We start from the raw sequence: 123,742 nt of genomic DNA on the forward strand, positions 1-123,742 counted from the left end.
TGGAAGAAGAAAAGCCTGCATGTCTCATCCTACACCATGGAGCAGATCCTGGACAGGAAGATTATGTTGGAGGCCTCTGAGGCAAAGAGCGAGGCTTTGCTGACATCTTGACATCAACTTCCATTGTCTGCAGAAGGAGTAGGTTCTGGAGTTTGGACAGATTTCCTTGTCTCTCCCTCTCTCTCTTGCCTTCTGAACAGCTTTGAGGATGAAGAGCCTCTTGATGTTCCTCTTGACTGTTTCCCACTAATCCACGAGAGACTCAAACAGGGTTTTCACAGTTGTCCAACCTTGAAATCCCTCTTGAGTTCCTCAATGAGTTCTGGGGTGAACAGTTCTACATTCAGCTTCCACACTCACTTGCCAGCCCATTTGTTATCCTGTAGATAACAGTTGGTCAGCAGGAGGCAGTGGTCAGAGAAGAACAATAGCTTGACATCCATAGATCTGACCAAAACCCCACAGGGCACAAATAGGAAATCGATCCTTGAGCAGATAGACCCATCTGACTGACCAGGTGTATCTATGCTGCGCTGGGGTGCTGAAGAAGTTATGCAGCTTGGCGACTTTAACTGTTTCACCTGGAATCTGGATATGGTGTCCGCCTGGATCATCCAGTTGCGTCAATAATGCAGTTGAAGTCTCCAGCCAGAATGACTGACTTTGGCATCACCAGCAACTGTGGGAGCTGCTGAAGGACAACCAGTCACTCTCTCCTTACCACAGGGGCATTCACACTGATACATCTCAGAGAACTGTTTTTGTACATAATGTCTGCCGCAAGGAGGCACCTGCCCACCATCTCCTTAACTCTGGAGATGGTAAAGTTGTCTCCTTGCAACAGAATACCCAGGACAAAGGAATGGCAATCAACACCCCTCGACCAAATTGAAAGACTGTGGGTCCACAAGGTCAACCATTTCCCGTAGTTGCTAATATGTTTTGTCCCATACTCCTGAAGTAACAGAAGGTCTGCTTTGATGTTGGCCATGTAAACCAACATGGAAATCCATCATGTAGTGGCTTTTACACTCCACGCACTTACACTGGTGATTCTTAAACTCATTTTAAAGACTTTTTGTAGATCACCAAATTGTCCAAGGTCAGTTTTCCCATGGCCTTGTCACTGGGCAATTTCCTGCATCCCTGTAGTGTGGGCAAACTTGCAGGGCTGAGAGAGCTGTCCTGTTTCTCCTGGCCACACTAATCCAATCCCATTGGCATCTGAGTGAAGATAAAGCCAGGAAGGTCAGATTTCAAATCAAACAGAACTGTGCTCTGCTTCTGCTTCAGGATATTGCTGCTCCTGATTGTCTGGAGCCATGCTGTGCTGGGTAGCCTTGATTCCTAACAACAGGAGGTAGGTTTCACAGGGTCCTTCAGGATGATCAGTGTTTTTGGGGGCGAGAGGGGTACTTATCTCCCTTCCTCCCTTGGTATTTTGCCTCCCCTGTACATTTTCATTGTCAGAGAAGCTGCTGATGTGTCCTTTGTGCGGCTACCTATTTCCTTTTTGCTGTAGGCCAGTGGGGGCCCTTCATTGTTGTCTCTTCACATTCCTCATCGCCTCTGTTCACTCTCCCGTCTCCTTCGTTGCCTCCTCCTCCATTGACTCTGACTTTTCTGGTGGCAGTCGAGTCAGTTGGTGCCCTGTTGCACTGACCTCCTTTCTTTCCTCACAGGCCTTTTCCTTCTTCTAGGTGACCAAATATACAGGTCACAGTAATTGCTGTGCATGGAATTCTTGTCTTGTGGTTCAGGTTAATATAATTCCTACCTCACTTTAGGTTCCAAGTAACTGCCATGTGCCAAGTTTTAAAATGCCAAAGGAGTAAATTAAGTGAGGTGGAATTGCAATTCTTCTGGATTCATCTTAGTGCATTAATACAGATGCAAAACTACAACTTCACATCCAAAATATGAGAGATATTACACACCATTATCTATTACTGCTTTTAAATGCTGTATGTGGATTAGAGTGCAAGATCAACGCAGGCATCAAAAATGAAAAATATGGCTAACTGATGCTTTCATTACTCATTTTCAAGCAATTTGATTACTGGGTTATACACCAGCCTTCTTTTACGCTTCTGAAGAAGTCATATCAGACTCAAAACATTAACTCCGTTTCTCTCTCCACAGATGCTGCTAAACCTACCGAGTTTTTCCAGTATTTTGTATTTTTATTTCAGATTTCTAGAATCCACAGTATCTTGCTTTATTCTTTTATGCAAGTTATTTCATTCTTCCCTTCTCTATACCATCATTTCTGCAGTGCTTAGTCATGACTACTTAGTTCATTCCATAGCAGTTTCATGGATAAGGAGTGGGTATGGGAGAGGCACTGACCATGCACATTTGCTGGTGGCCTTAGCGATGAGCTGGGTGTGGAGCTGGACATCAAGGTCAAGCGAATCACACTAGTTACAGTGCAGGGTTTAGGGCAGGGCTTAAAATGCAAATCCTTCGTATGTTTAGCCGTTAACAAAAAGTTTGACATATTGGTGCTGAGCCGTCAGACAGAACAGTGAATGTTAAGGAATTAGTGAAGTATTTGAAAAGCAAAACTGGGTACTGACTCCATTCTTATTGATACTGCCAGCTAGAGCCAATAGGCAGATGACTATACACTCAATTATTTTTTCACGTGTGATCTGGCTTGAATAAATCAGACCACTGTCTTTTTTTTAATATATGCTATTACCTAGTCATTCACAGCTGCACACTGGATAGCTGGAACAAAAAAAATCAATGTATTTACAAATTAAACCGTGTATAATAAACTTAATAAATAAATCATAGAATCACAGAATCAAAACAGGCCATTTGGCCCATCGAGTCTGCACTAACCCTCTGAAGAACATCCCATCTAGAGCCACTCTATTCATGTAATGCTGCATTTACCATGGCTAATTGACCTAACCTGCACATCCCTACACACTACAAGCAAGTTTAGCATGGCAAATCCACCTAATTTGTACATCTTTGGACTGTGGGAAGAAACCACACCACACTGTAGAAACCCACACAGGGAGAATGTACAAACTCCACACAGTCACTCAAGCCTGGAACTGAACCTGGGTACTTGGTGCTGTTAGGCAGCAGTGCTAACCACTGAGTCAGCATGCCACCCATATAAAAATAAAGCATTTATGTGATTAAGTGTAAAGGAGTCCTGGCCAATTTCTGATGTTTACTGGGGAAATATCTGGATTTACTATAAGTTGTGAAAGAGTGATGTATCTGAAGTCAGTACCACAGAGCAATATAAAAACAAATTAAACACACATGGTTTGGGCAGTTTAGATGAAAGGTTGTCATTTAACTTCACTACACATTTAAAGGTCACAATCTGAAAATATTAACTTTGTTTCTCTTTCTACAGATGCTGCTGGATAGTTTGCATATTTCAAACAATTTCTATTCTCATTGAAAATGGCAGGTTTGATTATGTACTCACGGGAAAGAACAACATGATTTCACCTTCCAAAGTCCTCCAGCCGTACAACACATCCAAATCTGTATGCTTTCAGATTCTGGCCTCTTGCACAACCCTACCACTCAAACATGGGCAGCCATGTTTTCAGCTGCCTCGATCAGAAGCTCCAAAATTACTTGTAAGTTTTTTTTGCAGTTCTGTGAAGCATCTGATGACATTTTACCATGTGAAAGACTCCTTATTCATAAGTATCTCTTGCACACTTCCTATTTGAATAAAATCTTAAAGGCACAATGGTGCCAGTGACGACAATACAACACCTATAATACAGCAAGAACACTTATGAAGCAGTAATCATTTGAAGTTCAATGTGCAGTTTTTTCAATGATCTTAGTCTGACAAACCAAACTATAGACAAGCCAAACTTTTTAAATTGCTAAGTCAGCATAACTTATCTAGAATCTAACTTAAATAAAAGAAGAAATCCCACAGAAGATTTCTTGGCAAATCCTATACTTCAGTTTATATGTAAGATTCAGATTTTCTGTTACTATTCACTCTGGCCAAGTTTTTGTAAAAGAAAATGAAAAAGAAGTGTTGGCAGTGTCTAAAAGGTCTGATTGCTTTTCTAAGTTGTAGGAATGTACTAAATATGGCGATGAGGCAGACCCGCTAATTTTTGGCAAGGTGATCCCTAAAAATGTGCCAAAAAATGAAAGAGTTATTCAAAATATTTGTTTTGAGAATTGAAAATTATAGGTATTTAGAGTCCGTGCTGTCAAAAATAAGTATTGAACTTATTTACAAATAGGAACCCATTCTTGAATAATGATATGTATTCATGTCTTCCAAATCCATCAGCTTGGACATAATTTTCAGCTTTCACAATGTTGCTCGGTATGTCAGTTTTGGATTAGCCCCATCACACTATTTTATTGCTCCCTTATTCTTCCACTTCCAAATTTCTTGTTTTCTTTCCTGAAGGAACGAAGGGCTGGGACACTTTCCCACAGATTAGAGGCCTTCAGTTCCTTGAGCTTACTTTACACGTAAACTTACATAGAAAATGAGAACATGGAAATCAAAATCTAGGGTCATATTACAGCCTTGTCAGTCTTGTTCCAATGTGCATACCTTCTATACAGGGTTCACTGGATAGTAAATACGAGCCAAATAATGCACTCACTTTTTTCTGTTCTTCAACATTCAGAGCATAGATCAGTTACAAGCTACTGCCAACTTTGTAGAGATCATCTAATTAAGCACAGGTCCAGAATCAAACCTGAGATCCAGCCCATATGAGTCAGCTCCACCTGAAAAGTGCATTTGTTATTACAGGAATTACACGGATGCACCAAGTACATTGATAATTGTTATGTGACTGCAATACACATTAATTAGTTTATTTTACTATTAATCTATAAAACATAAATTGCAAAGCACTTAGTTATTGCCAATTCCCATCATTATTGATGAATCATTTACCATTTTATGTCACAATATCAACTGTGTAAGAAAATTCTGAATAAAATACAATAGTTTAAGAAATGACTGATGGCAAATTTAAGCTGGATTATTCAAACTCAAACATATGCTAACATTTATATACAATTTCAGAGCAACCTTTGAAGGTTTTGTGTCATTTGACTGGAGCTAGATGTTCGTTTGAGTCCTACTATACCGATTTAATAATGTAATCTAGATTGTGCTCCAATGCAGGAATTGAGGGAGTGCTGCACTTTTGAATGTGAAATTGTTTGAAACAAATAAATTAAGAACCTGTCTGTCCTCTCAGGTTGATAAAAAGATCTCATGACATGTTTATGAAGAAGACTAGGATGTTTCTCATGGTGTCCTGATAATATATATCCATCAATCAGCATCTCTGAAATAAGTTATCTAGTCATTATCATTCACATCTTCATCAAACCACCTTCAGCTGTTTCTTCAATGACCTTTTCTGCATAAGTTCAGAAATGGAGCCAACTCCCCTCTCAAGATCTTAGGGTTTGCCATTGACCAGAAAATGAAATGAAACATTTAAATACTGTGGCTTCAAAAGGGATATTGCCTGGGTTGGATCAATTCAGCTAGAAGACAGACTAGATAGGCTGAGGTTGTTTTCATTAGAGGAGAGAAGGCTGAAGAGAGACCTGATAGAGGTATACAAAGTAATAAGGGGCATTGACAGGGTAAATAGGGAGAAATCTCTCCCCGATAAGACTGGTCAATATCCAGTGGTCACAGTTTTAAACAGTAACAGGTTTAGAGGGGATTACTGATCAGAGCATTGAGCATAGGGGTTGGGAGGTCAAGTTGTGGCTATACAGGACATTGGTCAGGTCACTTTTGGAATAATGTGTGTAATTCTGTTCCCCCTCCAATCAGAAGGATGTTGTGAAACTTGAAAGGGTTCAGAAAAGATTTATAAGGATGTTGCCAGAGTTGGAGGATTCGAGCTATAGCTGGAGCTATATTCCCTGGAGACTCAGAAGCTGAGGGGTGACCTTATAGAGGTTTATAAAATCATAGAGGGTCATGGATAGGGTAAATAGACAAGATCTGTTCCCTGGGATGGTGGAGTCTAGAACTGGAGGGCATAGTGTTATGAACCAGGTCAGATCCCTCAGAACATTTTAAGAATGTGGTCCAGACCCTAACTTTGCTAGTCATTTTAAGCAGGTGTAAAGTGGCTATTCCAGGAGATGGTCAAACCACTTAGTTTTAAACAAAACAGAATTTATTTACAAGATTACTGAATGAAACACAAAGAACAGAAAACAGAGTGAAGAATAACCTATCCTATCCGAAAAGCCAACAGACTATCCCAACTTAATGAAGCTGTTCCAGATACTTGCAACAATCCCCCTAAATACCCCTTGACACAAAAGGTAAAATCAAACAAAGTTTTTACAGGACAGAAGTCACAGATAGATCAGCATGGACCTGCTTCTGAGTCCAGCAACCTTTCTTCACACTACTGCTTAAAAAAACATAAAAAAGCTGAGCTGGGAGAACTGGATACTTCCCTTGTATATGGTTTTTTTTAAACTTTAAAGCCTTCTGCCTGAGGTAATATCTGTTAGGTATTATTAAATTGGCCCTAAAACCCTTCAACCACCAGACTTTTCGGAGCCTGTGTCGTTTATGACCTCGCTGAAAGAAAAGCCCAAGGCTACATATCCCTGTAAAAAGAGCAGCTTCGTCACAACAAGTTTAGGGTGAGAAAGGAAAAAATTTAAAAGAGACCTAAGGGGCAACTTTTTCACGCGGAGGTTGGTGAGTGTATGGAATGAGCTGCCATAGGAAATTGTGGTGGCTGGTACAATTACAACATTTAAAAGGCATCTGGATGGGTATATGAATAGGAAGGATTTATGGGCCAAGTGCTGGCAAATGGGACTAGATTAGGTTAGGGTATCTGGTTGGCATGGACAAGTAAGACCGAAGGGTCTATATCCATGCTGTACATCTCTATGACTCTATTTGAGGAAATTTTTCTCATCCAGAAGGTGGTGGGTATCTGGACCTCACTGCCTAAAAGGGTGGTAGAAGCAGTAGCCCTCAAGACATTTAAACGGTACTCAGATGAGCACCCAAAATGCCATAACATACAAGGTTATGGGCCAACTGCTGGAAAATGGGATTAGGATAGACAGATGACTGACGGCTGACATGGAAACAATGGAGTGGAGGGCCAGTTTCCACACTGTAAAACACTGACTTTAAGAGCTGATCAGAGGCTAGGGATTCTGCAGTAGGTCACTTGTCTCCTATCTTCTCATTGCCTGTACACTATAAAGTTCAAGTGGCAGAAATATTATTGTTTACAAGAAGCACTGCGTTAACTTATCAAGGGTTCTATAATAGCATCTTCCTAACCTGGAATCTCTACCACTAAGGACAAGGACAGAAAATGCTCGGAAACATCATCACCTGCAAGTTTCCCTCCAAATCACACACCATCCTGACTTGTAAGTATTTCGCCATTCCTTCATTGTTATTGGGTCAAAAAGCTGAAATGCCTTTCTAACAGCAGGCTCTAAACCCCAAGAAACTTCAGCAGTTCAGGAAGGCTATGCACCAACACCTCCTCCAAGACAGTTAGGAAGGGGATTAGATGCTGGCTCAGCCACTTCCGCTCACATCCCATCAATCAATTAAAAACATTCGACATCAGTTACACTGACTGACCAGGAAGTCAAACATTATGGGTGGACAGGCAAGAAAGTGCAGTTAAGGTCACAACCAGGTCAATCAAGATCTCTTGAATGGCAGATAGGGATAAACCCAAATTACCTACTTTTACTGATATTTTTAAGGTTCGTAAATGTATGTTTTCTTCATACCTTCTATGTGGTCGTTCCAGCACTAATGATTCTGAAGCAATCATACAATGGAAAATTCACAACAGTCATCTCCTTGCTAAATTATCCTACAGCATCTCTTTACTGCCTACAACACGCTTAATTATCCTGCATTTCTATGCAATAGACTGCAGTTTTGCAAATTATTTTCAGTTTATAACCTATCTGGACTTCAATATTCTAGACAAGATTTTAGTCTATGAAACATCAGCACCACTTTCTCCAGGGATTACTCAAGTCTTGACTGTTGCCAACCCGTGACTAAACTGGCTGGATTTAGTTTTGTCAGAACACCCTTCATAAGGAGAATAGTTGTGTGCCCCATCTTGGGCAGATAGAAGGTGTGTCTCTATGGATTTTCTAGTAGTTTTACGATGAAATTTTTCGAATAAAGAGAATGGTTTCCAAATGCATCAACATCCAGATCCATTTCTACAAAAAAAAAGGAAACGTAGAGCATTTGAAAATTACGAAGAATAAAATGTTGGAAATTCAAAGGAATGCACTTCATTAGCATTATATATTGCACACAATTATATATGCAGTTTATGATTCAGATTAGATAAATCACAAAAATATAGTATTATACTTTTATTGATCAGTCACTGTAGAGTATGACAAGTGATGTTGCATTTCAAGTCAGAAGAAATGTTTGCTCTCTACTTCGAGGCCTTAAAAAGCTATGCAGTACCTGAGAAGCAGGCCCAATTTCTTGGTTAATGTGCCTCATATTGTCTTGTAATTTACTAGATTTTTTGCCTTCTTACAAAATCCATATCATAGCTACAAAAGGTTATTGTCCAAAAATACAAATATATCTATTTTAATTCACACCCCAGCATCGATGCACTGTGCAGCATTTACACAGTTAAATCAACTAGCCTCATGGAAGACTAGCACACTGGTATTATGGAATCCAAGCTTACAGAATGTGAAAGAAACTGATTACAGAGACCCAGCATAATGAAACATTTAAAGCTTGAACTCCATCCTCAATATGTATTTTATGCATAAGTACAGACACCAGGGACTGAATTACAAAACAGTAATCCAAAGTTAAGTATTCAGATACTGTTCAGAGATGTTTATCGCATGTCTTGATTGTGTTATAGTCTTCTAACTCACTCACAGATATCCATTATTCTAGATGTAATTTCCTGTCTAACTAAAATGGACTACAAATAGATTGATGTTCTGCTACATTACAGCACATTTGCGGAAAATACAACAGGGAGTGAATTACAATAAACTACTATGATACAATGCATGAGCATCCAAGATTTCTAATGTGGAAACCTAGCTGAAGCCTCCACAGTGCAAACTTGAGATTATTAATAATCTTATTGTACGTACAGAATAAATAAATGAAATAGACTCCATTCATTGATAAGGCACCAAGAAAATAAAATTGCGCATTCTGCATTGGTTTCTACGGATAGCAACTGAATACTCACAAGTAAAATTCATGTGACAATCATTAAAAGGCCAACATTTCACAGTGGTTCAATTAAGATACCATTACATCATATACACCAGAAAATGTCACATTATGGAGGGCTTTTTTTCCTCTTAATGGGAACAAACATGGCGCTCAATGCTCAGAAAGGGGAGAAAAAATTCTGATTTGTGATCAGAAACAAGTCAGTCCTGCTGCAAAGTACAACAGCAGACTGGATGTGATCAGGCTTGGCAAAGCAGCAGGTGATGATAGAGAGGGATGGTGCTGTGCAGGGGAGCTCAAGCAGTTGTTCTGGCAGCAGATGGTGGTGGTGAAGGAGGCAGCTGGATCAAGTGAACAGACCCCCATTGGGAGAAAAGGATGGTTTTGGGAGAAGGAGGCCTCATTGGGAGAGGAAATGGACAGGTAAAGAACTCTTCAGACCAATGTAAACCATAGGCTTCATTCCATGCAATTACTCAGTTGTCAACCTTAATTTCTTTTCAAGTTTATAATGACCTGGCCAATGTAATAAATACACATGGCTTCATAATCTTTGGAAGGTCCATGCATTTGAATGATAATTTACAACTCCATCGTCAAATAGCCAGCTAATGCTTACAGTCTGCGTTCATTTAAGAAGAATGGCCATTCCAGTAAGATGGACTTTAGGTTTTGTACTGAATGTGAGTTTCATTCCCATGGGGTTAGGAAATCAGAAAGAACAAGCCTGACCTCGAGCTGCTTGCCATTTCAATAAACTACCTTGATTCCATTTTAACATTTCCATCATTGTTCTGCTACAGTGTTCCAACAAAGCTCAACGCAAGCTGGAAGAACAACACCTCAGTTTCTGCAAAGACACTTTACAACCTCAGACTCAATATTGAGTTCAACAACTTGAGAGGATAATCTCCATCCTCTATTCTGATTAGAACCTCTGCCAATACCACCAGACATTGTCCCCGGTACGTCTGTGTCTTGTCTTTGTAGCTTTGCTCTCAGCAGAGCAGTCCCATTTTCTCCTTGGCTGTGTCTTCTGACACCTTCAAAAAGGTTCACATTGCAAATGCACACTTTGTGAAGCATATTCAGTTAAAAACATGCCAGCATCCAAATAAGCATAATAAATATGAACTAACAGGGTGGAATGATGTCCCTAGCAATAGTGTCAGGGGTACTGCACATGCAAGTTTTGCACATGCATTCTGACTGTTTTGATGGTGTCAGCAGACATTCTTTTTATCTTTTCCACACTTATCATTTATGTCCATGTCACATCTCTTAATTGTCTTTTACCACCTCTTGTCTTTTACTCTGACATTCTCATCATCTGCTCCACTCATTCTTTCTTCCCTTTTGTCAACAGCATAAAAATACATGATTTTGCAGCCCCTTTCAATTCTGAAGAAAAGTCATGTTGGACTCAAAACTCTCTCTCCACAAAGCCATTGGTGTCTCATTTCAATATATCCAGAAAACGAACTGAATCAACTTTATTTAAATCCAATTAAATTCTGTTGGAGTATTTGTCTTTAATACTGTTGGTGGGTGAAAGCAAACCATCACACAGGACCTGTCAAAATGCAAACTATGAAGGCTAACGTGAGCCATTTGAACAATTAGTGGCTTTCAGTAGCAGTTGTGAAAGCTATTGGATTTTCTACCCAAATTAATAGCAAAGAAGAAGCTTGGAAGAAGTCCCAGAAAATGTCATAATAAAGTAGAAAATTACAAATGTCTGCGCAAGATTTAATTTGCAGCTACTTCCCAAGGTCCTATTTTACATGTCATCATGCTCACTACTGGACTGAATACCTGGCACTACTAACGAATCACAAATCTGGTTGCACTTAACTCTCATATTAGCAGTGAACCAGAACACAAAGGGATTAATAGGAGACCCAATTTGCAGACAAGTATCTTAATGCTGGTAATATCTTAACGTATGAATAGTAAAGCGCAGTATACGACAACTAAAATATTTTGTGGTCTAAACTATCTCTCATTAAGACCCATTTAGCAAAATACAGTATAGCATTAGAAAATTACATTCTTATAGTAAGGATTTTTGCCATCAGAACAAAATGTGAATATAAATATTTGGCTACTCAATGTCTACTCCTAAATGTCAACAATACCAGTAATACTGTGGTATTTACACAGAAGCGCCAAAGCAGCCTACAGGTTTTGCATTAGTCGACTTTTCTTCTGCGTTGTCTTATGTTCAGCCACTTTCTGATCCAAAGAAAACAGAACAGCTACAGCTGATTACTTCAGGTCATCTTGGAATGACTTCATCACCCAAAGCTAAAATGCAAAATACCAGAGGAAGTGATATTTAAACTCTTTTTCTTACTATTTAAAAAAAAAGACAATTTATCACTATTTATTATAAACTATATTTCTTTGCTAAAATAGCATGTCACCAAATATTTGTTTTACTTTACTTTCAAATTAATTGTGCTGCTCTGAAAATATATGATTATGTATTAATCTTACTTGTCAATCACTAATAAAATGTTTAAAGACAACACACTTAATTGAGAACTGTACAGCAAATATTTAAAACAATTAAAAATTATACAAGGGCGATGCCTTACGTTTTACTGCCAGCAACGTGTTTCCATGACAACATGCAACGGAGGTAACAAAATAGGGATTACTTTCATCCAGGTGTACTTGTTTAGGTATTCCAGTGTCTTCTTCCTTCCTTCCCAGTCTTCCTCTGGCACCTTTTCCCCAGGTATAAATTTCTCCTTCTGTTGAGGTAAAAAAATGTTTTTAGCACCTTGTCAAACTAAATTGGGATGCAAATATTAAACTAAAATGCAAGCATTCTTATTGGTGTTCAAGATCAAATATGTGAATCTTATTAACCGATCTGTATTAAACGTTGGAAGACTATAATCTACTGTGATACAATGCCACATAGACCTGGAAGATCTCAAGTTTGATCTTTAGTTAATCTTCTTGTTTTTACCCCCCACACTACCGCCTAACTGCGGTAGTGCTTATTTTTCCCCCAGCACCCATGGTGTGTGTGTGCAGGTGTGAGACACAGTGAAAGACACAAAGTGCACGAATCTTTATTTCTTTAGTTAATCTTAACTGTAGAACCACTTGATTAAAACAATTGACTTCTGTGACCCAGGCCTATTGTTGTGAAGCTGGTCTTTGTAAAATTAGGAAAGCATTGCATGGTCCCATTAAAAGATGGTGCTCCCTCCCCTGCAATTACAAATTTAAATGGGATGTTTTGGAGCAGCTTGGGGGTTTTTGCAGATACAAAGACAGCACTCAAATTTAAACATTTGTGTCAAAAGGCCATGCAGTTAGCTGACCAAGCAGCAGTTTTTACCAAGACAAATTTTGAACTTAACTAATCAATTTAAACCAGACACTTAGATAGCAAAAAGCTGTTAAATTTAAATCTGATGGTTTGATAACATAGGACCAATCCGATTGCAAAAATATTGATAGGTCATCAAGGGTATAAAAGGAGGTAGTTGAAAAATTGGCAGAGCTAACTACCATCTGCTAAGAGATAACAGTTCTCAGGTCTTTGAGAAAGCACCATCTATTTACCACGGTACCGCAGCACACTATCTAAATTCATAACAGAAGAACCTACAGAGAAAACGTTCCTGACAGAAGGCTCAGCAGAGAAGACACAGAGTTCTGAAAGACACGTAACCTGGCTGTAATTTTGAAAGACTAAATTCTATTGTTTTGTTATATAAGTGGAATTTGTGTTTATTGAAACCACACACCATGAGAATCTTGCGTTATTCGGGAATAGTTAGTAGCTAGAAGGGAATTGTTCAGTCAGCTAATAGTTAGCTAATTTGTTCACTGTTAGCGTTAGATAAATAAATTGTTACTTATGGATTGTAAAGCGAGCATTAGGGATTAATTTTATTTAAACACTAGAAGCTGCTGAAAAAAACGGATTACATCCCTTTTCACATTCATTTTAACAGATTATATGGTGAGGTGGAGCCCTTTGGCTGATTCAGTTTTACTTCTCAGAGGGGGTCAACTTCCATTTTATAACACTATTGAGATAGTTTTAGCATGAAATTCTAGCTTATTTTCAAGCACTGACTTCGGCTAAAAATTGCAATTATGTGGATATCAGATGTGGACAAATTCAAGATCAACCATGATATCTAAAGATCACCATGCTTGTTGACTTGCACTCTTTATGATCACAAAAGTATGGTCACCCGAGCAAGACGCAATTATGTAGTGAATACCTGTGGAACTGTACACAAAAGGCTGAAATACAAGAGTCACCTGATGTCTTTTGTGGATTGAAACCATTTCTCAGTCTCAGATAGAACAAGAGGTACATTCCAGACTGGCACAAATTAATTCCATTTCCTGAACCAATCCGAAAGCATATCAAATGGAACGAATCATTCGAAAACAAAGCCATTGACTGTTTCAAATTCTCAAGAAGTTTCAGGACAACATGGAATGTTGGAATCAATATACATACCACTCTTTATTTGGAAAAGGGCTGTGTGTAGAAGGCTACACAACGTGGAAGCTATGGCTTGCTTTCAAAATCACCTGGAAGATGTTTGCAGTGTTATAATCACAGATGGTGGTAATATTGGACAGGTCAGATTCGAGAGTGAAATCTGGCTTTAAAGGTCACAAATATTACTTTTGCAATTTGATTACTATTGTGGTAAATCACTGAATATATCCAAAAGAGGCTGCTGGTCTACTTTTAACAAAAGAACAAAATTTATTGATTAGATTAGATTCCCTACATTGTGGAAACAGGCCCTTCGACCCAACCAGTCCACATCAACTCTCTGAAGAGTAACTCACCCAGTCCCATTTCCCTCTGACTAATGCACCTAACACTATGGGCTATTTAGCATGGCCAATTCACCTGATCTGCACATCTTTGGACTGTGGGAGGAAACCGGAGTACCCAGAGGAAACCCATGCAGACATGGGAAGAATGTGCAAACTCCACACAGAGGCTGGGATTGAACCTGGGACCCTGGTGCTGTGAGGCAGCAGGGCTAACCACTGAGCCACCGTGCCGGCCATTGTATATAAAAAGAAAGAAAATTTGATTTTATACCTCAATGCGAACTATTTGAGATGGTCTTATTACAAGTATCAGAAATGTTCAACCCTTTCAAACCCCACAAGAACTTTATAGATACTCAACGTTCAGGAAGGGTCACCCTGCTTCCATTTTCTAGCTTCCTTTTCAGTGGGCACTGCAGGACTTAGTTTCATTCTGACAAATGTCCATATTCACTCAAAGCCATTTTCTTTATTTAATGCCTCTTCATGAGACCCTTAAACTGCCAACACAGCTCACCTATTAGATTCCTTATTTCTCTTCAACAGTCTTCTGTCTCTGGAGCTCTCACTTTCTGACATTAAAGAATCCACAACTGTTTCTCTCTTGCCCTTATTGCTCAAGAGACTGTTAAACTGTACTGCTGCTCTTACAGACTTCCCTGTGCAACATGCTTCTATCTGAAAGAAAAAAAACACATACTTTTGGATGGTTTAGTCTTCCTAAAAGAACTGGTTTCTGCCTCCGTATGTCTGGCATATAGGATACCTTGTTGCTCAGCAACAGTTCGTTTATTGTCTTTCTACAATTTTTTTTTCCCTAAAGCACTGAATTATTTTCTTCAAGATTTATGTTTTAAAACCTTATTTAAATACTTTACAATACAATAAATTATTTTCCAGATGCCCGCTACCCCTCTCAGAATTCATGTACAGAAGTATTTTCCTTTTTAATCCATGCATTGTAGAAATAGAAATCAAATTTAAAGCTATAAATAATTTTATCCATATCAGAATTTTCAAATAAGAATATTGTGAACCTTTCAGCAGCAGGAAGTGTTCACCAGAAAGCCACCAAATCACAATTCAGTGGTTAGGAAGACATCACAAAATTCCCTCCTCCATTGAATGATCATGATTGATTTGATAATCCTCAAATTCACTTTCCTATCTCTTCCTATCTCTTGATTCCCTTACTGATTAAAAATCTTTCTCTCTCAGCCTTGAATATATTCAATGACCACCCTCAACAGCCCTCTGATAAAGAGTTCTACAGATTTACTACTCTCATAGAAAAAAAATCCTCTTCATCTGTCTTAAATAGGCCACTTCTTACTCAGAGATTAAGCCCATTGGTCCTACACTCCCCAAAAGGGAGAACAACTTTTCTGCATCTATTATGTTAAGCCCTCGAAGAATCGTATATATTTTGATAATATCTCCACTCATTGTCCTAAACTCAATTAAATACAAGTTGAACCTACTCAAGGGGTGGCACAATGGCTAGTACTGCTGTCCACAGTGCCAGGGACCCACGTTCAATTGTAGCCTTGGGTCACTGCCTGTATGGAGTTTGCACATCCTCCCCATCTCTGTCTAGGTTTCCTTGGTTTCCTCCCACAGTCCAAAGTTGGGCAGGTTAGATGGATTGGCCGTGCTAAATTGCTCATAGTGTTCAGGGATGTGCAGGCTAGGTGGATTAGCCATGGGCAATCTAGGGTTACAGGGATAGAGTGGATCTAGTCGGCATGCCCTTCGGAGGGTCGGTGTGGACTCAGTGGGCTGAATGACCTACTTTCACATGTAGGGATTCAATGATATGATGTGAAAGGAGCTACCTCTCCTCATAAGAAAATCCTTCCATACCACGGATCAACCTACTGAACCTTCTATGGACTGTCTCCAATGCCAGTGTATCTTTCCTCAGATAAGGGGAGCAAAACTGCTCATAGTATTCCAGCTTGGGCTGACCAGTGCCTTGTATAGCTTTAGCAAGACCTCCCAATTTTATATATCATTCCCTTTGAAATAAAGGGCAGCATTCAATTTGCTTTCCCTATGATCTGCTAAACTTGGATGCTAGCTTTCTGTGATTCATTCATTAGGACCTTCCAAAATTCCTCTGTGCTACAGCTTTCTGCAACTTTTCCCCATTTAAATAATATTCAGCTCTTCTATTCTTCCTGCCAAAGTGCATAACCTCACATTTTCCGACATTATATTCCACTTACAAGTTTTAGTCTATCTGCATAACCTATCTAAATCCTTCTGTAGACTCCTGGTATCATCCTTATTACCTGTGTTCCCATTTATTTTTGTGTCATCTGCAAATTTAACAGTAGTACATTCACTTCTGTCATCCAAGTAATTAATATACATTGCAAATGTATATTAATTAGCACAACACTGATCCCTGTGGCACTCTACTAGTTACATGTTACTATCAAAAAAATAACCCCTTTATCCCAACTCTTTGTCATCGATTCTCTTGCATATAAAACATACAGATCAGTGCTGCAAAGGGAACACATAAATTCTGTCTGTGACAAATGTCACCACATTTTTATTTTAATGGAACACTAAGGAGTATGGAATCAGCAAGCAGGTAGCAAACAGCAAAATGACGGAAAGAAGGTGTAGGAGTAAAGGCAGCTTCTTGGAATGGCTAGAAGCAGGTAGTGACATCTCACCATTGGTCAGGGCCAGATTGATTAAAAAGTCTACAAATCAATTATCTGGATACAAGGCTAGGTGGAAATTTGGAGGCCAAGTGTTAACAGAAGACTTTGCAATAATTGACAACAAAAGGAAGCAAGTGAATATTATAAGAATATTATAAAACACAAATAGAACGCAATGTTAATAAACTTAAGGTGGTACATGCTATGTGAAGAACAAATAATTGTACTTTGAATGGGGCGGGAAGGGATGGAAAAACTGATTGATGCAGAAGAGTCACAAGATTTGGAAGTATAAAATCATGGGTGCTGAAAACATTTCAGCTCGATTGGCCATTGAAAAGGTGAAGGAATACTGGATTTTATGACAAGAGAATTACAGAACAAGAATTAGACAATGATAAATCCATATTAAATCACAGTAAGACCACAGCTAGAGTACTATAAGGAGTACTTACAGCTTCATATTACGAAAAAGATATTAAAGGAATAGAGCATAGATTCACGAGGATACTATTAAATAATATAATTGATATCTTGAAAGGGTGATGCTACTATTACTGAATTAACTAAGAGTCTAAGGTAATTTGATAGAGATGACTAAAATTATGAAAGCATAAGGAAGAGTCGATAGAAACTATCCAAGCAAGGATAAAAAGATAAGAATAAATACAAGAAATTTAGAACAGAGAGGAAGAGGAATTTCTTTTTAATACAAGAACTGAGAGGCTGTGAGATACACTATAAGAGTTAAGTGACTGCAGAGGTACATTTAACAATTCACCAGGTAGGCAGTTGGAGGAAAGGGGATTAAATGACAAGAGATTAAAGAGGGAATGTGTGTTACTAAGATAACTGCTCAAATCAAGGATAAATGCAACTATAGTGCATTTGACAAAATGGCATGTTTCGGTATCATAATTTTTTTAAAAGAAAATCCTCAAAAAATAGAATTGACAGGGAAAGACAACTTGTTCCAAGCTTCAATCAGCTTCTATTTCATACTCAGCTTCAAGTACATTCTTCCTGGCACTGATTCATTTTGATCATTACTTCCAAAATCAAGTCCAAATCTAAATGTTTTCACTCACCGCGAGTAGCACTGATTGCTGTTGGATAGCATTAGAAATGTATATTGACATAGGAACATTGCAAACTTTGCAGAATGGAAATATCTTGAGGTCTTTTCTCCACTTCAATTTATTCTGCTTAGCTGTTCTGTTTGAAAGTCAGTGACTTGTATTTGGCTTTGCAGCAACCCATTACATCCAAATGTCAGGACTTCAATTCTGATCCAGGACACCAAGGTCTAGATTTTTCATTTCTCTTATAATCATCACTCCTCCCTGCTCACTGAAGGGTTTTCACTCACTAAGAACAGCATTGATTGCTGTTGGATACTATTAGCAATTTATATTGGCTTCTTGGATTTGAGACAGAATTGTTTTTTTCCAAACATGCACGCTCCACTTCTCTCCTTTGTTTCTGGGATTTCCCATGAGCAGTAACCAGGAAAGAACTATTTATCGATCTTATTCACCACAGCCCAGATTGCAACATCACAAAAATGATAAGAAAACCTCAACCAACATATCAATTATGTCTTAACAACGGATTTCAAACGAGAATCTGTAGCAATTGTAATGAATATCAGCCAGCTGGACCTCAGAATATGGGTTCCCTGATTGGGGCTGTTAATTTAATCCAATCAGGAAAACCTGGCTGACATAAAATGATAGATATTAGGAATACATAGAGTCATAGAGATGTACAGCATGGAACCAGACCTTTTCCATCCAACCCGTCCATGCCAACCAGATATCCCAACCCAATCTAGTCCCACCTGCCAGCACCCGGCCCATATCCCTCCAAACCCTTCCTATTCATATACCCATCCAAATGCTTTTTAAATATTGCAATTGTTCCAGCCTCCACCACTTCCTCTGGCTGCTAATTCCATACACGTACCATCCTCTGCATGAAAAAGTTTTCCCTTCGGTCTCTTTTATATCTTGCCCCTCTCACTCTAAACCTATGCCCTCTAGTTCTGGACTCCCCCACCCCAGGGAAAAGACTTTGCCTATTTACCCTATCCATGCCCCTCATAATTTTGTAAACCTCTATAAGGTCAGCCCTCAGCCTCCAACGCTCCAGGGAAAACAGCCCCAGCCTCTCCCTATAGCTCAAATCCTCCAACCCTGGCAACATCCTTATAAATCTTTTCTGAACCCTTTTAAGTTTCACAACATCTTTCCGATAGGAAGAAGACCAGAAGTGCACACAGTATTCCAACAGTAGTCTAACCAGTGTCCTGTACAGCCACAACATGACCTCCCAACTCCTGTACTCAATACTCTGACCAATAAAGGAAAGTATACCAAACGCCAGGGGAGTCAGTCCTTTGGAGATGGTGCCTGGACTGTCCAGGGCTGTTCTCGGCAGCATTTCAGTAAGCCGAGTTCATTTTAAATCATTGTACCTGTAAACAAAAGTTGCAATCAGGGTTGTTACAGCTCTTTGACGTAATGTTTCTATCGGCATGTTGAGATCCCCTTTGGATAATCCGAAATTCAGATAATTGATATTCGGAAAATCGAGGTTCCTCTGCACTGAGCCTCTGAATGCCTGACTCAAGGACAAGCAGTGCTATTGTGGAAGATTCTGTATTTGTAAATAAAGGTTGATTGGTGATGGAATGCTGGCCTCTGAAGAGTTATTTCAGTGGCAATGAGAATAAAGCTTGATCCTGAAGATACCCATTCATAGCAGTCACTTTGAAGTTGGGGGCAAGCATTTTCTGACATCATGCCTCTGTTTGGGAAGCTTGACTCATTTGACCCTGCCATTGAAGATGAGGCTCAATATGTGAAAAGAATGCATTATTTCTTCCAGTCAAATGGCATTGCAGCAAATGAAAAACAACAAGGCAATTCTCCTGACTGCCTGTGGAGCTGCAGCATTTTCTGTTATTAGTAGCCTAACTCTTCCTGAGGCAACCTAAATGAAAGCCTTTCAAGAATTGATTGAATAATCAAGGAAACTCCAAACCTCCTTGTGACAGGATATTGCTTTTACTCGGCAATTTGAGAACCGGGTTTTCGACTAGGTTATAGCTGGCAGAAGCCTGTGAATTTGTTTTAAACCTTAACTAGATGCTTAGAGACCCCCCCCATCTAGTTAAGGGATTATTGATGTGACTGTGCAAAAAATACCTACTGGCAGAAGCTCAACTGGACTTCAAACAAGCACTCCAACTGGCTTTATTATTGGAAGATGCAGCAAGCAGAGCACATGAATTGCAAGGTATTCTAATGGAAATGGACATCCTCGCCAGTCCGCCTGAGCTTGGATGCAAGCAACTGCATAGCCTCACTCAGGAAATATTCTGATAGGAGTAACTCAAGGTCAGCCCACAGCAAAACCCCAAAACAAAGCAAAGCAAAGTCTCGGCCAAACAGTACAATTTTCTCAGTATCCCTCGCAGTAAGACACCGTAATTGTTGTTGATATGCGGATTCGCAATAGCAACAGAGCTCGACTAGACTTAAATGGAGGAACTTAAGTTGTAGGCCAGTAGGGTGTCCAGGAATTTGCACCTGCACCTGATTTGGAATAATTAAATTGCTTAGCAAAATCCAAAGCAGAACCAATCAAGATCAATTCTGGTGAAATCGCAATCTGGTTCAAATGGAATCAAAATCAGTGCCATCATATCAATGATTGCAGAACCATTTTTTGGTAATGTTCACTCTGGATTCTAATCCTTAAATTTACACAAGCTTTTAGCTTGGCTGAGAACCCATACCAGGACTGGTTTGGCTACCAGAGATTGTAGTAGAAGGCTCAGGCCTGAGCTCAATGGGGCAAAATTGGTTGCAAGAAATTCACCTGGATTGGCTCAACATTTTTCAATTAGAAACTGGCTGCCCGAGTGAAGTCCCAATTAAATACCTGGAAGTCAAATATAGAACATAGAACATTACAGCACAGTATATGCTGTTCAGCCCTCAATGTTGCGCCGACCTGTAAAACCAAACCGAAGTCTGTCTATTCCACACTATTCCATTCTCATCCATAGGCCGAGGCAATGATCATTTAAATGCCTGTAAAGTTGGCGAGACTACTCCTGTTGCTGGCCATGCGTTCCACACCCCTACTACTCTCTGAATAAAGAAATTACCTCTGACGTCTGCCCTATATCTATCATCCCTCAATTTGAAGCTATGCCCCCTCGTGCTATCCATCACCATCCGAGGAAAAAGGCTCTCCACCCAATCTAACCCTCTGATTATCTTATATGTCTCAATTAAGTCACCTCTCAACCTTCATGTCTCTAACGAAAACAACCTCAAGTCCCTCAACCTTTCCTCGTAAGGCTTTCGCTCCATACGAGGGAACATCCTAGTAAATCTCCTCGGAGCCCTTTCCAAAGCTTTCACATCCTTCCAATAATCAACCTAAGTGTCAACTTTGAGGGGTCCATGTACATGGACACCGAGATCTCCCTGCTCATTAACACTACCAAGAATCTTCCCAATCACCCAAGACTCTGCATTCCTGTTACTCCTTTCAAAGTGAATCACTTCACACTTTTCTGCATTAAACTTTATTTGCTACCTCTCAGTCCAGCTCTGCAGCTGATCTATGTCCCTCTGTAACCTACAACATCCTCGGCACTGTCCACAACTGTACCGACCTTAGTGTCATCTGCAAATTTATAACCCGTCCTTCTACGTCCTCATCCAGGTAGTTTCTAAAAATGACGAACAGCAGTGGACCCAAAACAGATCCTTGGGGTACACCACTGATAGGTGAACCCCAACATTTCTCTCATCCACCTGTTTCGTCACCTTCTCAAAGAACTCAATAAAGTTTGGGAGGCAAGATCTACCCTTCACAATATGTTGATTATCCCAAATCAACTTATTCCTATCGAGATGATTATAAATCATATCTCTTATAACTTTTCCAACACTTTACCCACAACCAAAGTAAGACTCACTGATCTGTAATTACCAGGGTTGCCTCTACTCCCCTTCTTGAACAAGGGAACAACATTTGCTATCCTCCAGTCTTCTGGTACTATTCCTGTAGACAATGACAACACAAAGATCAAAGCCAAAGGCTCGGCAATCTTCTCCCTGGCTTCCCAGAGAATCTGAGGATAAATCCCATCCGGCCCAGGGGATATTTCTATTTTCACAATTTCCAGAATTTCTAACACCTCCTCCTTCTGAACCTCAATCCCATCTAGTCTAGTTGCCTGTTTCTCAGTATTCTCCTCATCAACATTGTCTTTTTTCAGTGTGAATACTGACAAAAAATATTCATTTAGTACTTTCCCTATCTCCTCTGACTTCACGCACAAGTTCCCACTACAGTCCTTGATTGGCCCTAACCTTACCTCAGTTATTCTTTTATCCCTTATATACCTATAGAAAGCTTTAGGATTTTCCCTGATCCTAAGTGCCAATAACTTCTTATGTCCCCATCTCGTTCAGCTTAGCTCTCTCTTTAGGTCTTTCCTGGCTACGTTGTAACTCTCTATCGCCCTAATTAAGCCTTCACATCTCTGTCCTAAACTCCACATTTCTATTGTGCCCATTCCCTGTAGTTTCCTTCCTCATCCTCTTCATCTTCATCTTAAATCTTGTCTAATCGCATTGCAATTGCCTTTCCCCCAGAAGTGTATACCTATCCCCTTCCATCGCAAAAGTAAACATAGCCGAATTATGGTCACTATCACCAAAGTGCTCACCAACCTCCAAATCTAAATCCTGGCCGGGTTCACTACCCAGTACTAAATCTAATGTGGCCTCAGCCCTTGTTGGCCTGTCTACATACTGTATCAGAAAACCCTCCTGGACACACTGGACACAATAGACAAAAACTGACCCATCTAAAGTACTTGAACTATAGCATTCCTATCAAGAATCATCTTTGCTATCCTTTCCTCTACATCTCTGGAACTATTCGGAGGCTTATAGAAAACTCCCAACAGGGTGATCTCTCCTTTCCGGTTTCTAATCTCAGCCCATACTTCCTCAGTTGACGAGTCCTCAAATGTCCTTTCTGCAGTTGTAATACTTTCCTTGACTAACAAAATCACACTCCCACCTCTTTTACCATCTTCACTGTTCTTATTGAAACATCTAAATCCTGGAACCTGCAACAACTGTTCCTGTCCCTGCTTTACCCATGTCTCTGAAATGGCCACAACATCGAAATCCCAGGCACCGACACATGCTGCAAGTTCACCCATCTTATTCCCGGATGCTCCTGGCATTGAAATAGACACACTTCAAACCAACTTTCTGCTTGCCAGTGCCCTCTTGCGACCCTATAGCCTTATCTCGGACCTCCTCCTCTCAACCTCCTCTATACTCTAACTACAATTTAGGTTCCCATCCCTCTGCTGAATTAGTTTAAACCCACCCGAAGAACATTATCAAGCTTTCCCCCCAGGATATTGGTACCCCTCTGGTCCAGGTGAAGACCATCCTGTTTGTAGAAGTCCCACCTATCCCAGAAAGAACCCCAATTATCCAGGAATCCAAAACCTTCCCTCCTGCACCTTCCCTGTAGCCATGTGTTCAACTCCTCTCTCTCCCAGTTCCTTGCCTTGCTTGCACGTAGCACGGGTAACAAACCAGAAATAACAACACATATCAATAAGTCTTGGGACTATCAGAGGAGCCAAAGCGGCTTTGCATGTTAACCAGGAAGCAATTCCACAACCCTTCAATGCCCATGCCTTACTGGCAAAAGTAGAAGCAGAACTCAGAAGACTGGAAAGAGAAGGAATCATCAAACCAGTTGAAAACATGGAAGAGGACACCAGTTGTACCAATTTTGAAGCCTGATGGGTCAGTCTGCGTTTGTGGGAATTTTAAACAAACAGTAAATCATTTATCACAGCTTGATAAATACCCAATCCTGCAGATAGAGGATTTGTACGCAAAGCAGGCAGAGGTTGTCCTGATGAAGGGCTTTTGCCCGAAACGTCGATTTCGCTGCTCGTTGGATGCTGCCTGAACTGCTGTGCTCTTCCAGCACCACTAATCCAGTATTTGCTTTCCAGCATCTGCAGTTATTGTTTTTACCTCAGAGATTGTCCTTTGCAAAGCTTGACATGAATCATGCTTATTTGCAATTGCACTTAGACCAGGATTCTGTGAAGTATACTACAATTAATACCTATAAGGGCTTGTACCAATACACAAGTCAGCATATCATTCAGCATATCATCAGCCTACCTCAAGTCACCATTTACCTCGGTGACATCCTGATAACAGGGAAAACTAAGAAGGGAAATGTGAGCTCCAGGCCTCCCCAATTGACTTATGGGGGCTACAGGATCAACAAGACCATATTGCACCCATTGGAAGGAATACTGAAGGTAATCAAATGTGCCCTGGCTCCCCTGTCTGTCAAAGAACTTAGGTCATTTCTGGGTCTGGTAAATTACCATGAAAAGTGCATACACAACCTGGCATCCACCCTGTCACCATTGTGTGCGCGCTTGTGGGGGGAGGTGGGGGGGTTTGAAACAGCATCAGGAACTCTGGTCCAAACCAAAAACTCCATCAAGCGAGACAATTTGATGCATGGTTCAAAGTTTGGTGGAAGAATCATAGAAATGACCTTGCATGGGTTAAGAAACATGATTTACATGAAATCAGGACAAGTGACTTTGAAACTCCGGGTAGGTGCAATGCCCCGAATAAGCATGCGGACCATTTGAATTCTGCAAGTTCACTGACTGTTTGGGAGCAGTCAGAACCTTCAGAAATACTTCAGGGACCTGTTAATTCACTCTCTCCATCAAACATTTGTCAAATCCTCTGAATCAGACATGGACATGATGAAAGTGGCCACCTTGAAGATTCTGCATCCAGAAGAAGGGAGTGAAAGTCAAGTGAAACGTTCCAGGTGCAGGAGGTAAGCTCCTGTGTTATACATCTCCCATGTTGGATTCCAAGTTGGAGAAACCTGACCCAGTGTTAAGACATCCCAGGAGGCTCTCGAAGGAATCAGACCTCCTTGTGTCAGTTGTTTCAGAGGGGGAGGGATGAAGTGATTATAATGAGGTCAACCAGCTGGGCGTCATAGATTATGAGTTCCCTGACTGATCCAAACAGGGAGATATGGCTTATATAAAAGGATGAATGTCAGGGGTATTGAGCCCCTGAATGACTGACTCAAAGAAAAGCTGTACATTTATAAACAAAGAGTTACTTCAGAATGCAACTTCATTATGGATAGTGGGAGGACCATTAATTCATGGGGCCAAAAGCTCATTATTAATTTCAGATTGGTAATCTAGGTGTAGCTTTATTAAAATTAAAGAATTTTTCTAATTTATCAGAGAGAAGGCAAGCTGCAACAGTCTTTTACAATCTACTCCAGCTATCCTCTGCTTCCCTTGGCACCCCTCCAGGCAGATGTTCAGCCAATCGGTACAAAAAAGTACAATTAGACTTTAGGTCTGCTCAAGTTAATCTCTGCCCCAAACTCTCCTCCAAGCAGAATAGCGGCCAGAAAGAAAATACAAAAAATCCTTAAATCAGAAATTTTTCTGTGATCAGAAAACCTTTCTATACAAGAGGACAATCCTGACCATGGTATCAACAGGTTTTCATACATCAACTACAGGGTCACAATCAGCAACAGGAAACCACCGAAAAGTTAAGTTAAAGGCTGTTAACATCAGCAGTTATTCTCTGGCTAGAATTCCAACTAAGATCAACTAGTTCAGGAAAAAAAAGGAGAGATCTTGGGGTCCTTCTGGGCTGCAACACCCAATAACCAAACCCGCAATACATTTACCTACTGAACCATTACAGTGTTATCTGTAACTTTTAAATGTTCCGTAAAACATCTCCAATATTCTTTGCTTCTTTCTATGTTCCAGACAGCAGTAACAAGCCAGTATGATTAGTGGCAGACGTTATTAATAACCTCTTTCCATGACATTGAAACCACATTTAAAAACCCATCTACCCTACACACAAAATTAATTAGCCTTGTGAATCAGGTATTGGAGCAATTTCTACCAAGTTGGACAGAAACTGTTCGATTACCAGCATCCTCTTTTAACTGGAGAGTATGAAGAAATAAAGCAGGGCAAGCTTTAATTATATAAATGTACTGTATTTCTGCAATAAAGGAATGTGCAGAGCAATCATGATATTTGGAACAGAGGTTTAATTGAAAGGTAGTTTATCAACTTCACTGAGTCATGCAATTATTTTAATTATCCAAATATTTAAGCGAATGTATTTATCAAGATTAGTTTTAATTTTAAAAGCAGCTATTTAGTGTCCAAGATCAATACAACAGATCAGTCTGAGAGGGTGACATAATTGTTCATATAATTGAATATTAATTTGATCAACATAATTGGATTTCCAATTTAGCATCGGTCAGAGTTTTAACAAAACACTAATTATCATTCCAACATTTCCATTGCTACATACCTGCTCCAATCGCGACTGTGAAAGCATCACCACAAGCAACCATGGTAACCTTTACTCCGCATAGGTTAGAAACTAAGTACGGCAATCGATTATTGTGACGTGTGTTGGTGCCTAATTGTCCATGTTGGTTACTGCCAAATGTGTAACATTCTCCAGTTTCTGTAATGATCAAAGAAACAATCATTTTCTTACAGAATCCTTAGTTAAAGACCCGAGTTGGACAGTCTGGTAGTACAACATAGCGAACAAAGAGAAGGATCACTCAGCCCCTGAATCTGGTCATCATTTAATAAGAGTCCAAAGAGTGGTCCTGATGAAGGGCTTTTGCCTGAAACGTTAATTTTCCTGCTTCTTGGATGCTGCCTGACCTGCTGTGCTTTTCTCGACTCTAACCTCCAGCATCTACAGTCCTCACTTTCACCATTTAATAAGATCAAGGCTGATCTTTCTCTTTTTTTGAAGTGCACACCTATCTACCTCAATAACCTTAGATTCTTGTTAGGCAACAGAATCAATCTACCTCTGCCTCAAAAAATATTCATCAGTCTCACCTCCACCACCTTCCAAAGCAGAGTTCCAAAGTTGCACAACCCTCAGATAAAGAAATCTCCACATCGCTGTCCTAAAAGGCTGACAGCCCGATTTTTAAACAGTACCCCCGGTTCTGTATTCACTCACAGAGTAAACAGTAACTTTCTTAATACTGGCTATACCAGCATACTTTTTGAGACTCATGCACCAGAACACCTAGATCCCTCTTTCTGTCAATCCTGACATTCCAGCAATAGAACTGAACACATGCGCCCCAGAATTAGCCGTGCCCCTAGCCACTCTGTTCTAATACAGCCATAACACTGGCATCTATCAACAATGTGGAAAATTATCAAGGTATGACGAATATCAGGGCAGGATGGGTATATGAATAGGAAGGATTTAGAGGGATTAGATTAGTTTAGGATATCTGATCGGCATGGATGAGTTGGACTAAAGGGTCTGTTTCCATGCTGTATATCTCTACGACTGGACCTCATCCAGGCGCCTCAGACTGGACTTTACAAAATTTAGAGCGTGGTGCTGGAAAGGCACAGCAGGTCAGGCAGCATCCGAGGAGCAGGAGAATTGACATTTCAGACAAAAGCCTTTCATCAGGAATAAGGCCTGATCTCCAGCATCTGCAGTCCTCACTTTCTCCCAGTACTTCACAAAGCCATGATTTCTTTCACTTAGAAAGACAAAGTCACAGATACATGAGGCATGACAACCTGCAAATTACGCTCTGAGCCACACACTATCCTAACTGGAATTATAAATGCCATGCCATGTCAGCCAATGGATCAAAATGCTGGAATTCCCTTCCTCACAGCACTGGGCATATTTCTACATTCCAAGGTCCAAGAATGCAGATCACCATCATTAGAGATGGGCAATAAATGCTCACAATGGCCACAACTGATGAATGAATTAAAACAAAACTGATGATGACAAATGAGATAAACGTTATACTGTGCAAAATATAATGCACTGTTCGAAAGCTAAACTATAGCTGTGCCTGCACTTTAAGACTACCAAAAATATAATTAACATGAAGTAAATATACAGCTATACTCATTTTAAGGTCAGTTGCTGGAGATCAGGACACTGGTTTTGACTGTGGGAATATCAGCCCTGATTTCTGTTAGTTAGTAAATGTGGTTTCTGTGCATTGCAAATATCAGCCCTTTTTTTTGCAAAGTGCAACAACAGAATTTAGGATTAGACAGCATGTGACATCAAGAACATAATGGACAGGAGAAAGCAATTAAGCAGTGTTTATATTGTGGATTCGAGGCAAAGTCTTGATGACTATTTAGGCATTTTCAGTTTACATTAGCACTTCAACATGTTATAGCCACTGAAAGTTTTAGGAAGAGGAAATGTCTCATGAAAACTCTTTCTGAAACATTTGGAGAATATCCAAATGTCTTTTGGACTCAGTAGGTGATGTTGAACTCTACATTTGACTTGCAGTACATAAACATTTGAGTTTTTCACAACAATAAGTTAGTTATAGGCAAAGACTGTAAGCAAGTTAGTCAAGAAAAGTATGCAAAGCTTTTTTGTTGATAGTTCATTGATGAAAAAAATGATTTTCAGATCAGAATCTCTGCATGAGTTCACACACTGCATTATTCATTTTTCTTCAACACCCAAAATTTAGTCTTCCACAGAATAGTCACATTTTTACCCACCCAACTTCTCCTCTCCTTCAGCAAGTTCCTTTGACCCCAATTCCACAAAGTATCATTCTGAAGGAGGAAGTAATCCTGAAATACCTCACAAAGCAACATGTGTTCAACCCAGGTAATGACAGTTGATGGACTATATAACATTATAAAGTACTGTCAAGCAGTATCTAGTCACCAAAGCTTAAATACATATACTTTCCAGAATGGAGTGATGGATGGCAAAAAGGAATAGGAGACTTAGCTGATTTTATGTATGCTAGCAAAAGGGCAATAAAGCCAATTGCAATCCCTACATAATGTTCTAAAAGGTTAATATACTTCTGTTTTTAATAGAACTCATAGATAATGTTATTACATGGTTCACCTAATAGAAGGAGCACTTAATATCATGCCAAAACTGAATGTTATTGATTTTTGCTAAAGAGGATACTATGAGAGTAGCAGAGTAGTGCACAAGGTGGTTGGTACCTTCAAGTGTATAATTTTACTGAGATTTAAAACTTAATGACTACAGTGCAAAGCAATTATCTGAATTGCTATTTTAGATTATTTGTATTACCAGCTTCCTAAAACTGCTTTAAATCAGTGTATATGATTGTATACAAATGTTAATGCATATCATCATATTGCAGTTTTAATGCATTTTAGTATGTTGAAATTTTAATTCATTTAATAATATCACAATGCAGCTTTACCATTCTGTTTTCTGTTCAGAACTATCAAAAAGATTTGTATATTATTATGTTTCATCGAATATCTCTGTCCATATAAAAAATTAAACAGTGACTTAGAGTTACAATTTTCCAATTTTGTTTCAGGGAAGGTGCTGAGTTTTTATCATATACAGTAGCTAACGTGTGAAATAGGCTACCTCTTGAAAAATAGTGAAGAAGAGGATGTTATTAATATCTAGCAAGTGATGAATTTTTTTTGCAAACAGGGCTTGCAAGGGCTTATTGCAGATAAAACATGGCATTAAGAACAAAGAAAATTACAGCACAGGAATAGGCCCTTCGGCCCTCCAAGTCTGCGTAAATCGAAATCCTCTATATAAACCTGCAGTGTATTATCCACAGATCTGTATCCCTCTGCCGTTCGTGTATCTGTCTAGGTACATCTTAAATTACACTATCATGCCTACCTCTACCACCTCCGCTGGCAACGCACTCCAGGCACCCACCACCCTTTACATAAAGAACTTTCCACGCATATTTCCCTTAAACTTTTTCTCTCTCATCTCAAACTCATGACCCCTAGTAACTGGGTCGCCCACTCTGGGGAAAAAAGCTTCTTGCTATCTACCCTGTCCAAACCTCTCATGACTTGTACAAGTCAATCAGGACCCCCCTCAACCTCTGACTTTCAAATGGAAATAATCTTAATCTACTCAACCTCTCTTCATAGCTAGTGCCCTTCTTACCAGGCAACATCCTGGTGAACATCCTTCTGGTAGCGAGTTTTGAGAAGGTTTGTAGCTCTGGTTGAGGTTCTGGATGTAGGTTTGCTCACTGAACTGAAAGGTTCATTTCCAAACGTTTTGTCACCCTATTAGGTAACATCTTCAGTGGGCCTCCAGGCGAAACACTGTTGATAATTCCTACTTTCTATTTATTTGTTTGGGTTTCTTTGGGTTGATGATGTCATTTCCAGTTCTTTTTCTCAGAGGATAGCAGATAGGGTCTAAGTTAATGTGTTTGTTGATAGAGTTCAGGTTAGAATGCCAAGCTTCTAGGAATTCTCGTGCATGTCTCTGTTTACCTTGTCCTAGGATGGATGCGTTGTCCCAATTGGAGTGGTGTCCTTCCTTATCTGTATGTAAGGAGACTAGTGAGAGAGGGTCATGTTGTTTTGTGGCTAGTTGTGTTCATGTATCTTTGTGGGTAGTTTTCTGCCTGTTTATCCAATGTGGTGTTTGTTACAGTTCTTGCACTGTATTTAGTAAATGACATTAGTTTTGCTTGTTGTCTGTGTGGGGTCTTTCAAGTTCATTAGCTGCTGTTTTAGTGTGTTGCTGGGTTTGTGGGCTACCATGATGCCAAGAGTCTGAGTAGACTGGCAGTCATTTCCGAGATGTCTTTGACATAGGGGAGAGTGGCTAGGGTTTCTGGACGTGTCTTGTCTGCTTGTTTGGGTTTGTTGCTGAGAAATCGGTAGACTGTGTTCATTGGGTATCCATTCTTTTTGAACACATGGTATAAGTAGCAACCAGAACTGTATGCACTTTTCCAAATGTGGCCGAACCAAAGTCCTAATTAACTGTGACATAATATGCCAAATCTTGTTCTCAATATCCCGTCCGATGAAGGAAAGCATGCTCTATCAACCTGCGTTGCCACCCTCAGGGTGCAATGGACCTGTATGCCCAGATCTCTCTGTACATCAATTTTCCCTAGGGCTTTTCCATTGACCCTATAGCTTGCTCTAGAATTGGACCTTCCAAAATGCATCACCTCGCATTTGCCCGGATTGAACTCCATCTGCCATTTCTCTGCCCAACTCTCCAATCTATCTATATTCTGCTGCATTATCTGACTATCCCCTTCACTATCTGCTACTCCATCAATCTTAGTGTCATCTGCAAACTTGCTAATCAGACCACCTATACCTTCCTCCAGATCACTTATGCATACCACAAACTACAGTGGTCCCAGCATGGATCTCTCTGGAACAACATGGTCCAGTTCTCCATTTTGAGAAACTCCCTTCCACTACTACTCTCTCCTGTTGCCCAGCCAATTCTCTATCCATCTAGCTAGTACACCTTGGACCCCATGAGACTCACTTTATCCATCAGTGTATCATGGGGAAACTTGTCAAATACCTTACTGAAGTCCATGTATATGACATCTATTGTCCTTCCCTCATCAATCAACTTTGGCACTTCCTCAAAGAATTCTATTAAGTTGGTAAGACAGGACCTTCCCTGCATAAAACCATGTGATCTATCACTGATAAACCCATTTTCTTCCAAATGTAAATAGATCCTATCCCTCAGTATCTTCTCCAGCAGCTTCCCTACCACTGGCGTCATGCTCACCAGTTTATAACTACCTGGATTATCCCCGTTACCCTTCTTAAATAAGGGGACAACATTTGCAATTCTTTACTTGTCCAAGAACTCACTCTTGCTCAAGGATGCTGCAAAGATATCTGTTAATAGCCCCAGCTATTACCTCTCTCACTTCCCGCAGTAAGCTGGGATAGATCCCATCTGGACCTGGGGGATTTATCCACCTTAATGCCTTTTAGAATATCGAACACTTCCTCCCTCCTTATGCCAACTTGAGCTAGGATAATCAAACATGTACCCCTAAACCTCAATATCCATCACGTCTCTGTCCTCGGTGAATACAACCCCAAAGTACTCATTAAGAATCTCACCCATTTTCTCTGACTCCACAAATAACTTTCCTCCTTTGACCTCGAGTGGGCCAACTGTTTCTTTAGTTACCCTCTTGCTCCTTAGATACGAATAAAAGGCTTTGGGATTTTCCTTAATCCTGTTGGCTAAAGATATCTCATGACTCCTTTTAGCAGTCTTAATTCCTTGTTTCAGATTAGTCCTACCTTCCCAATATTCTTCCAAAGCTTCATCTGTTTTCAATTGCCTAGCATCCTTTTTCCTCTTAGCTAGTCTCTCAATTTAACCTGTCATCCATGGTTCCCTAACCTTGCCATTTCTATCCCTCATTTTCACAGAGACATGTCTATCCTGTACTCCAATCAACTTCCCTTTAAAAGCCTCTGAGATATCAAATGTGGATTTACCCTCAAACAGCTACTCCCAATCCATGTTCCCCAGTTCCTACCAAATTTTGCTATAGGTGGCCTTCCCCAGTTTAACACTTTTCCTTTAGGACCACTCTCATCTTTATCCATGAGTATTCTAAAACCTATGGAATTGTGATCACTATTCTCAAAGTAATCCCCTAGTGAAACTTCAACCACCTGGCCGGGCTCATTCCCCAACACCACATCCAGTATGGCCCCTTCCCGAGTTGGACTACTTACATACTGCTCTATAAAATCCTCCTGGATGCTCCTTACAAATTCTGCTCCATCTAAACTTCTAACACTAAGTGATTCCCAGTCAATGTTGAGAAAATTAAAATCTCCGATCACCACCGCCCTGTTGCTCCTACTGTCGACATATTTGCATCTCTATCGCATAATCGTTGTTGGGAAGCCTGTAGTACAGCCCCAACATTGTTACCACACCCTTCCTATTTCAGAGCTCTACCCATATTGCCTCACTGCCCATAGTGCACTCCTTTAGCACAGTTGTGATATCCTCTCTGACCAATAATGCAACTCCGTCACCCCTTTTATCCCCCTCTCTATCCCACCTGAAGCATCAATATCCTGAGATATTTAGTTGCCAATCTTGCCCTTCCCTCAACCAAGTCTCAGTAATAGCAATAACATCATACTCCCAGGTACTAGTCCAAGCCCTAAGTTTATCTGCCATACCTACTACACTTCTCACATTAAAATGAATGCACCTCAGACCACCTGTCCCTTTCATCATCTGTTCCCTGCCTACTCTTCCCCTTAGTCACACTGACTTAATTAGCTAGTTCTTTACGGGGTTCAGTTACTACCTCCTTACTGTCCACTAACCTCCTTATTTGGTTCCCATCCCCCTGCCACATTAGTTTAAACCCTTCCCAACAGCGTTAGCAAAAGCACCCCCTAGGGCATTGGTTCCAGTCCTGCCCCGGTGTAGACCATCCAATTTGTAATAGTCCCACTTCCCCCAGAACCAGTACCAATATCCCAAAAATCTGAACCCTCCCTCCTGCACCATCTCTTAAGCCACACATTCATCCTGCCTATTCTTTCATTTCTACTCTGACTAACACCTGGCTCTGGTAGCGATCCTGAGATCCTACTATTTAACTTGGCTCCTAACTCCCTAAATTCTGCTTGTAGGACTTCATCCCATTTATTACCTATATCACTGGTGCCTAGATGACCACAACAGCTTGCTATTCACCCTCCCCCTTCATAATCTCCTACAGCCGATCTGAGGCATCCTTGACCCCCATGCACCTGGGAGGCAACATACCATTCAAGAGCCTCATTTTCAACCACAGAACTGCCTATCTACTCTCCTTACAATTGAATCCCCTATGACTATAGCCCTTCCACTCTTTATCCTGCCGTTCTGTATGCAGAGCCAGCCAGAATCTGGCTACTACTCCCTTCCCCTGGTGAGCCATCTTCATCAACAATATCCAAAATGGTATACCTGTTTTGGAGGGAGATGACCGTAGGGGACACCTGCATTGCCTTCCTGCTCTTTCACTGCCATTGGGTCACCCATTCCCTTTCTCCCTCAGCAATCCTAATCTGCAGTGTGACCAATTCGCTAAACATGCTATCCACGACCTCCTCAGCATTGTAGATGCCCCAAAGTAAGTCTAATCACAGCTCCAAAGCCTTTAGGCAGTCTAACAAGAGCTGCAGATGGACATACTTCCTGCACATGAAGGAGTAGGGGCACCAGCCATGTCCCTGAGCTCCCACACTGAGCAAGAGGAGCATAACACGGGTCTGGAATCTCCTGCCATTTTTACTCTTAAGTTTAACTTAGTCCAACTGTAATATCAAATAATAGATAAATTAAATGAAAACAAATTTACCAATCACACTATGTACCAGCACACGATAAAAAAAAAGAAAAATATTACATTATCAACACACCATAGTCTTTTTTTTGGTTAGAGGAGGGCAGCACGGTGGCTCAGTGGTTAGCACTGCTGCCTCACAGCACCAGGGACCCGGGTTCGATTCCTGCCTTGAGCTACTGTCTGCGTGGAGTTTGCACATTCTCCCAGTGTCTGCGTGGGTTTCCTCTGGGTGCTCTGGTTTCCTCCCACAGTCCAAACATATGCAGGTTAGGTGAATTGGCCATGCTAAATTGCCTAGTGTTAGGTGCATTAGTCAGAGGGAAATTGGCCTGGATGGGTTACTCTTTGGAAGGTCAGTGTGGATTTGTTGGGCCCAAGGGCCTGTTTCCACACTGTAGGGTATCTAGGCCGGCAGGAGGGAGACACTGCACGAGTAGTGTCTCTGGTTTAGCCACTGTACAAATATATCAGTTCACTCACCTTCCCAGACCGTAATTCAACCGTCCCCACTCAGTTCCTCGCCCTCACTGCTCCCACTACTGCTGCAAAATAGAGGCCACTGATTCCAAGAAATGGTATTTAAATGGGAAATTTACCTTCCCAGGAGCCCCCTAGTCCTCGCTCTCACCAGTCCTACTGCTACTGCAAAATTTCCTGAATTTTGAGTCTGGAAATGATGGAAGTAATCTTTATCAATTCTGTTCAGTCCTCTGCTCCCAAGGATACTGAAAGTAGTGGGGTGATGTTTTGGAGGTGGGCAGCAGTAGACGACAAAGGAAAGCAGGATGTGAAACTTAATTATAGCCAGTTATGAATTATGATTAACTATTTGTGGCTTAGTTTGATTATATTAAATGAGCTAAAGAAGTGGTTTCCCATGCCTTTACCCTTGCCCGAAATTTAACATTACTGATGTTTGGGTACAAAGTGCACCGAGCTGTATTATCACACTATTCAACTAAACATTGACAAGTATTGGTGGGCCTGGTACACCTTCTTGTCTTTTTAATATGTTTGTAAAATAACAACTGTGAAAACGAATGTCAGAAGAAAATCTTCAGTATTCCAGTATTAGAACAACAACTTGCATGTATATTGCCTTTAACATAGCAAGCTATCCCCAGATAGTGCACTCAGTGGATATTGAGTCGAACAAGCCGATATTAGGTAGCATCACCAAATATTTGGGTAATTAGATAGGTTTTAAGAAGGGTTTTATTGTAAGTAAGACAGGAGAGAAATTCCAGAAGGTGTGGGCTAAACAACTGCATATGCACATGGTGTAAAGGGATTGGAAAAACACAAAAGATCATGGTCAGAAGAACAGACAGTGAGTGAGTTTTATGGCAAGGAGGGTTTTCTTTTACGGATCTATTCGCACTTCGTCCTCTGTAATATGGATATTTTTCAAGATGTCACCATCTATTTCCCTACATTCTATATCTTCCATGTTCTTTTCCACAGTAAACACTGATGCAAAATACTTGTTTAGTATCTCCCCCATCTCCTGCACCTCCACACAAAGGTCGCCATGCTGATCATTGAGGGGCCCTATTCTCTCCCTAGTTATCCTTTTGTCGTTAATGTATTTGTAAAAACCTTTTGGATTCTCCTTACCTCAATTTGCCAAAGCTATCTCATGTTCCCTTTTTGCCCTCCTGATTTCCCTCTTAAATATACTCCTACCGCCTTTATACTCTAAGGATTCACTTGATCTATCCTGTCTATACCTGACCTATGCTTCCTTCTTTTTCTTAACCAAACCCTCAATTTCTTTAGTCATCCAGCATTCCCTATACCTACCAGCATTTCCTTTCACCCTAACAGGAATATACTTTCTCTGGACTCTCATTATCTCATTTCTGAAGACCTCCCATTTTCCAGCTGTCCCTTTACCTGTGCACTTCTGCCCACAATCAGCTTTTGAAAGTTCTTGCAGGCAAACCGTCAAAAATTCTTGTTTGAATAAAGGGAATATCTTGGCAGGGAGGTCTGATAGTGCCAGTCAGAAGGGTCTAAACTAGTGTGGCAGGAGTTGGGAACAAGACCAAAGATGACGCAAAGCTATCTGTTAAGGCCCTTGCTATTTCCTCACTTACTATCCTGGGGTGGATCCCATCTGGCTCAATGGACTTCTCTACCTTATTGGTTAGGCAGCATATCACAGCTGTGATGAGGGAGGATACCCTGGAGGGATCTTGTAGCAAGACATTATGGGTAGAGCTCAAGAATAGGAATGGTGCAATCACAATGCTGGGATGGTATTACAGACCTCCCAGCTGCCAGTGGGAGATAGAAGAAGAGATATGTAGTCAGATTCTGTAAAGATGTGAAAGTAGCAGGGTTGTTGTGGTGGGTGATTTTAACTTCTTACATATTGACTGGGACTCCCTTACTGCCAGGAGAGTGGATGGCAAGCAATTTGTTAGTTGTGTCCAGGAGGGATTTTTGAAACGGTGCGTAGATAGTCCAATGAGGGAGCAGGCCATACTGGACTTGGTATTGAGAAATGAGCCCGGCTAAGTGATCAAAGTTTAGCAGGGTCGCATTTTGGAAGTAGTGACCATAATTCCGTACATTTTCAGATACTTATGGATAAGGACAAGAGCGGACCTTGGATTAAGGTGTTAAATTGGGGGAATAGCAATAATAACTGAATTGAAGGACGTGGATTGGGAGCAGCTGCTTAAGGGTCAATCCACATCTAACATGTGGGAGTCTTGTAAAGACCAGCTGATTATAGTGTAGGACAGGCACGCTCCTATAAAATGAAGGACAGGAATGGAAGCATTCAGAAACTCTGGATGACAGTGGAAATTAGTCAAAAAAAAGAAGCATGCCTAAGGTCTAAGCATCCAAAAACTGACAAAATCCTTGAAGAATATAAAGTAGGAAGGAGCTCAAATGGGGAGTTGGGCTGCTAAAAGGGGCTATGAAACGTCCTTGGCCAACAGAGTTAAGGAGAATCCGAGAGCATTTTGTTTATATATTAGGAGGAAGAGGGTAGCTACGGAAATAGTAGGCCCACTCAAGGATAAAGGAGGGCAGTTATGTGTGGAGCCAGAGGAAATGGGTGACATCCTTCATGAGTACTTTACATCGGTATTCACTAAAGATACGGCATGCGGGATGTTGAGACTACGGAAAGATGTGTGACTCTCTCGGGAAAATCAATGTAATGAAGGAGGAAGTGTTGGGTGTCTTGAAATGCATTAAGGTAGAGAAGTCCATTGAGCCAGATGGGATCCATTCCAGGATAGTATGGGAAGCAAGTGAGGAAATAGCAGGGGTCTTAACAGATAACTTTGCGTCATCTTTGGTCTCAGGCCAGGTTCCAGAGGATTGGAAAGTAGCCAATGTTGTTCCTTTGTTTAAGAAGGGAAAATAAGATAATCCACAAAATTACAGGCCGATGAGCCGCAAGTCAGTGATAGGGTAGCTGTTGGAAAAGAAACTGAGAGACAGAATTTATTCACATTTGGAATGAATGGATTTGATCATGGTAGGCAGCATGGGTTTGTGCAGGGAAGGTCATGTCTTCCCAAATTGATTGAGTTTTTTTGAGGAGGTGACAAGAATGATTAATGAGGGAAAGGCAGTGAATGCTGCCTACATAGGGGACTTCAGTAAGGCATTTAATAAGGTATCTCATGGGATCCCAGGTGTATTAATGAGATGGATACAAAACTAACAAATCTTGAGATAGTAAGGATGGCAAAAGTATTCTCTGTCATTAATCATCTGAAGCCCACATATCCATAGCTAAATGCAGAAATCTCCCATAAGGTACTGCTGTGAACTTTACCTTTCATTCTGCCAGATTTGTGATCAAAGATCTGGATAAGTTTATACCTTGTTGAACAAGGTGTAACGTGTGTTTTAATGGTATACGAAGTTCACGCTGAGCACTCTCACTGGTCCTGAAAAACTAATTGATATTTGTGAAATTTAAAATCTCTTCATTTTATATTTTTTAAAAATCACACTTTTGAAATAAACAAGGTTTCAGAAAAATGCTACACTGTTGCAGTTCCTTCCTTAATGCTGCATGTAAGTCCTATTTTAACCATTATTTACTTTGCTCTCTAAAGCTTTAATTAAAAATGAAAATGCTAACCCTACTTAATTGCGTTACTGATGGTTGGAGGTCCCTTGATTTGGCACCACATTCAAATGGAACTCAGAAAAAGGGTAAACCATGCCAGAAACAGATCGCTAGATTTTGATATGTAACTTTTTTCAAGGTCAGTGGTTTCACTATCCCTTTGCCAATAACAGTGAAATCTAGCTATGTTAACTCAACAGAATACATAAATTTTGGTCTCAAAATTTATGTCTTCTGTACATTCCCATCCAACATCTACAGTCATTGTTTTTACCTATTCTCATCCACCAATTTATCCAAATAAAACATAATAAATGAAACATTTTCATATGTAGCCTTCTACCACCTCAATAGATACCAGAGTGCTTTAAAGCCAGTGAAGCACTTTTGAAGTATATTCATCTTGTAATGTACAATGGCCAATTTGTGTGCAGTAAGATCCCACAGTATTATGATAATGACCAGATATTTTGTTTTTTCGATGTTGATTGAGGAGCAAAGGTTGCCAGTACACAAGGAATAATATTCTTCCTCTTTTATAAAATGGTCCCATGGGATCTTCTCCATTCACGTGAAAGATCAGACAGCACCTTGGTTTAATGCATGATCTACAACTTGCATGGTACCTCCAGTAATGCAGTACTCTCTCAGAATAGCATTGGAGTTTTGGTCTAGACTAATGAGCTCAAAACTGTGGAATCAAAGGAGCCAACTGGTTTTCAAATAGTGTCTCTCACCTGTAATTGCTGCAGAGTGTGCTGTCCCTACATCCACATGCACAATATTCCCTTCATTAAGGGGGAATGATTGCACAGGAGTGAAAACATGAACTTCTTCAACTTGATTAGAGGCATGAGAATCCTCAGCTGCAGTTAATTTATCCAAACCAAGTTTGTTAAATCTGGAACACATATTTAAAACAATGATAGTTATGTATAATAATAAAAACAAATCAATATAGAAATGTATTTTATGCTTTATCACTGATACGCATACTTCTGACTGACTGAAGGAACAGGCATGTTTTACAGAATATACTTCAAAAGTGCTTTCCCATGGACAGATGCTGGTCAACTACAAAGAACCAAGGTTGATATTGAGGGTTACCATATTATTTGATTTAATCATATACTTATTTGATATATCTGAAACCTATCAATGTGTTTAACAATTTCTAGAACAAGCTACTAAACAATCTCCATTCATCTGGCTTGCAGTGTCCTAATGCATAAATGACAAGGAGGTTATTTTGTAGGTATGGCAAATACTTGATAAAGACAATAGAATATCATCGTTCATTGTAAGATGAATTGAAAACAAAACATGGAGGTTACGCTTCAGTCATACAGTGCATCGGTGAAACCATATTTGGAGTACTACGTATAGTATGGGTCTACTTATTTAAGAAAGGGTGTAAATGCATTGGAAGGAGTTCAGTGAAAGTTTACCAAACTAATACCTGGAAGGGCAATTTGTTTTCGAAGGAATGGTTAGATAAGTTAGGCTTTTATTTGCCAGAGTTCAAAAAAGTAAGAGGTGACTTGCTTTAAACATATAAAGATCCTTAAGATCTCAAAAGGGTAGATGTGGAAGAATGCTTGTTCCTCTGAGAAAATGTACAACTATTCACATTATTAAAAAAAAAGGGACATCCCTTTTAAGACAAATGAGGAGATATTTGTCTTTAGAACTCTTCCCCAAAAGGTAACAGAAGTCTTTGAATACTTTTAAGGCAAATTCTTGATAAGCAAGCGCATGAAAGGTTATCAGGGTAGACAGGAATACGGAGTATCCAGATCCAGATCAACCATGGGGCTGCTGAATGGCAGAGTGGGCTAGGCTGCCTAACTGGCCTATTTCTGCTCTGATGCTCATATGTAAATGGAAACAGATACCTCTCAGAGGTGACAGGTACTAACATAACTCTTCTCAAAACATGTTAACTCATATTATAGTCAACTGAAATTAATATTTTTGGGAGGCATTGAAGTTTTTTAATTCTAAAGGCCCTGTTACCTGTTACTCCCACAAGCCAAAATGTGATTTTGTGTTGTGAGAATCATTGAACAGTCAATTCCACATAAAATTTTCTGGGCTTCATGTTCTGCAGGTACACACACTTGCTGAGGAGAATTGTGTGACTCCTGAGATTCCAAGCCAAGCCGACCTGCATTGAAATCAGAAAAGAAAATCAAGAGCTAATTGTGTCAGAAATTAAGTTCACAAGCATCCCGTATATTGATGCTCAAAAACACTTAAATCTCTGACTTTGCCCCTATTATTTCTCAAGTTTCTTAATAATTCACTTTATAACTTGAAACAAACAGCTGAAAAAGTTTTTTATATCAAAGACTCTTAAAGGAAATGAAAGGAATAAACCATTTAACCATTTTTTGCATTAATTTGTTTTGTTGACCAGGTAAACGTATTGGCATTTTAAAAGATAACTTATAAATCAAAACAATACAAATATGAATCAAATAATAGACAAGTCAACAGACTTAATTATGTTTTTAGTTTGATCAATAATTCACATTTTCAAGCAGTCAAGCCAGTTAACTACCAAGGGATTTTATATATATTTGTATCTCACCCCCACCTGATATAATCAATTGAGGTTAATTGTAGCTTCTGAAAAAGGGTATGAAACAAACATGATTGTTGGCAATGAACAGGGGACAAATGACATCTGAAATGCACAAAAATAGTAAAACAGCTGCATGTTCTTCTTCAAGAGTATAAGAATATGATGTTTACAGGGAAGAAAAGATGAGCAATATGGAGTGAAAACAGACTTATGCATCCAATGTTTCTTTAAATCTACCAACAATGCAAAGTAGTCACATTTGGTCAAGATTATCTCTTTGGTTTTTCCTCTCTTCCAAGCATGTGTTAAACGGCCGATTTCACGTATATAACAAAATCATTTTCTCAGTACTTTGCTGTCAGTATGAGACAGAATTGTAAAATAAAAAGGATCAACATTAATTTAACAGAATTGCTATTTCAAGGCCATCAGTGATTAAATCACTGCATTTATGTTGCCCCTTGTGATGAATGTCAAATGACTGAAAGTGCTATCATATGATGCATTACTCTGAAAGGCACCAAACACCAAATAAACAAGCAATGTTGAAGCTTTTCTAAGCACAGCAAGATCAACAGGCTGCAATGAGATTAATAACTATTTAAACTGCGATGTTGGGAGAGGAAAGGAGTATGGCAGTATAGCTCTTCAGAATAGAAGACAGCACATTTCCTAGACTGCAGCTTGGGTCTCAGTAGAAAGCATAATTTATGCAGGCCTCACATTGCAAGTGAGCAACAAGAGGAAAGCCTCCAATACAAACATCTCATTCCCAGCCAGATGAACTTCGAACATTCTTTTCAAGGTGAAAGCAAATACCCACACTGAATTTTCGTATTGTGATAAATGACCAGAATATTAAATGTAAATATCAAATCAGACATTTTATCATCAATAATTATCAACTATACAATAATGATCAGTAATTCTAGCTTAAAACAACAGCAGAACATTGTTAAAGTCTCCGATGTGGCAACAGTAGGGAAGAAAACTTGGAACTTGTCTGAGGGGAGAGGGGTACTGACCACACTTAGTTTTCATCCCTTATTGTGGACATGTGTGCTATGCCTTCAAAACGTTGCTGTGTCAATTCAGTCAGTCACCATTTATCTACCTACTTCCAACACTCTTCATTTCTTGAAATTCTTATCCATACTGTGTCCCTTCAGTAACTCATGTGCATGCAGTTTTCAGTTGTGAACCGAACAGGAATTATTTGGTTCTGAAGAGGAACTTTGTCTCATAACCTCTTGTACATACAGAGGAACCTTGATTATCCAAAGGACTCGGGCAGGGAGTATTTCATTCAGTTAATCAGATGTCAGATAATCGAATGCCAGATAACATAGTTTAGCCGAGCATCGGGACCTTCCGATCTTATCAGATAATCTGAAATTCGGATAATCAAATGCCGGATAATCATGGTTCCTCTGTACATATTACTCAGCACTAGAAAGCAAACAGCAGTCAGAACCGAGCTAGTACTTTTCCTCCTTCATCACAGAATGGCGAAATCAAACAGCAGTCAGAACCGAGCTAGTACTTTTCCTCCTTCATCACAGAATGGCGAAATCAAAAGTAGCACTGCTAATGCTGGCCTGACTGGTATCAGCCTGTTCAGTAAGTACCAAGGAGAGAAGTTGGGAATTCCTTAATATGCAGGCACATTTTCATAGTGAGAAGCTCATTTTACCAACTGAGGGCAGGCCATTACATGAATAATTTTTTCAAAAATGTTATAATTCATTTCATTTTTGAAACACAAGTGGTACTCTGAGCTCAAAAACCCCCAGCTAGTGAAACCTAAACTCCACAGCAGAACAAAATCCCACTCCAGACTCTTGTGTGCTTAATCATTGTTTCCAATCTGGAAGTATCAGGAACCAAAGAAAATGCTTTAGGATAACTGGTAAAAACAAAGCCGGAGGAGATTATTCAAAAATAAAACTCAAAGTTTTCATCATGGACAATACACTACCTGAGAGTGTGATGGAAAGGTTAAATAATAACTTACAAAAATGAAGTGCATATAACATTAAAAGGAAGCATTTGCAGGGCTGAGGAAAGAGCTAAGGAATGGAACTAATGGGTTGCTCCTTCAAAGAACTGGCAAGAGTACAGTGGGCCAAATGGCCATCTTCTGTGCTGTACCACATTATGATTCTAACTGCATTCAAATATACCTGTCTTCTTTAAAGGTGAGCTGTGGGAATGCATTATGACATTGTGTAGTGACAATGGCGTGATAATGGCTTTCTGCTTTAGGAATGTAGTTCATCTACTATGCAGTCACAAATGGGCATTGTTATTTGCTAAAAACAGTGTGTACAAGTACATATAATTCTGTCCTTAGTGACAGATGGAGAGTCAGTAACAGAGTGACAGCAATGCTCACGGCACCCTGACCATACCTTCAGTACATGGCAAGTACAAGTCTAACAGAATACTTTTGCCTGCCTGTTTACTGTTTGACACACTTACATTAGCCCTTGTTCAGTTCAGAAATTGGGGCACCACCAATGTTTGTGTGCTGACCCAGTGTGTGCATGCTACTGAAACTGGCCTACCTCATCTGACAGCAGAATTAAAGATTGTATCAGCAGGAATAAGGAAGCCAATGATCAATGTATAAATAGAAAGGGTCAGTACATATATGCTCAATTTTCCACAATGCAAGCTAAACAAATGCCAATGTAAAAGCAACTATCAACTAAATCACAAGTAGAAAAACTTGTAGTACGTTGCAATTTAATGCTAGATTTACATCAGTGTTAACAAGCCTTTAGGTTTTACACCACAATTTTATTCTAAAGACAACTCCACACCAGCTTCATTTGCCAACAGAAGCTTAAATTCTGGAAAGAAGGATGCTTAAAAGCTTGAGGCAGAAGTGATGCTCACCAAGCAGGAGGCAACAACAAAAACTGGAACTGTTAAGGGAAGTGAGAAAGACCTGTTAAAGAGGAGGATGTTTAGAAGGTTTTTGAAAGCAGAGTAGAAAGTGACAAACTGCAGGATTAGAACTGAATTGCAGAAGTCAACTGTGGAACAGTTACAAATTGGTTAAAAAGACATAGGAACAAAGGAGAAAAGTAAGCCATTCAGTCCCTATCAAGCCTGCTCTGCTATTCTAAACCACCACATCACTATTTTCCATTCATTCTACCCTTTGCAGAACTTTGTAACTTTCAGTTAGATCACCTATCATTCTTCTAATCTCCTGAAAATACAGGCCCAGTGTGCTCCTAAAACAGTCCAGCCATCCCAAGAATCAATCTGGTAAACCTCTGATGTATCCTTTCTACAGCAAGTATATTATTCCTTAGCTAAAAGGACCTAATGCATTACAGGGACTAAAATGTATTTAATATATAATATTCTTTAATCTAAAAATGCAAGACAATTTTGATAATTTACATTAAATTAAAGACAGCATTAAAATACAGATTAATAATAGATAAGTTATCTGGAAGTATATCTTTTAAATATTTTCATCCATGGTTAATTTGCACCAATAATCATTGATTAATTCACTTAATATGAAGCAATTCCATTTTACATTAAACAGATTGATATATGCATTCACTGTGATGTTATGCTTAGAATTTCCCCCAGTGAGAAGAATGTTGTTACTTCAACAAAACTCACAATTAAATAATTAAAAACTCTTCAGAACTTTCAAAACAATTCATTTACATGTCTGAAAATTAAAGCGAGGTGGCTCAGTGGTTAGCACTGCTGCCTCACAGCACCAGCCTCGGGCGACTGTCTGTGTGGAGTTTACATACTCTCCCAGTGTCTGCGTGGGTTCCACTGGGTGCTCTGGTTTCCTCCCACAATCCAAAGATGTGCAAATTAGATGGATTAGTCATGCTAAATTGCCCATAATGTATAGGGGATGTGTAGATTAAGTGCATTAGCCTTGGGAAATATAGAGGGATGGGTCTGGGTGGGACACTCTTCAGAGGGTAGGTGTAGGTTTGTCAGGCCAAATGGCCTATTTCCACACTGTAGGTATTCTATTCTATTTTTGCTCCATTCAAATTGAGACTAAGATAGTTCAGGTTGTAACCTGCCAACCTTGCAATTAATTGCAAGCTTGCAAACAAATCTCATTGAAGTCCACAATTTAGCATTCCATCATGTCAAGAAAAAAGCATAACTACAAGGGTCATAAAAATGCATCCATGTGTAGCATTACATGGCCATGTCAAGTAGATTTCTTGGCTCAAAGGCAAAGGAACAATGCATGGTCTATCTGACCACATCAAATGCTCCAAGACTGAAATTCTGACAAGGTCAATGTTGGATTAGTTGGGCAATTGCTGAAAAGGGACCTTCATTTAGCAGCAAACTTCCAGAATATTATGTTAAATCTAAGAGAAAGTGATTGAACATTATACAGGTTTTTATAGAAGTTTTATATTTCAAATACAAAAAATTCTCACCATTGTCTCCTCTTCCCCAAGAGAACACTTCACGGTCATTGGTTGCTGCCAAAACATGTGATGCCCCACATGAAACCTGGGCAATCTCATATCCAAGCAGTGCCTCAACAATTTTGGGCTGTGGGGATGGATACAGAAACAAAAAGACCTCAACACATTAAGTGCAAAATGCAATGTTCTACTGATTTTTGAACAAACTAGATATGCTTGTTTGGCCTCTCCAAGAAGAACTTTTCTTTTGCAGAAGCCATCAAAAGTGCTGCTATAGTCAATGCAAGAAACTGTTTCTTTAAAGTATATTAGTTTGTCACTTGTTGTCATTATTTCTCCTCACTCCTTTTCCTGAACAGACAATAACTGGAAGTCTGGATATAATTCTGGTCTGGCAGGAGGTATCCATTGGTCTCTTAAGTAAGTGTCTGTAAGTTCTGCATTTGAGTGTAATCCATAATGACAATTGCAATTATGCACAACTTATGCACTGCTTGCTGGAACCACGTAAAACTTGGTTAAAGAGATAGGTTTCAATTCTTACAAAAATAAATGGTAAAGAAAGGTTTACAGAAATAAATCCAAACAATTACAGCTTAGGCAGCTAAAGGTGTAGCTGCCTATGTAGAATAATGGCATAGAGTATGGATAGGCTGTTCTGTAAGGCAGCTTCATGACTAAGTCTGAGTGCTAAATGGCAACTTCATCAACAGAACTACAGCACAGCAAAAACTCAGATATTCAGGAAAGGAAAAAGGGAGATATAGCAAGGAAACAAAAGCTATAAGCATAAATGAAAAGAGGTGTGGAAGAAAATTCAACTTACCTGTGTGACATCATTGAAAGTGCCGTGACCTAAACAACCGCTGCTACCATTTCCAAATGACATTATTATCCCTCTATCTGAAAAAGAATTAATTGTGCAAATGTATAAAATACAGGTTAAACATTAAAAATGACCTAAACAGGAAAGTCTTCTTCTACATATTTAACACAATGCTGCTGAAAAAATACACATTTTGTCTAAGCATTTTTGCTCTGATCAAGACAATTTGCAAGAAAAACTAAAGTAAAAGGAGAAAAAAAATTTATACTGTGCAAGAGTGGTTGACAATCAGATTCTGACTGATAGAGGCATTGACACAGAGACGCACCAGTTACATAATGACTAACACTTAACTGCCAAACTTTATTTAGATATTAAACCAGGAAGGTTGACTCTGATTAGCCAAGACATTGGCCTGAGAAATGAACCATTTTTGCTGTCACTTATTTTGTTGTGTTGAAACAGGCAAGCATGTGTACATGTTCTGTGTATTAATACATGTAGTTTCCAGCACATACAAATATGCCATAATTCAAGTTCAAATGACCATCTTATATTGGTTTGGATTTTACGAGTCCATCAGCATTATTTTCAAGCATTAGAAACAGCTGAAGCAACAATATATTGCCTATTCTCTTCTTCTGGATATAATCTTCATTTTCTTCAAGTCGTCTGAACTGCATATCTTTACCCTCTGAACTCTAATGGCTCGGTCTTATCTCATATAGTTTCAACCAGAAGTTAGTTTCCAATCTCAGTTTCACTCTTAGTTTCCTTGACAATTAGAAGTATTAAGTTTATTTTCTCAGTTGGGGTCTGGCTCAAGAAAATACAAGCTTTGGCCACAGATTTCATCTTGCTATATGCTGTATTTCTGTATCTCTCATAGGAATAACTGAACAGGAGAAATTGTAACCCAGGCTATTCTAAATTCCAAGGCCAACTGCCAGCTTCCCACTGCCATCTCATCTGTGGTGAAGAAACTGAACTCAGATCTAGGAACAAAATACACCTAGAGTTGTGATATTCTAATCTGAGTCAACAGGAGGTTTTAGTACAATATTAAGCTTGATTAAGCAAATTGGATTGCCACCAATTTGGTGGCAATATTTTCAGAATTTGGAAAGTTGCAGTTTCAAAACAGGTACTATTCGAGCGGAACTTTAATTTGTGCAAGGCAACAGTGATTTCTCTATTATTGAAATGCAGAAGTACTACTGTGTCGAAGCATTTATTGCAAAAGCGAGATTTATATGTGAAGTATATTGAAGTACTAATGTTTCAGCAAAAACATTTGGGTTTCTAAGAAAAAACTGCCAATAAGTAAGACAAATGAATAAAAACTACTGCGGCAACAATAACCTGCACTGTGTCTAGATTGTGCTATACAGTTGCTTCTGCTATAACACGGTAGTACTGTTCTCATGTAATCCCATGTTGTAAGAAAATCATGTAATAGCAGCACCGTTTAAACTAATGGGGCTGGAATTGCATTATAACCAATACACGCTTTAAAAGTTTGCGCTTCAGAAACAGTGTCTCCAATTCGTCAATCGTGTTAGAGTGAATTTGCATTAATGAAACGCGCGTTATAGTAGAATGACCTGTTTGAAACTACTTGAACATTTCATCACCATTGGACCACTTTACATGAAGCACTTTAGAACTGTTGATCCTGTTATATGAAATGCCACAGCCAATTTGTGATGGCAAATTCCCACAGATAGCAATGTGAAAATGATCAGATAATCCACCATTATGATGCTCAATGAAATATAAATATTGGACAGGACACCAGGAATAAACCCCTTGCTCTTCTTCAAATTAGCACTGTGGATTATTTTACATCTATTTGAGCTGACAGATAGATCTCGGTTCAATGTCTCAGAGACGGTGCTACCAGTAATGCAGTACTCCTTAAGTACTGCACTGAAGTAAGACCAAATTATTAAATCTTTTTAATGCAAAACAAGTATTTTAGTCACCTGCATTATCCTACCTGTAAGACATGCTGTAAAAAGGTCTCCACAAGAGACATGCTTGATTGCCACTCCAGACTGACCTTCTAGAAACCTAGAGATAAACTGGGGCTGGGTCTGCTCTAAGGAACCAGGGAGAGATATATCTCCAGTGCCTACAGGAGAAGCCTGAAAAAACGTAGGGTCAGTTAGAAGCAGTTTAAGCACTAATTAAGATGCTGTGTATTATCAAATTTCATTGAATTCTGGGAGAGTAACATCACATTAACTTCTTGTGTACACTGTTTTCACTTAACAATTACTCAAAATACAGAAATAATGGGAAATCAATGAGGCATCTGGAGGATTGTGTGAATAAACAGTGGTTACCTGCTCTGAAGAAAAATGAAACTTGAAACATTGTGCTAAATGTTACTGTATGTTGGCAAAGTTTAATTTTTATTGAGTTCCATGGCGGGTTTCTCTCTATGGTGCTGACTGTGTTTTCTTGCACTATCATCCCAAATTCACCTCATTAGCTACTTACCCTGTTTAGCTATGGCAGGAGAAAGTGAGGACCGCAGATGCTGGAGATCAGAGCTGAAAATGTGTTGCTGGAAAGTGCAGCAGGTCAGGATTCCTAAAGAAGGGCTCATGCCCGAAACATCGATTCTCCTGCTCCTTGGATGCTGCCTGACCTGCTGCGCTTTTCCAGCAACACATTTTCAGCTCTGTTTAGCTATGGTGACTCTTTCATCCAATGCTAGCTCAATTTGCCCACTCATTGTTGGTCAGTACTTGCCATTGTTGGGATATCCCAGGATACATCTGCACCTTGGCACAGTGCAACCTTTAGAAGAGCATCTCACACCTGGCCAAGCACTGGTAAGTCTGGAGTTACCTGTATGTTTACAGAGATTCATTCCAGCTATGGCTGAGAAGGCAAAATTGGGTCTCAACTGCGTGAATAGGGATCACGTCATCTGAGCGGAGGGTATGCTACAGAGGAGGGAGGTCCTCTTTCCTCAGGAGTGGCCATGATTCAGAGCCAAAATTTGAGTGGTGCTAGAAAAGCACAACAGGTCAGGCAGCATCCAAGGAGCAGGGAAATCGACGTTTCGGGCAAAAGCCCTTCATCAGGATTTAGGAATGATATCAGATCCTGCCAACTTGGCCCAAGGTTGCCACCCAGATCAGGGCAGACTCCATGATCCAGGGGAATACCCTGCAATACAGGAAGAAGGTCAGTCATCTTCTCTGAGCCGCCAGGCTAAGTGCCACCATCTTCTGCCTATTGCTTCACAGTACCTTTCCTACCGCACCCAGCTCCTGCCAAGGCTCAAGCTCTTATTCCTCATTATTGGATGCAACAACTTTCCTTATTTGCTTCTTCCTACTCCAAACCACCAATGCACCCTCCCCACCCCATTAACCCTGCATGCTGTTTGTACCATCACACCTTGGTCACTTCACCACCTTTCCCCATCTGCACCAGCACTAACAGGTGTGCTACTTACTTTCACCTCAATCAATCCTTCCCTTTTTGACTTCACAAAAGAAAATGGACCATAACAAAGCAAAAAGAGCTTGGGTGGTAGTCAGGTGTTGGATATTTGACTCCTAACTTCCAATGAGGGGAGAAGATCCGGGCTCGGGCAGCAAATACCAGGACTGCTCCTGTGGGATGCCGAAACTGCCATAACCCAATAACCAAAAAAGAAGCTACTCTCCAATTACTACCACCGGGCATTTAATGTTAACATGCCACAATTCTTACCTCTTGTTAGCTTTCATTCTCTCCTTGTCTCCTGCAAACACCAGCAATATGTCCATGGTGTCTGCCATCAAGAGGCACACCCCACAGACATGCTGCCTTCTACTTCTGAGAAGACAGCACAGATTCCTCAAAGGAAACACTGGCAAGGCTCACAACTGGCATCACCCAACAACTCAGATTCTGATACTTCAATGGGCATTTTATCTAGATTAGATTCAGGAACAACAGCTGGTGAGCGCTTAGAGTCATACAGATGTACAGCACAGAAACAACTCGTCCATGCCAACCAGATATTCTAAATTAATTTAGTCCCATTTGCCAACATTTGGCGGATATCCATTAAACCCATCCAGATATCTTTTAAATGTTGTAATTGTACTCACCTCCACCACTCCCTCTGGCAGCTCATTCCATGCATGCACTACCCTCTGCATGAAAAGGTTGCCCCTTAGGTCCCTTATAAATTTTTTCCCTCTCACCCTAAACCAATGCCCTCTAGGTTTGGACTCCCCCACCCATGCATGCCCTTCATGATTTTAAAAACCTCTGTAAGGTCACTCTCCAGGGAAAATAGACCAAGTTTATTCAGTCTCTCCATATAGCTCAAACCCTCCAACACTGACAACATCTTTGTAAATCTTTTTCACTGTCATGATTTCATGACTGGCCGAGGAAGGAAATACACAAGTTGTGGCGGTTAACGGACTGCCAGAAACCAGGCACCTTCTCAGTCCCAGATAGGAGAGGACCTCATGCTGTTGGCAATCAGTCTGACATGCACAATCAGACACAGAACAACATGAAGATTCGTTAGGGGCACTGGGCAAGATAACACAAAGACTGCAGCAACATGGTTGGGACCATGCTGCCTCAGGCATGTGGCTATAGTTCCCTCCTTGGACAGGTTGGTAGCCTCCATGGAGAGACAGGTCCAGGACCCCAAGAGTCTGCTGGATATACACACAGAGCTATACTGCGTTGACCTAACCATTAGTACTCATCAACAATGGCAAGATGATAGGGTGAGGAGGGACCATGAGCACACTCTAGGTGCCTTTACTCACAAGGAATCACGACAATGCCAACAAACACATAGTCTGAAAAAGTAAGAGATACTTGCTCCCGAGAAGCCTCTTCTCAGGACACACAAGACTTGGCCAGTCTTCCAATTCCACCCTGCCTGCTAGCCTTAGCCTTGGGAGGTCAAGTTGAGAAAGGTGCACTTGCCTCTGGGCAGGAAATACTCAGCATGTATGGGCCTTCTAGACAAAAGTGAACCCAGAATCACCCAATCAAACCTTCAAGGCAAATAGGCTTCACTATAGGCCAGGCTTCCTCCATCCAGGTGCAAATCCCAGGACTGCATTCAGACATAGTGACAGAAAAAGAAGAAAGTCAATATTCCGAGGGCACCTAAGTGGCATGGACGATAAGTCACAGTAAATACACTAACATATCTGTAAATATAAGCTTTCTTTTCACCATCATGTAAAAGTGTCCCTGGCTAGCTGGTACTACAACACTGAAGGTACAGGGATATCTGTCTTTAGTGTGACATGATGTTCCATGGTCCAAGTTGTGAAGTGAGCAGCTCCTGCATGCAGTGAGTAAATCACAAGAGACTGCTACTTTGGCAACTATGCTCATCTTTCAAAGCAGATAAACATTGCTACTACATCACATACATGAGTGGTATTCCTTAATTATTTCTGCAAGATATTTTCAGGAGTACTTGGGGGCAAAGAATTTGACTGAACATGTAGACCAAAGACTAGGGATCACAAAGCACAAAGAGCTTACATCTGTGTTTCACCATCAGCATATGGGTGTCTGTGTAATGCTGTTGCCCTTTGAAGGGGCTCACATTGTTGGAACCTGAAGCCCCTTCTGTCACAGGAAAAGGTTCTTAATCCACCCACTCATTGCATCCAGCCATTTTCATCTTCATTGTGCACTTTTTACAGCACGAAGGAAGGTAACATCAGTCAGTCCTTCAACACTGAGTCTCAGGCTCCAGATCTGTCTCTTGGAGAACCCCAAACCTAAACACCCCCCTCCCTAGTGAAGCCTATTTGCCTTGAAGGCTTGTAACAGGGTGTTATTTACCATCGAGAACACCCCCAAACTTTCACAAGACCCTTTTCCCTCTCATGCTCTACCATCTTGAGTTTTCCCCCTCTTCAATATGGTAATTCATTCCACATGCCAGCATTCTAACTTAATACCAACAATTAAGTTTCCTAATCTCCCTCCTATAATTCCCTCTAAATTTTTAGAGGATGCTTCCGCCGGACTGGCCATTGCCCACTCTCTTGAGCATCTTAGCTAGACACCTCTGAATAAAGAACGACCAGACCCTAGAATGACACCAGTATACCACCCTAACTATTTCTTCTATTTCACCAGAGTGTTTGCACAGGATCCAGGGGCTGACCTTAGCCCATTCCCAAACAGCAGAGATATGGACACCTAGATCATGATGCCCCAACCAGCCAACTAACTATGCCCAAACCTCTAGACTGATATCGGAGGCTGCCATTTACTTACAGTGCCAGGACCCCCTGACCTACAGGTGTCTCCCTAGATTTGAGTAAGAACTTGAGTCATGGTCACGTGTTTGACATGTATGTATATTGTGCAGACATGATATTGACAGAACAGTGTGCCATACTGCAATATGTCCACACTCTCAACTAATGACAACTGACAAGCATGTCAAACTGCCTGTTTTGTACCTATTATAAACTGTAAGGCCAAGACAGAAATACAGTGAACCTTTAAAGTGAGGTTGAGGGAATGAAGCACTGTAAGGCAAAGCAAGGCAGGGATGCTACATGCATCCAGATAGGCATCAAGCACTAAAAGAGCAAGCGGGCAACTACAAGATGAAGCCTGGTCAAGTCTGTGTCAACTGCCTGTTTCTGTGCACAAAAGGTCCCTAAAGCAGCAGTGTAATGAAAGGTGCCAGTGCATTCCAAAGTGCAGCATGGTAGTACAGAAATATACTGTCAATGGATTGGGAATGTGCCATGATGATGGAGACAGGATGTCACATGTCAGGTGGCAGCATTCACGAACATGGGGTGCATGCAGTCACTGTCCATCGACTGTGCCCTGCCATGAGATGTTGATGCCAGGTGTCCAAAATGGAGGTTATGAGGGGCTGTAGTCGCTAGGTACCCACTCTGATTTTCATGCTGGAAATTGTCGATGTCTAGTTTCTTTCTGGCAATTGGTAGAATAGGAGAGTGCACATTAAGGAGGCAGGATTAGTAATAATGAGGGATGATAATGAGGAATCATCACCACTCACTATCAAGAATCTCGTCACAATATCTAGATCTTAGTTGAAAAACATGACTTGTTCCAGACATCGAACTTGCGTAGCTTTTCACACAATTCTCTCACATTTTTCACAAAGTTTACATCATTCAGTGTCTGGGAAGATTCTGCTCATAAACTCTTCTGCCTTCTTCACAAATGCCAGTAAACCTGCACAGTACTTCCAGCACTATTTAAACTTTTCGATTTTCAAACCATCAATATCTTGTTTTTACATCAGGAAAACTTGTGGACATGCAGTGAAATAACATCATTATTTTAACTCTAACTGCCAATTAGGCTCCTGGTGACATTATTGCCCACAGGTATTCCTAACCAGTTGATCAGAGTGGGCCAGGCGTGCAGTGTGAGAATGACACAGATGTGTTATCCACTGATTCATTTGCTTCCTTATGAAGAAATACCTGCTCTCACAAATTTATTGTTCAGAAAATCCTGCAGCCTTCCTTACATTTACAAACACAGACTGGGTGACCGCTTTGCAGAAGGTCTATGCTCTGTCCGTAGGAATAACTCTGACCTTCCAGTGACTTGCTATTTCAATGAACCACCTTTCTCTCATATTAACATTTCTGTCATGGGCCCATTGCAATGTTCCAATGAATTTCAATGCAAGTTTGAATTAGATATTTTACATTCTCAAGGTCTCAATATTGAATTCTATAACTTTAGAAACTGACCGCATAATGTCTGTTCTCAACTTTTCCTTGCTCTCCTTCCCTTCTCCCCACAGCCTTGTCTTGTTTGTGTCTCATTTACTTTGCTATCCGTACAGAGGACTCATTTCACCCTTCACAGCTTAATTTATAACTCTTACACATCCCAGACCTTTGAATGGACCTCTTAAATGATAATGTTGATTCCTTTTTGCGCATTCTCAGCAAATTGTACCCTGCATTGTGTTCTGTCACTCTGATGCACTTATATACTACTATCTGCCTGTAAATCATGATAGACAACACTTTTAACTGTATCTTGGGCCATATGATAATAATAAAGCAAATGAAATCAAATTAAATCTCCTTTTTTCTTTCTCCACTATTAACAACACCTTTTTCCTCCACACTGGGCCTCAGCCTCTGTCAAAATTAAAAAAGAAATTCCAGCACCTTTCTGTCCTGAAGAACATCGACATAAAACATTAGCTCTGTTTCTCTCTCCACAGATACTGTCAAACCTGCTGGAGTTTCTCCAGCCATCTCTGTGCTATTTCAGATTTTGAGCATCCGCAGTATGGCGAATTCTGCAGTATGCTCCATCAATATCTAGGCATTGCCTTTTGACACAAGTAACGTTCCCCTAATTGAAAAAAATACCCCGAGACCTGAGGAGATCTATCTCAAATACTGAGGAAGGCAAGGGAGGAGACAGATGGGACCTTAACAGAGACCTTTGTATCCTCTTTAGTCACAGGCGGGTTGTTCCTTTGTTTAAAAAGACCAACAGGGAAAACCCACGAAATTATAGGCTAATGAGCCCTACATCAGTGCCAGAAAAACTAATGGAGAAGATTCTTAGGGGCAGTTTCACTCACATTTGGAAAAGAATGGACTTATTAGGGATAGTCAGCCTGGCTTTATGGAGGGAGGGTCTTGTCTCACAGATTTGTGTCATTTCCTTAAAAAATTCACGAAGATGATTGATGAAGCAAGGACAGTGGATGTTGTCTATCAAGGAATTTATTCAAGCATTTGACAAGGTTCCTCACTGCAGGTTGGTCCAGAAGTTTAAATCACATGGGATCCATGGTTAGTTAGTTAATTGGATACAAAACTGGCTTGTCATACAAGACAGAGGATAATTGTGGAGGGATATTTGTCTGACTGGAGGTCTGTGACCAGTGGCGTTCTGCAAGGATTAGTGCTGGGACATCATTTTTTTGTAATATATATGACTTGATGAAAACGAAGGTGGTCTGGTTAGTAAGTTTGTGGATAACAAAAATTGGAGGTGTTGTGGATAGTGAGAAAAACTGTCAAAGGATACAGAAGGACAAAGATCAGTTGCAAAGTTGGGCGGTGAAATGGCAGATGGAATTTAATCACGGACCATAAAGGTTGGCAAATGAAGTTGTAGCTGGACAAAGCTTTAGATAGATCACATATGGAGTAGCATGTGCATTTCTGGTTGTCACACAATAGGAAGGATGTGGGGCTTTGGAGAGGGTATAAAAGAACTTTATCAGGATGCTACCTGGATTGGTGTATCTTAGCTATAAGGAGACTTGGATTGTTCTCGCTGCAAATTCAGAGGCTGAAGGGTGACCTGATGGAAGTATTTAAAATTATGAGAGGCAAGAATAGGGTAGATGGTGAAAGTTTTTTGTTCCCCAGGGTGGCAACATCAAATAATTGGGGATATAGGTTTAAGGTGAGAGGGTGAAACTTTAAAAGAGATGTGCAAGGCTTTTGTGTTTTACATAAAAAGTGGAAGGTGCCTGGAATGTTCTGCCAGTGGAGATGTTAGAAGCCGATATTATAGCAACAATTAAAAAGCAGTCGCATGGCAAGCAGGGAATAGAGGAACTTGGCCGATGTGCAAACAGCTGGGATTAACTGGGAGTGGCAATGTGATCAGATGTGGTGGATCAAAGGGCCTGTTTCTGTTGTGTACTTCTCTATGTTCTTTGTTCTGAGCTGATGATTTTATACAATTTGTAGACTATAAATAATTTTCATTTCACAAATTCAAAAATACAATTACATTCTACATGGTGGCACAGTGGTTAGCACTGCTGCCTCACAGCACCAGGGACCTGGGTTCGATTCCAAACTCAGGCGACTGTCTGTGTGGAGTTTGCATTCTCCCAGAGTCTGCGTGGGTTTCCTCCGGGTGCTCTGGTTTCCTCCCACAATCCAAACATGTGCGGGTCAGGTGAACTGTCCAAGCTAAAATGCCCATAGCGTTCAGGAATGTGTAGGTTGGGTGCATTAGTCACGGGTAAATATAGGGTAGGGGAATGGGTCTGGGTGGATTACTCCTTGGAGGGTCAGTGTGGACTTGTTGGACTGAAGGACCTGTTTGCACACTGTTGGGAATTTAAGTTCTATTCAGACTTAAAGACTTGTATACATTGCATACGAGTGATTTGGCCCAAACTACCTATACAAGTGTTTATACTTCAGATAGGCATTTCCTATTCTTTCCTTGTATCATTCTTCTTCCATAAATTTCATAAAGTGCTTTGATTAGATGATATAACACGCAAGGCATAATTTTAGATTTCTGGCATTGTTTGAGGGAAATGGCATGAACTCTTTGCGCTTCGTTGAATTGCCCAATTGGATTTTTGGCATTTAACTGAACCACCAGAATGGGTAGGCAGTCTAACGCCACTTCTGAGTGGCATTATCTCTGAAGATGGAAAACTCTTTCACGATTATGTTCACACTCTGCTAGGGTGTTTGAATCTAGAATATTGTATGCTTACTCGCTTTAAGTGCTGGTAACTATAATTTACATTTTATCACAAGACTTTCTTTATCTCTTCGACGCAACTGCATTTGCAACTTTTTCTAAAGCTTACCTCCCACATGATAAGTCGTCCTGATCTGGTCACTCCTGCCTTTTGAGTTCTCCCAGCAGAGACCTGTACTACCTCAGTGTGCAGCATTGGCAGCCTGAGAGGAGAAATTATTCCGCTCCCCCAAGTATACACAGTGGAAAGGGGAAGAGGTATCCCTGATTTACTGGAGTTTGCAAGGAATCCACCTGTCATCACAGAAAATACAAGGAGAATGCAATATTCTGTTTAAATACATTGCAATTACAATATTTTGACTAATATAAATATATTTTAGATCAAAATATTTAATACATGATAAAACATGAATGAATCTTGCCAGTGAATCTAGGTGGCAAGATGTACAATATTTTCAATAGCAACAGTTCTGAAGTTGCAGTGACATTGGGATTATAGCTGCTACACTAAATAATGTTGCTCTTCTCAATTATATGATCTTGGCTATGGAAATACAATCTCAGACTTTGGAGATCATACAAAATTATGTAGCATGGTTAATTATGAAGAAGATTGTAAGTTATTTCAAAAGATATGTTCAGATGAGGAATGACTCGTGGTCCCCCTTTGCCACATTTGGATTTCCTAAATTACTCCATTACGTTTGCTTCCATTAATCTGCTTAACAGATATTCCAACTGCTGAAAATACTGGGGAAATAAAAAAATTCTGGCACAGGTTCTAAATTCGCTTTCTTTTTACAATTTGAATCTTTGTTTCCACCACTTCCATTCTACCTTAACAATTTCATATGAAACAGTTGACAGAATGGAATGCTACCTAATGCAATTCCTGAAGATTGCCTCTAAAATGGCAGATTTTATGGCTAAAAAGCACGTCACTCAGGCCTTTTCTCATAATTCAAATTCCTGAATTTGAATGTCTCCTGTTCACCCAATCAAGAATTGAATATTATACAATCTGACCAAAATAATAGTCCCGTTTGATCACAATATCCTCTGATTTGTGTCCTGTTCTCTGGTTATCTCGCCCAGTATTCTGTCCTACTTCAGAAAATCAGAGCAAAATTGGAAGATTGTAAAGATCAATACTTAATTAATAGAGGAAAATTTAAGATGAAACTATCTCTGAGAAAAAATAAAGAATTGAACGGTAAATCCTTTTGTAGGAGCAGAGGTGAAGGCAGATTATCTATCGATCCTGAAAAACTACTTTCAAAGGATGTGGACTACCTTCATGGCCCAAAATCCACCCAGACTTAATCCTTCTCACGATATATCTGCAGCCAATGTTCTCCTTCTCCCTCACCGCACTTCCACGTGAACATGTACAATCAGTGTGCACATACAGAATTAAGCTAAGACTATCTCAAATGACACACTTTACCCAGCCAAAATGGAGATTATAGAGAAACTCCCCTCATTGTCAATAATGTCTGGAATTGATTTTATGTCCATGACATGTATAATGAAATTATCCTCAAATCACTATATTCTGCTGGAAAAATAAACCTGTTTTTATTTGGAGACTTTGGTGCAGTTGTCATGAGTTCAGTTTGCTGCAGTCCATACAATCTACACAGAAAAACACAATCTTGATTTGCTGACCAAATAAACTTTGTTGTAAAATAGACTGTTTGCTGGTAATAGTGCCATATCACCCCACCTGCAACATACTAACAGTAGACTCAAAATTCACATCAAAATCAAATGCCTATAAATTAGACATGGCATACCTCTGGATCCCTCTGCACAAATTACTCGCAGGCATTGCTCAGAGCAAAAGACCAATATGAACATGTCCCTGCATCACAATATTACCGGTCAGTAAATAATACGTAACTACCAGACATGTATAATTTTCTATTCCAGGTATCAGCTGGATCTCATCCAAAAAGAGTCAATAGAAATGCACCCCACCCAGACCATATCTCAATAGGGAGCATTCTTAACATAGCAGAAGTATATTAGAAGACAGTTAAAATTGCACAATTCAAATTATGAACACAGTGGGTGTGAGAGTCAAGAGAGGGAAAAGAGTAGGACATGGCTGTGCAATGGATGCAGTGCTCATACACATTAATGAGTATGAGTCCTAAACCCTGTCAGTTTATGAAAGTAAATTCAATAAATTTGATAACTGATTGGCTGGGTAGCTGTGAAATCTGTTGAGTTGTCATTAAAACCTAATCGTTTGTAAATGTCTTTCATGTGACCTCCTATAACTCAATGTTCCATCTTATAGTCTAGCAAACTACTCAATTAAAAACAAAATCACTGAGGTGCCCATCACCGTTCTTTCAGGGCAACTGGGGACGAGTAATCAATACTAACAAAGAATAAAGAAAAGGTGCTAAAATGAAGAAAGGCACATAAACATTGCTCTGGTACAGTATGGATGTAGTTAGCCAACTGCTGCTAGAGATCACTAATTTTGAATACAACAGTTCCCCTTCCAGGACAGCTTTCCTTACCTCTTGACCTAGCACTGTTTACCCTTCCACCAGTCCGCCTGTGTGAAGCAGGTGCAACTGTCGATAACGGTTTTTCAATTCTGTCAAGATCAAATTGGAGCCTGCTTTAATTTCCACTCATTCCCCCCGATAAACTCATTATTACAGTTGTACATGTGAAATTATTATTGCAAAATTCCTCAATTTTCACTGAATGTTTTTCAAAAGCATCATAAAAAAAGGTACATAAAACACCTGCATATTCAGGATGTGAATTAGTCCAGGCCACTTACCTCCTCATTTTGACACTGCCAATGTCAGTGTAGAGATTCAGAAGAGCCCGGATGCAAATTGACTGAGCCATTATCTCACTGAGCTGTGGGCGTTTGGATGGGTCAAGGCTCAACATGTTCAGGATCAGCTGGCGCAGCTCGGGACTGTACTGGTCAGATATGGGGGCAAATGTACCACTCATGATCTTCAGCACCAAAGCTGGCAGATTCTGAAAAGGTAGTCAAAATTGAATAGATGTTAAAGCATCTTGCAGAATTTCTTTCCATTCATTTAACTAAAGCTTCAGTGGAAAAATGAAATCTCAGCATGTTGCAAAATTCCAGCAATCCCAACAACCTCCATTAAATAACTCTATTCAAATATCAAAGTTACACTACAATTCTAGCCCATTCCAGATTTATCCCTCAAACAGAAAACCTGCATTTCATCAGTGTGTTAAGTTAAACGAGCTTATCTATTTATTTCCTGGTGACATTGCATTCTATATTTTCTTCCAATAGTATACAAATGTCATAGTCAACATTAAGATGCATTAAATATACCCACAGGAATCAACATCTTCACAGGAGTTATTTGGTCAGCCTGATTGTGGAGATGTCTCTTAGGTCTCACCACTGGCAGTACATTACCTTCCATTTATCAGCCCTTTTAACATAAAAATCTTCCAGAATCTCTACCGAGATTTTTAATGTAAAATCTTAATTACCTCAGTATGCCTTTTCACTTCCTCTCATCTTGCCAAAAGCATTTTATTATAACTTCAAAAAATGAAATGAGTCAAAGTGTTACATTTCGCTGTATCTCAGCAAATAGCACTGACCTTTCTCGTTTTGATTTCCATTTTCTTCATTAGTAACAATATCTTTAACAGTTTCAAAATTAACAGAATGTCAGTCATATGCAATCTGACACTGGTCGTCCCAATCAGCTGCCAATATCATCTAAAGACAAAGTCTTCAGCATGTGTAACCTCATCATTCATCTGTTTCACCACTTCCAATAATTTTTATTACTTTGAAGATACTTTTCTTTACTCCCATATATATATTGCAAGACAAAACTTTTGAGTATCTGAGAATATATATTATCTACCAGGAGTAGTAGTAATGTCACTGGACTAGAAACCTGAGGATAATGTTCCAGGAACACAGGATTTGAACCCCACAATGGCAGATGGTGAAATTCGAATTCAATAAATATCTGGCCTAATGGCAATCATATCAAACACTGTCAATTGTGGTAAAATCCCATCTGGTTCACTAACATTTTGTAATGAATGAAATCTACCATCCTTAACTAGTCTGGCTTTCATGTGACTCCAGACTGTCATCAATATGTTTGAGTCTTTATAGCCCTCTGGGCAATCAGGGATGGGAAAAAAAATGCTGACCCTGCTAGAAATGTCTGCCTCCAACAAACAAATTTAGAAAAAGGTTCCCTCTATCATACCTATCAATAGAGGTTGCTCTGTACTGTGCTACTCTTTATTACACTCTTTCTTCCATGGTTATAAATTGTATGTACATCTTACAATAGTTGAATTTACTGCTGAGATAATGCTTCGTTATTGAATTTAACTAGATGCTTGGCTCAATATCGACAATCCACCAGAATTACCCAACAAGGTAGCAACTTCATTCCCTATATTGGAACATAAAATGATCCTGATCTTACACAACCATTCTTCCTTCCTATTGTAATTCAAAGCATGTTAAATATATGTCTTAGTTTAAAAAAAAAAGGAATGGAACAAGAGCAATGGTACCTGATTCATCATGTACTGAATCCATCCTCTAACTGCAATCTCCAATACAAAGACAAGGGAGTCTGCAACCGTTTACTTTTTATTGAATAACCAGTTTGTTTAGTCTAATCTCTTTAAAAGGTTTAATTCTGCATTATATTGTAAATACACTGCAAAAGACAACAGCAAATCTTACAATATAGAGGACATCAAATTTTGTCTGTGTATTTTGACTAATCAATTTTTGCTATGGAACGCTGAAATCAAAGATTTAGGTAATGATCTGGTCAGGAGGTTTCACCATGTGAAATAAAACCCATTCTGTAGTAGGATTATATCATAAAATTTTATTCTGTTCATAAAAAGCTATGGTTTCTTACAGCAGCTTCAAAGGCCCTCTTCAAACTGGCCAGCTCATATAGTACACAGCCCAGTGCCCAGATATCACTCTTCTGGTTATATGGTTTTCCTTCACACAGTTCCGGAGAGATGTAACATGGAGTTCCCACCACCTATAAAACAACAACACCGACTTCATTTAAATCAACATTTTCATCATTAAATAGACCACAAGAAATAGGTTGGATTAGTAAATCAAAATAATTTAGAGCAACTCGCCTCTTCTTTAGAGACAGAGGGCACAATTCAATACAATTGTACCCCACCCATTATTTTGATAAATTTGTTTTCATTAACCCACAATAGATTCACAAGCCTATAGCTAGATGGTTACCACGAGCCCAAAGAAAGCAGAAAGTATAGTGTTAATACTGGGAGCTAGCGCACCAACATCTAGCTCCTAAAACCTGAACTAAAATGTAAAAACATAGAGTAGCAAACAGACCTCTTGGGTACCAATGAAGATTCTGAGGTCATAGAGTCATAGAGATGCACAGCATGGAAACAGACCCTTCCGTCCAACCCGTCCATGCCAACCAGATATCCCAACCCAATCTAGTCCTACCTGCCAGCACCCGGCCCATATACCTCCAAATCCTTCCTATTCATATACCCATCCAAGTTCCTCTTAAATATTGCAATTGTACCAGCCTCCACCACATCCTCTGGCAGCTCATTCCATACACGTACCACACTCTGCGTTAAAAAGCTACCCCATAGGTCTCTTTTATATCTTTCCTCTCTCACCCTAAACCTATGCCCTCTAGTTCTGGACTCTCCGACCCCAGGGAAAAAACTTTGCCTATTTACCCTATCCATGCCCCTCATAATTATGTAAACATCTATAAGATCACCCCGTAGCCTCCAACGTTCCAGGGAAAACAGCCCCAGCCTGTTCAGCCTCTCCCTATAGCTCAAATCCTCCAACCCTGGCAACATCCTTGTAAATCTTTTCTGAACCCTTTCAAGTTTCACATCTTTCTGATAGGAAGGAGACCAGAACTGCACACAATATTCCAATAGTGGCCTAAACAATGTCCTGTACAGCTGCAACATGACCTCCCAACTCCTGTACTCAATACTCTGACTAATAAAGCATACCAAATGCCTTCTTCACTATCCTATCTACCTGTGACTCCACTTTCAAGGAGCTATGAACCTACACTCCAAGCTCTCTGTTCAACAACACTCCCTAGCACTCTACCGTTAAGTGTATAAGTCCTGCTAAGATTTGCTTTCCCAAAATGCAGCACCTCACATTTATCGGAATTAAACTCCATCTGCCATTTCTCAGCCCATTGGCCCATCTGGTCAAGCTCCTGTTGTAATCTGAGGTAACCCTCTTCGCTGTCCACTACACCTCCAATTTTGGTGTCATCTGCAAACTTACTAACTGTACCTCTTATGCTCGCATCCAAATCATTTATGTAAATGACGAAAAGTAGAGGACCCAGCACCGATCCTTGTGGCACTCCACTGGTCACAGGCCTCCAGTCTGAAAAACAACTCTCCACCACCACCCTCTGTCTTCTACCTTCCAGCCAGTTCTGTATCCAAATGGCTAGTTCTCCTTGTATTCCGTGAGATCTAATCTTGTTCATCAGTCTCCCATAGGGAACCTTGTCGAACGCCTTACTGAAGTCCATATAGATCAACTCTACTGCTCTGCCCTCAATCATCTCTGTTACTTCTTCAAAAAACTCAATCAAGTTTGTGAGACATGATTTCCCATGCACAAAACCATGTTGACTATCCCTAATCAGTCCTTGCCTTTCCAAATACATGTACACCCTGTCCCTCAGGATTCCCTCCAACAACTTGCCCACCACCAACATCAGGCTCACTGGTCTATAGTTCCCTGGCTTGTCCTTACCACCCTTCTTTAACAGTGGCACCATGTTAGCCAACCTCCAGTCTTCCAGCACCTCACCTGTGACTATCGATGATACAATTATCTCAGCAAGAGGCCCAGAAGTCACTTCTCTAGCTTCCCATAGAGTTGTCGGGTACACAGGTCCTGGGGATTTATCCACTTTTATTCGTTTCAAGACATCTAGCACTTCCTCCTCTGTAATATGGACATTTTGCAAGATGTCACCATCTATTTTCCTACATTCTATATCTTCCATATCCTTTTCCACAGTAAATACTGATGCAAAATACTATTTAGTATCTCCCCAATTTTCTGTGGCTCCACATAAAGGCCGCCTTGCTGATCTTTGAGGGGCCCTATTCTCTCCCTAGTTACCCTTTGTCTTTAATGTATTTGTAAAATCTCTTTGGGTTCTCCTGAATTCTATTTGCCAAAGCTGTCTCATGTCCCCTTTTTGCCTTCATGATTTCCCTCTTAAGTATACTCTTACTTCCTTTACACTCTAAGGATTCACTTGATCTATCCTGTCTATACCTTACATATGCTTCCTTCTTTTTCTTAATCAAACCCTCAATTTCTTTAGTCATCCAGCATTCCCTATACCTACCAGCGTTTCCTTTCACCCTAACAGGAATATACTTTCTCTAGATTCTCGTTATCTCATCTCTGAAGGCTTCCCATTTTCCAGCCATCCCTTTACCTGTGAACATCTGCACCCAATCAGTTTTTGAAAGTTCTTGCCTAATACCATCAAAATTGGCCTTCCTCCAATTTAGAACTTCAACTTTTAGATGTGGTCTATCCTTTTCCATCATTATTTTAAATCTAATAGAATTATGGTCGCTGGCCCCAAAGTGCACCCCCACTGACACCTCAGTCACCTGCCCTGCCTTATTTCCCAAGAGTAATTCAAGTTTTGCACCTTCTCTAGTAGATACATCCACATACTGAAGCAGAAAATTGTCTTGGACACACTTAACAAATTCCTCTCCATCTAAACCCTTAACACTATGGCAGTCCCAGTTTATGTCTGGAAAGTTAAAATCCCCTACCCTATTTTTCTTACAAACAGCGGAGATCTCCTTACACATTTGTTTCTCAATTTCCCTCTGAATATTGGGGGCGCCTTTTAATACAATCCCAATAAGGTGATCATCCCTTTCTTATTTCTCAGTTCCACCCAAATAACTTCCCTGGATTTATTACCGGGAATATCCTCCCTCAGCGCAGCTATAATGCTATCCCTTATCAAAAATGCAACTCCTCCTCCTCTCTTGCCTCCCTTTCTATCCTTCCTGTAGCATTTGTATCCTGGAACATTAGGCTTCCAGACCTGCCCATCCCTGAGTCACGTTTCTGTAACTGCTACGATATCCCAGTCCCATGTTCCTAACCATGCCCTGACTTCATCTGCCTTCACTGTTAGGCCCCTTGAATTGAAATAAATGCAGCTTAATTTATTAGTCCTACCTTGTCCCTGCCTGCCCTGACTATTTGACTCGCTTCTGTTCTCAACAGTACCAGTCTCAGATTGATCTCTTTCCTCACTATCTCCCTGGGTCCCACCCCGCCACCTTACTAGCTTAAATCCTCCTGAGCAGCTCCAGCCTATCTCCCTGCCAGTATATTAGTCCCATTCCAATTTAGTTGCAATCCGTCCTTCTTGTACAGGTCACTTCTACCCCAAAAGAGATTCCAATGATCCAAAAATGTGATTCCTTCCCCCATACACGAGCTCCTCAGCCATGCATGCATTAAAGATCAGTCATACTGACCCGTTATTATTTCTTGTAAGTCAATGGTAACAATGACTGAAATAAACTTCTAAAGCAAACTGAACAGAAAGTGTTTGATTAGCCATAGTCATATTGAATGACAGGGTCAGCTTAATGTGCTAAATGGCCTATATACCTAGGCCTACATACCTATGTACTTTATTTGGTATTCCAAAGTGCCACACAAAACAAGAGACGATTAACACAGAGACAGGAAGATGTACAGCACGAAAACAAACACTTCAGTCCAACTCATCCAAGCCAACCAGATATCCTAAATTACTCTAGTTCCGTTTGCCAGCACTTGGCCCATATCCCTATAAACACTTCCCATTCATATACCCATCCCCCTGCCTTTTTAAATATTGTAATTGTACCAGCCTCCAACACTTCCTCTGCAGCTCATTCCATACTCACATCATTCAGAAAGATTTTCCCCTTATATTCCCTTTAAGTCATCCCCCTCGCATCATAAACCTATGCCGTCTCATTTTGGACTCCCCCTCCCTGGGGAAAAGACCTTGTCTATTTACCCTATCCATGCCTTTCATAATTTTATAAACCTCGATAAGGTGACCCCTCAGCCTTCCTCTTTGAACTTTCGCCCTCTAACCTTAAATGCAATTTTAGTATTTCAGCTCTGAGCAGGGTGGAGAGGATAAAGCTTCTGACCATCAACCCTACCTATGCAACTCATAATCTTATAGACTTCTATTAAGTCTCCCCTGGACCTCCACTGCTCCAGGGAAAACAACTTGAGTTTTTCTAGCCTCTCTAAAGCTCATACTCTCTAATCCAAGTAGCATTCTGCCAAACCTCTTCTGTATCCTCTCCAAACCATCCACATCCTTCCTGTAATGTGGTGATCAGAATTAAATGCAATTGTGAACACAAACGCAAAAGTCTACTGATTGTCCATAATAATACTGGTGACTGACATGAAGTAAACTAAACCAAACCATTGTAATTACACATACTTTTAGCATTAGTTTGAGAGTGTCCTCTTGTACCCATTATATGAAAACTTTCTTTATGCTGATTCATAGAGTCATAGAGATATACAGCATGGAAACAGACTCTTTGGTCCAACTCATCCATGCCGACCAAATATCCTTGATAAATTTAGTCCCATTTGCCAGTATTTGGCCCATATTCCTCTAAACCCTTCCTATTCATAAACCCATCCCACTTCCTTTTTAAATGTTGTAATTGTACCACCCTCCACCACTTCCTCTGGCAGCTCATTCCATACACACACCACACTCTGTGTGAAAATGTTGTTCCTCAGGTCCCTTTTAAATCTTTCCCCTCTCACTTTAAACCTATGCCCCCTAGTTCTGGACTTCTCCAACTGAGGGAAAATACTTTGTTTGTTTACCCTATCCATGCCCCTCATGATTTTATAAACTTCTGTAAGGTTACCCCTCAGCCTCCGACATTCCAGGGAAAACAGCACCAGCCTATTTAGCCTAGCTCAAACCCTTCAACCCTGGCAACAACCTTGTAAATCTTTTCTAAACCCTTTCAAGTTTCACAACATCCTTCCAAGAGGGAGACCACAATTGCACACAATATTCCAAAAGTGGCTTAACCAATGTCCTCCCAACATGACCTCCCAATGCCTATACTCAATGCTCTGACCAATAAAGGAAAGCATGCCAAACGCCTTCTTCACTATCCGATCTACCTGTGATTCCATTTTGTCAGCAACACTCCCCAGGACATCTGAGAATAAATTCTGATAATAAGTCACAAATCAGAAATGTTGAACTGGATTTCACACTGAGGAATGTGAATATGTAATGAGCAGGCACTGATATCACAGCGCCTTAATTTATAGGTCTACCTGCCTGTGAACTACCCGTAGAATTTAGCCCATTAAGTCTTTCATTCTCTCCACAGAAACTGTCAGGTTTGTTAAGATTTTCCATCACTTTCTGTTCTATTTCACACTTCTAGCATCCAGACTATTTTGCTCGAGAATAAATCAGTTTCAATTCAAGGATAAAGTGCTTATTTTGGCTTGTACACAAAATCATTTTGGCACGATTGAAGTCTTGGCAGTCTGCATGTTCTAAAGCAAAGAAAAGGTGCTGCATTTCAAAGGCTTTCTAAATACAAGCTCAGTCAATTATTAAACTTTGCCAACAGCAAAGAGAACCTGTCAACCATTACAATTGGATCAGGATCTCTATAGATTCAAAGAGCAAATGGTGACCTTGTGTTAGTTCAGTTAATGGCTTCAACTCAAACACAAAAAGCAGAAAACAGCTTATTGAAAGGCACAGAGCATATACTTAAAATAATCAGGATGTTTAGAAGATATTTTGTAGAAGGTGATGAAATATGTTTCAACTATGTGACAGAGAAGTCATCATTTTAAATGTTTTTAAATAATTTAAAAACTTGCTATGAGTCAAGATCTTATAGTTATACAGCATCTTTAACATATCAAAATGTACCAAGAAACTTCACAAAACATTGTTAAGAAAAATTAGATGCTCATCCATATAAGATATGATAATGCAAAAGCTTGGTCAAAGAAACATCTTAAAGAAAGAATGAGAGATAGAGGCTTGGAGAGGTTTTAGGAGATGATTCCAGACATTGCGGTACAGGCAGCTGAAGGCACAACTTAAATGGTGGAGCAATTAAAACCAGGGGGATGCTCAAAAAGCAAATAAGGTAAATGAAGGGTTTAGAGATGGAGGTGATAATAAGATATTGAAACAAGTAATGTCATGCAGCAACTTGAAATTTGAAAGGATGAGATTTTAAGTTTAGTCAGAATGCAGATGTTTGCTGCTGACTGAGTTTTATTCATTAAGGAATGCATGCATTACTGACTGTGCCTGCACTTATTGCCCATCCTTACTGCCCTTGAGATGGTGGTAGTGACCTGTCTTCTTGAACCACTGCAGACTATTTGCTGCAGCTAGACCTATAATGTGGTAAGGGAGTGCAGATTTAAGATGTTGGCCCTGCGAGAGTGAAGGAACAGCGATATATTTCCAAGTCAGGATGGTGAGTGGTTTGGAGCAGAACTTGCAGGTGGTGCCATTCTCATGTATCTGCTTGCCCATATCCTTCTGGATGATAAAAATGGGATTGGAAGATCTTGCTGAAAGAGCTTTGGTGAGTTGCTGCTGTGCACAGTAAACTGGTCACACTGTTGCTACCGAGTGTCGATGGTGGAGGCACTGAATCTTTGCGGATGTGGTGCCAATCAAATGGGCTGCTTTGTTCTGAATTGTGTCAAGCTTTGTTGAATGTTGTTCAAGCTGCAATCAACAGGCAACATTCCCTCACACTCCTGACATGTGCCTTGTATATGGTGGACTGGTTTGGGGAGTCAGAGGTAAGTTACTCACTACAGAACATCTAACTCATTCCACTTAACGGGGAAAACTAGCCCTCTGAAAAGAATTAATTACTTTACCTTGGGAGCATATGATCAACTTTTACAACAATGTCCAACTATCACCTTCTAAAAAGGTAATGAGCAACAAATGCTGGCTTAGTGAGTAACACATATATCCTAGAAAACAATGAATAAAAATCTTAAAAAGCTGTAATTGTATATGTAATTAGGACTTTAGAGTGCCCAATACTGTACTATACTGAAAAGAACTGTTCTGTTTTACATTTCATATACTGTTACTTTTGAACTGTTATGAAGTGGGGAAACAGCAGTCTGATGGGAACATCACGAGACTAATAATCCAGAACCCCAAGCTAATATGCTGAGACATGGGCTTGATTTCTACCGAATCAGATTTAAATTTGAATCCAAATAAAAATCTGAAATAAAAGAAGGTTAGCCTGAGGTTAACCAAGAGACCAATTTTGATTATCAGAAAGACTTATCTAGTTCACAAATGACCTTCAAGGAAGGAGATGTGCCATCCTAACCTGGTCTGGCCAACATGTGACTCCAGACCAACACAATATACTTGCCTTAACTGCACTCTGGGCAATTAGGGTTGGGCAAGAAATGCTGATCTTTCAATGAAGTGATGCCACATATATGGAAACATTACTTTATAAATTTCATGAATCAAGTACACTTTTGAAAAAAAAGTATAACATCTTGTTGAATTCGTTTTCTTGGCTGTGAGAGCAGAGATACGCCACAAGATGCTTTCCAAATTGAAAAGCCTCTTAAATACAGCATCGATGGCATTTGAGTTCCATGCTTAGTCTCACGCAACCTCCCAGTTTGTGAATCTCATCAAAAATAGTTTTTAGAACATGTCTAAATAAGCAATTGAAATTCTGAATCAATCAATATTTGTTCATCAACACTTGCATTTCACATACACTTAACCTGGTACCTCTATCAATCTTACCAACCTTCAATACTTTTCTAGAATAAATCCATTCTCATTTACCTGTTGCCTCTTGATTTCAAATCTCCCTCAACCACTAAATGGCAATGGCCTTTGGCTTTCCAACTCTAACCTTAATCGCATTCTGTGATGTTTCCTCCGGCATTTATAGTGATTTGTATCTGCCGCTTCCAGTTCCAGCAGACAGTTGGAAACACCACAGAAGCGTAGCATTTTTGGTGGTTTAGCATTTTTGAACTCGATAGTCTACAAACCACTGCCTGAACATGTTTTTTATGTTACCAATTCCAAAAGTCTCCTCAAACACTTTGATTTTGGTCACCGCCATACTATCCAGCTTTTTCTCCCCCTTATGAGCATCTAGAACATAGAAGTAGAATATTACAGCGCAGTAAAAGGTGCTATACAATTATGAGTTATTGTTGGTGATGACCCAAAAAGGTAATCTTACTGTGTAAGCTTTACTTTTGCTGCTTAGAATCTTCGAGATACCAAAATCACCGATCTTCACTATCATTTGATACTTATCAAGTAGGATATTCTGTGTTTTCAGATCACGGTGCAAAATAAGCTTGTTATGCACATGATGGAGGGCCAAAAGGATCTGTACAAAGAAGTGCAAGATGGTCTCTTCATCTAACAGGGAATTGCGTTTCTGGATATAGTCAGCCAAAGTACCTCCTGAAATCAAAAAACACGAGTGAATGACTAACAATAACTCTCAAGACATCAAGTTCAACAAGGATATTTCCGTGCTCTAGGATGGTTTACAAAGCATTTTCTTTAGTTAGCCTTTTCTTAGTTATGGGTGAATTTGCACTATAGGTAGTACCTCTACACTGCAAATTTAAAAGTTGCATTCGGTTGTTATTACTTCCCCCTGCAATGTTGTGGTTCTGTTCACCGAGCTGGGAATTTGTGTTGCAGACATTTCGTCCCCTGTCTAGATGACATCCTCAGTGCTTGGGAGCCTCCTGTGAAGCGCCTCTGTGATGTTTCCAGCTGTCTGCTGGAACTGACAACCGGAAGCGGCGGATACAAATCACTATAAATGCCGGAGGAAACAACAACGAGCACCCGAGCTACAAATCTTCTCACAAACCTTGTCCCCCTGCAATGTGTAAAACCAGATTGAGACTCTACCTAACTCTGAAGTGAGGTGGGCTGAGAATTCTTTCTTCCACAAGTCTCAACCAGGTGCTAGGTCAGGCTCTGGCTCTGCCTACAATTATACCTTCACTGTAGTGTTCCTGCTGAGTGAAACCATTTTGTGACAATTGTGCCAGTACTGTAAATGGACACTCAATACTTCCCTTCTCCATGTATCTCTTTAATGGACTATTGAACTTTACGCTTTTGCCTTCCATTCCATCATCCCCAAACAACCAGTTCCAAATATGACAAACTTCCTACTTCTTACATGCTGGTTGCATTTAAATCTTGACAAATTGCGCAAATCTCACACACTAGCTCATGTAGACCACTTAGAGACAGGAAGCAATAGATTCAAATAAAATAACAAGAGATAAAAGGGCAGTGTTCCAATCCACTGCATCTACCCAGCCTAACTGACTTCAGTACTTTAATTGACCACAGTATATTATTTAGGAGAAAGTGAGGAGTGCAGAAGCTGGAGATCAGAATGGAGAGTGGGGTGCTGGCAAAGTACAGAAGGTCAGGCAGCGTCCGAGGAGCAGGAGAACAGACACACTGAAGGGCTGTTACCCAAAATGTTGATTCTCCTGCTCCTCGGATGCTGCCTGACTTGCTGTTCTTTTTCAGCACCCACTCTCAACATAGTATATTATTTAGCAAGTGCAGAACACTTTTAATAAATCTGACCTGGTCATCACAATGCAGCTTATTAATATCAGTTACTTTCATTTTATTAATCAATATCCAATTCTGATGAAAGATCATAGACAAACATCAACTCTACTTCTCTCTACACAGATGCTGCCTCACCTGAGTTTGTCCAACATTTTCTGTTTTTGAACATCTGCAATATTTTGCTTTTCACTGAGTTCAATTGGATGAGCTGTGCTTTAAGTTCGCCTATGTGTTCTTTTTACATCATTGGTCTCTGCAGGCTTTCCGGGGATACCAGTGAACATCAATGCAAGGAAATCACAAGCCTAACATTTGAATCACACATCTAGTAAATGCTTTGCTGATGTTGACCTTAAAATGTGCCCTATTGTTTAATAGATCTATTGGTTGTAAGGTAAAACTAAACCTCCTTCACTATGGTTCAATGGGATTACCTTAAAGCTGAGCCATCGAGACAAGCTTTCTAAAGCAAAGAAACATATAGGTAAGATTTTAGTAGAAAAATAAGATATGGAACAAAAAGTAGTAGATGGAGTTGAGGTAATGATTGATCATGATCTAACTGCAAGACGCAAAAGGCTATAAAAGAGTTGAATATTATACTTTGCACCAATCCCTTGCCACCACCAGTATGTAATCCTAGACTTTGACTATTAGCAGGCAACGCAAAATAAATGAGGCATCTCAACTAAATCATACAAGCTAAGAAGGCACTACTCAATAATAATTTCACCTTATCAATCCTTATATACCTGGCGCGTATTCCATGGCTATCATTAGTGCCTTGTCTTCCAGGAAGTTTTCATAGTATTCAATTATGTTTGGATGGTTGAGGAGTTTCAGCACTTGGCATTCATTCTGAGCAGCCAGTCTCTCATCTTTAGTCATCTGTTCAACGGGAATTTGTTTGAGGATCACCAGTTTTTGGTCAGCCTTCCGCAAACACAGATGGACAATACTAAACAAAACATATAAATGGACAAGTGCACATAACGTTAAATGCAGTGCGCCCTTTGCTCTTCCAATGTCAAGGCCACCAATGCTGTAAACCAACAACACCAGAATACGTGCTGAATACCATTGTGTCTCACCAGCCATTGAGACTAAGGTTTTCTGCTCTATTGCTCACTACAGTGAATAGATGGGAAATCATGCGTTGTTCACCACAGCAGTGAAAAAACTTCAACTTTAAAATTTAAATTACTTTTTCCATTTTATACAATATAAATTATAAACATAAATCAAACATCAGGCTCTTGCACTTAGTGCCCAGACTTAGAAAATACCCATTAATGTGGAATCAGGGTTAAGGAAAGTCCTTTCGAATTCTCCATCGCCACAATTTAAAATTGGTTGATATAATAAACACTGGGAATATAAGTGAGTTGTCAGAGTTACATGGGTCAGATTTCCTGAATTTGCACGTTATAAATGGTCCATGGCCTTAGGCTGAAAGTTTCCTGAAAAAGTGTATTGTTGTAGTGCCACACCAACATGCAGATTATTATTTTACCATATTAAACCCAGAAATTGTGGGCCTGGATTTCAGTCAGCAAAGTAACAGTGCTCACCATTGACCTTAAAGAAAGAGATCTCAAAAGATCGAGCAGTCTCTGTGAAGTGAATTTTTCCTTTCCCAATGTTAGTTTGAATAACAGCCAATTCAAGGAGCTCTCCAAGCACTGAGCTTGATAACATCAAACAGGTAATTATAAGAAATATAATCAGAAAACCAAGAAGCAAAAATTGTAATGACACCTTTGAGTTTTAACTACATTTTACACAGAGTGAAAGAATGATTGGGGCATACAGGAGATTAAGGTAGCTGAAATTTCATGACTAACTTTTTTTTTTAAATTACACCTTTAACGTCATAATATTATTATGAAAAAAATTGACATTCTACAACATAACAGTTTAAGGGTCAGGAACACTGTTCAACAATAAATATGAACTTTGCACACTGTTAAAAATCTGCTTACACCTGATTCAAAAAGGTGCAACTTGTTACAACAAAGAGAGATGGCAGCACAGAAGGCATGTAACTAGACTCGTAGTCCAGAGACTCTAGCTGATGCTTGCACTGGGTGGGTTCAAATCTCACTATGACAGCTGGGGGATCTTGAACTGAATTAATAAATCCGGATCACCAAGCCAGTCCCAATAATGGTGGCCATGAATCTATTACTGAATCTTGTAAAAACCTATCCAAATGTCCTTTCTGCTTCTGATGTACTGGGACATAGGTTAAAATCCCACTACTGCTCTAATCCTATTAATGGTGAAAGCTGAATTCAATAAACATCTGAATTAAAAAGCTATCCTAATGTAACCACTGCAAATTGTCATAAAAACCCATGTAGTTCACTAATGTCCTTTAGGGAAGGAAATCTGCCATCATTACCTGGTTTGTCAACATGGAACTCCAGACACATAGCAATGATGGGATTTTCCTGCTCCTCGGATGCTGCCTGACCTGCTGTGCTTTTCCAGCACCACTCTAATCTAGACATAGCAATGATGTTGATTCTTAACTGCTCTTCTGGGCAATTAAGAATTGGTAATAAATTCTAACCTAGCCTACAACACCAACATCAGATAAGCAAACTAAAAGAAAACTGATATGTAATATACAGTGATATATGTTAAGTACAGAAATCTGATCCATGCTTTCAGTCAACTTGGCTCTAAAAGACAGGTAAATTAGGGAACTTTTTTTCAGCCTTTGGTACTCTGAATTTTTTTAAATCTTCAACTTCTGTGATGACTCGAGGAATAGTGGAGCTATCCTAGTGAGGCATGACAGTTTGAATGCCACTATTAGATTGTGCATTGTTAAGTGTGCTGTGTTGCAAGGGATATCGATTTTCAGAGCAGGAGATAAACGGAGGGCATATCTGTCTGCTCAGGCAGATGCAAAAGATCCCATTAGACTACTTGACAAGCTGCAAGTTTGCTTTCCTGGCCAATATTCATCCCTAAACCAACATCAACAGAGATTATCTTTTCTAAATGTTAGTGTAGGTTTACTGCTGGTAAACCGCACCTAACCACAGAACTGTAACTATACTTCAAAATTGCTGAGGTATAATCTTGAGGTTGCAAAAGGGCTCTTTCAAGTCAAAAAGCAATCTGTGTCATAGGATTAAGCACCCCATGCTATCAGATATCTGAACTATGTTGACTCCTGTGTCTAGATTACCCTCATGTGAACTTTTAGAAAATCAACTTCAGGTTTTTTTATATGAACTTTCAATCAGCGATCCAGATTTCAATGGCCTGACACTATAAAAGCCCAAGCGTAGAGTGCCATTCTGTTCTGGTTTGACTGAAATACAAACGTAACCCAATACTGAATTGTTAAAAAAATTCCAATAAATTACTTCAACACAAGGTTAAATCCTATTCAACTAAATTAGTTCTTTTTTAATTCATTCATGGGATGAGGACATTGCTTATGCATAACTACCTCTGGGAAGATGGTGGTGACCTGCCTTATTGAGCCACTTTAATCCATGGGATATATGGACATGTGCTATTACAGAAAGAGCTCCTAGATTTTGGTCCCCAGTGAAGGAACAGCTATTTAGTTCAAAGGCAGTATAATCCAGGCATGGCTCAGAGAGGAATTTGCTGATGATTGCATTCCTTTGCATCTCTGGCCTACTCTTTCTAGGTGGCAAAGGTTGCAGGTTTGGACGATACCATCAAAGGAGTTTTGATGAGTTGAAGTGTTGCTCCTTGTAGATAGTACATCCTGTTTTCACTGTGTTATTGGTGAATGTTGAAGGAGGTGCCAATTGTGTTGAGCTTTATGTGTTGTTGGAGTTGCAACCTCCCAGGCACGTGGACAGTATTCCATGATGTTTCTGACTTGTGGCTTGTAGATGGTGGACAGGCTTTAGGAGTCAAGAGATGAGTTTTTCGTTGCAGAAATTTGAATCTCTGAACTGCCCATGTCCATAGTATGCATGTGACTGGTACAAAGTTGTACAATGAAGAATTCAGCATGGCAACGTTATGGAATTTCATGAGGCATTCTCTCTTGTTGGAGATAGTTATTACCTGGTACTTGGTTGGCATGAATGTTTCTTGCAACTTATGTAATGCAAGCCTGGATATTGCGCACATCTTGCTACAAGTGGACAATCACCGATCAAGCATTGAGGAATCACAAATGATGTTGAATACAGCAAAATCATCAGTGAGCATCTCCACCTCTTACAATGGAGGGAAAGTCATTGATGAAGCAGCCTAAAAGTTTGGGCCTAGGACGCCACTTTGAGAGTCTATTGCTATTGCTATTCCTATGATAAAGATAATGGCCCCCAGCAACACTACCATGTTCCTTTGTGTTAGATAGGATTCCAAACAGTGGAGTGTTTTCTCCCGATTCCCATTGGCTCCAGTTTTGCTGGGGCTCTCTAATGCTACACTCAGTCAAATTCCACCTTAATGTCAAGAACAGTAAGCCTCACTTCATTTTAAGTTAATCCCTTTTGTCCACATTTGAAATGAAGTAACAATGAGGTCAGAAGATGCATGTGCCTGGCAGAATCCAAACTGAGAGTCAGTGAACTGGTTATTGTTGATTAAATGACACTTGATAGCACTGTCACCTTCCATCACTTTGCTGTTGATGGATTAGATGATTTTTGGTTAAGTTGGTTTTGTCCTGCTTTTTGTAGGCAGGGCATACTTGGGAAGTTTTCCACATTGCTAGATGGATGCCAGCATTATAGCTTTCTGGAACAGTGTGGCTAAAGGAACAGCTAGTTCCTGAACACAGATCTTAATTACTATTATTCAACTTGTTACTCACCATAACCTTTTCAGTATTCAATGCTCTGAGCAATTTCCTGAAATTACATGGAATGAATCAACTTGGTTAAAGATTGGCATATGTGATGCTGGTGACCGCAGGAGATCAAAGATGGATCATCCACTCAACACTGCTGGTTGGAGATAGAACATAGAACAATACAGCACAGAACAGGCCCTTCGGCCCACAATGTTGTGCCGAACATTTGTCCTAGTTAAGCACCCATCCCTGTACCGATCCAATTGCCACTTAAAGGTCACCAATGATTCTGACTCTGCCACTCCCACAGGCAGCGCATTTCATGCCCCCACCACTCTCTGGGTAAAGGACATCTCCCCTATACCTTCCACCCTTCACTTTAAATTTATGTCCCCTTGCAACACTCTGTTGTACCCGGGGAAAAAGTTTCTGTCTATCTATTCCCCTGATCATCTTATAAACCTCTATCAAGTCACCCCCTCATCCTTCGCCGTTCCAATGAGAAAAGGCCCAGCACTCTCAACCTATCCTCCACTCCAGGCAACATCCTAGTAAATCTTCTCTGCACCCTCTCCAAAGCTTCCACATCTTTCTTAAAGTGAGGCAACCAGAACTGCACACAGTACTCCAAATGTGGCCTAACCAAAGTCCTGTACAGCTGCAACATCACTTCACGACTCTTGAATTCAATCCCTCTGCTAATGAACGCTAATACACCATAGGCCTTCTTACAAGCTCTATCCACCTGAGTGGTAACTTTTAAAGATCTATGAACACAGACCCGAAGATCCCTCTGCTCCTCCACCTTACTAAGAACCCTACCGTTAACCCTGTATTCCGCATTCTTATTTGTCCTTCCAAAATGGAGTTCAACCCTGTCAAGTGTGAGGTTGTCCATCTGCCACTCCTCAGCCCAGCTCTGCATCATATCTAAGTCCCTTTGCAGCCGACAACAGCCCTCCTCACTATCCACAACTCCACCAATCTTCGTATCATCTGCAAATTTACTGACCCACCCTTCGACTCCCTCTTCCAAGTCATTAATAAAAATTACAAACAGCAGAGGACCCAGAACTGATCCCTGCGGAACTCTACTTGTAACTGGGCTCCAGGCTGAATATTTACCATCTACCACCACTCTCTGGCTTTGACCGGTTAGCCAGTTTTCTATCCAACTGGCCAAATCTCCCTCTATCCCATGCCTCCTGACTTTCCGCATAAGCCTACCATGGGGAACCTTATCATATGCCTTACTAAAATCCATGTATACTACATCCACTGCTCTACCCTCATCCACATGCTTGGTCACCTCCTCAAAGAATTCAATAAGACTTGTAAGGCAAGACCTACCCTTCACAAATCCGTGCTGGCTGTCCCTAATCAAGCAGTATCTTTCCAGATACTCATAAATCCTATCCCTCAGTACCCTTTCCATTACTTTGCCTACCACCGAAGTAAGACTAACTGGCCTAAGATGGTTGCACATGCTTCAGTCTTGGCTTTTACACTGATGTGGGAGACTTCTCCCATATGAAGAATGGAGATATTTGTGGAGTATCCTCCTCCTGAAGGTGATTAAACTGTCCACCATCATTCGTGACTTGATGAAGCTGGACTGAAGAACTTAGATCAGATCCATTTGTTGTGGGATTTCGTAGCCCTGTATATTACATGCTACTTCCACTGCTTGACATGTTAGTCATCTTGTGCTGTAGTCAGAACCCAAGGCAGGGAGTACGTCAAGGCCCAATAACTGAGCTCCAAATTTTAAGGGTGCACTGTGCTCAGGTTGGGGGCCCAGGCCAAGACCAGAATGGGTCCAGTATTCCTGTCCTTGCCCTGGTTGTCACCTCATTATTAGGTTTGCTTTGTAATGTTCTTGACATGCCCTCCTGCACTCTTCATTGAATCCCTGGCTTGGTGGTAATCGCAGAGTACGGGATAAGCTAGGCCATATGCTAACAGATTGTGTTTCAGTACAATTCTCTTGCTACTGTTAATGAACCACTGCGCTTCATGGTGTCCTGTCTTGAATTCCTAGATCTTTACGAAATCTACCCCATTAAACACCAAAGTGGTGCCATACAACATGATGGGAAGTATGCAAAGTTGGGGCTTTGTCTTCACAAGGACTGTTAGGTGGTCACTTCTACTGATGACATAGACAGATGTATCTGCTGCAGATAGATTGGTTAGGCTGAGGTCAAATATGTCTTCCCTCTTCTTGGTTCCCTTACCACCTGTCATTGGCTCAGTAAACAGTTTTGACCTTAGGACTTAGCCAGCTCAATACTGGAGTACTACCAAGTCATTTTTGGGAATGAACATTTGAATCCGAAGTGCGTTCCATCCAGAATTCACCATCCACATCCCCAAACACAATGCATTCTGAGACTTTGCCTCCCTCAGTGCATCCTTCAAATTGTATTCAACACAGGGGATCACTGATTACTAATTAATCAGCTGAAGGGAGTGAAGTAGGCGGTAATCTTGCCCATATTTTATCTGATGCCATGAAATGCCACAAGATCCAGTGGTGTCATTATTGAGGACTCCTAGGGTTTCCTGACTGTTTACCACTGTGCTATCATCTGCAGTGGACAAAGTGTCTGATAGTTTGTATCCAGAAACAGTGATAGCAGTGGCTAGGACACCTCACAGACTCATACCTTACAGACAAATCATTTGGCTCTCTAATTTTGCATCACTGCCTGCTTTTCCATTCAGTTCAATTCTTTTTATCAGATTTTGTAGCAGTTAAAATATAATCGATTGACTTGCTTTCAAAGAATGGTTAAAAGCTAACCACTTGCTGAGGATCTGGAGTCATAGAAAGAGCAGACAACATTAGGATGGAAGATTACCTTCCCCTAAAGGGCATGAGCAAACCAGATGGGTTTTTACGACAATCAACAATCATCCAATGATCACCATTTGACAATTTATATTTATAGATTTTATTAATTATATTTGTATTTCATCATCTGTTGTGATGGAATTTGAACCCACATCACCAGAGTACTCTGGGTCTTGGGATTAATATTCAGCAGCATTGGAAGTATGGCACTCCCTCTCTCTGCTCATCAATAATATGGGCAAAGGTACTTCCAAGTTGCATTCTTGAGATTTTTTCTTTAAACAAGAAGTGCCAATAAATGGCTACAGTCAAACATCAAAAACACAAAATGAAAAAAAGCTAAAGGTGCTCAGTACATTAGAGATTCCATGAAGAGATACATGTTAACATTTCATGCATTATTTCACGCTGAACTGGCAAAAAGCAATCTTTTAGGATATAATAATGACAGAGCAACATCAGTCAAAAGGACATTGATAAATGTGGTTTGAATAGGAGTTCTTGTTGGGTGGTTCTATGATTATGAGTATGCAAAGTGATTGCTGCTTGTTGGAACAACAGGTGAGAACAATGTACAGGAAACATACAACAAACCCACTGTATCCAAAAGAGCTGTGTTAACATTTAAATAGAACTAGCCTGAAGAGGACTGAAGCTCTTCCCCACCTGTACTAGCCCACTGAACACAGACCAACATAAGGATCAACATTTCTTTCTCAAGTCCTTGAATAATCTGCAACACAATTTCCAATATCACAGTTTAAATTTCCTCGTTCTTTCTGTATCACCATTCCCATGTAGTAGTCTCTGAGTCAAAGCTCCAGATTGAAAGCCCACTCCAGGGAGTAAACACAAAAATCAAGGCTGATATTCCATCACTGTACTGATGGAGTAAAATCAGGAAACTACCTGAAGGAGTAGCGGTCCGAAAGCTAGTACTTCCAAATAAACATGTTCAAAGATAACCTGGTGTTGTGTGATTTTAACTGTATCTATAAAGACAGAAACAGAATTGATGTTTCAAGTTCAACAACTCTTCTTCAGAACTGAAGGGGTTAGACAATAGTGGATTTTCTCCTGCTAACAGAGGAGTGAATGGAACAGATTATAAGGAGAACAAAAGCAAAATCCTGTTTCTACTTGATGCTGGAAATCTGAAACCAACATAAAAAAACTGGAGAAACACAACAGGTGTTCTGAAGAAGAGTCACACTGGATTCGAAACATTAACTCTGTTCCTCTCTCCACAGATGCTGCCAGATTGTGAGAGTCCAAAGCAAAAAATAAAGGAAGTGCTAATGGTGATAAGGGAAAGTAGAGATGTAAAGCAGGTGTAAATGTGGACCAAAGTCAACCAGACACAAACAATATACCACTGGGGGGTAGGTGGGGAATATAAGAAAAATAGAGGACAGTAGTCATGTTCTGAAGTTTTAGTAGTTAATAGTGAGAAGCTGTAAAGTGCTAAAAGTGAAACTGAGAGGCTGTTCCTCAAGCTTCCTCCAACACTTTGTCTTCATTTCAAATTTCCACCATCCACAGTATTTAGCTTTTAAGTACTGTTCTGGCAAAGGTACTGACTTTGGAATGAGCCATTAAACCAAGATCCCATCTACCCATTCTGTAATCCCATGACATTATCTCCAAAAAAGAGCAGGAATGTTCTCCCCAAAATCCTGGCCAACTTTTATCCCTCAGACGACAGTAAAATTCATACTATAAGATCATCCTCACATTGCTGTTCGTGAGAGCTCACTGTGTGCAAATTGGCTGCTATGTCTCTTATATAAAAGAACTGTACTTCAAGGCACCTCACTGACTGCAAAGAACTATGCAATGTCCAGTCTTGTAAACGAAAAATGCTCTGCAAATACAATGCATCCACAAGATGAAAAATATTTTGCCCCATTCATGGGATTATAGACATCACTGGTAAGTCCAGTTATATCCCATCCCAAATTGTGCTTCAGAAGTGGTGGTAAGCTTACTAGGCTACATCAGAGGGCAATTTAAGACATTGATATGGTTAAGGATGGCAGATTTCTTTCCGTAAAGAACATAAGTGAACCAGCATTACTTTCCTTTAAAATGTCTATTTGCAGTTTCAGGATCACCATAAGCGATGCTATGCACTGTTTATTCCAATTTCGGATTACTGAACTCATGCTAAATTCCACAGGTCATTATTTCACGATTTGATTGCGGATCATTCTCAGGAACCCAGCCAAGACAGAAAGCTGCAACCCGCGGCCACTTCTTAACTCCAACGGCCGTCAATTCAGGCTGGGAAACTACCCGGAATCCGCACAACAATCTCACCCGAAAGCTCCCCTTCCCACCACCTTCATCTTCTGGTATTTTTCCATTGCCTTCTCCAACGAGTTGGCGCCAACTTCCTGCGCACGCGACGTTCAAACCGTTTCGGCTCGAGCTTCCATCCGCACGCACCCACGCCTGCGCATTCCCGCAACTCCTGTCCCGTCCGCACGCACCCACGCCTGCGCATTCCCGCAACTCCTGTCCCGCCCAGGCTTCAGGACTGGAGCTGCTGTGTCACAGGTGAAGTCAACCTGTCTTCAGTCTTCTCCAACTCTGCAGGCTCAGTCGTGAAGCCAGCCTTTCCAATGTACTCTCCAACTCTGCAGCCTGATTTCAAATCAGCCTTTCCTCCAACTCTGCAGCTTCCAGCCCTCCCAGTGTTTTTGTTTGGAGTGAAAACAAGAGTTAATGTGACCCATTGGACCTGAAATGTAAAGTCTGCTTTCTCTCCATAGGTGCTGACAGACCTGGGTATTTCTATCATTTTCTGTTTTCATTTCTGATTTCTTACCTCTGCAGTTCTTTTGGTTTGTTTCCCTCTCAGTATTTTCCTCATCTGCACAGCTTCAGGGGTGAAGCCAGATCTTTTCTCCAACTCTGCACCACTCCTGCCAGCCTCAGGGGTGAAACTATTCATCTGGTGTTATCCTCAACCTGTAACCTCTCTCTCATCAGACTGTGATATGAAACCAGTCTTTCCAGTGTTTTCCCTCAACTGATTTCAGCGTTTAAATAGGGAAAATATTGTGGACTTTATTTTGTGTTTCCAAAGCAGCTAACCAGCTGGGAAATGTTGAGTGAGACATTAAAAGTTGACTGATTTCAGCTTGAGAGTAAGATTCATCAGAATAATTCACCAAAACAAAACACATGGTTTGTATCTTGATAATTCTGAAATTCCCTGCTAACATGATTTTCCCAATCAGTCTTGGTCTGCAAAGAATTAGGACTTTCAACCTCGCATGCAGAGCAATTGCTGTCACCCACCTGTCCTGCAGTGAGACCTAGAATATGTAACAGTGAACGTATCAGAGAGAAACTTTTCTTGACCCTTGAAATCATCTGTTAAAGCTTTTAGACAAAATTTTACAAAATCAATTACAGTGGTCTCTACTGTGTCCAGATACCTAAAAAGCATCTTCCAAACTAGATCCTATTTTCTAATCTCTCAAGTATTTTTAGGGGAAGATGAAGAAAGCACAACAGAGGCACTCTGAAAGTCTCCTTGAAGTGAGGCGCCACTTCATGGCAGCAACTTATCCATCAAGCTGCATCACACTTCAAGTCCAAAAGCTTTATTGATGAGGCAGAGGGGCAGCAGAAAGCAAAACAAAGAAAGCAAATCATATACTCTGGATCCCACTACCTCATGGGATGTCCTGCCCTGTGTGCCCAAAGATCTGAGGGTTATGAATCAGAAAGAAAATCAGAAGAACCAAAAGAAGAAGAAAAAGAAGGTTTTATTTGACTTTTACATATTTAAATCTATTTTTTGGTATTAGTTAGTTGAGTTAAAGCTAAGGCTTACAATGGCAAGAGACCTCAGACGCGTGGTATGTTCCTCGTAGTCGATGTGGGAGCTCAGGGATGTGGCTGACATCCCTGACTCTTACACTTGCAAGAAGTATGTCCAGCAGCAGCTTTTGTTTGACCATATGACAGCTCTGGAGTTGTGGTGGACTAACTATAGAGCATCTGCAATGCTAAGGAGATCGTGGATACCACGTTAAGCGAATTGGTCACACCACAGATTAGAATTGCTGAGGGAGACAGTGAATGGGTAACCAAAAGGCAGAGAAAGAGTAGGAAGATAGTGCAGGTGTTCCCTGCAATCATCTCCCTCCATGGTGGGCTCTGCTGTTCAGAAGGTCAAGAAAAAGACCCTTAGGGCCATAGTGATAGGGGATTCTAATGTAGGGGAGTAGATAGGCAGTACTGTGGCTGGAAACAAGACTCTTGGATGGTATGTTGCCTCCCAGGTGCTCAGGTCAGGGACGTCACCGATTAGCAAAGCATTCTGAAAGGGGAGGGTGAACAGCCAGTTACCATGGTGCATATAGGCACCAACGATATAAGTAAAAAAAATTAGATGAGGTCCTGAAAGCAGACTTCAGGGAGTTAGGAGAGAAGTTAAAGAGGAGGACCTCAAAGGTAGTGATCTCAGGATTGCAACCAGTGCCACATAGTAGCCAGGGTAGAAATGAAAGTACAGGCAGGATGAACATGTGGCTTGAGGAATGGTGTAGGAAAGAGGTGTTCAGATTTGTGGGACATTGGGACCGGTTCTGGGGAAGGTGGGACTATTACAAATTGGATGGTCTACACCTGAACCAGACTGGGACTTAAGTCCTTGGGGGGTGTTTGCTACTGGTGTTGGGGAGGGTTTAAACTAATGTGATAGGAGGCTGGGAACCAGAAGAGCAGATTAGTAGACAATGAGATGGAAACTAGAGACTGTAATGGAAAGGATCATGAAGTTAGCATTACCAAGAGGAAGATTAGGCAGAGAGCAGATGAATGCAAAGTAACTGATCTGAAGTGCATATGCTTTAATGCAAGGAGTATGGTGGGTAAGGCAGGCAAACGTAGGACTTGAATTAGTGTCTTGGAGTATGACGTTATTGCGATCACAGAGACTTGGTTGATGGAAGGGCATGATTAGCAACTAAATGTTCCGGGATATAGATGCTTCAGACAGAACAGGACAGGGAGGGAAGTAAAAGCAGGAGAGGAGTTGCATTGCCTGTCAGGGATGATATCGCGACTGTGCGAAAGGAGGACACTATAGAAGGCTTGAACAGTGAGGCATTATGGGTAGAGCTGAGGTAGAAGAACAAATAGGTCAACAGATCATGGAAGGATGTAGAGGCAACAGGGTGGTGGTATGCAGTTTTGGTCTCCTTATTTGAGAAAGCATGAACTAGCACTAGATGGGGTGCAGAGGAGGTTCACTAGGTTGATTCCGGAGTGGAGGGGTTTGGCTTATGAAGAGAGTCTGAGTAGATTGAGATTATATTCATTGGAATTTGGAAGATGGGGGTGTTGGGTATCTTATAGAAAATGTAAAATTATGAAGGGAATAGACAAGATAGAAGTAGAGAGGATGTTTCCACTGGTGGGTGAAATTAGGACAAGAAGGCATAGCCTCAAAATTAGGGGGAGCAGATTTAGGAATGATTTGAGAAGGAATTTATTCACCCAGAACGTTGTAAATCTGTAGAATTTGCTGCCCAGTGAAGTAGCTGACACTACTTCAGTGAGCATTTTTAAAGCTAAGATAGATATTTTTGAACAATAAAGAAATTAAGGGGTATGGTAAAAACACGGGTAAGTGAAACTGAGTCCATGAAAAGATCAGCAATAGTTTTATTGAATGGTGAAGCAGGCTCGAAGGGCCAGATGGCTATTCCTGCTCCACTTCTTATGTTCTTATAAGGAACTCTCTAGTCCGAGGCACAGACAGATGTTTCTGCAGTCGTCAGCAAGAAATCAGAATGGTGTGTTGCTTCCCTGGTGCCAGGATCAAGGTTATCTCTGAGAGAGTGCAGAATATTCTGAAAGGGGAGTGGGACCAGCAGGAGGTCATACACATTGGAACTAACAACATTGAAAGAAAAAGGTTGAGATTCTGAAGGAACAATATAAGAAGTTAGGCAGGAATTTTAAAAGGAGATCCTCAAAGAGTAATATCTGGATTACTCTTTGAGCTACTCTATGAGCTAGTGCAGGTATGAATAGGAGGATAGAGCAAATGAATGCGTGCATGAGGAGCTGGTACAGGGGAGAAGGATTCACATTTTAGGATCATTGGGAGCTCTTCTGGGATGGAAGTGACCTGCATAAGAAGGACAGATTGCACCTGAATTGGAATGGGACTGATATACTGGCAGGCAGATTTGCGAGAGCTGCTTGGGAGGATTTAAACTAGTAAGGTGGTGGAGTGGGACCCACGGAGATAGTGAGGAAAGAGATCAGTCTGAGACTGGTACAGTTAGGAAAAGGAGCAAGTCAACAGTCAGGGCAGGCAGGAACAAAGCAGAGAACGAGATAGGACTGATAAATTTAACTGCATTTATTTCAATGCAAGAGGCCTAACAGGGAAGGCAAATGGTTACGAACATGGGACTGGGATATCTTAGCAATTTACAGAGATGTGGGTCAGAGATAGACAGGATTGGCAGCTTAATGTTCCAGGATACAAATGCTGTAGGAAGGATATAAAGGGGGGCAAGAGAGGAGGGGGAGTGGCACTTTTGATAAAGGATAACATGTCAGCTGTACATAAGGAGGGTATTCCTGGGAATACATCCAGGGAGTTATTTAGGTGGAACTGAGAAGGAAGAAAGGAATGATCACCTTATTGGGATTGTACTGTAGACACACCCCAATAGTTAAAGGGAAATTGAGAAACAAATTTGTAAGGAGCTCTTGGTTATCTGTAAGAATAATAAGGTGGCAATGGTGGGAGATTTTAACTTTCCAAACATAGACTCACCCCAATATGCCAACATTTTTATGCACAGGTTTGAACAAGACTTCTCTATACAGGATCTCCAACCAACATTATACACCAGGTACATTGATGACATTTTCTTCCTCTGGACCCATGGCAAGGAGTCACTGATAAAACTACACAGTGACATCAACAAGTTTCATCCCACCATCAAACTCACCATGGACTACTCTCAACTATCTGTCTCATTCTTGGACACATGCATCTCCATCAAGGATGGACACCTCAGCACCACACTCTATGGCAAACCCACAGACAACCTCACAATGCTACACTTCTCCAGCTTCCACCCAAAACATATTAAAACAGCCAACTCCTATGGACAAGCCCTACGCGTATACCGGATCTGCTCAGATGAGGAGGAATGTGACGGACACCTGGAAGTACTCAGGGATGCCCTCACAAGAACAGGGTACGATGCTCAACTCATTGACCGCCAGTTCAGAGGTGCCACAGCAAGGAACCGTAATGACCTCCTCAGGAGACAGACACGTGCTGCAACCAACAGGGCACCCTTTGTTGTTCAGTACTTCCCAGGAGCTGAAACATTACGCCATGTTCTTCGTGACCTGCGACACATTATCAATGAGGATGAACAACTCACCAAGGCCTTCCCCACACCTCCACTACTTGCCTTTAAACAACCGCCAAACCTCAAACAGATCGTTGTTCGTAGCAAGCTGCCTGGCTCTCAGGACAACTCCATACTTTCCTGTCACGGTAGGCGCTGCAAGACATGTCAGAGTGTGGACATAGATACCACCATTAGGCGTGGGGACACCTCCCACCTTGTACATGGCAGGTACTCATGTAACTCAGCCAACGTTGTCTATCTTATACATTGCAGGAAAGGATGCCCGGAGGCATGGTACATTGGGGAAACCGAGCAAAGGCTACGACAATGGATGAATGGGCACCGCGCAACAATCAACAGACAGGAGTGTTCCCTCCCAGTTGGGGAACACTTCAGTGGTCCAGGACATTCAACCTCGGACCTTCGGGTGACCATCCTCCAAGGCGGACTTCGGGACAGGCAGCAGCAAAAAGTGGCCGAGCAGAGGCTGATAGCTAAGTTCGGTCCCCATAGGGAGGGCCTCAACCGGGACCTTGGATTTATGTCACCTTATTATACACACACACACAGAAACTCCTACAATCACACACTCTCACACACACACAGGCACTCCTATACACACGGACACACATATACACAGACGCACATACAGATACCCACACACACCCTTACAGACACACACACTCCCACTCATACATGCACCCCCTCACAAACTTAAGACACTCTGCACTCACTACACACACACACATTCACTTTCTCACACTCACAACCACCAACCCAGACAGACACACATACACAGGCAGACAAAGACCCACACGCACACATATATTTTGTGGGGTGAATTTGCACGTTCAGGGTTACATTGTACTTTGCTCAAAAACTGCATGCATTCATGTAGAACTCAGAGCTCAAAAACTGCGTGAATTCATGTAAAACTCCGTTATCTCACTTTTTAGATTAGAATCAATTTAAACATCATGGGATAGACAGAGAACACAGGGGGTTAACACCTTCAACATATTGTCTAGCTATCACCATTGTTAACAACTAACCCAAGAATGCAACTTTTAAAAAAATGTTTTGTGATTTACACATGAAAGAAGTGAAACTATCATGGTATTCAAACAGATGAAAAGCTTAACAGACAATCAATTTTTCAATGTATAATTTTAGTTACATCACACTGTAAATTTTTGCTATAAATTCTGTGTGTTAGGATTGAACCCTCCACTACCACCTGATGGAGGAGCGATGCTCCGAAAGCTAGTGTGCTTCCAATTAAACCTGTTGGACTATACCCTGGTGTTGTGTGATTTTTAACTTTGTACACCCCAGTCCAACACCAGCATCTCCAAATCTAGACTGGGACTGCCATAGTGTTAAAGGTTCAGATGGAGTGGAATTTGTAAAGTATGTACAATAAAATTTTCTAATTCAGTTTGGGGATGTACCTACTAGAGAAGATGCAAAACTTGACCTATTCTTGGGAAATAAGGCAGGTCAAGTGACTGAGATGTCAGTGGCGGAGCACTTTGGGGCCAGATACCATAATTCTATTTTAAAATAGTGATGGAAAAGGATAGACAAGATCTAAAAGTTAAAGTTCTAAATTGGAAGAAGGCCAATTTTGACAGTGTTAGACAAGAACTTTCATAAGTTGATTAGGGGCAGATGTTCACAGGTAAAGGGATGGCTGGAAAACAGGAAGCCTTCAAAAATGAGATAATGAGAGTCCAGAGACAGTATATTGCTGTTAGGATAAAAGGAAAGGCTGGTAGTTTTAGGGAACACTGGATGACTAGAGAAATTGAGGTTTTGGCTAAGAAAATGAAGGAAGCATATATAAGGTATAGACGGGATAGATTGAGTGAATCCTTAGAAGAGTATAAAGGCAGTACTAGTATACTTAAGAGGGAAATCAGGAGCGCAGAAAAAGGGAGATGAAATAGCTTTGGCAAATAAAGTTAAGGAGAATCCAAAGGGTTTTTACAAATACATTAAGGACAAAAGGGTGACAAGGGAGAGAATAGGTCTCCTCAAAGATCAACAAGGCCGCCTCTGTATGGAACCACAGGAGGTGTGGAGATACTACATGAGTATTTTGCATCAGTGTTTACTGTGAAGAAGGATTTGGAAGATACAGAATGTGGGGAAATAGATGGTGACATCTTGAAAAATGTCCAGATTACAGAGGAGGAGATGCTGGAAGTCTTAAAATGCGTAAAAGGGTGTAAATCCCCAGGACCTGATCAAAGTCTTTTCCCTGGGGTGGGCGACTCCAGAACTGGAGGGCATAGGTTTAGGGTGAGAGGGGAAAGATATAAAAGAGACCTAAGGGGCAATGTTTTCACGCAGAGGGTGGTACATGTATGGAGTGAGCTGACAGAGGAAGTGATGGAGGCTACTTCAATTGCAACATTTAAAAGGCATCTGGATGGGTATATGAATAGGAAGGGTTTGGAGGAATATGGGCCAGGTGCTGGCAGGTGGGACTAGATTGGGTGGGAATATCTGGTCGGCCTGGGCGGGTTGGACTGAAGCGTCTGTTTCCATGCTGTATGACTCTATGACTCAACAACTGTACTCTCGAACTACATGGGAAGCTAGGGAAGTGATTGCTGGTCCCTTCGCTGAGATATTTGGATCATCGATAGTCACAGGTGAGGTGCCAGAAGACTGGAGGTTGGCTAATGTGGTCAGGAAAAGACAGGGAACTATACACTTGGTGAGCCTAGCATCAATAGTGTGAAAGTGAGGACTGCAGATGCTGGAGATCAGAGCTGAAAATGTGATGCTGGAAAAGCACAGCAGGTCAGGCAGCATCCAAGGAGCAGGAGAATCGACGTTTCGGGCATGAGCCCTTCTTCAGATTCCTGAAGAAGGGCTCATGCCCAAAACGTCGATTCTCCTGCTCCTTGGATGCTGCTTGACCTGCTGCGCTTTTCCAGCAACGCATTTTCAGCTAACATCAGTAGTGGGCAAATTGTTGGAGGGAATCCTGAGGGACAAGATTTAAATGTTTTTGGATAGACAAGTACTAATTAGAGATGGTCAACATGGATTTGTGCATGGGACATCATGTCTCACAAACTTGATTGAGTTTTTTTGAAAAAGTGACAAAGAGGATTGATGAGTGCAGAGCAGTGGGCTTGATCCAAATGGTGTTCAGTAAGGTGTTCAACGAGGTTTCTCATAGTAAACTGGTCAGCAAGGTTAGATCACATAGAATATTGGGAGAACAAGCCATTTGGATACAGAACTGGCTTAAAGGCAGAAGACAGAGGGTGGTGGTGGAGGGTTGCTTTTCAAACTGGAGGCCTGTGACCAGTGGAGTGCCACAAGGATTGGTGCTGGGTCCACTGCTTTTCATCTTTTGTATAAATGATTTGGATATGAGCATAGGAAATATAGTTAGCAAGTCTGCAAATGACACCAAAGTTGGAGGTGTAGTGGACAGTGAAGAAGGTTACCTCAGATTACAACGGGATCTTGATTAGATGGCCCAATTGGCCAAGGAATGGCAGATGGAGTTTAATTTAGATAGATCTGAGATGCTGCATTTTGGAAAGGCAAATCAGGGCAGGACTTATACATTTAATGCTAAGGTCCTGGGATTTGTTGCTGAACAAAGAGACCTTGGAGTGCAGGTTCATAGTACTTTGAAAGTAGAGTCTCGGGTAGATAGCATAGTGAAGAAGGCATTTAGTATGCTTTCCTCTATTGGCCAGAGCTTTGAGTATAGGAGTTGGGAGGTCATGTTGCAGCTGTACAGGATGTTGTTTAGGCCACTTTTGAAATATTGTGTACGATTCTGGTATTCTTCCTATTGGAGAAATGTTGTGAAACTTGAAAGCTTCAGAAAAGATTTACAAGAATGTTGCCAGGGTTGTAGCATTTGATCCATAGGGAGAGGCTGAATAATTTGGCGCTATTTGCCCTGGAGCATCGGAGAATGAGGGGTGTCCTTCTCGAGGTTTATAAAATCATGAGGGGTACGGATAGGATAAGCAGACAAGGTCTTTTCCCTGGGGTGGGAGAGTCCAGAACGAGAGAGAAGAGGTTTAAGGTGAGGGTTAAAAGGGAACGAAAGGGCAACTTTTTCATGCAGAGGGTGGTGCATGTAACGAATGTGCTGCCAAAGAAAAAGGTGGGGGCTCCTACAATTACAACATTTAAAAAGTATCTGGATGGGTATATGAATAGGAAGGGTTTAGAGGGATATGGGCTAAGTGCTGGCAAATGGGTCTAGATTAATTTTGGATATCTGGTTGGCATGGATGAAGGGTCTGTTTCTCCACGCCTCTGTGATTTTATGTTCTGGGAAGGTGGAGTGGAAATCAGACATGATGTACGCCATAGGGGTGGAGTAAGTAATTAATGTTGATGAGACACAGGAAGGCAACTTCCAAGGCCTAATGGTGTAAAGCCCTCCACTAAACATGACACAATTCTGACTTAGCCAAAAGGTGTAAGTTTCAGCCCAGTTTATAGGTTGAGGTCAATATTCAATGTGTTTCGTTTTCAAAAATATGCTTTATTCATAAAATTTGAACCTAATGTGACAATTCAAAGTTGGCAACACATAAAGTGCCAACCAGATCACTCTGAAGTGTCTGACTACATCCTACTCTATATTCATCATCAAGATGCCCCTGGGCTGCCTGATTAATATGAAATCCTAAACAGGCTCCTGTTGTTCTTTATGTTCCACCCTATATACCAAGGTAAAATTGGATAGAGCATAGAGCATAGAACAATACAGCGCAGAACAGGCCCTTCGGCCCTTGATGTTGCGCCAACCTGTGAACTATTCTCAGCTCATCCCCCTACACTATCCCAAAATCACCCATGTGCTTATCTAAGGATTGTTTAAATCTCCCTAATGTGGCTGAGTTGACTACATTAGCAGGCATGGCATTCCATGCCCTTACTACTCTCTACGTGAAGAACCTGCCTCTAACATCTGTCTTAAATCTATCATCCCTCAGTTTGTAGTTATGCCCCCTTGTACACGCTGACGTCATCATCCTAGGAAAAAGACTTTCCCTGTCCACCCTATCTAACCCTCTGATCATCTTGTATGTCTCTATCAAATTTCCTCTTAGCCTCCTTCTTGCCAATGAGATCTTAAGGCTTTTACTCAATGAAGCCGAAGTGAAGAGGGTCGAGAGCTTCAAGTTCCTAGGAGTGATGATAACCAACAATCTGTCCTGGACCACCCAAGTAGAAGTGACCCAAACCACAACAATGCCTCTTCTTCCTCAAAAGGAAATTCAGCATGTCCACAAGTACACTCGCCAACTTTTATATTTGCACCATAGAAGGCATTGTATATGGATACATCACAGCTCGATAAGGCAACTGCTCTGCCCAGGACCTTAAGAAACTACAAAAATTTGTGTACACAGCCCAGACCATCATACAAGCCAATATTCCATCCATGGACTCCATCTGCACTTCTCATTGCAGCTGAAAGGCAGCCAAACACCCCGGTTATAATCTCTTCTAACCTCTTATGTCAGGCAGAAGATACAAAACCTTAAACACACCTACCAACATGTCCCAGCTGTAATTAGACTGCTGAATGGACCTCTCAAATATCAAAACTAATGTTGATTTTGATTCTGTATAACTTCTGTGCAGACATAACTTTGTATGCCTTGCTCTGTTCAAACACGTTATGATTTTAATGTCCTTGTATGTTCTGATCTGCCTTTGCTGCATGCAAAACAAAACTTTTCACTGTACTTAGGTACATGTGACAATAGTATATCAAATCAGTGTATAACAGTGCAAGATAATTCAAATACTTGCAGCCCATCTCAGGAAATAGCTATAAACTGTGCCAAAATCTTCAGCTTCAACAGCTTCACTTTGAACAAACTTCCATTTTGATAATAACAACAAAGTGCTTCCATCATGATAATCGGGACCTTGTGCTGGCATTGCATCATAATCATTTAAAATAACGCATTGGAAGGCAGGCATCACAATGTTAGGAGAAGATGAGGACTGCAGATGCTGGAGAATGTTAGCTGACACTTCTCCAACCTCTTGTAATGGAAGCTTTTGTGGCAGCTTTTGTGACTGAGGGTACTGAATACAGCAGCTCAAGCAGTTGTGTCCGCTCCTCCAACAGTAGGCTTCTTTGTTAGATGGCTAGAGACAAAAAAAGCTGCAGATGCTGGAATCCAAAGTAAAACAGGCAGGAGGCTGAAAGAAAACAGCAAGCCAGGCAGCATCAGGAGGTGGAGAAGTCAGCATTTCAGGTAGGTTTCCTCAACCATTGACTTCATTCATTTAAATACTGTAAATAACTAATTATTTAACCTGAATTTTCCATCATGTTTGTGATGACCTGATGCCAGTGGAATAAATAAACTTCATGATCTTTGAGCTGTCTGTGTGTTCAAATCTCATGTTATAGTATATTTTGAATTTACAAGTGTTGACAATGGCAGAGTGGATGCTACACTTCCACCATTCCAAACCTGCTTTCTGGATTCACAACATATCAAAGCCTCTTCAAAACTTCTGCCCAAGTAACTGTAAACCTAGCAAATGCCCTTGAGACAAAAATATAAGTTGTGGAAAAGCTCAGCAGGTCTGACAGCCTCGATTCAGAATTGAGGAAAGGTCACTCAATTCTGTTGTCTCGCCGCAGATGCTGCCAAACCTGCTGAATTTTTCCAGCAACTTCTATTTTGCGTCTGATTTACAGCATCTGCAGTTCTTTTGGTTTTTATTTAGTATTTAACAAATGCCCTTTCCCAACACAGGAATTTAGAAATGTGATTACCACTAGGTTGTTTTGTTCACTGATAATTTGACAGCTGAATCCAATCCTGTGTACTCTTAGCTGCTACAATCATTAGATATCAGTCAGAGAGGGAAAACTTGACCTACATTGTCGCCTTGCATTACTGAGCTAACTGAAGAGTTATTTTAGCACAGTACAAAGTCAAATTTGAGACTTTCTGGATTTTATACTTCAGTAGTGTTTGGGTGGTGTCTTTACCCAATATGCTGTGAACCTGCTTTACAACTGAACAGCAGGTATTCATTTATCTGTGCACAATGTTCAGATTGCTACAAGAATGTCTGCATTCCAAGAAATGTAATTTAAGAAATCAATAACTGGAACACATTTAGATGCTTGCAGACTTTATCCAGCCATTGATTTTTTTTTTTTAAAAGTAATGTATTTTTATCAACTGTATCTTTGAAATTTATATTGCAGGCTTGTGAAGAAGGCCATTATAGAAGTCCTTATATAGAAACCATTGATTTCAGGACAATGCACTTACATTTTTTATGTCTACATTTTAAACACAGTCATATTGGAAACTGTTTGAATCTGACTAAAGGTATTATTTTGTTCAGTAATAAAAGTGAAAAATATACAGAAGTGAGAGCTCATTGCAGATTATAGAGTGCATTATTAAGTTAGCAACAGCATTGATATATTATGTTCTGTCTTGTATGACATGATGTATTGAGCATTTTGGAAGTACTATTTCACCCATAGTAGTTTGAAATTGTATATTACATATTAATTTTGTCAGTTAATTGGATTTCTTTTTAACCATGTAACAACTTTCCCACAACATAAATTTTTCTTACTTATCCTCCTCAGGGAAACAGCCTACTTTGACTACCATTCAGCAACACCTACTGCCAAAAAGATTTAGTTCAACAACTTTCAGACATCACAAATACCAATGACAACCCGAATTTATATATGTAATTTAATGCAAACCTTATTGAGTTTTTTGAAGAATTAATAAAGAGGATTAATGAGGGCAGACTGGTAGATGTGATCTATATGGACTTCAGTAAGGTGTTCGACCATGGCAGACTGGTTAGCAAGGTTAGATTTCTTGGAATACAGGGAGAGCTCGCCATTTAGATACAGAACTGGCTCAAAGGTAGAAGATAGAGGTTGGTAGTGGAGGGTTGCTTTTCAGACTGGGGGCCTGTGACCAATGGAGTGCCACAAGGATCGGTGCTGGGTCCACTACTTTTTGTCATTTATATAAATTACTTGGATGTGAGCATAAGAGGTATAGTTAGTAACTTTGCAGATGACACCAAAATTGAAGGTGTAGTAGACAGTGAAGAAGGTTACCTCAGATTACAACAGGATCTTGATCAGATGGGCCAATGGGCTGAGAGGTGGCTGATGGAGTTTAATTCAGATAAATATGAGGTGCTGCATTTTGGGAAAGCAAATCTTAGCAGGACTCATACACTTAATGGTAAGGTCCTAGAGAGTGTTGCTGAACAAAGAGACCTTGGAGTGCAGGTTCATAGCTCCTTGAAAGTGAAGTCGCAGGTAGATAGGATAGTGAAGAAGGCATTTGGCATGCTTTCCTTTATTGGTCAGAGAATTGAGTACAGGAATTGGGAGGTCATGTTGCGGCTGTACAGGACATTAGTTAGATCACTGTTGGAATATTGCGTGCAATTCTGGTCTCTTTCCTATCGGAAAGATGTTGTGAAACTTGAAAAGGCTCAAAAAGATTTACAAGGATGTTGCCAGGGTTGGAGAATTTGTGCTAGAGGGAGAGGCTAAACAAGCTGGGGCTGTTTTCCCTGGAGCATCGGAGGATGAGAGGTGACCTTATAGAGGTTTACAAAATTATGAGGGGCATGGATAGGATAAATAGACAAAATCTTTTCCCTGGTGTGGGGAGTCCAGAACTAGAGGGCATAGGATTAGGGTGAGGGGGGGTAAGATATAAAAGAGACCTAAGGGGCAACTTTTTCACACAGAAGGTGATACGTGCATGGAATGAGCTGCCAGAGGAAGTGGTGGAGGCTAGTGCAATTGCAACATTTAAAAAGCATTTGGATAAGTGTATGAATAGGAAGGGTTTGGAGGGATATGGGCCAGGTGCTGGCAGGTGGGACTAGATTGGGTTGGGATATCTGGTCGGCATGAATGGGTTGGACCAAAGGGTGTGTTTCCGTGCTGTACATCTCTAAGACTCTATAAAATGCTTCATAGAGGTAAGATCAAACAGTGGAGGCTGAGCCAAAGAAAAGGATACTAGTAGTGAAGTTTTAAAGTTTCTTTAAAGACTTTTTTTTTAAATAAAGAAAATGGGTCGAAGGAGCAGAGAAGCTGCAGGGAATTAAGGATAGAAGTTCAAGATCTGTGGAAGGGTCACTGGTTCCGAAATGTTAACCCTGAATTCTCTTCACAGACGCTACCAGACTTGCTAAGCTTTTTCAGCAACCTCTGTTTTTGTTTCAAATTTACAGCATCCACAGTTCTTCTAGTTTTTGTTTGGGAATTTCAGGCCATTGGGTCAAGATAGCTGAAGATCACACCAACTATTGGTAGAACAAAGGACGAGTAAAATCCATCAGTAAGAGGCCATTAATCAAAACTAGTGATGAAAACTTTAAGCTTTAGCATTAAAGGATGAAGAGCCAATTTAGGTCAATGGAACATGAGTTGTGTGTGAGAAACTAAAAAGCAGTGTTCTGAATGAGCTAACATTTACAAAGAGTAGAGATTAGGAGATCAATCTGGACAGGTGAAGGTGACAAAGGTATGGATGAGGTTTGAGTGGCAGATGTATGAGTTGGAAGCACCGATGGTCAATTCTATTGAGGTAGTAGGCAATCTTTTGTGTGACGCGAGTTTGCAGAATGGGTCAGCCCGAGACTGTGGCTGTGTGAGAGCAATGAGAGCATTGAGTTGGCAAAAAGGCTTAAGAATGTTGGCTTCAGTTTTGAATGTTTAGTTGGAGAAAATCGTATTCATTCATGACTGGACATCTAAGAGGCAACGAATGGCCTCAGACAAAATGTGGAAAAACCAAAGCTCTGTGCTGTCAGAATGCATTTGGAAGCTGTTCCCATAACTTGCTCATGATGTCACCAAAGAATAGCATTACAATGAGGAAAAGAGTGGCCAAGGGTTGATCCTCAGTGAACTCACAGAGTAAATGTGCCATGTCAAGGAGTGAAACTATTGCTGGAAATGCTGAGGTTATAAAAAAGGTGAGTAAGGCTTTTGTGGTTTGGTAGTAGTATCTCTATTTCAGAGCCTGAAGTCCGGATTAAAGCCCACCAATGTGTCACAGACACTTCTGAACAGGTTGATTGAAATAACTATAAATAGGTGAGTAAGAATAGAACCGGGCTAGGACAATTCAGCTATTCACTCAATAAACTCATTGAGCCATCAAGGGAGCCTTTTAGTCCAGGCTCCATTTCCAAAGAAAGGTTAATATTTATGTAGTGCTTAACCTGAAGATGTCTTAAAGTACTTTACAGCTGAAAGCAAGTTAAAGTGCTCTCACTTTTGTAATTAATGTAACAAAAACAGATTTTCTGGTTATTATTATGTCTGTTAGGGTGTTACCAACATTACTACTTCAAAAGTATTTTATTTGCTGTAAAATGCTGTTAAATGTCCTGTAATATGACAGGTTCTATAAAAATGCAAGACTTAATTTCCTTTTAGTTGCATTGATTGAGTGATAACTACTGGCCAGGACATCAGCAATACCTTCCCTTGCTCTTCTTGGAAACATGCCATGGATCTTTTCCATTCACCTGAGAGAGCCTGCAAAAGCACAGCAGTCTCTCTTAAACATTCACTCAAGATAACGTAAGGTGCCACTTTTCCCAACATTTACAATTGCTGGAATGATGACTTGAAGTGGCTTTACCTTTTCTAATGACAGCTAATTTGTCATTTGTTTTACTTTGTTTTACTTTAAGGAAGGAACCATCAGGACTGAGCATTGAAATCTACCTTCCCTTTCAAATGTAGTGGAAGCAGCAGAGGGTTTAAATTCATCTTAAAAATGAAATTTGCTATTCTTTGTGAGAAGTGTCTATATCTGGAGATCAAGCAGGCTCTCTGTAAACATGATTGGAAATAGTTTTTTTTTAATTGTCAACAATAGAGTGCTCATGTTCATTTGAAAAAGAATTTAGTGACATTCTTGATCCAGACACCAACTGGGATTTTAAAACAAAAATGGTAATTGTCAGTCACAAAGATGCCAATTGTTCACGCACAGTGCTGACATGTAAAATGTAAGAGATGCAGCTTCTCATGCTGTGTACCTCCCCATCCCCAGAAGTATTGAGGCAAAGCCAGAGGCACATTGCTTTTGTCTGGTAAATAATTAAACCCAACTGACATCTTGTCTCCCACAATTTGACAGGCATTTCTCGAGGTTAGACAGTTCAGGCTGAGATCAAACACAATTAGCTGGATCTGTAATTTCATAGAACCAAAGGTGAACACTAATCCTCCATTGGAATGTCAGCTCTGCTGTTTGTCGAACTAAACAAAACTCTCAGAGTCACTTCAAATAGTTCCACTTTTCTTGATAGTAAAATGTCTTCGACCTTTAAGAGAAGTGACTAGATTTGAAAGATCACATTTTGTTGCTGAATTCATTCTGTCAACACCAAGTACTGGTTAAATTGTGGAGGGAGTTCAACTAAATTAACTGAGATGAAGTCGCAATTATGGCTGATTGCTTGTGAATTATTTCTCAAGTGGGTTTGCCGTTGTGGACAAATAAGGGTCAAGATGCTTGAGGCAGGATTGATAGATCTCTGAATCCACCCCCTACAAGTGCTTGGAGGCAACATACGTGAGAATTTGACATAAAAACGGTAAGATCTATTAAGGCAGATGGACAGTTCCTCTCTTGCAGGTGTCATAACATACCAGTGACACTGAGCAATTACCTTGTCATGTTTAACTGTTTGCAAAAAAAGTGACTTTAGTGCTTTGCAAACCACAAAATAAAATCTGTAAATGCAAAACTCTTAAAGAATCTTGGTGAGTAATAGGACAACTCAGTGAAGAGCTGCCACGTTCTTTCACACAGCAGATATCATTTGAAAAATAAACTCTTCTGTGTTGTGTAGACCTCTTTACTGAAGTGGGTATCTTGCTGAATTTCAACAACTGAAAACATACCAGTAAGAAAATGGTTATTATCACTGTTACAGTTGGTCAAAGATAAGTACAAGGGAGGACTGAGATGTGCTGGGGTTGTACATTGTTATGTGAAAATATAACCTCAGTGAGAAAGCACGTTGAGATATTCTAGATGTAAAGAAGCCTTTCATGAGGTACAGCTTGTCAAATGCTTTTTTTAGACTTTGTAACCAAATTGATATTTGGAATTATCTTGTGATGTTTATTTTATTTGTGCCATTCTCTTCTGTGCAGTTAAATGATGCAGCTTGTTCTGTACAATCTGCTTCCCTCACTAGAACCTAATAAAAGCTTCCATATCCCTTAAGACCTTGTCTGTTATGTTACCTCACATAGTTAGTATGTCAGTAAGGCTATAAGAGACATGCTTATGATGTGATCATGTCAACTCCCCTGCTCCTGAGCTGCTGCTGACCTGCTGTGCTTTTTCCAGCTCCATACTTCATCGACCCGTAAAGGTGTGGAGTCTTCAAGAAGGAAGGACTAGATAAATAAGAGTGAAATAGCCCTAGTCACGGAGACACCTGGCAAGAGAGGAGGTAGACACATTAGTACAGGTGTCCAATGAAATTGTCTGGCAGAATGTTGGGAGCAATGATAAAGGTTTGCAAAACAAAAGCCAGCTTACTTCAGAAAATGATAATGAAAACACAAGCATGAAAAGATAGTTTCAGTTGCGTACTTTAGCTAAGTTGATGTAAACTGGGAATGTCCAGACTATTTAGAATTTAATCGAAATCTGACAGTTTTCAAATCTAGTGCATGCTTCTCAAGAAAATTCAGACTGGATCATGGGTATCAGCAAGTAATCTAGATCACATGCTGGGAGTAGAAGTAATGATAGCTCTGGACAACAGTGGTATGATTTGAAATGAACTGAGATGAATCTCCAATACTCTCATATTCATCTTTTAAATGGCTAATTTCAGGACAATGGGGACAATTTCAATAAAGACGATAAACATGCAGGGCAACCCAATGTGCCTGCATCAATCTATTGAAGGAGATATTTGTGCCAATATATTCTGGTGAAGAGGTGGGTAGGAACAGAGTAGTTGAAGTGTATAAACTACAAAGGAAAGAAATGGGTATCAAGGAGACAAAAACCTCTGTATTTGGTCCTCATCACAAACTCCCAAAGTTATGGACTCTCTCCCATGCCTGAAGGCTGTCTGAGACCAAGTCAAATTGATTACAAGCTTGCTGTCATAGTTGGCCCAGAAATGAACTTCTGACCGTATGCCCCTGCCATGACTAGGATTGTGTACTTCCAAATCTGTGACATGTCCCTGGTTTTGACCCTGCCTAAGCTCTGCTAATGCCCTCATGTGTTCAGTCATTTCTTCAAGACTAGACTGTTCCAATGAATGCCTGACCAGCCTTCTATATTCCACTGTCCATAAACATCAGCTCATCCTAAATTTCATTAAGTCCCATTCACCCTCCACTCATGTGCTTACTGACCTATATTGGCTCACAGATGAGCAACACCTTAATTTAAACTTCCTACCCTTATTTCAAATTGTACCATACTGCTGTCATTTCCAGCCATACAGTTCTGCAAGATATCCATGTTCATTTAATTCATTCTAGCCTCTTGAACTTCTCTGATCTTAATAACTCCACCATTGCTGATTATATATGTTCTGTTAATCTTCTCTGCATCTCTGTCTTTTGGTCCTTTTTTAATAAGCTCCGATATACCCCTTTAACCCAACTTTTCATCATCTTTCCTAAAATCATGTTAAGTGGTTAGGAGTCAAACATTATTTGACAACATCTCGTGAAGTGGCATGTTTTACCAAATTAAAGATGCTAAACAAATTCAAGTAGTTATTGTTAAATTATTGTGAACTAACTAGTGGGGTATTTAATGGGCATGATAGTAAGCCTAACATGGATCCCATCCAACCATTATAGAAAATAAAATCAACATTACATTGTCAAATCAGCGGAATATAAATTTAAATTCATCAGGCTGATGCTGTTTCATACTTTTGGCTGTTTGCACTTTGAGCATTCAGTTGTGGTTACCAAGGCACAAGGGAAGCGCCCATGGTCTGGAAACAGTCCAGAAAGCTGGGCTTACCCCTAAAGTCAGAGAACTGTGTTATTAGGAAAATCTGAAGGGTTTATCCTCAAAATTAAATATCAAAACAAAGTATCAAAACGCAAATTCAGGCCCGAAACAATGCTATGTTTCCTCATGCAACTGGTAATCAAGCATCTTTTGTGTATTCAAAGATTGTGGGAAGATTTGTAGCTCGGGTGCTCGCTGTTGTGGTTGTGTTAGCCGAGCTGGGAATTTGTGCTGCAGACGTTTCGTCCCCTGTCTAGGTGACATCCTCAGTGCGTGGGAGCCTCCTGTGAAGCGCTTCTGTGATGTTTCCTCCGGCCTTTGTAGTGGTTTGAATCTGCCGCTTCCGTTTGTCAGTTCCAGCTGTCCGCTGCAGTGGTCGGTATATTGGGTCCAGGTCAATGTGTTTATTGATTGAATCTGTGGATGAGTGCCATGCCTCTAGGAATTCCCTGGCTGTTCTCTGTTTGGCTTGTCCTATAATAGTAGTGTTGTCCCAGTCGAATTCATGTTGCTTGTCATCTGCGTGTGTGGCTACTAAGGATAGCTGGTCGTGTCGTTTCGTGGCTAGTTGGTGTTCATGGATACGGATCGTTAGCTGTCTTCCTGTTTGTCCGGTGTAGTGTTTTGTGCGGTCCTTGCATGGGATTTTGTACACTACATTGGTTTTGCTCATGCTGGGCATCGGGTCCTTCGTTCCGGTGAGTTGTTGTCTGAGAGTGGCTATTGGTTTGTGTGCTGTTATGAGTCCTAGTGGTCGCAGTAGCCTGGCTGTCAGTTCAGAAATGCTCTTGATGTATGGTAGTGTGGCTAGTCCTTTGGGTTGTGGCATGTCCTCGTTCTGTTGTCTTTCCCTTAGGCATCTGTTGATGAAATTGCACGGGTATCCATTTTTGGCGAATACATTGTATAGGTGTTCTTTTTGAATAGTGTCTTGATGCAACTTCTTTTGTGTGTGTTGGGGTGGTTGCTTTTGTAGTTTAGGACTTGGTCTGTGTGTGTGGCTTTCCTGTATACCTTTGTGGTGAATTCTCCGTTTGGTGTTCTCTGTACCATCACGTCTAGGAATGGGAGTTGGTTGTCCTTTTCTTCCTCTCTAGTGAATCGGATTCCTGTGAGTGTGGCGTTGATGATCCGGTGTGTGTTCTCTATTTCTGTTTTTAAGTTTATGATAGTGGAGTACAAAAGTTTATGACAGTGGAGACAAAAGGTTTAGAATCACTCAAGACTAAAGCATGAGTCAGATAAACTGCTTGGTGTCCCTCGTCAACTGTTTCGTTGTGACATGTAACCTCCAAAGAAATCCTTTCCTCATTACAAGACAATTTGACAGGCCGAACACAACTACAAAAGCAATAAAATAGTTTTCAAACAAACTAAAAAAAAACAAATCTACTGCTGTCTCTACAGTACTTCATGCTTTTCACTGTAGGAAAATTTATGTGTGGATGTTGGCTGAGTATATGATAAGGCTTAGCTGCAGCAACCTCTGCTCAGAGACTTCAGAAATGAAGAATTACCACTTGGATGAAGAGAGAGGTATGCAGAGAGATATCAACATGGGAAGAGTAAAGTGCAGCAACCAACTCTGGAGCCCCTGTTTGTGGCTTAGTTAGTGAAGGTTCAGGGTGCCATTTTTCAATTTAATAATTGACACAGAAGACCAAATTTAAATGCAGCTTTGATGTGTTCTCACTCCCCTGAGAGTTACTCTATTTTTAGCTAGTACAGCCCTATGTTATTTGGCCTCATCACCCTCCACTTTGTCAGTTATGGTGACAGGCATGATAATGAGTGTATCAGTCAAGGTCAGACTGCAGATGGACAAGAACATCTATCTGCAGTTTACACTAACTGACTACACCATGAAATTTGCAGCCTTAGCAGAGCCAGTTCATTGACATGGTAACTTTGCTTCTTATGTTGGAGCAAGATCAGTAAATTATTCTTAACTTATATTTTTAAAATTGTTAAACTTCAAAAAGATGTTCTTTAAGCATTTTGTGTAGATCTTTTTACATTGTGGTCCAGTACAACCATAGAACTGGAACAGTGATGTCTGAACAACCTTTCTACATCCCTCTGTTATATTTATAGTTGTGATCTGTCACTTATCCCCTGCATGCCTGTTAGAGGTTTATTGGATTCTTGGACATCTTAATTCCAATGACAAATTGGACCCATAAAAATGTGGGTCATCAGTACTGCTCAAGCAAGGCGAGTGGCATGATTTACATTTGGATTTTGTAAGAGTCAACTGCACTGCACTGCAGAACTTTAAAACAAATTCTGGCTGGATGCTCTTTACATCACATCTATTCAGCCAAGTTTTTGGTCAAGTATTATATCTGACGAAATATCTTCTTGGCACCAGGCCCAGCAACTATCCACCTCCCCCTGCCTCACCAGTAGCAAGGGAAGTGCAGGAAGATCAGCTGTCCCAGGTAAATTGGGGATCTTAAATGGCCAATTAATGACCAGTTAAGGGCCTCATCCTGTCACAGGTGGGATTTAACCAATAGCAGGAGAGGTCAGCTCTTACTTTGCAGACTAGTGACAGGAGAGGAGAGTGTGTCTCCTTAATGGGTTCCCTATTTCCAGCAAAGAGGGGAGGCCTTCTTAGATCATCTGTATTCCTTCCCCTCAACCCCAGCCTATCTATCCTGGTCCATCATGTACTCGTCCTCCCTATACTGGAGCCTTTGAACATGATACCCCACCATTGCCGCCCAATCCCATACACCCCTCCCCACCCCAACTACATCCCCTTATCCTTATTTTTCACAAGAGTTCCACCTCCCTGAGTTAGAGACTGCTACAGTCCTAATGGTTAGAGGCAAAAAAAATGCACTTGCTGGAATCCAAGGTTGGCATCTTTTGAAGTGACTTTGCTGTGTTATAACTAACAAAATTCATACCACTGTGAAGTCTCTTCAAAGCAGTCCTAATGGTGGCTACCTCTCCTGTGACACTGCCTGGACTGATGAGTCACTGGACATTTGTTTACCAGTGAAAATGGGTTGTGGCCATGAAGTGACAACAGCTGCTTTTGTTTCCATTGCTGTGACTATCCTCTGGCAATGGAATAACATGAGGCTCCCCTCCTGATGCTTTCAGCCACCATTCTGAGATGTCCCAGTCTGTGTTGAGAGGTTGGAAACATCCAGACCTGTGTCAACATCTGATTAATACTCAACACTGGCCCTTTACTTACTTGGAACAATAACAGGGAAAACATGGAATTTTGTCCAATTCAGAGAACTGCATTTATTGTCGAAAGGACATTGCCTAGAATACAGGGAATTTGAATCTGTTTGGCCTAATGTGAGACAATAAGTGAACCTTTGCATGTGTACATTTGTCACATTTTAAAACATACTTTGTTAATTGGTCTGAGTACTTGGGAGGGTGGGCAGCTATATTTTTGTTTGACTGCATCTATAGTATCTGAGAGGGAATTTCAATTAAATTAAAGCTCTGGCAACAGTTCTCCCATTGTTTGCTTTCCACTTTCCATTGGAAATGAACACTATCCATAATTTATATTTGCAGTGTTGGTGTTGGCATAATTTGTCTGTTATACACTGTGTGTGTGAAACAAACAGTGAAGTAAGTACATTTTAAAGCTTAGATTAACTTTTTTTAAATTGTTAACAGTTGTACCTAGAATCTATCCATTAAGATAATCACACAATTACAAGATTCATAGCTTTGAGATTTATAGACAATAGACAATAGGTGCAGGAGTAGGCCATTCAGCCCTTCGAGCCTGTACCGCCATTCAATATGATCATGGCTGAGAGCTCTATCCAACTCTTTCTTAAACGAATCCAGAGACTGGGCCTCCACTGCCCTCTGGGGCAGAGCATTCCACACAGCCACCACTCTCTGGGTGAAGACGTTTCTCCTCATCTCTGTCCTAAATGGTCTACCCCGTATTTTTAAGCTGTGTCCTCTGGTTCGGCACTCACCCATCAGTGGAAACATGTTTCCTGCTGCCAGAGTGTCTAATCCTTTCATAATCTTATATGTCTCAATCAGATCCCCTCTCAGTCTTCTAAACTCAAGGGTACACAAGCCCAGTCGCTCCAGTCTTTCAGTATAAGGTAATCCCGCCATTCCAGGAATTGACCTTGTGAACCTACACTGCACTTCCTCAATAGCCAGAATGTCTTTCCTCAAATTTGGAGACCAGAACTGCACACAGTACTCCAGGTGTGGTCTCACCAGGGCCCTGTACAGCTGCAGAAGCACCTCTTTGCTTCTATACTCAATCCCTCTTGTTATGAAGGCCAGCATGCTATTAGCCTTCTTCACTACCTGCTGTACCTGCATGCTTACCTTCATTGACTGGTGTACAAGAACACCCAGATCTCTCTGTACTGCCCCTTTACCTAAATTGATTCCATTGAGGTTGGTCAAAAGTTAGTAAATCTGAGGTGAGTGGCTGTTTTCTGAATGCTTATCCACCATTTACAAGGTAGAGGTCAGATGTGATGCAATATTCTTCACTTGCTCAACGCCATCAGGGTCAAAGTAGTCCACTTCATTTGCACCCCTTCTGCTACTTTAATCATTTACTCTCTCTGTCACCAATGCACAGTGGCAGCAGGGTGTAATATCTAGAATGTGCACTATAACAGCTCATCAAGGCTCCTCCAACAACACCTTCCAATCCATGACCTATACCATCTGGAAGGACAAAGGCAGCAGATGAACAATGGTGCCTGCAAGTTCCCCTTCAAACCACCCACCATCCTAACTTGAAAATATATTGCCTTTCCTTTTGTGTCAGTTCGGTCAAAATTCTCAAACTTCCTTTATTACAGAATTATGGATGTTCCTTGACCAAATGGACTGCCATAGTCCAAGAAGGTTGCCTAATGTCACCTTTTAAAAGGTAATTAGGGATGAACAATAAATACTGGTCTAGCCAGTGATGCCCATGTCTCATGACTGAAGAAAGATAAACGCTTGACATTACCTGAAATCAGCAAGTTATAGTGTAAATAATTTTGAATTGCCCAAAGTATTTTGAACTCAATATATGGCAAGTGATGCCTTTGTAATTGTGTTCTGCGTTCATCACAAAAGGCTCATTTTTTTTACTCAATGTAGGTGTTTGCTCTGATAAGTGTGGATGGCATACGTGATGGAAGCTGTATGTATCTGAAGCTCAAAGAAAGCATGAGTATTTATACAACCCCTTTCATAATATCAAGACATCCCAAAGTGCTTCATGACTAATAAAGTACTTTTGAATTGTAATTATTGTTGGAGTGGAGGTGGTGCTCATTGAGGGATCAGTGTTACCTGGCCTTTCTTCAGATCATGCCAAGGGATTTTTTTTGCATCCACCTCAGAGGATGAATTCCCATCAATTCATCATTCCATCCGAAACCGAGCCGCTCAGAAATGTCACCCTTGATTATATTGGCAAAAGCGAGGACTGCAGATGCTGGAAACCAGAGTCTAGATTAGAGTGGTGCTGGAAAAGCACAGCAGGTCAGGCAGCTACCAAGGAGTAGGAAAATCCTGATGAAGGGTTTCATCCTGATGAAGGGCTTTTATCCGAAATGTCGATTTTCCTGCTTCTCGGATGCTGCCTGACCCGCTGTGCTTTTCCAGCACCACTCTAATCTAGACCCTTGATTATATGCTTTGGAATGAGCATTACCCTGAGCCAAGAATGACACATAGGAAGGGAGTGTTACCTCAGAAGTCTCATTTTCTCTGTAAACAAAGTGCAGGTGAATCTTAAGATAAATTATAATTAGTTATATAATATGTGTAGGCATATGAATTGCATGTACGTGTGCACGTTATATACATATTTATCTTGAAATATTCTTGTGTAGTTATACATAGGTAAAGATATATGTGTGCATATGTTTCTGCATATGTATGCAAACTTAAACCATAGGAGCAGAAGGAGGCCGTTCAGCCCTTCAAGTCTACTCCAACATTCAATTAGATTCTGCCTGATCTAATAATCCTCAAATCCACTTTCTTGCCCTTTCCTGACAATCCTTGATTCCCTTACTAATTAAAAATCTGTCTGTCAAACCATAAGATGATTACATTTTAGAACAAGTTGCATTACAAGTCAAATTTTATGATTCCTGAACAGTTTCTCAGGTCCAATGTAAACTGATATTCAAAATCAAAGACAGTGAAACTTTTGCTTGTTGTAAATTCTGTACAGGATGGGTATGGACTGAAATTGCCTTTTCAAAGATTCCGGCATGTTGTTAGTATCTTTTTCCAATACACCATTAATTGGCTGGGTTGCTAAGATCGTGTCTTGAATCACTTGAGTTTGTTCTCAGCTCTGCAAAGGTTTTATATATATTTATATAATTTACAGAGCACTGCTGAGTTTGAAACACTGCTGCTTACTGGCCAAGTTCCAGCACAATAAGATAGATATGGAGACTGATCATACATCTTCGGTTGAATAGCTTAGGTTGAGGGCCTTTGTCAGTTACCTTCTATATTAACTTCGAAAAGATTTTTAGAAATCATTATGTGACACCAAATGGCTCAGTTGGAAACAAGACTTGAAGAATGTTCCAAATTCAATGCTAGTTGTCATCCACTTAGTTACCTGATCTCATCCAAACATGTACAATTGTGTCCTCAGAGTTCACAAAACTGAATGAGATTAAAAAAAAAGCAAAGCCTTTGTTGTTTCTGCTATAGTTTTACCAGACCATAGAGCTGCTCTCCCACTAGAGAGAGACAACTGGTGGTGATTTAACTCAAGGGCCATCACACCTCAGGCAAGGGGAGAGGTTGAGAAGGACAGTCCTTCATGGTAACCTCAGCCAGGTAATGGGAATTGAACCCATGCTGTTAGTATCACATTGCTTTGCAAACCAACCGAGCTAAACCAACCCCTGTGCAAAGCCTTTAATAGCTTAATAGCATTTACTATCCAAAATGCTGGATAAAAAAACATCACCAGATTGGTGAACTATAATGGGAGCATACCAGGGTCAAGTCATGCCATCTCCAAAAAACAGGGTGGAGGGACAGGAGAAAACAATTCAATCATGTGACTATATTGTTTGCATTCTTAGATAGTTCAATAACAAAGAGAGTTATGATTCTAGCTGATCATACCATAAAACAATTCAAATCCCAGAATGAAACCCAGCTTGAGATATCATTTTTTTTGTTCATTCAGTTAATGTGGTGGTTAGCCACTGAAGCATATTCACACGAGGCTGTAAATTTTCTTTAATAAACAAACAGGAGTTTATTGCACAGAAATGCAGCAAAATAAACAAAGCTGTCTAAATATTGAAGATAGTGAGCATAAATTCAAAATGCACAGAAAAACAACTTTTGTTGAACATTATCTATCAGAGAGATTCAAGTCCAAAGAAATGACACCCCTATCTCAACTCCTTAAATTTCTACATACCGACACCTTACACTTTCATTGCTATGGGCCTGATTCAATGAATCCTTTCCAAATTTGCCAACATTAACTCTTCATAAATCTGAAGGCCTAAACCTTCTCAGTTCTCATAACTTGCAGATTTCTAACTAAACTCTCCTGGTTTAGAAATTTTGCAAACTGAAGCCTTTTGATAAAATGATTTGTTCCTTAAACTGTATCACTGAATTCTTTCTAGAAGTGAAGCATAACTTGCTTCTGAACTCAACTCTAGTGTTTTTCTGCAATTAATGTTAAAAACTTACTCAATCCGTGATTCTTTTGAACTGAAAACAAATCTATTGTATATCTTATAGTATAAACATCTTTTCATTAACACTACAGTACTCTGAAAATCACTTGCTTTCTGACAAATTTTGAAATTAGTTCCTGTTCCAGAAGAACTCTTTGACCTTGTTTTTATTTAAAGTAAACTTTTCATAAGTAGAGTTCAACACACATCTGTGCCTGTATTGAAATAAAATGCCAAAATTGATATTACTACTTACATAAACTATTCACCTTCCATCACAAGTGAAAGACCAAAGAGGTAAAAGAGATTCTTTCTTTTATGTTAACTTTGGAAAGCATGAAATAAGTACACTGAGGGGTTATTTTAAATAAGCCACCCAAAAATGATAGTTTTGTGCAGGCAAAGACTTATAGAGCGCTACTATCATTAGTTACTTATTTAAATGTTAAAAATATGCTAATTGTTCTATTTTTATGTATATTGTTATATTTGGTCACAACATATTTATTTATATCAAATGAGTTGTAGTTATAAGATCCATTGAACGAACCTCTGTTGTTAAGCTTCCAGTATTCTCTCTGCTCTATATGTAATTACATTTCTGTGGCATGACACAGCTTGCGTAGTGCTGATAACAATTAACTTGCTTGCCATGAGGCAGAGAAACATGACAGCAGGGAGAAGGGGGGAGCTTCTAGTATGAGTATAGCATATCATATGTCATTTCTTCAGAGCCTTTGGGATTGTAGACAATGGAAACAGCAGGGCTAAAGGCCCAACAGTTCATCCACTCCTTGTAAACTGAAGCAAAGTGAGAATGCCTTAAACTGTTTTTGCTTTGTACTCATCACTTCCACAGCTCAGCTCTCTTAAAAACCATAAATCCTCCTAAACACGGGATGTGATGTCAGAAATTATGTGATTGCGCAGAATTTGCTTTGAGAAGGTTCTTAGCTTCAAAGCTTAAATCCTTTACATTATAATGGTGAGGATTTTCAATGTCACACAAAATAAACTTTATTAGTTTTGTCTGACGGCTTAAATCCATTACCATGTCAGTTTTTAATGAAGATGTTTAATAAGAAGACAAGCGTGACCTTCAATCCTTTGAATGCAGATTAGCATCTATAGTGTCAACATTCAGAAACTTATATCAAGAAGTGCAAACAGAAATATGTTCCAATGCTGAGTGAACACTTAATGCAGAACTACTGATATTCAGCTGTAATGTGCAGAATGTACATCAAAGTGTTTTCTAGATTAACATAAGTCATCAACTCTGAAAGAATAGCTGTGTGTAATTGCAGATCCTCTCTGATAGTGTTGATAGCACTCTTTGGATGGAATATCTTGGTGATGAAAATGTCTCAGGACATTACGTGTACCATTTGCATGAAGTGCATGTTATACACAAGACTTTGCATTTATCATTAATCAATCGTTTAATGGGAATTTGGAATAATTAAAAGATGAAGTGAGATAGGAGGGCAAAATAATTAGTTCAGGGTTAATACAGTTTGGTTTCCTGTTTTCAAATCATACATTGTCATGCTTTTTTTGTACAGTAAATTTATTGGATATTATTTAAAATTAAATAGAAAAAGAGTTAGTTGTCATCTTACTAAGTAGAATCTATCAGCAGTTTGACAGTGCAGACTTTACACAAACCAGAAGATGCAAACTTAAAGCACCACAGTGCCACCAGTGATGGGAGGACATTATTACAACTTTGCAGACTGTACACAACCAATTCCCATTCTAAATGTGATGGGGTTTGACTGGGTGGACAAAGTTAAAAATTCTGTGTCTTATGATTCTGCTCCATAGCTACCTGATGAAGGAGTAGTGCTCTGAAAGCTAGTACTTCCAAATAAACTTGTTGGACTATAACCTGGCGTTGTGTGATTTGTAACGATTTAAATGTGGGCATTATTTGTGCATGAGCTCTGGCCAATTAATTGTATCTTTTTTTATGACATCTGCTGGTGGAGAGAAGATTGGACAGTAAAGGGTCATGGTTTGGTGAAGTTGTACCCTCAAAGAAGAGCTAAGGAATAACATCATCGAACTGCAAAAAAGGGATGATGGCATCTTAATGGCCTTGCTCTGTTCAAATTCGGGACAAAGAGATGGGTGACTTGTCAGGACAATGGTGGAAAATGGATGCACTTTTTCAAAAGACTCCCACAAGGAATGTGAAAAATAAATGAAAGATCTTGCATGAACTATTGTTTTTATTGAAAGATTCACAGGCAGACATTGGACGGAAGGGACTGTTTCTGTGCTGTATGACTATATGACTGTTCAACTGGTGCAGAGATGCTGTCACTTTAGAATAAATTTCACTTCACCTCACTTATGGCATGTCTTCAACTATTTCACCTGACCCAACTATCTTCAGCTGCTTCATCAATGTCCTTCCCTTCATCATAAGATCAGAAGTGGGGATGTTCACCGATGATTGCATTAACGTCCAGCACCATTCATGACTCCTCAGGTACTTAAAGAGTTCACATTCAATTGCAGCAAGATCTGCACAAAATCGAGGTTTGACTAGTGTCAAATAACATTCGTGACCTATAATTGCCTAGTGTTGACCATCTCCAACAAGAGAGAACCATTAACATTCAATGGCTATACTCTCACTGAATCACCCACTACCAACATCCTGGAAATTACCATTGACCAGAAACTGAATTGGATTAGCCATATCAGACAGTGATTACAACAGCAGGTCAGAAGTTAAGGCTCCTGAAGTGAGTAACTCATGAGTAAGGCACAAGTCAACAGTGTGATGGAATACTCCTCAATTGTCTCAATTGCCTGGATGATGGCAGCACCAACAACATTCAAGAAACTTGACACTCTCCAGAACAAACTGCCCACTTGATTGGTATCAAATAGTCACTCCCTTCACTGTCAACCATCTGTAGTAGCAGTATATGCTATTTGCAAGCTGCACTGCAGAACATCACCAAAGCTCCTTAGATAGCATTTTCCAAACCCGTGACTATGACTACCTGAAAGGACAAGGGCTTTAAATACACAGGAACATGACCACCTGCACAGTTTCCTCTCACCATCCTGACTTGCAAATATATCGTTGTTCCTTCAGAGTCCTTGGTGAAAACCCTGGAACTCACACCTTAATGGCATTGTGGATCTATTTACACCAAATAAGACTGCAGTGGTTCAGGAAGACAGCTTACAGGAAGACATCTTGGAAAGGGGAACTAGGGTTGGATAATGAATGCTGGCCTAGCCAGTAACACATACATCTCATGTATGATTTTTTTTTTCAAAACTGTGTGTGACTCTTCAAGATACAATATTAACGAAATCTTCCAAAGGAAGTCTTGTGGTTACTCAACCCTGCCTCAAGCTTCTTCAAATTCATCTGCAAAAAATAATATCACTTTAGTCTAATGTCTCCACTGTTGCCAACATAGAGTCATAGAGATGTACAGCATGGAAATAGACTCTTCAGTCCAACTCGTCCATGCCGAACAGTTATCCTAAATTAATCTAGTTCCATTTGTTAGCAATTCGCCCATATCCCTCATTTTGTTTGATATAACAGAAGTTCAGACTGGACTTCATAGTAATAGTTATACTTATTGCTACACTATATAGAGTCATAGAGATGTACAGCATGGAAACAGACCCTTCGGTCCAACCCATCCATGCTGACCAGATATCCCAACCCAATCTAGTCCCACCTGCCAGCACCCAGCCCATAACTCTCCAAACCCTTCCTATTCATATACCCATCCAAATGCCTCTTAAATGTTGCAATTGTACCAGCCTCCACCACTTCCTTTGGCAGCTCATTCCATACATGTACCACCCTCTGTGTGAAAAAGTTGCCCCATTGATCTCTTTTATATCTTTCCCCTCTCACCCTAAACCTATGCCCTCTAGTTCTGGACTCCCTGACCCCAGGGAAAAGACTTTGCCTATTTACCCTATCCATGCCCCTCATAATTTTGTAAACTTCTGTAAGGTCACCCCTCAGCCTCCGATGCTCCAGGGAATACAGTCCCTGCCTGTTAAGCCTCTCCCTATAGCTCAAATCCTCCAATCCTGGCAACATCCTTGTAAATCTTTTCTGAACCCTTTCAAGTTTCACAACATCTTTCCGATTAAACTCCATCTGCCATTTCTCAGCCAATTGGCCCATCTGGTCAAGATCCTGTTGTAATCTGAGGTAACCCTCTTCGCTGACCTCTACATCTCTAATTTTGGTGTCATCTGTAAACTTTCTAACTGTACCTCTTATGTTCAAATCCAAATCATTTATGTAAATGACAAAACGCAGAGGACCCAGCACCAATCCTTGTGGCACTCCACTGGTCACAGGCTTCCAGTCTGAAAAACAACTCTCCACCACCACCCTCTGTCTTCTACCTTTGAGCTAGTTCTGTATCCAAATGGCTAGTTCTTCCTGTATTCCATGATATAAGATGGTAAGGTTACAGGGCAGTATTCTCAGAGCTGTACTTGGTCCAACCTCTTAGCAGCACGGTTATACATAACTGTTGAAATCACAGGGACATCACAACATACCATAGAGCCCTATGACCATACATATTGGAAGTACAATAGAAAAAGTGAGAGACTAGTGTATCAGTGGAGGAGTTAAGAGCTTTCCAATACACTCACCACATGCAACGTGATGATCGCAACAGATACAGGGTGAATTGATGCTCTTCACCAAATGAGAGATTTTAATCAAGTAGTCATTAAGAACTTGTAGAAGCTTCTTTGACTGAGTACATGGTTCCAGACTCTATTTGGCACAATCCGTGGCCATGCCAAAAGGAGAGAATCCATAGGAAAGTAAACCTTAATGTTAAAATATGATAGCCTCACTCCATCAAGAGATGTGGTAAAGAGGTGCCCATTGAAAGGAGTGAATTATGTAGAATATTTATGTTGTGTCACCACAATTGAATGCCACATAGTGATTAGCCCCTACTATTAAAATATTCTTTGACACAGCTACTGTCGCAGTTCAGTGCTCACCTATTATTTACTGTTAGTCCTGTCCCTTATCACTGGAATTTTGTCACAAACCCCATCTTTTGTATATATTTTACATCATACAGCAGAAATGGTGATTTGAGTATTACAACTTTGGCAAGTCTCAAATCTATTGGGTAACACTAATGTAATTTGAAAACAAAATTGCTGGAGATCACAGCAGGTCAGGCAGCATCCATGGAGAGAAAGCAAAGTAACATTTCAAATCTGGATGACTCTTCATCAGCTCTGACTCGAAATGTTAGCTTTCTTTCCCTCCGTGGATGCTGTCTAATCCGCTGTGATCTCCAGCATATTTTTGTTTTCAATACAGATTCCAGTATCTGCAGTAATTTGTTTCTACTCATGTAGTTTGTATGGATTCTCTGAAGGCAATAGTTAATGTCCCATATCACAAACTTAGCTAAAATTAGACCTCATGGAATTGAAAGCAAATTATTGATGCAGTTGGGAGATTGATTTAGTAGAATAAAACTAGAAACTGGGAAGCTTTGATAGCGGAATAAAGTGACCAGAAGTGTCCCACAAAGATCTGCACTATGGCTTCAAGTGTTCATTATATTTATTAATGATACAGATAACAAAATTGACAGCAATATATTCAAGTTCACCAATGATGCAAACACATAAAAAGAGTAGATGGGAACATAAAAGTGTAGTGCCATTGATAGTTTAGTTGAGTGGACAAAATTGTGGCAGATCAATTTCAATGCCGGTAATTACACAGAATTGCATAGAACAAGCCATTTGGCCCAAACAGTTCTATATTAAAAACTAACATATTCCACCTTTCATGACCACAAGATATCTGAAAATACTCTAAAATCAATGAAATCTTTTTTAAAAATGTACATGCTGTGCAGGAAACAAAGCCATTTTGCACACCACACGTTCCCACAAACAGCAATGTGAAACTGATCAGATAACCTGCTCCATGATAAAGATTGGCTGGGACACTAGGGATAACTTCACTCCTCTTTTTGGAGTAAAGCCATGGGATCTTTTACAGCCACCTGTGTGGGCAGATGGGGGTCTTGGAATAATATCATATCCAAAGAACAGAATGTTCCAACATTGCAGCACTGCAGTATTAGCGTAGATGATGTGTTGCAGCATCTGGATTGGGACTTGAGCCCACAACCTACAGATTTAGATAGTTACTGACTGGGGCCCAACTGATACCACCTGAGGCTCTTCCTACCATTCTGCATCTAACTCTATTAGCATTCGCTTCTCAGTTGTATATGCTTTAGAAAATTCAAATTTGGATTAAAAGCACTTTACCCAAGAGGTCTTGTCAGTGAGGTGGACAATAGGACATAGGATTCAGTTTGCATTTCATCTTGATTTTATTAACACTATATTCCTTATTTAAAACACCACATGTGCATTTCCCAAATTTCCACAATATTTTCTCTCTGTTTAGCTCTATTTGTCTGAATAAGGATATTACGCTCAACAATCCATGTGTTTGAATCTCCTTCCCTCTGAGGTAGGGCTAGCTCTCTTCCGTGAAGGTGGGTCTCACAGATCAGGGCAGATCTTCCCCTGGGCCTTGTTGGGTTGCCATGAGTCTGTCTGTGCATCTTCGCTGAGGGGGTGTCTTCCAGGTGTGCATTTTTATCCCCCCCTCAGCACAGATCTTCCAAAATATTCCATGGTCTTTGATCAATTGAGTCATGGGTTCAAATCATCCAATGGGGTCATGCCAACCCCCTTCACTGTTACCAGGTGTAATGTCCATTTCTTCAGGTACTGGCTGGAAGTCAGGCTGCCAGGGAGTCTGATCGATTCTTCTCCAACATACAACCCTCGGGCTGATTATTGCTGGCTTCCCCAAACCTTTGACCTATTTAACCATGGTTTCCACTGTTTTCTGCAGCCGACAGAAAACAGCTCATGGCTGTTAGTTTAGTTTGGCCAATTTTCTGTCAGAGTCAAAAAGTGTAGTGCTGGAAAAGCACTGCCAGTCAGGTAGCATCCTAGGAGCAGGAGAGTTGATGTTTCGAGCATAAGCTCTTCATCAGGAAGGGCTCATCATTCCTGATGGAGAGCTTATGCTCAAAATGTCAAATGTCCTGCTGCCTAACCGGCTGTGCTTTTCCAGCAAGATTTTGTAGATGGGAAATGGCTGCATATGTAAGCGTTTTAATGTATTGTTAGTAGATATTCTATGCCAAATCTCTTATGCCATGCAAATATTTCCCTGAAATAAAATTGATACCTTTTGTCCACCTACCCAATTTTTCCCCTTTTCAACATTGATGATTAGATTAGATTCAATACGGTGTGGAAATAGGCCCTTCAGCCCAACTAGCCCACACAAACGCTCTGAAGAGCAACCCACCCAGATCCATCTCCCTCTGACTAATGTACCTAACACTATGGGCAATTTAGCATGGCCAATTCACCTAACTTGCACATCTTTGGACTGTGGGAGGAAACCGGAGCACCTGAAGGAAACCCACGCAGACATGGGGAAAATGTGCAAACTCCACATAGACAGTCGCCCAAGGCTGGAATTGAACTTGGGACCCTGGCACTGTGAGGCAGCAGTGCTAACCACTGAGCCACCGTGCCACCACGATATCTTAAAAAAATTAATTCATGAGATATGGGTATCAGAGACTGGGCCTGCATTTATTGCCCATGCCTAGTTTCCCTTAAGAGGGTGCCTTCTGGAATCTTTGCAATCCACTTCGTTTTGGTACCCCCACAATGTTATTAGGAAGGGAACTCCAGAGTTGTGACCAAATGATACTGAAGGAACAGTGATGTATTTCCAAATCAGGATGGTGAGCGTTTTGAAGGTGAACTTGAAAGTGGGTGGTGTTCCCATGCATTTACTGTCCTTGCCCTTCTAGATGGTAGTGATCACAAGTTTCAAAGTTGTAGTTTAAAAAACCTTGGTAAATTGTTGCAGTGCACTTGAGGATGGTACTGCTACTATAAAGCATTAAGGGTATGAATGTTTGGGGATGTGCTGCTAGTCTGGCGAGTTATGTTTTTCTGGATAGTATCAAGCTTCTGAAGAGTTTCCTACTGTACTGGTGGTTCTCCAGTTCCTCACAGACGTAACCGTTCCATATGTGCAAGGTGAGATATTGAGAGTCATGAGAAAGCTTTCTGACCAGAGGGACATTATAAAAATCGTTAAATCAGGTGAAAAAAAAGAACTAAAATTACACAGATTGCAGCAGTAATAAGGGTTAATTGGCTGTTTCCACTCACACAGAGATAAGGGGCTAATGCTTAGCTGTGAGATGATATGCATGTGGAATTCTAAATTCTGGATGAATACCAGCAGGTTTGAGTTACCAAAAGGGAGTGTGAAAGGAAGATGCTCTCTCTGTAATAAATACCAAAACAAGCAAAGGAGGTGAAAGCTACCAAGAAGGGAATTAGCACTCACTTCACGATGGAAGATGTTCAAAGAACAATGCTCAGCATGCACCTTTGGAGAAAGGGGTCTACATTATTTGTTGGCTTGATGATGTTGACATGCTGATGGAACAGAATGCCAAAGTACTTAAGGAAATTTTAATTCCAACATTTCAAAAATGGACTGCTACAGCTTGACATCTTTTAAAAAAGAACAAAGCAAACAACATGGAGCACAGTGTTCTTTTACAGTCTTCACAAGGTTTCAATAACACGAGGAACTGTTCATAACATGGCACTTACACTGTGCGCTGAATTGTATTACTTAAACTGAATCGCATTATTTATGAAACACTTAGATTCTTCATTATGCTGCTTGACAGAATGGACAAAGCAGCCTTCATATTTCTGATGAGTCAGAAATGATGCAAATGAGATTCAGAGGTGGGTTTTTATCAAACCTGCAGTGAATTTGTTCAGCAATTTTTGCCACATAAACAGAAATGGCTAAGTGGTACTGAGCACCTCTTATCATTGAAAAATGACTATAGTAGGCAGAGCACCTGCAGAGACCATAATGTGCCTTCCTCTGGATTTGTACAGAATATGTTCACGTACCTAAATTTAAAAAAAAACAAACTGCTGATTTTTTTTTTCCCCAGCACTACAGAAAAATGATACAATCTTGGCTCACTGTCACTCTTGCACATTTCTGACAAGGCTGATTCGATTTTTGTTTCACTTGCTCACATTCTTAGAAGATCCTCCAATCCAAAACTTGAGTATATAATCAAAGCTGACACTGGCACAGCACTGAGGATGCATTAATTTATCAGCAGCATTATTTACACAGGACTTTAAATTGATAATATTACTTGAAGATCAGCAATTACTTTGTCCAATTTCTTAGACAACATTTCACCCTCTACCCAACAACTGGAGAACTTTGTCTGTCTTTCATTGTGCTAAATAGTTTACCCCTCAACACAAAAATGGAAAAAAGCTGGAACTACGCAGCAAGTCAGGCACACATTTGGCAAGTGAGACAGAGTTAATGTTTGAGATCATTACATTTTTATCAGTACTGGAAGAAGTTCGAGATTTAACAGTTTTCGAGTGAGTATTTGTTGCATTTGAACATGCACTGCTTCAGTATCTGAGGAGTCACAAATGGTACTGAACATTGTGCAATCATTGGTGATAATTCCCACTTCTGACCTCATGATGGAAGGAAAGTTTGGCTAGGGGTCCTTGATGCCACATTCCATCGAAATCAGCCTTTATGTCAAAGGCTGTCACTCTCACCTGACCTCTGGAATTCAGCTCTTTTGTCCATGTTTGAACCAAGGCTGTAATGAGGTCAGGAGCTGAGTGGCCTTGTCGGAACCCAAACTGGGTGTCACTAAGCAGGTTATTGCTGAGCTGGTGCTACTTGATAGCACTGTTGATGACACCTTCCATCACTTTACTGATGATCAAGAGGAGACTGATGGGGTGATAATTGGCTGAGTTGGATTAGTCCTGCATTTCTCGCCAGTGATTGGCATGGAGCCTGTCCCCATTCTCGGGACAAGTGATGGGCTTGTTAGCGGGTGAACATTTTGGTGATGGTGACCACAATTCTGTGATTTTCACCTTGGTTATGGAGAGAGATAGGTGCGTGCAACAGGGTAGGTTTTACAATTGGGGGAAGGGTAAATACGATGCTGTAAGACAGGATCTGAGGAGCATAAGTTGGGAGCATAGGCTGTCAGGGAAGGATGTCGTGGAAATGTGGAACTTTTTCAAGGAACAGATACAACGTGTCCTTGATATATATGCACCTGTCAGGCAGGAAAGAGATGGTCGTGTGAGGTAACCTTGGTTGACGAGGGAGGTTGAATGTCTTGTAAAGAGTAAGAAGGAGCCTTACATAAGGTTGAGGAAACAAGGTTCAGACAGAGCGTTGGGGGGATACAGGATAGCCAGAAGGGAGCTGAAGAAAGGAATTAGGACAGCTAAGAGAGGGCATGAAAAATCTTTGGCGGGTAGGATCAAGGATAACCCCAAGGCATTTTATGCGTATGTGAGAAACATGAGAATGACGAGAACGAGGGTAGGTCTGATCAAGGACAGTAGTGGGAGAATGTGTATTGAGTCGGAAGAGATAGGAGAGGTCTTGAATGAGTACTTTTCTTCAGTATTTACAAATGAGAGGGACCGTATTGTTGAAGAGGAGAGTGTGAAATGGACTGGTAAGCTAGAAGAGATACCTGTTAGGAAGGAAGATGTGTTGGGCATTTTGAAAAACTTGAGGATAGACAAGTCCCCCGGGCCTGACGGGATATATCCTAGGATTATGTGGGAAGCAAGAGAGGAAATTGCAGTACCGTTGGCAATGATCTTTTCGTCTTCACTGTCAACGGGGTTGGTACCAGGGGACTGGAGAGTGGCTAATGTTGTGCCCCTGTTCAAAAAAGGCAATATGGATAACCTCGGGAATTACAGGCCAGTTAGTCTTACTTCGGTGTTAGGCAAAGTAATGGAAAGGGTACTGAGGGATAGGATTTATGAGTATCTGGAAAGATACTGCTTGATTAGGGAGCACGGATTTGTGAGGGGTAGGTCTTGCGTTACAAGTTTTATTGAATTCTTTGAGGAGGTGACCAAGCATGTGGATGAGGATAGAGCAGTGGATATAGTGTACATGGATTTTAGTAAGGCATTTGATAAGGTTCCCCATGGTAGGCTCATGCAGAAAGTCAGGAGGCATGGGATAGAGGGAAATTTGGCCAGTTGGATAGGAAACTGGCTAACCGGTCAAAGTCAGAGAGTGGTGGTAGATGGTAAATATTCAGCCTGGAGCCCAGTTACAAGTAGAGTTCCGCAGGGATCAGTTCTGGGTCCTCTGCTGTTTGTAATTTTTATTAATGACTTGGAAGAGGGAGTCGAAGGGTGGATCAGTAAATTTGCAGATGATACGAAGATTGGTGGAGTTGTGGATAGTGAGGAGGGCTGTTGTCGGCTGCATAGGGACTTAGATATGATGGAGAGCTGGGCTGAGGAGTGGCAGATGGAGTTCAACCCTGTCAAGTGTGAGGTTGTCCATTTTGGAAGGACAAATAAGAATGCGGAATACAGGGTTAACGGTAGGGTTCTTAGTAAGGTGGAGGAGCAGAGGGATCTTGGGGTCTATGTTCATAGATCTTTGAACGTTTCCACTCAGATGGATAGAGCTTGTAAGAAGGCCTATGGTGTATTAGCGTTCATTAGCAGAGGGATTGAATTCAAGAGTCGTGAAGTGATGTTGCAGCTGTACAGGACTTTGGTTAGGCCACATTTGGAGTACTGTGTGCAGTTCTGGTTGCCTCACTTTAGGAAAGATATGGAAGCTTTGGAGAGGGTGCAGAGAAGATTTACCAGGATGTTGCCTGGAATGGAGAATAGGTGATGTGCGACTGAGGTGACTGACTGTGTGGAGTTTGCACGTTCTCCCCGTGTCTGCGTGGGTTTCCTCCGGGTGCTCCGGTTTCCTCCCACAGTCCAAAGATGTGCAGGTCAGGTGAATTGGCCATGCTAAATTGCCCATAGTGTTAGGTAAGGGGTAAATGTAGATGTAGGGGTATGGGTGGGTTACGCTTCGGCGGGGCGGTGTGGACTTGTTGGGCCGAAGGGCCTGTTTCCACACTGTAAGTAATCTAATTTAAGTAATCTAATCTAATCTAAAAAAAAAGGATAGGTTGAGAGTGCTAGGCCTTTTCTCATTGGAACGGCAAAGGATGAGGGGTAACTTGATAGAGGTTTATAAGATGATCAGAGGAATAGATAGAGTAGACAGTCAGAAACCTTTTCCCAGGGTACAACAGAGTGTTATAAGGGGACATAAATTTAAAGTGAAGGGTGGAAGGTATAGGGGGAAGTCAGTGGTAGGTTCTTTACACAGAGAGTGGTGGGGGCATGGAATGCGCTGCCTGTGGGAGTGGCAGAGTCAGAATCATTGATGACCTTTAAGCATTTAGGTACATGGATGGGTGCTTAAGCTAGGACAAATGTTCAGCACAACATCGTGGGCCGAAGGGCCTGTTCTGTGCTGTATTGTTCTATGTTCTATGTTCTATGTTCTATGTTCTATGTTCTATCTTATATTCTCAAAGAAATATAGGCCGTGTTTGATCAATCCATCCTCACAATTTAACTGGGTTAGCCTTCACAACCTTCTATTGACTAAATTACATTTTGATACAAAATTAAAACTTTTTTCAGTTGTTTCTGTATACTGCAATATAAATCTTAAGGATCTTTTTTTCATTCATTCACAGGACGTGGCTGTCCCTGACTAGGCCAGCATTTATTGCCCATCCCTAATTTCCAGAGTCAACCACATTGCTGTGGGTCTGGGGCCATATGTAGGCCAGGCCAGGTAAGGTCGTTTCCTTTCCTAAAAGACATCAGTGAACCAGATGGATTTTTCCAACAATTGACAATTGATTCCAGATTTTCTTAAAGAATTCAAATCAACCATCTGCTATGGCCGGATTCAAACCCAGTTCGCCAGAACAGTACCTGGGTCTGTGGATTAAAAGTCCAGTGATAATGTCACTGCACCATCGCCTCCTTTGTACAGTATTCTGCTAAGTGATAAAGCTTTTGTCAAAATAGTCTAGCTTTTCAAGTATGCTGTAGCTCAGCTGAAGTGTTTACAAGACTGTTTGCTTATGCCCAGAAGTTTAAAAGTCGAAAAACTTGTTATATATTCAGACATTTGCACAGTCATGCCCTGCTTGGCATTACTGAGCCTGACTCAATCGCACCCTACAGGAGCTGGTATTAACCTCCTGTCAATGATTTTATCAAAAGTATCAGTGGGAGGATATCAATTAATGAGTAAATTATTCCCTGTGCCTCTGAAATGTTTAAAGATCACTCAACTGATACATACTCAGACATGTGTTTAGCATTATTGTGAAGACTCCCAGCCAAAATACTGTACTCTCAATATAAGGTGATGTGATTAAATTCTCTTCCACATTTGGGATTGTGAAGCCTGAACCTCAAAATACAAACTAGTTTGGGAGGAGAGTAAAAACAATAAATTATTCATCGAGGAGAGTGCAGCTTTTTCTCAGCAAACTCATTTCTTTGAGATCAAGTCAAAGCTAATGTGAGTTTTTGTTTTCTTCAAACATCAACTCCAAATTATTCTGGTTTGGTCAAGTTCAGGAAAGTGCTTCTCAAAGTAAATTTTGGTCTAGTTCCCTCACCTCATTCCTCCATCATATTCCCCCATGCACCACCCCTACCCCCTCAACATCCCGCCACAGCTTTCCCCTTCCTCCCACTAACTTGTAGGAATACAGTTCCACAGATTAGATTTGATTAGATTCCCTACAGTGTGGAAACAGGCCCTTTGGCCCAACCAGTCCACACCGACCCTCCGAAGAGTAACCCATCCAGACCCATTTCCCTCTGACCAATGCACCTAACACTATGGGCAATTTAGCATGGCCAATTTACCTGACCTGCACATCTTTGTAACTGTGGGAGGAAACTGGAGCACCCGGAAGAAACCCACGCAGACATGGGGAGAATGTGCAAACTCCACACACAGGCTGGAATCGAACCTGGGACCCTGACACTGTGAGGCAGCAGCGCTAACCACTGAGTCACCGTGCCCTCATGTACGTCACTCATTGGTTGTGATTAGATTGAGTCAGGACCTTCAACAAGGATACATAAAGGGAAAGAATTCCACCAACTCACAGAACGGAAGAGTTTCCTTGTCTCCTTCATAAGGTAGTTAGCTCAAGTGTACATGAAAGGTTCAGATAATCAGCACGCAAGTTAGTTGCTAGAAATAAACCACAAGGGGATCTTCCTCGTACACTAAAATTCACTGGAAAAACAAGATGTGCAGAAGGGTTTTTTTAACTAAGAAGGAACTGAGCATGTGAAACAGATGACTGGCAAGATTGGTGGAACACAAACTCTTAATATTCTTGAGGAAATAACTAGACAAGTTCTTTTGATAAGTTCTGTCAACTAGTAGGATCTAGAATATGGAAAACAGCTCTTCACTTGCCTGAAACTATTATTATATATTACCATTTCTCATCACTCCTCTGTACCAAAGCTTCTCGACAGTTAACTGCTTCAACACTAGGAACACAGAGTGTGTCTGTATCATATGAATACCAGAGGTACATTGTATATTTAAAGAGTGGGAGGAACATGAGTTATAAGCTATGTTACAGATATTAATAGCATACCATCTGGTAGTTGGTCGCAAAAATAACCAAGCTTTCAGATTTGATTAAAAGAAAGCTTTGCTTTCTGATTGAATATACTGGCTCTGTTGTAAAGGCTGACTACTTCATCAGTTTGGTAAAGGTGAACTCATTGATTAGAGACAGAGAGGGATTTGTGATTGGAACTTTGTGTGACGACATTGTAAGCATTTTAATTCCAGAAATCCTTCTCCATTAGGATTGCTTTGTAAAATAGAAGAAGTTGCTGAGAATATTTAATTTTCCAATCACTTGTATTCTTTGTTGAATATTTCCTATGGCTTAAAGTTCTTAAACCAATGTATTTGTGTGAGTTTCTTTGAACTAAATTCAACTTTTTACGATTGAAGCCAAAAAAATTAAGTCTCACAGTACTGAATTTTGTCAACAATTTCTATCCAGTAATATATATTCCAATGTAATAGTTTTGTTCCACACCTTTTTCAATTCTTTATTCAATTGGTCAATCATTAGATGGTAAAGCTTGAAGGATCTTGACCACCAGGAGTCATTGGAAAATCAGCAGGTCAATTTTTCCTCTGCCTAATCCAATTCTTGTAGGCCAACTCCCTGCTCACGGATAGCAGCCTCTGATATAATACATCAGAGTCAAACCCAGGTCTCTGTGGTTAACTACATATTGCCATTCTCGTATGAATCATCAGCATTTTATAGCATTCAGCATAAAACAACAATAGTTCAATTAACTGTTAGTGATAGATTATAATGCTTTAATCTCAACACTTTTTCAGCCAGCTATTTACATTGCAGTCATGGCAGTATTAAAATAGAGCCAGCAAGAAGGGACTCAATTATTGAGATTTCTTTTGGGGAATGTTAGGGATTGCGGATCATAGGTTTATCAAACACTTCCTGAGATTGAAAGGAAAATTTGGCAGGAATCACCAGGG

General features: G+C 40.5%; 1 protein-coding gene across 3 annotated transcripts; it reads right to left on the reverse strand.

Moving 5' to 3' along the window:
• Positions 1-8,384: 8,384 nt before the first annotated feature.
• Positions 8,385-81,451, reverse strand: nek8 (NIMA-related kinase 8). Of its 3 annotated transcripts, none has more exons than XM_072589777.1 (15): positions 81,301-81,451; positions 72,076-72,281; positions 69,945-70,174; positions 61,478-61,609; positions 59,353-59,561; positions 59,081-59,160; positions 56,653-56,837; positions 48,049-48,196; positions 46,050-46,126; positions 45,233-45,350; positions 40,214-40,364; positions 38,935-39,098; positions 26,235-26,393; positions 11,848-12,006; positions 8,385-11,554 (listed from the first exon to the last, which is right to left on the reverse strand). In XM_072589777.1, the coding sequence occupies exons 1-15, from the start codon at positions 81,345-81,347 to the stop codon at positions 11,526-11,528; spliced, it is 2,094 nt and encodes a 697-aa protein (XP_072445878.1). In that variant the 5' UTR covers positions 81,348-81,451; the 3' UTR covers positions 8,385-11,525. The 3 variants fall into 3 exon arrangements, with proteins under 3 accessions (XP_072445878.1, XP_072445880.1, XP_072445879.1); XM_072589779.1 differs by having other exon boundaries at positions 72,076-72,211; positions 81,301-81,440; XM_072589778.1 differs by having other exon boundaries at positions 72,076-72,256; positions 81,301-81,438.
• Positions 81,452-123,742: the final 42,291 nt, after the last annotated feature.

This window comes from Chiloscyllium punctatum, chromosome 19 (assembly GCF_047496795.1).
Source record: "Chiloscyllium punctatum isolate Juve2018m chromosome 19, sChiPun1.3, whole genome shotgun sequence".
Taxonomy (NCBI): domain Eukaryota; kingdom Metazoa; phylum Chordata; class Chondrichthyes; order Orectolobiformes; family Hemiscylliidae; genus Chiloscyllium; species Chiloscyllium punctatum.

Bases quoted from the DNA above. Each gene is read 5' to 3' on its own strand.
- nek8 (XM_072589777.1), bottom strand. From the start codon at position 81,347: ATGGAAAAATACCAGAAGATGAAGGTGGTGGGAAGGGGAGCTTTCGG. The intron at 70,175-72,075 runs GTATATAAGGAT...TTTTGATTTCAG, and splicing joins AGCCATGGAATACGCGCCAG to GAGGTACTTTGGCTGACTAT. The intron at 45,351-46,049 runs GTAAGTTGAATT...CCATCCCCACAG, and splicing joins CTTTCAATGATGTCACACAG to CCCAAAATTGTTGAGGCACT.